The following is a 144,179-nucleotide window of genomic DNA, read 5'->3' as shown; positions in this document are numbered from 1 at the left end:
ATGTTCAAGTTTAGCCCAAAATGATGACATCAAAATACAGCCATCATTTACATGTAGTTGGCATTGTTTATGGTAGCTTTACATTTGACAGCAGTTAATCTTTTTAAAAAGATGATTTCTGTCATTGATGAGTCCCACTTCCACATCTCCTGAGGGAGCATTTAGCTCAGAGCAGCTGACTGAAATATTTTTTTCTGTTTTATATTCACAGGAAACCTGGATCACTGTATCATGCTTGTCTGCTTAGGTCTGTTATGTAGTGTTTAGTCATGCTGGCCTGTTTCAACACCTTTCAGTCTCTCAGAGGTTCACTCTCAAGTCAACTCTGAGACTGAGGCTGAGAAAACCCTCCTAATTTTTAAATTCCTAGCAGTACCAAGATAAAATACCAGACAGCAAGTGAAGGTGGAGAGGCACTGGGACATAATCATAAAACATATTCAGGATTAATTAGTGCACATATAATAGGAGCTGTCAAATTTTTTATATTTTTTTGAATTAACACCGTTCCACATGAGATAAAGTGAACCAACTGGAAAGCATATATTTAGCTATAAATTTACTTGTAAAATATGGCCAGAGGTCTTTATCGAAGCTATGGTGGTGAACAAACATAACGTAGTATATGGGAGGTGAATGTGGGATGAATATACATTTGACTATAAAGAACAAAAAAGTAAAGGGATCAGATGCATTAAACTATGCACTGGCCAAACAAAAAGACATTTTTAAAAAGTGAAACAACAGAAAGAAGAAAGTAGACTATTCATTAGAGCTGATACTATTGCCATTATCCATCCATCCATCCTTTAACACCTATCCGGATCAAAGGGGGGCTGGAGCTTATCTTAATAATGTTATTTTGACGAGAACAAAACGTGGATGCCACACCTTAATGATAATTTTCTGCATGCAGTCTTTATGTACCCATGAGAACTAAAATCAAAATTAAAGCTCCCCATTCATTTAGACAGGGTCTTCAAAATAACCTCTCAGATTTGTTCCTCATTCTTCTCGTGTCTATATGCATCTTCCCCAATTTGACAGTCTATTTAGGCTCTGACGAATCTGACAACTCCAAAGGTGTGTCAGAATAGGGTGTGTCAGAAACCAGCAAAGGAGAAAAGGAGGCAAAAGAGATGGCAAAAGAGGGAGAGAAAACCCTGACGACCCTAGCTCATGACAGAATATGTAATTAAAATATAGTCAAAGGAGCTTGCAAAGAAAAGCGTCTGGACTTCTTTAAGTTGCTTGAAGACGTTTCACCTCTCATCCGAGAAGCTTCTTCAGTTCTAAGGTCCAATCGTGGGGAGTCCCAGATTTAAATCTAGTGGGAGTGTCCCCCCACAGAGGGACAAAAGGACCCCCTGATGATCCTCTAATCGCCTGAGCCAAGGTGTGAGAATGGGTGTGGGTCCCAATCAGCCAGGGTTTTGGGTGAGCTCATTGTGAAACCTGGCCCCACCTTATCATGCGAATTCCTGAGGTCAGATGGCCCAGGATGTGAGTGGGCATTAAGGCGTCTGGGGAGGGAACTCAAAACTGGATTATAGATGGCAGATAGTTGGTGTCGTAAACCACCGCCTCTGTTCAAAGATGGTCGCTCACAGTGGACATAGATGGCTTCTTTCACTCCTCTTTCAAACCATCTGTCCTCTCTGTCCAAAATGTGAACATTGGCATCCTCGAAAGAGTGTCCTTTATCCTTAAGATGCAGATGGACTGCTGAGTCTTGTCCTGTCGAGGTGACTCTTCTATGTTGTGCCATGCACTTGTGAAGTGGCTGTCTGGTCTCTCCAATGTAAAGGTCTGGGCATTCCTCGCTGCACTGTACAGGATTATGCAGCATTATGCTGTACTCTTTCGAGGATGCCAATGTTCACATTTTGGACAGAGAGGACAGATGGCTTAAAGTATTCATTCCATCTCCTCAACACAGTCTCTTAACTCATTAGTACACTTACATCTCTATCTATCTATTGACCCTAACCTGCTCCATATCATTTCCAGCTCAATCTCTCTGCCTAGCCAGTCAGTATAAACCATTTTCTCCTTCTTTATTGTCAAGGCTTACATGCAGCTCACTATAAGCCTCTTTTATCTTTGCTACCTCTTTCTTTGCTATACTCCTGAGTGTACTCCTATTTACTTTTTTCTAACCTCTTTCTTTGAATACTTTCCTTTACTTCAGCCACTAAATCTCCTTTACCTCCGTCCTCTGTCTCTGGAGATACATCGAAGACCTTCATGGCATCCTCCCTGACCACCTCAGCTGTATGTTCCCAGTCACCATCCACCCAGACCCTCAAAACTCCTCAACTCCTGTTTACCTATAATTCTTCAACTTGCACCATTTAACTTTGAGTAAAAAAAAACATGGACATGACTTTTATTTTTATTGAACAAAAGGATGAGAGCATAATGGTAAAGTGGAGACTGCTTCGGGACAAAAACAGCATGCTAACGCTAAGCTAGCCAATAGCCCAGAGTGATATTAAAGCTGAGTAAATGCTGACCCCAAGACAGCACCGTGATAAAGTAAGCTGCTAATAATGTTTTCACTTTTTTCTGCATGCAGTGTGCACTAAACACAACACACTTTCATCTTCATTTTTGCGTTTTAAGAACTTCTCTATATCTTTTGCTAACTGCAAATGGTGGGCAGAGTATCTTCTTCTGCTTGCTTATTGAGGCTGATTGACAACTCCCACCAAGTGGTGGGAAGCTGTATTGTAGATTGTCATGGATAACAGTAGTCCCTGGTGTCTTCAATTAATAACTTATGATGTCCTACAGCCCTCGCGACCCACAGTTGTAAAACTAATTTTTTTTGCAGCCCTCAAGGTGTGGCCTGTGGCCCACTTGGCCCCATGGTTAAGAATCACTGGTATAACTTGTGTTCATGCTGCCACATCTATTCTCCAGCAGTCTCTTCTGTATTTGCATCTCATTTCCATCTGTTTCTATTTTAGTCTATTCTATTATTGAGCAGCGTTGGTCAAGTTACTTGGAAAAGGTAATTAGTAACTATTTACTGATTACTTCTCCAAAAAGTAATCCTGTTAGTTTACTGATTACACATTTAAAAAGTAATTAGTTACTTACTTACTTAGTTACTTTTTAAAAACATGATACACAACCTGAATGCGTAATAAAGCAATAGACCTTTCACCAAAATTCTATTTTTATTCATAATCCATCATATAAAATTGGATCAAATGGATAGCCTCTTTTTATAAATTGTTTTATGAGTTTTAATCTTTTAATTTTATTCACATTGCATTAATCAAAAATCGAATTTTATGCAACTATCTTTGACTTGAAAAAAATTGTTTAATATTTAAACCTATTTTCTGCATATTCCAGCATTCATAATAAAATAATGTTTTGTGTTTACGCTCACTCTTTCAAATAGATTAAAATAAAACACAGCAAAAAATAAATAAAATCAAAGATTCAGAGGCACTTAGTAGTGTTGCTCTTAAATCTATTGTCACCTGTTTAGCAGGAGTAGGGCAGGTGGAGGTTTGCCCGGTGCCGTAGCGGTCATCTCAGTGGAGAGATCAAGCCACCTAGCAAGCCGCCACAGGAATGTGAATATTTCCGTGGTGCCTTTAGAATACAGTTTCATTTTTCACTGTACTGTACAGCGGACGCTAATATTTTTGTCACTTTTTACAGACTAAAACTTAAAGTAAAGTCAGTACGTCCACACTTGAAATGCTGCATGGTTGCACTCTCCCGCACTCCATGTTATCCATTGTTGATCTACACACGTCTGTTGCTGCCACAGGCATCGCAAGTGGTTACGTCATTGTTATTAGAAACTCTCACAAACAAAATCTCAATAGTTTAGTAATGCAGTAGCACAGCCTGCTTACGGGAAAGTAATTACTTTTTTGCAATAGTAATCCCTTACATTACTTGTTACTTGAAAAAAGTAATTGGATTACAGTAACGCATTGCTTGTAAGGCATTACAGCCTATCAGGAGTGTCAGACAGAATCGAACCTCACAGAATTAAAACACCTGACCCTGATGTCAGAAGCTTTCCAGGGAACAACACATTGGTTTCAACCAGTGGTCAGATTCCCACTGAGTGCCCTCTCATCACCTGCTGATACTCCCAGGAAACCCAGCAGGTTCAGATGCCATTTTTTCTGGCGGGCATCTTTCAGCAGTTCTTCTGCTTGCCAGCAAGCATTTTTCAGGGAGATGGTTTAACGTTCAGGGAGATGGTTTAAACATCAAACAGTTGGGAATGAAGTTGACAACCCCCTTTTTATAGAAAAGCATTTTTGGGGACTTCAGTGGCTAAACGATTGAGAGATGCTGAGAGAAGACGGGTACTTTTAAATGTTATTTTGAAGTTACAAAAAAGCAGGAAAGAAACATGGTTTCTTTCCAGCAATAGTTGACATTTTAGAATGAATAGAATAAAAGCCTCGTGTCTAGATTTGTGGCAAAGAGTAAAAAGTCTTTCACTATAGTGGAGGAGTTGATTTTGCCTGCCGTTGTACATATGTGCTGTGAGATGATCGGAGAGGCTGCTGCAAAGAAGATACTGACCATCCCACTTTCAAACGACACAGTGAGCCAAAGTATCACGGACATGGCCTTAGACATACAGCATCAGCTTCTGGAAAGAATAAAAAGTAGTCCAGTTTTCTCTTTGCAGCTAGAGTCTAAATAATAGAGTCCACTGATGTCACGAATGATGCATTGCTGCTGGTTTTTGTTTGCTGGGACAAAAAACAAAAACACACTGGATCTGGGCTCCTTCTGGATTGGTGTCTTAAAGGAGTACCCATGTCTGGCACTAAGAACTGTGAAACTCCTTCTCCCATTCACAACTACATATCTGTGTGAATCAGGATTTTCCATTGTGGCCACAACCCCACAACCAAAGCCTGAAACAGACTCGGAGCAACATTGGAAGCTACTCTGAGAGTGAGCCTTTCCCCCATTCCACCCAGACTGGATCTGATCGTGTCTCAGAGGCAGGCTCAAGTTTCTCATTAAGAGGTGAACATAAAAGGGGAGTTACCTGTTGTGGCTGTTTGTTGTTGTTCATTTGTCTCAATTATGAAGAGTAACTTCTGGTTCTGGCAATAAAAAAAAAAGGTTTACTGCTGAAACAGCTTTCAGCTATATTTTCATTTGCATTTTATGTAATTTTTATAACAGTTTATTTATTCATTCATTCATTTAATTAGAAAGTTATTTTGAATTTATTTATTTTGATTATTCTGTGTGGAGTTTGCATGTTCTCCCCATGTTTGTGTGGGTTCTCTCCGGGTACTCCGGCTTCCTCCCACCGTCCAAAGATATGCAGCTTGTGGGGATAGGTTAATTGGATAATCCAAATTGCCACTAGGTGTGAATGTGCGAGTGAATGTGGGTGCGAATGGTTGTCTGTCCCTGTGTGTTAGCCCTGCGACAGACTGGCGACCTGTCCAGGGTGTACCCCGCATCTCGCCCTATGACAGCTGGGATAGGCTCCAGCGCCCCCCGCAACCCTGAAAAGGATAAGTGGAAGTGAATGGATGGATGGATGGATTATTTTATTAGCACATTATTTATCCAATTTTTCCATTTTTTTCTTGCCCTTTTGCTGTAGTAATATTGAATTATTAATTATTTTTGTGTTATTAAGCCTGACTTAAGCCTTTTAGTTTCTACTTGCAATTTGATTTGTTCCATGAATTGTTAACCTGTTTGGCATTTGTTTTATGTGCAGTTTCACATACACATAATAAATTAATATCTTTGTAATTGGATCATGTCATCATCATGTTTATTTGACAAGGTTTTAGTCATTTAGTTGGGTCACTTTATAGTGGAAGTGTTGTACCCTGAGGTAAAAAGCTTAAGAACCCATGAGTTATACTAAAGTAGAGCCGATTATTACAATTATTAAGGAAAACTAAAAATCGACAGGAAGTAAAAGGGACATCAGGGAACCTAAACATCACCAAAAAAACAAGAAGTGTAATAATAATGATAATAATCACTGGTCACTAAGACATAATAACCCTCCTAAAAATAAATTTACATGCCCCACATTAAAGTTTTAAAACTCTTTTATTCCCCTCTTGGATGTTGAACTTCAACCATAATCTTTGCTGTTTAGTTTTAGAATCATACAATAGATTTCATTACAATAGATTTATCTAGCAAAATAAACAAATCCCTCAGTTTATATCCACAGACACTGGAACATCTTAATTTCACAGTGAAGAGTTAACCGTTCTGTGGCTCATAACAACAGAGCTGAAAACCTCTCAAAACCTATGATTTGCAGAAGGCATAACCACTAGAGGAATGAATTTGGATTAATGTACTTAGCCCTGCAGGTTTACTTAGACTATATTGATGAAGACAGATCATGTGCAGTACTTTTTAAAACAGCAATGAATAGAACTTTCTGAGCTAAAAGACCTCTTACAGCTAAAACCTGTTGCAGCACTTTCTGTACACAGTGGCTAGACCCTCAGCCCCATCACTGGACTGTCTTTTTTTTTTTTTTTTTTGGTTGTTTTTTTGTAAAGCCTCCCTATGCTTATTGAGATGCTCTATACAAAATTTGAATTATTACTTTGTTAGTAGGCTGTTGCAAAAAGAAATCATTCATCCTGGGTTGTTTTTTTGTTTGTTTTTTGGTTAAGTCTCTGAAAATGACAAAGATAACACACTTTCACAGGCACAAAATAGTATTTTTGTCACTATTTACAGAGAAGGTGAGAAGAGATTTACAGTTGTGTCTACAGTTGTTCTGAGGCTGCATTTCAGCCAGTGGTATCATTATCAAAAGATAGCCATCATATTTGATCCACCATGCAATGCCATCTGTCAATCAGCTGTCAATAATCTCAACACACTACCATTGTGGTAAAAGCCCACCTGAATAAAACTACACACAGTGGAACACTTTGAGTCATGGTGTGGGATTGTCTTTACAATGAGAAGAACAAAAGGCAGCCAACATCCAAAGAAGAGCTTTGGAAGGTCTAGGTCAAGAAGCTTGGAGAATGATTCCTGAAAACTACAAATATAGCATAAAAAGGAATGACGGTTGGCTCAAGACTAACCCTGACAAAGCCACCTTATGTCAACAAAGTGTCCAGATTTTTATGAACAAACACAGTGTACTACTCCTGGTATTCCACTGTTCTTGATAAGCTAAAGTTGTTTATAGGTTTAAACTGGAAAATCCCAAAATGCATTACTTATTCTGAAATTACATAAAATAACAAATAAGACATGAATACAAGTGAGCAAAGGTCATAGGGGGTCAAAGCAGACAGAGGTTGATGCCAACAGTGACAGAAGCAGACAAATGCAATGATCGTGCCACTCTATATCTGATGTATGTGTAGCTGTTCATATTTGGAAAATGTTTGTCTGCTTCCCCAAATGTATTACAGCTTTAAATTCTTTGGAGTTATTCTCTCTTTTTGTTGAATCACTTGTAAAATAACACATGTAAAAGTGTACATTGTAGCTTTTTATATCCCACCAAGTGCTAAAGTTACCTTGCAGGTGAATGATCTCTCCTAGTGTGAGGTACACTTACCAGCATTTTGCACTGTGACCCAAGGTTAGAAATGTTCTCAACAACATGTACTGAAACAGACACAAAACCTACGGGGCTATACCCCTTCCTACCTTGGACAGCCACACAGATGCCCAGTTATGATGAAATCACTTGGAATCAGACCCTAGTGGATTTGTGAATGTAGAAAGCAAATTATCAGCTTAAGTGTGTGGATGATATTCCCAGAACAACCAATGTCCAAACCCGAGGTAAACCTTGGGCTACATCTACACTAGCCCGGATAAATTTGAAAACAGCGCTTTTGTATAAAAACACTCCATGTCCACACTGTTGTTTTCACTCGTTCTCACAGAGTTGTGCATCCACATAGAAACGGCTGAAATGCTTATGTTCCAGTACTGTGCATGCATAAAATGCAAGATGATTCGACCTACCTCATTTCTGTCTGCCATTCATTTTACTTTCCCGCTCTTTGAAACGTCGCAGCACTTCTTCAGAGCATGCGGGCGGCCATTAAGACTAGGGATGGGTATTGATAAGATTTTCACGATTCCGATTCCATTTTCGATTCTGTTTAACGATTCGATTCTTTATCGATTCTCTTATCGACTCTTTTTAAAAAAGGAGAACACTAAGGTCGATTAGCTTAGAACTTTGTTTTATATCTTCTCTTTGAATAAGATAGAAATTTAGGAGTAACGTGGCCTTACAAACCCAACAGTGAGATCTTAAGAGATCCATAGCCCACGGCTCTTCAATGGGGTGTCACAGGGTCCTCAGGAAAGAAAATTGTAAATGTAAAATAATAAAATAAATATTCTTCTGTAGCAATAATAAAGTATAACATCAATTATTCTGTAGCAAATACACAAGAATATCCAGTAATGTCCCTGCCTACAATTAAACATATTCACTTACCGAAAATCGGGGGCATCTGCTGTGGCAAATGGGTGCAAGCCTTTTATCACAAACTTAGTCACTTCTCGGTGACATTCGTCTATTCTGGCCTGAAAGGAGACGCTACCGGTAGACTGCAGCGAGAAGTGCCAGCATCTGAGCCAGCCAGACTTTGATCGCACTAACATAATATGCACTGTTAGTTGATTATTTACCTGCCACATTAACGGGAGAGGACGTGCAAACGTTACCGCTGCTGCTGGGTTGAGATTCACGAGTCCGGAGCGGAATTAAAAACATGACATTCATTTAAGGTCATCGCGTGTTTTGTGAGCAAATGCTTTTGCATATTTGTAGTGTTTCCTCCCTTAAATGAAATATCTACTTTGCAAGTATTGCAAGTTTCCCTGTAGTCATCCGTTCTCGTAAAGTATAACCAAACTTTTTAGCGTTTGAGCCGCCATGTTTCCTGCCAGGTAAATGGCGCTCCGCAACGCGGTGATGTCATTCGGGACGACTGGAATCGATGAGGGAATCGTTTGCAAAAATGGCAAACAATTCCAAGGAATTGAAACAGTGGGAACCGGTTCTCAACAAGAACCGGTTTTCGATACCCATCCTTAATTAAGACCATTAGAGCAGAAGAGGTAACCAAATTCCCCAAAGGCCCAGCTGTTAACTCTTAACACCTTTTGAAGCCTTTGGCACTTCTTGGGGATCACACTCAGCCAACCACTAGGTGAGAAGCTTATAAAAGTATGTCAGAAGGGAGTCCGGTGACGTAGGCGGTCAAGATGGCAGCTTGAATGGGGAAGCTCCGTCGCAGCGGCAGCTAATTTGCATTAGACTTGGAGCATTACGCTACACAACACTTACGAAATATAACCTCAGGACAGTGGGAAGCTTGGAGACTCTTTGTGAAAACTCAGAAATGCCGAGTCACCAACAAAAACTTACGCTTCGACGGCAAGAAGGCGCTAGCAAGGAAACCTCGGCGAAAGCTAATGACGTGCACCCGCCCTCACCTCCAATGTCGGATACTATTCAGACTGCTACAACTGAACAAATGGCCAAAGACATTGCAAGTATTTACGTGCTACGGAAACCTCCGAGACACAAGAGAGCAAGCTGAATGCTATCCAAACTGCTACGAGGGCAGTGGAGGCTAAGCTAGCGGATATGGTTGTTCGAATAAGCAACGCTGAGTCTCGTCTAGATTTCCTTGAGGATGCTAGCAGAGTGCTAAAGGAAAATCCTCCTGCTACTAGTGACGAGGTGAATGCTCTACGACAGAAATTAGACAACCTCGAAAACAGAGGACGGAGAAACAACCTGCGCTTCGCCGGCTTTCCAGAGGGCTGCGAGGGTTCGGACGCTCTAGCATTCGTGTGCAACACGATCCCACAACTCCTGAAGGTCGACTTCCTGGGCGGGCTGGAGATTGACCGCGCACACCGCAGCCTGGTGAGACGCAAACCTGACGGTCATCCCCCGAGGGTCATCATCGCCCGATTTCTGCGGTTCCAGGACAGGGAACGGATCATGGAAGCTGCGCGGTAGCTGGGACAGCTGAACTGGAACGGCCACCACATTATGATCTTCCCTGACTACTCCAAACTTGTCACGGACAAACAAGCGGCATTTAATCCCTGTAAACGGCTGCTGCACGAAAGGAAGATAAAGTTCTCCCTACTGTTCCCAGCGGTGCTGGTGCTGAAAATGACGGAGGGCAGACGTGAGTTTACCGACCCAAAAAAAGCCCAGGACTACATTCTGTCTTTACCTTGAGTTATTTACAGTCAGGGTTTGGATTTAAACACTACCCTTTTTTTCTTTTCGCCCTAGCGTTAATTAACACGCTATACACGATATACTTTGCACCTCTTAACTGTTTAGTTTCAATATTATAGGGCTTCGCAGTTTTATTTGATTTATTCAGTTGTGCTACTTTTGAAAATACAACACAATCTGCTTGGTAGAGAAGCTCACTAAGACTGTTAAATTCCTCTTTTAGTAGTTCAGTTGTCATGAAGCCCTTTTCAGTTTGTCAGGGGACAGTTCTAACCAACCTGCATAGAGGTCTGTTCAGTTAGCTAAGTCCCAGAATGACTGTTTTCCTCATATTACATCGACTTAATATGCTGCTGCTGCTGGCAACGGGTCCTGTTTATGACTGTTCGACTGGTTAGAGTCACGGACCATAAAGTTTATGTTTTACTTTGTGGGGCTCATAGCCCACCTGAGGGTGGCTAGTGTTCTCGGTTGCCCCAGACGTATCTGTTTAAATGTTTATCAGTTGTTATTTTTATTTACTTCCAAACCCCCCCATTTTTCTTATAGCCAGCCTTCCAAATATTGTCCACTCGGTACTGAACTCCTGGTTACCCCACTGCTATACGTCTGATACGTATTGCATGATGGCGAATAAGCAACAAAGGGCCCTTACTTTGATGACCTGGAATGTAAAGGGCCTTAACCATCCAATCAAAAAAAAGAAAATCATGACATTTATCAAATCAAAAAAAGCTGACATTGTCTTCCTTCAAGAGACTCACTTGTCTCCCCAAGAGTCAGATAAACTTTGCCGTGATTGGGTGGGTCAAGTATTTTTTTCGTGTGGCAGCAGTCAGAGTGGGGGTGTCGCAATTTTAATTCATAAGCAGTTACAGTTTAAATGCTCCCGGACGGTTAAAGATGAAGATGGGCAGACATTGCTACTCTTGGCTGAGATCCAAGGCCATAGGATGATTTTAAGCAATATCTATGCACCAAACATCGACGACCCCACCTTTTTTGGAAACTTGGAATGCAAAATTAGTGATATGGGCGACTACCCAATTCTGATAGCAGGGGACTTCAATTTGGTCATGGATGATATACTGGATCGAAGCACTCCCTCACAGCGACACTCTAGATCAGCTTCGGTCGCTATAAAAATGTGTAGGACCTTGGGTTTGGTGGACGTATGGAGAGTATTCAACCCATCCACAAGAGATTACACCTTTTATTCTGCCCCCCACAACACTCTGTGAAGAATAGATTATTTTCTTGTGTCAAATTCTATCATGCCCTCAACAATGTCTTGCTCTATTGGTAGTATACACGTTTCTGACCACGCCTTGGTGCTCCTGCATCTGAGCTCATTTGGTAGCCCCCTCAAGTCTCCCAGATGGAGGCTAAACTCAAGCCTTTTACATGATTCCAACTTTTTCCACTCCTTGAGAGAGCAGATCAATTCTTATATAGAAATTAACCTCTCTACAGCTCCCAGTGTGGGTGTAGCATGGGAAGCTTTGAAAGCTTTTATTAGAGGGTTCATCATCCAGCATGCCTCATATAGGAAAAGAACTGCTCTGAACAAGCAGATAGACCTGGAGAGGAAGATTGCCATAGCTGAAGCCGCTTTTAAGGCAGACATGAGCTCAGCAAATCTGACCCACCTAACTAGACTTAAATATGAGTTTAACTCAATTTTGAATCAGAAAATGGAGTTTTCTCTATTTCGGGCTAGGCAGAAATACTTCGAAGATGGAGATAAACCTGGCAAACTGCTTGCAAAATATATTAAACAAAAAGAAGCTCAGACTATCATAGCAGCGATTAGAGCACAGGATGGAACTATGGTGTCAAAACCCTCTGAAGTGAATGAAGCCTTTAGAGATTTCTATATGCGACTCTACTCCTCAGAAATACAAGCAAACTCTAAGGAAATTAACAGTTTTCTCTCCCCCCTCAACCTCCCAACTCTCTCTAAGACACAGGTGGACTCCCTGGACGCCCCAATTTCAAAGGAAGAGATCTTAAGGGTAATCAAAAATCTCCCAATTGACAAGGCCCCTGGGTTGGATGGGTTTACAGCAGAGTTTTACAGGAACTTTGCAGAGGAGCTCTCCCCTTTACTCCTGCAAATGTTTGAGGAGGCCCTGGATAAGGGCAGCCTGCCACCAACACTGTCAGAGGCACTTATTTCCCTTGTCTTAAAGAAAAACAAAGACCTGCTTGACTGTAAGAGTTACAGACCAATAAGCTTGATCAATTGCGATTGCAAAATTTTAGCCAAGGTACTAGCAACCAGATTAGATAAGGTCATGACTCACTTAATACACCCCGACCAAGTTGGTTTTATTCGGACTCGCAGCTCTGCCGATAATATTAGACGCCTAATTGATATTATGTGGGCAACCCAGAATAAGTCCCCTACGGGGGACTTTTCTCCAGCTATAGCCCTCTCCCTAGATGCAGAGAAAGCATTCGACAGGGTAGAGTGGCGTTTTCTATTTTGTGTAATGGAAGCATTTGGCTTTGGCCCAAAATTCATAAGGTGGGTCAAACTTCTCTACAACAATCCAAGAGCATCAATACTAACGAACCGTATTATATCACAGTCCTTCGACCTCCACAGAGGTACAAGACAGGGCTGCCCACTGAGTCCTCTGCTTTTTGCTTTAGCTTTAGAGCCTCTGGCAGCGACAATACGTAGAGACCCTGATTTTCCAGGTATCCAGTTCCACAATAATAATCACAAATTGATGCTCTATGCTGATGACGCCCTGGTCCTAATATCGCAGCCAGGACGCTCTCTACCTGCTCTCTTAAGAATTATTAACCGGTTCTCTAATATATCAGGATATAGAGTAAATTGGTCGAAGTCTGAAGCGCTCCCTCTGACAGCCTTCTGCTCCAAAACCCTGTTCCAGCCAGGGGATTTCAGCTGGCTACAGACTGGTATTAAATACTTGGGCATTACATTCCCACGTTTGTTATACAACATAGTTCAGGCTAATTTTGAACCTCTATTGGACAAGTTCAGAACCAACATAATTAGATGGTCCCCTTTGTTTCTCACCCTTTGGGGTAAGTTAACATCGTCAAAATGAATTGTGCTCCAAAATTTAATTACCTACTACAAACACTCCCGCTAAAAATCCCATCAAAATATTTTCATCAATTTGACAGATTATGCAACCAATTCATATAACATAACAGACGCCCTAGGATAAAGCTTAAAAAGCTACAGCAACCAGTGGAGTCGGGGGGCCTGGTGGTCCCAAATCTACTATTTTACCATTATGCTTTCAGTCTGAGACACATGGTTCACTGGGCTCTCCCTCCGGAACGAGCCCCCCCATGGCTTAGTTTGGAGAGTACTTTGTGCTCACCACTCCCTCCGATGCACATTTTAACCACCAAGCTCCCACCAGATATACAAACCCACCCCATTCTTTCTTTTCTGCAGACGGTCTGGAAGAAGGTGGCCTTGCTACTAAATTTTAACTCCCACCTTCATACTGAGGCCTCCATATGGCTCAATCCCAAACTCTGCATTAACAAGTCGCCGTTTTTCTGGAGACTGTGGGTCCAGAGAGGGATACTTGTTCTCGGAGACCTGTATCAGGGGAGAATTCTCAAGTCCTTCAACGACCTTAAAGCACAGTTTCAGTTGCCACAAAATCAGTTTTGGAGGTACTTGCAGCTCCGGCACTTATTGCTCAAAACCTTTGGTTCTTCCTCCACACCACCTCCAACTATTGAATATCTCAGCTACATCAAAAAAATCTTTGGGGGGGGGGGGGGGGGTCGTGAAGTCTCTAAATATTACTCAATGCTTGTTAAGGGCACGAGTAAAGGGCTACCCGCCCTCCGGTTAGCTTGGGAATCTGACCTTGGTGTGGCTTTTACAGATCAGGAATGGACTACAATTTTGCAGAATAGCAAAAAGGTGTCCAGGGAACTTAGAACACGACTAATCCAATTCAAATTACTACACCGAATTTACTGGTCGCCACACAGACTGTATAGGGCAAACCTCATACAGGCCCCTGAATGCTGGAGATGTCAGACTGGGGTAGGCACATTGACCCATATGATTTGGAGCTGTCCTAAAGCTCAAATCTTTTGGACTGAGATACATGACTTTATCAAATCAACCATACGATGGAATATTCCTTTTTCGCCAAGACTATTTGTTTTGGGGGACCCATCACTCCTTAAATATGCTCCGCCTAAGGCTGCTGAGTGGGTACAGACTGCATTGATGCTGGGGCGTAAACTCATTATCTCCCAGTGGAAGGCCCCTTCCACCCCACCTGTCTCTGTATGGCATATTCAACTAGGGAGACTCGCTGCACTAGAACAACTCTCATACAGGCTCCTGAATAAAGTGGAGAGTTTCCATCTGAAGTGGGATCCATATCTGTCCAGAATAAAACGAACAGACTAGAACTGGGATAGACATTGGAATTCTGACGAAGCACTCTCAGGGATGTCAGAGTGTGGCATGCAGTAAGACCCACATAGTCAAAGGCTGGCTGTTTTTGTTTCTTTTTTGTTTGTTTGTTTTGTTGTTGTTTTTTTCTTGTTTTTGTTTATCTCTTGCTTTGTTTGCCCCCCCCTCATTTTGGTTTGGTATTCTCTACTGTTCTGCTGCTATGCTGATGTTTCTTTATGTGATGTAATCTGTCTCTGCAGTGGACTGTAGTGTTCTAAAAGTACAATAAAATATTAATCACCAAAAAAAAGTATGTCAGAAGGTCCCTTATGACAGGGATGCCCCACCAGGTCAATTTGGAACAATGTCAGAGTTTCACCTCTGATACTGCTGGATAAACAAAAACTCACTCAGGAATGAAATCACTGGTTTATAAAAATTACGGGTAAAATTGAAGGTCAGGAAATGACGTTTATAAATGTGTATATTCCTCCAGGAAGTAACTGGACAATATATAAACAAATATTTGATTTAATGGTGAATTCACAAGGTCTGGTAATCTGTGGAGGTGATTTCAATATTAGATTGAACCCTAAACTAGATGTGTCTGGAGCATCTATTAGTTCAAATGCTCTTACAAAAAAATGTAATCAATTGATGGAGGAATTGGGGATAATTGATGTTTGGAGAGAGTTACATCCTAAAAACAGGGACTATACCCACTACTCCTGTCCCCATAGGACTTATTCTAGAATAGACTATTTCTTTATGTTCAGTAATGATTGTACCAGAGTAAAGGGATGTCAAATTAAAACGATAGATCTTTCAGATCATAGCCCCATTTCATTGTCTTTGAGTTTATAGAAGAAAGCAAGGAAGGTGCAGTGGAAACTGAATTCAACTATATTAAACGATCCCATACTAAAACAAAAGTTAAGAGAAGAAATAAAGGATTTTCTTGAATTAAATGATACCGGGGAAGTGTCGCAAATCATATTATGGGACACCCTAAAGGCAGTAATGAGAGGAAAAATAATTTCAATGACCTCCCATCTGAAAAAGATAAAGCTTCAAAAATTAGTCAACCTTCAGGCAAAGTTAAAACAACTACAACGGGAAGATGGATACAAAGGTAATTTTGAGACAAAAAATAAATAAATTTAAAAAAATACAGGTCGAAATCGATGACGATATACGCAAGGAACTCAAAAGAAAATTATTTTTTTAAAGTAGAAATATTATGAGATAGGAAGCAAATCCTCTAAAGTCTTAGCCTATAAACTGCGTAAACAGAGATTGGAAAACACAATTCTTAAAATAAAAAACCCTCAAACAAAGATAATGGAAAATCAATTAGAGAAAATTCAAGAGAGCTTAGAGTTGTTCTATAAAGAACTGCATACCCAACCACAAACAACAGATGAAATAAAAATTGATAATTTTTTGAACAAATTAAAACTACCAACTTTAACGAATCTCCAAAACGAAAGTTTACTCCAACCAATAACAACCAAAGAACTTCCCCTGGCAATATCTAAATTAAAAGTAGGCAAGACCTCGGGTTCGGATGGGTACACTGCAGAGTGGTACAAAAACCTTAAAGAGGACTTGCTTCCTATTCTATGGAATACATTCAACTGGATTATGCAAAAGGGTAAATTACCCCCTTCGTGGAAGGAAGCAGTTATCTCCATCATTCCCAAAGAGGGTAAAGATAGGACAGAATGTAGCAGTTATCAACCGATTAGTGTACTAAATTTGGATTATAAACTATTTACAGCAATTCTGGCACGGAGATTAGAACAATTTTTACCTGACATAATAGACCTGGATCAGTGTGGTTTCATCCAACAAAGGCAAACAGTGGACAACATAAGGCGTTCCCTACATGTTATGGAACAAATAAACAGAGATGGGGTCCAGGCAGTGTTGGTGGGACTGGACGCTGAGAAAGCCTTTGATTGAGTCAGATGGCTTTTTCTTTATAGGGTACTGAAGACTTTTGGTTTCCACAATAAATTCATCTTAATAATACAATCATAATACAATCACTTTACGATAAATCAAGGGCTCGCGTGAAAGTCAATGGAGATTTATCTGAATCATTTACTCTAGAAAGAGGGACCAGGCAGGGTTGTCCAGTCTAGTCTCACCACTTTTATTTGCACTTTATATTGAGCCTCTTGGTCAGTTTATAAGAAACGATACCAAAATTAAAGGTATTGTAGTTGCTGGGGAAGAACAAAAAGTTGCAATGTTTGCAGATGATGTCTTGGTCTTTTTGAGGGAACCTGAAGAATCATTTGAGGAGTTGATGTCCTCTCTATCTGTCTTTGGAGAACTGTCTAGTTATAAACTAAACCTAAACAAAACACAGGTAATGACACTAAACTATACAGCATCTAACACTTTACAAGATAATATAAATTGGGAAGCTGAAACACTTAAATACTTGTGAATAATTCTAACTAAGAATATTTCTAATCTATCACAAGTAAATTATGGTCCCTTGTCACAGGCCATAAAATTTGATTTAGATAGGTGGAATCTGGTGCCTTTCTTAAATTTAAATTCAAGGATATTAGCAGTGAAAATGAACGTACTCCCAAGAGTCCTCTATTTATTTAGAACTTTGCCTGTTGAAGTAAGTCAAACACAGTTTGGGGAATGAGACAAATGGATTTCGTGCTTTATTTGGCATGGGAAAAAACCAAGAATTAAATTTAGATCTTTACAGTTAAGCAAGGCAAAAGGGCGAGGCAATGCTCCCATGCTTACAATACTACTATTATGCATCTCAGGTCATCCCCCTGCTGCAATGGTGTAACCCGAATTTGAAAGCTAAGTGGAAATCCATAGAATTCAATACAACCCCTAAATTTCAACTACAAGCCTCAATTGCGGATAAAAAATTGGAAGACTGTTTCCAGATAAAGGAAGATAGAGGACCATGGATAAGCCACACTTTGAAAATATGGAATAAAGTGACTAAAATATGTGGTAGTGAACGAATACTAAAAGTATTTAGATGGTGTGCTTATGACACAGATTTTAAACCAAATGAAAGTGATAATAGATTTCAGTCCTGGATAGAGAGTGGACTAACAACATTCCATTCCTTCACACACAAAGGGACACTACAGAGTTTCCAGTCTTTACAAATAAGAAATGGCTTAAGACAAGTAGATTTCTTCAGGTTTCTTCAAATGAGGGATTATTTTAACAAACACTGCAATATTCCAAACCCAAATATGGTTGGAGTCAGAAATTTTTAAGATAGTTAAATTAGCATATGATAGTTCTCTGAGAAAGGCAATCTCCAAACTATATGATGTGCTCCTTCAAGCAAGGAAGGATACTACTCAAAATGTTAAGATTAAATAGGAATTGGAATCGGGGATGGGTATAACAAACGAGAACTGGGAGAGGATTTGTAATTTTCATTGGTACTCAACAAGTTCTTTATCTTGGAGAGACCACTGTTGGAAGAACATTATTAGATTTTTCAAAACCCCTCATCAAACTAAATATAAAAATGGGACATCAGAATGCTGGAGAAGATGTGGATCAGAAGAGGCACATCATTATCATATCTTTTGGGACTGCCCTAACTTAAAAAATTACTGGCTGGGAATTCATAAAACTTTGTGTGAGGTTTTTAAGATAAAATTTGACATCAATTTTGTAAATTTGTACTTGGGCTTGGTTGCTGGCTCGGTCCGGGGAGGGGACACAAAACTCTTACAAGCGCTATTAGCGGCCAGCAAAAAATCAATAACCAGAAAGTGGTTAAATCCAACCCCGCCAACACTTGAGGATTGGTTTAATGTGGTTTTCGAAATATTAATAATAAAAAATTGACATTCTTTTTAAAAATTTGAAAAGACAAATTTTACAAAATATGGAATAAATGGATTAGCTTTGTGTCCCCCATCCGCCCTGAATTTAGGTAAGACCAGCCCTGAATTGGTGTATCTCCCATGTATCGTACAATGTCAGGTTGACCCTCAACTTCATAATATGTACCTAATGTAGTCTTTGTTTTTGGTTTTTTTTGGGGTTTTTTTTGTTTTTTTTGCCTGTCCCATTTGGTTCTTTAGCCGTCAGAATTGTTGTCTGAAGACCAACAAGGATACCCAATGGATTTATTTTGCCAAATGGATCATCATGGCATTGCCGTATTGGTCCATTTGATCGACCTTTGTTTTTATTATTTATTTTATTTTATTTTCAGTTGTTACAGACGGGACAGACATGAGTGAGGGATAGGAAAGGGAGAAAGAAAGAGGAAGGAAAAGAAAAACAGAAGGGGAGAGGGACAGTGAGGAAGGGGGGGGAAAAAAATATCTCCGGGATCACCTGTTGAGAGAAAAAGAATAGAAAACAAGCAAAAAAAACCCAAAACAAAGCAACATACTAAACACAACACCATCGCATTAATCTAGCTAAGTGTAAACAGCAGTAAATACTAAATATTGAATGTTGTTGTGCAGCACGCAGGACAGACAGCGCACAATGTGCTTTGAAGTAGCAGCCAAGAAAGGTGTGATTTAAGTCTACAAACAGTGAACACCTGTGTGCACACCTGTGTGGATCAGCGCGCTTGTATTCAAATGGTTTCCCCATGTAATGGTCTGCAAGAGGATGTAGAGAGCCATAGCCCTGTCCCCCAGGGCATGAAGCAGGCATGGAGGAGATCCAGGCCCCAGACATCCAGAGGCCCCAGAGTGCAAGAGCCCAAGGAGGACCACCGGAGGGGCATCCGTGCCACCTTCATGGGAAGGGCTGAGGATCCCCAGACGAGGGGTCACCCAGCCACCGGGCAGAAACTAGAGGGGGCTGCACCGGCATGCCCGCCGGCTCCGCCGGCAGCCAGCTGTGCCAGAGTGAACCGAGCCGCAGGCACAGAGGCCGGAGGCCGGAGGCCGGAGGCCCGAGGGCCCTCCGCGCCCCGGAAGAGGCCTGACCGAGCAGGAGGCGCCAGGCCCCGCCAAGTAGCCACCGGGAGTGAGCCGGCACATGACCTGAGCGCCCAGCCCCGGACACCAAGAACCAACAATGCACCGACCCCTGAGGGCATCAGTCACCGGCAGGGAGTGTGGTGAGGGGAGATAGGCCTCCACACTTGGAGGGCCTGGGAGTTCCCAGAGAGGTGGAGTCTAAGACCCGACCTGACATATAGACACAGACAAACAGGCACACACAGACACAGACATGCATTCCCACCCTCATGCACACATATACAAACACTCAGCACTCACCCAACGTAGGGATAAACGTAAATGGACATGTACACACAATCACACTCCCCAAACATACTCTATACCCCGGGTCCAGGTATCCTCGCCCCCAGAGGGGGAAACGGCACCCAGACCCAAGAGATGTTACCCTTCCCTCCGGGGTGGAGGCTAGCAGACCGCCCCAGGCTCCGCAGCACCAGGTAGGCCAATCGGACAGCCAGCATCTCTTCCCAGCCCCCCCGCCCCGATGGCTAGCAGAGAACGGGGGTGTGTTAAGACCCCATACCCTCCTCCTCCCGCTCAAGTGTAGTGTTGCTGCGTGTTGCTCTAAAGTGTATTTAAAACAAGGGAGAGCATGGTGCTGCTGCCAGAGAGCAGCAGGTGTTAGCACGGCCCCTCCCGAGAACCCTCAATGTCTACATGGATTTAAAATTGAGAGGTGGGCACCGGCGCCAGAGGTAGGTTTGAATACACAGACCGTCTAATGTAGTCTTTGTAAATAAGTTAAACATGCTGCATTATGTAACACACTGTCAAGCCAACGAGTTAATTTTATTTTTTTTTGCTATCAGAATGTAAAACAAAAGGACTAAGAAAAAGTTTTTTTTTTCTTTTTTCTTTTTTTGACTAAATAATGTCAATGCACTTTATTGTAACAAGTCCCTTTTTTTTTCTTCAATAAAAATATAATTAAAAAAAAAAGGAATGAGATCACTAAGAGCTCAAGTTTTCTCTCACGAAAGGGAAGCAGTTGCCTCCAACCCACTTCAAGTTCCTTCCCTCTGCAAGCTGCTTTTATTGTTTACACTCACGAATATTCATAACATTTGTTGCTATGTTAGCTAAGGCAGATTACTATAAATGGTTAGAAAACATGGAGTGGGGTGGCTGTAGCTCAGCTAGTAAAGCGGATCACCTACTAACCGGAAGGTTGTTGTTTCGATCCCAGTCTGCTCTAGTCTGCATGCCAAATATCCTTGGGCAAGATACTAACGGCAGGTTGCTTTCCGATGCATCCATCAGAGTGTGAATGTGTATGAATGTTAGTTAGGTAAAACTGAAAGCCTAGAAAAGTGTTTGGGTGAATGAACAAAGCGCTTTTGAGTGCTTGGATAGAGTAGAAAAGCGTTATATAAGAACCAGTCCATTTAGCCCTCCCAGGGTGTTCGTTGTTATCTTGAAGGTCGTGCATGCACTCACATGCGTGGGTTACATAGGGAGCAAGCCAAAACATTTACAACATCAAAGCTAAGGTACCATCATGCTTTAAATCTGCCACTATCATCCCCTCTAAAGACTTAAGCAGTAACCTGCCTCACTGTCCACAGTGAAGTTAGGTTTACATCACTATAGACTGAGAAGGTGCCAACTAAGAAGGTTTTCTAAGCCCCCACTCCAAAATCAACACATTCACACACTCTAATGCCTGTTTCTCAATCTCACAGCCCATGTCACCGCTACTTGCAGCCGCATAATGACGTAAGGAAATATTTCTTAAAAATCATTTTTCAAAAAATGACCGACCTGAAACGGGAGATGGAAGCATGTAAATATAATAATAACCACTGCAGCCGAAAAGAGTGCCTGGCGAGCCCAGTTGTAAGTAAGCTATTAAGACTCGACTGTCCACTGTGTTCACATTTTCCTCCGAAACAATAAGTTCCATTGGAACAGCCTTTCAACACCTTTCTCTGTCTCTCACTACCAAAGTTGCTAGTAAGTCCCTTTACTATAGTTCGGAGCCACTGACCTGTTTTATATATGCGCGGAATAGTTTTCTAAACGAGATCACTGCAAAAAGTGCATCCTTACTCAATGTCCACCCTACTGTTACTCATTTTATATTAAGATTTAAAAATCTAGTTGGTATTGCTATGGCAAATAGCCTTCAGTAATAGAAATAAATCACACAGCAATAGTACATTCAGGTTGTTGTAAAAAGCATGACAATATATCAAGTAATCCAAAGTATTCAAAATACGTTACTCTCATTGAGTAACATAACGGAATGCGTTACAAAATATATTTTGCGGCATGTATTTTTTAATCTGTAGTGTAATACATTTCAAAAGTAACCTTCCCAACACTGTCCAGCTGTCACGCACGGATGCGGTAGCATCATGCTCTAGGCTGTTTTGCTACCAGGGGTGCTGGTACTTTGCACAAAATGTGGTGAATAATAAAACAGGACGACAATCTTCAGATTCTTCCATTTAATCTCAAAGCAACAGCTAGATTATTATACACAACTTATACACAATTGTTGTGTACAGTTCTACACAAGATCTAACAGGACCGTGATTCCTAATCACAACTTGTTCTGGAATAGATAAAGCAGGCTAACATTAAGCTTCTAGAATAGTCTTCCCCAACCCCTGTCTTCAACCCAATTGAAAATTTTAGGACTAAACTGACTCTACACCAGGAAACCAGTTTAAATAAACTCTAACAATTCTGCCAATTTAACAGGTCAACTATGCAGCGAGAATTATAATATAATCTTAATGATAGCTACCAAAAGCGACTCGCTGATGTGCAATTTGCTTAGGGACATTAAACTAAATGTTAGTGGGGGAGTATGTATATATGTATATGTTTGAGACTATATGTATATGTATGTTCAGAGAAATCATTAAAAGTGTCAAAAATTACCACAATATATATATTTTCAATATATACATTAAATGTATAAAAACTTCTGACAACAACAGTTGGCAAAAAAAAGTAACACATCATGAGACAATATAAAGAAATTCAAGAATAGATGAGAAAAAAAAAAGAATAGATGAGAAACAAAGTCACTGACATCTATCAGTCAAAGCCATTTCTAAGGCTTTTGGATTCCAACGAACCACACTGAGAGTCATGGCAGAAATAGGGTGCCTGGTGCTAAAATTAGGGGTAAAACTTTAGCACCAGCATGGCAAAAGTTACTGGGAAATATCTTACATGAGAGGTCCATAAAAAAATTATGATCAGGATGTTAACAGTCAGATATACAAGGAAACCATAACGGCCCTAATGAGTTGGAGGCTTTTCTTCCACATAGTGACGCTGCATGGATGATACGTCTAACCAGGAATACATTATGAATGTTTGACTGGCATATTCACCAGTGGCACCGACTGCCCTGTGAATCTGAACAATGAAATCAACAAATTCCACCTGGCAACCATGTATCAAGTTCTTGCTGCAGGAAGAAGATGCCCAAACACCGGAGGATGCAATCACACAGGCAGAGGGAGAGGTAGCTCTAGAATATGACAATATAATTCAAACATTTGTAGTCCATGCAAACAAAGGGGGCACTGGACTAGAGAGCACCCCAACAAGGACAACATAACTGGGTGATGGGTAAAACCTTGCAGGAGAGGTCCTTCTGACTGCTGAGGTTGAAGGTATCACACCTACAGTACACATAATAGTGCACAGCCTATGCTCACATAGTGATTTTCTATTTTGAAGATAAATTCATACACTGTGGGCACGTATCATGCTGATGCCATTTGGAAAATGGTTGAATGTGACCTGACAGTGCATGGCCAGAAAATCACCTTTCTTGTTGACAAAAGGGTGGGTTATTTCCAACTCCTTACTTTCAAAAAATAGATATAAAAAAGTTATTTTGAGAAAAAAATAAAACTGAGTGATTCTGAGTTTGAGTTTTATAAAATTTCTTGTCACAACTTGGCTGAGGCTTTGATGCAAATGCTTATTGAGTCTGACTGTTTTGGGCACTTTCAAAAGGTTCAAGTGAAGGATGCACACGCTGCTCCAGCTGACCACGCACTGCACGACTTCAAACCAGGAGACTGCCTGGTGGTTAGCAACCTGCCGAGGAAGCATTGGGAGATCCAAACAGTGGAGTGGCCTATTCCAGGTGCCTCTAATGGCACACACAGTGGTGACAGTGCAAAAAGGGAAACGTGGGTGCATGCAAGTTGTTGTCAATGTATTCCATTAGCAAGGGTGGATGAAGTAAAATCGCTTTGCTCCACTTAACACCAGGTTTGAGAGGAAAATCTCACATCAGCCTTGTTGTTTCAGCGGTGAATGGTAAATGGACTGGTTCTTATATAGCGCTTTACATAACTTGCCTCATTTTCCAATTAACATAACCACTTTCATCTATGCTCTAAGTGCTTTCTATCTAATATTCACACACCTAATACTCCAATAGGTACATCGGAGAGCAACTTCGGGCTATTATCTTGGCCAAATATTTTGCATGCAGACTGGGATTGAATCACTAACCTTCTGATTAGGAGGTGACCTGCTCTACCACCCAGCAAGAAGTGCTGACTGAGTGCTCATACTCCAAGTTCCAGCCACTAGACACCTCTAGGACAATACTGCAGTAAGGTGCGATGGACTAAAGGTGCCAGTATACCAGCCATAATGGTTGCTTTGCTCACCACTGCAACCTTGTCAGAGTCACTTGTATGTATATCCGTCATTAAGGTGCAGGAAGCCACTGCAGTGTTCTCCTGTATGATAGATATCACCACTCAGATAATACGGCCAAATAAGCCCTGATATAGGAGAAGTGTGAAGAATGCAAACCAAACTAGGCCTGAATTAAACCTTTTTGTTTTTTTGGTCTGATGATTGTGTGATAAATGTGATATACTGGTGTCAGATTGGATGGATGAACAAAAATAAGAAATGTAATGGAAATGTTTGAGCTTCTGGTACTTTTCTGAATCAAGCTGGCCCTAATGAATTAAAGACAGTCAGTTCGTGTGCACCCGGATTTCTAGATTTTCGCAACAGCAAAAGGACAGCAGCCGTAAACTAACATAGTCTCTGAACTCGGGCACAAGTTCATGTCTATGTCTTGAGGCAACATTAAAAATGTAAATTTTTATCCTGAGTCTCCAAACTCCACACTTGTGTCTACAATATCTTATTATTTAAACCCACCAGGTGCACACTTGCATATTTAAACGCACATACTCACGAGCAGACGTACTATTATAGACAGAATCTGTCAGCTGAGGATAAGTTCACTGGGAGCTGCATTTTCTCAGAAAACTCACTGACTCTCTCTCAGTGAGTGGTCAATATTTTCCACTCAATATTTCCCTGAATGTTTTAAAGAACTCAAGCATGAAAAGGTCTCAGGATTGTTGTGGGTCCATGCAAACCTTTAAGGGAAATACAATTTCAAAAGCAGAGACAAAAAAAGAAAAAGGAAGCATCTGTGACAGTAAATAAAGATGTTTATTCATTTTTGCAAAGAATCTCAGCTCATGCAAGGATACAGCTCTTGTAAACAAAATCACTTGAAAATATGTTATAAATGTGCACAGATTTCTTATTTTCTTGGTGTCAAAATCTGGAATGTAAAATATGCAAAAGTCATATTACAGATGTTCCGTAAAGAGCCATCACCTAAAACGTCCCCTCTCTTGTTTCCCATATTAGCCTATTGCCTGGCCACACTGCATTAAGAGCCACGCTTGTTCAAAGCCAGGCATCCATGTATTGTGTGAGTGCATGACCACTCATGTCAGATCACAAAGCATCAAAGTGGCCACTGTGGGGCTTAGATTCTTCTCCGACACAATCATGGACAGTTACAGTCGAGCATTTGCACACAGAATCAGGCCCGGCAAAGACTTCAAAGTACAAAGAGATGCTTTTTTTTTTTAAGACATTTGTGAGATATGTACAACAACATTAAGACAAAGATACAAACAACAGTAACAGGTTTTTGTCCCTGTGGTAGCACAATGTGGAACATCTAACCTGGAAACAAAACTTATGAGTGTCAGAATTTAAACAACCCTGTAACTTGCAGTGAAGCCAGAGGTGGATGCGCTTGGTACTGTGCTGCTCTCTGTTTCTCAGATAAGCTGTTGAACATTGTGAGAGTCAGGGCTACAGAATGGAGCTAGAGCGTAAGCAGTATGAAGACAGACATCAGCCAGACTGCTCAAAACACCTCAACTGCCTCCTTTCTACTTGGAGCAGTGTGCCCTCTGAAATGATTGAGCTCCTCATCCTAACTCTAACTTATTAATCTCCATTCATGAATACATTACAGAGGCACATTCATTCCCAAACTGGAGCTGGACATCCCCCACCTTTTCCAGCTGAGAACCATTGCATCCATCTTTGAAGGTGCCAATATTTATCCCAGCCAATTTGCAATCAGCTGCAAAATGTTCAAACAATATAATACATGAAATGTTAAAACTGAGAAATCTGTTTTTGGTTTTGTTTTTTAAATTACAAGCTCCTTTTAAATTTGACACCAGCAATGAATTTTAAATAAGCTGAGAAAGGGCCATGTTTGTTACTAGGTTGCATTACCTCTTCTTCTTTGATCAGTGCACAGTGTATGGGAGCTGGCATGGCTAGTAGCTATATATGTAAATTTTACTTCATAGAAATTCCAATTAATCCAAAACTCTTGTTAAAAAAAATTCATTGTTTGATTTAAAATCCACTGTGATAGTGTACAGAGGCAAAACTACAAGAAGTACTCATGGACATAAAGTACTTTTAAAAAAGGTTCTCAGTTTCAACATTTGATGCTGAACATTTTGCGCTCTTCTGCATTTTGTTTTTAATTTCCATTTCACACAGTGTGCAAAGGTTTCAGATAATTTGTGTACTCAAAAATACAGTGAATCATAGAAACTATGGATGGTGCACCTCCCAACTCCACAAAAATGTTTTGTTATAATGATCCCTGCGGGGACAAGTGGACCCAAATTATGGCAGAAATATACTCCTATGAACAAATATATTCAGCTTCCAGTTAGAACTGACTGAGTTTGGCCTTCTGCGTTAGTGATACCATGCTCTACATTTCTGTACCCCTAAACATCATGACAAGTGAGAAAAATCCAGTTACCTTTCTTAACTGTAGCAGTACTTCCAGCTATAGAAACTGCCTGAGTTTTAACGACAGTTGTTTGCTCAATGTCCAGTAAAAAGCAGTAACTTCTAATCTTTATTTAACTCCATCTTAAAACCCCTAATGTGTAATTTTTCAGATTGTAGACTCCTAGTGGTCAGCCCTGCTCACTTTATAAAGCTTAATTTAATCATCATTCAGTTAATTGACTGATTCATTTGATGCCTCATACAGCAATCAGCCACTGCATTGAAACCACTACTGGGAGAAGTGAACGACACTGACCATCATGTTATGAAGAAATGTTGGATTTCTGGCATCATTACTGTAATAGACCAAACACATGAGAGGTGCTCAAAGTACTTCTCCAATCTGAAACCCGTTGAACACCGCCAACTCCCAGATGCCACAGGTCTTCCCTGGAGCTCCTCCTGAGCTCTTCTGTGTCACTTTGGTGGCACAGGCAAAAGTGACACAATATTGGGAAAATGGTTTTAATGTTATGGCTGATTGGTGCATGATAAACATGGCTGTGGCAAGTTGTGCAGGCATTTGAAGTGGAAATGTGGAAACACAAAATTTAGCCTAGGGTATGGCAGCGCAGTGTGCTGTAACTATACACTGACAAACATGACAAACCAACTACTAGTTCAAATCATGGTAGTGCAAATCTGGTGGATGTATGTATGCATGTAACTTTAAGTCTGCTGAAACATTACGGATCAAGCTGCATGACACTTATACCCATCATCCATGCTAACATGGCTAAAAACACACTAGCTGACCCATATTGCACCAGTTTCCACCAGGATAATCTCATTCTTCAGCGGTGTTTTATCATCAGACGATTAAAAAGGGGGAAGAAAAAAAGAGGATGTGAGTGAATTTCACCGCTTCATCATGTTCTTCCAGTTAGTTTAACCCATGTGTCTGAAATGTGGAGTTGTAGATTAAACATAAGAGGGAGGGGGTAGTCGGCTGAGCAAAAAGACACCAGACGATTTAGCAGGAAACAAAGATGGATGAGAGTAAGGAAGGCGGAGGTAGAAATGACAGGGATGGGAGAGAGCTATGAATAGACAAGCGAGTAGCAGAGATGATCGTAATGAGGCTGCCTTTTCAGAAGACTGTAGTCCCTCCTTCCTCGCTCCTCTCTTGCATTTTATGACTCTGGCTAAGTTTCTGAGAACATTCCCAACAGCTGAAAACTTTCTCACAAAAATAGAAGAGCCAGCATAGAAGAGGCCCTCTATATAATATTTGACTAAGCATGTCAGTAGATTTAAAAATATAGATATACAATATCATGCTGCAAATATTCCAGATCCCAATACAAACATTTAATAGATTGTTTTTTTGTTTGTTTTTTTCTGAAACAGGCACAGTAGTGTTATTCTGGGTAGGAATGCTAGAAAACATCAAAAGACAACAAAAAAAGAAACGCAAGAGCTTGCTCTGACACGCTGCAGCCATGTGGTGGTGCTGTGCTGACAGGCGCCGTGCAATAAAGAAAAACGCATTTTAATCCTAAGATGAAAACTCAAATAATCAAATATGTTTAAAATAAATTTTTGCGCATTATAAAAAAAACAAAAAGAAATTAGGCAAGGAAAACGAGCACCCTCTGCTTTACACAAAGTCAGTAGTACTGAGAGCATCCCTGAGGAGTTCAAGGAATGCCAGAGTGATTGGGAAAGGTCCAGAGCAGCAGAGTTGTGAGTCCAGCGCAGTAGTTTGAAGTAAGGCCTCAGTTTTTGTTTTTTTGTATTGGCAAAATTAAAAAAAAAAAAGAAAGAAAGAAAAGAGAGAGAGGAACATATACATCTGTAACTTACACCTAGCTTGAAAAAAATCTTATGTGCAAAATGTAAATCTTACAAATATGGAGAGTGAGTTTGTTTGTTTTTGTAGATCACTGAACAAGGATTGTGCTTGAGGTGGGTGGATTTCTCCACCCTCTCTCCCTCCATTTGACCATCCATACGTCGCTGCCCTCCTGCTGATCGACGGGCAGGCCAGCAGCTGACCCCGAGGACTGCCGTTTATTAGATCAAGGAGTTTCACGTCGAGTGGATGGTTCGCTTTAGCTTCTCGATCTCCATCTGTGAAGAAAAAATAAACTTCTTACAGTTGGTGTGTAGGGTGGGGATGCATGGAGCTACACTGTGTCCAATGAAGTAGCTGTTTCGCTATGCAGAGAGAGGAACTATGGAACAACACTGTGCACAGCTCTCCAACGAGGCCAAAAACATGTTACCAAGGCTACAAATGTAGCACAATGTTTGTACTGTTGGAGAAAGAGGCAGTAAAAAAAATCCTCAAAAGAAAGTGTCAATTATAAAACACAAAGATTTATATGCAGGGTCATCTGATTTCAAATTGGTTCAATTCCACAGCCGTTTACCGGGAACACTCCTTACTGTTAGAGCAGATTTGTAACTTTCACAATGATTTCTCCCATTTTATGGCTCATGCTCTGCAGGACTTTACATGACATGCCGCGAATGAGCTGATGCCAGAGACCTCCAGAGGTCACGCAGAGTGCAGGTTTTCAAAATAACTTCAAATTAAGTGATTGGTCATAATATTTTGCCCTGTATCACACTGAAAAGGCGCTGCAGCCATATTCGATTTGCGAGAGTAGATTGAGCTTGTGAGTCAGTCATTGTCATTATCCCTGCTGTGAGGTACAGTGGCATCCTGCTGTGGAGCTTTTCCACTGGTGGGGATTAGGAGAATTGAATGACAATGAAAGCACGAGCCGGAGGACAACCTGAGCCACACGGCCAATGTCTTTGACGAGGATGAGGAAGCTGAGGTGGAAGCTGAAGTTAACTGCAGGGGAGCTTAAACTAATCTCCAGTTATGTTTCTCTGTATGCGAGTCTGACCCTGCGTGGGGCTCTCTGCGGGGGACCCCTCCTCCTGTGATGCAATTTATATTGGTGCCCTGTTGAAGACAGAAAGGTCGGCTGGGCAGAGTGGACCAACCTTCAATCTCTCAGTTTAATATGAGCAGAACATGGACACTGAATGTGTTCACAACAGCCAGGGAGTGTAGTTAGCCTAGAGGCGTATCCTCGGTCATCAGTTTTCTTTCTTTGATTTTAAGTGAATGATTTAAATATTCATTCTTGTCGTTCTGCACAGAACTTGATTTTTAAGAAAAAAAAAAAGGCTCCATCAGGTAGCTGCTCACCTGGTGAAACATCAGCCTGAAATTTATAACAAAACCAGCTAACAGAAAAACCCTCTCTACTAATGTCTCTCTCACAGACATCATGCTCAGAGAGCCTGTCTGTTTAAGGCAGAATTCCTGACAGGATCGGGGAAAAACCCAGAATTCCTGTGGTGTTTAATTCCACAATACGTGGGATTAAACACCACAGATGTTATACTACAGTTCTCTTTTCACCTCCAAAACCCTGGATCCCACAGTTCCTACGATGCAACTAAAACATGTTTGCTGAATAACGACCTGTTTTAACGATAAACATTGTCCATTGTAGGTGCTTTTTGTCATTAGCACAGAAAAAAAGGCCCAAATAATGCTGATCCATCCCAAACTCCTTTACTTTCATTATCTGAAGCTCAAACTGGAGCCGAGAAGAATCATAAACACAACTCTGAATAATCTGAGCTTAGAGTTAGCAAACACATTACACAACACTCATGCTTTTATGAGCTGATGGGACAACTCAGGACAGACAGTAACCGTTATGTGTATAGCTGGTGCAGTGTGTCCCTTAAGGGCTTAATGTGTTATTAAACAGTTACATTTCTTTACATGTGTAAAGGGAAAAAACAGAAGGCTTCATGTGTGCATGATGGTGCAGGGATGAAATCTTCAAAACTCATAAATGCAGCCAGTTTTTTATTTTTATTATTATTTTAATTTTCATTAATGTGTGAGTGTTGACCAGGAAGAAAGAGGACATAATCTGCTGCTGGTAATAAACTAAGGACACTCAAAACATGCCAACGCATAGACTGCGAAATGAAACACTGCCTCAGGGTTGAAAGTGCAAAAACAGCATTATGTGCTTTTAGCAAAAATATTCAATTGGTACTGATGTCAGCAGATGAGGAGAGTTTAATGAAGACGGCACGGACTGGAGTGCTTTGGTGTTTTGCCGTCAGCAGGACTTGACATTAATGAACAATGACTAATTATTGCATGCATTCATGTGTTCACTCATTATTTAGTGGATGTAATAAGTTACATTTAGACGGTCCCAGCTGTGATCACATAGAACTTCTATTACTGAGTCATTAGAAAGTCACTAGTGTACAGAGCTGGATGCTGTTCATGTGTGCACAAAAAGCATCAATATTTGTCTAAACTAATGGGTCTAATGAATGTGGACAGCTCAGCCTGTGTTTCAGTTGCGAGCCATACTACCTGCAGGGACACACGCTTTTGCCTTTCGTCATCCAGCTCTCCTCGAAGCTCAGTGATCTCTTTCCTGGAAATAAACAAACAGAGATGTGCAACCTTAGCATGTGGCTACCTTAGCAGCTAATATTATAAATATCTAAACACTTTCTTCCTTTAAACACACCTCAGAACCAGTTTCAGTGCCTCAAATGAACTTTGAGTTAATGTCGTCAGAATCCAAAAGACACATATTATAATACTTATTATAAAAAGCCAGGATGGTTTTAAAGAGAATGATGGTTGGAAAATGCTTTAGTCGATAAATCAGCTCGACAGAAACGGTAGCTATTGCTAATTCAGAGAGACAGGAGTACGCATTACCATTTCAGTGGTATTGGGTTTGGCAGTGGCGTAATAATTTGATGTAAATCATATATTTATGTATATTTTTTTTATAATAATACTGTTTTATTATTTTATAAGGTAAGAACCTTGAAGAACAATTTTAGCTTTCCATTCCTGTCCTGCCCTCAAACCTTATCAGGCTCATGTGTCCTTACATTTGCTGCGACTTGAGCAGTTCCACCATGAGCTGCAGCTCCTTCATCTGGCTCCTCAGCTCCTCCAGCTGTGAGCTCGACTCCTCATGCTCCACCTTCGCCTTACTGCCCAGAGAAGCTCCGAAGTCTCCGAAGTCAGGCTTGTGGAATGACGGTGACGATAAGGTGTTTGTGGAAGGCTATTAAGACATGAGAGGAGAAAAATGTAAGACAAGAATTTTCTGCAATAATTCTTTTTTGTGTGTCTGTTTTGACCTTCAATCTAAAACTAAATTTAATTGGATGTTTTTATCTTGTCATTATAATACCTGCACGCTCAGGGAAAAGTATCTGTGATGCAAGTTTAATGGTGAGACTCTCAAATGAAATCCACTGTGACTGCAGAGCAGATGAGGAATTTAAATCAGATGCTACAGTGTAGGAAGAAAAACACAGGGCTGATTTACACAATGTGATTATGAGCCTGTTTTCCAGTGAAGGGGGATATTCAGTCTTTATCACCCCATCGCACAACCGTGTCTTCATGTAGGTAAACGACACCGACTTAAAGCAAAATAACATAAAGTGCTGCTTTTTGTAGCTCCTTGTATTCAGTGAGAGTATGTTTTTGGGGAGACGGTGGCATCATTTCCACAGAAAGTTGAGCGTTTTCAGAAAAAGTGATGTAATGCTAAAAGGATTGTGTGACATGCCAAACTTTCCCTAAAAAGCCAACTTGGGGATAACTTTAGCTATTAATTAGACAAATCTGAAAGCAGAGGACTTGAAAAGAACCAAACAGATGGAAGTCTCAAGATGAACAAACAGACTGTAGGTAATGTGTCAGGAAATAATCGGAGTATGTGAACCGTAAATGTGTGATGGTGAGAAATAGGAGTAGCAGGGGGTGAGCAACAGCTTGTTTGACACGGGTGTGACAACTTCCCCTATGGTGGTTTATTCTGACCATACAATCAAGACATTGTTTTTACTGTTACACTTAAAAGAATCTGTATGTAGCTGTGTACTCCAGATGTGCTGATGTGAGGCTTGCATTGGGTATTGGTCAGATACTGAGCCACAAAAGCTGGACTGGGTATTGGTGACGACAAGCCGATCCATGGTCCAATCACAAACAGCTTCTACTTGTTTTTTTTTTCCCCAAAGTTTTTTTTATCTAACTGCAAACTGTGGTTAAAGTGAGCCAACATGACTGAAAAGGGCCGACAACAATGATGTTCCACTTCCTTTCGATTGTGCACTTGATTGCTTTCACTCTTGTGCTCGGTCAGAGACCTTATCTGAGAAGCTAGAAGCAATAATAACACATAGTAATACACTGTAACTGAATATCATTCACTTCAGCTCTTTACTGCCAGCTGCACATCTGTGTGCAAACAGGAAAAGTGAAAAACGTTAAATTTATTTTACTGTATTTATTCTGGGCCTGTTTTCATTTATCACTTCACTAACAAAGTACACAAAGCTGTGAGGATTCCTGGCACATTCAATTCTCTTACTCACAGTGAGAGGTGCAGATTATTAATTCAACACTGGCATCAGTAATGGAGCAAGACCAGAGTGGAGTTCCAAGTTATCACCTAATGTTTGCAACCTTGATTGTGAAGCAGCATCTATGAACTGAGTAACCAAATACCACAAACATGACTGAGAGGTCCAGTTGGTATGAAGGTTTATAGGATGCATCGAAAAACACCTTTTTGTACCAGGCTGAAAGAGCCGTGTTATGGTTTTGCAGACGTGTCAGCATTAACCATGTGATGTTGGCTTATCTGCTAGTTTGGATGTGTGACATTCATGGTGACAACATAATGAATAAAAGGCTAGTCACCAAAGCCTACAGAGTGGTCACCACCAGTTCCTAGGAAAAAATATATAGAAAGTTCCTTATGATTGCTTTAGACCCTAGAATCTTGTTGCAGCTGTGGTTTGATTAGACGTCTTTGATTTGTCCATAAACATTATCCACCTGCTCTCTGAGCTATAAGGAAACTGAAAAGTGTGACACAAACCAAGAACGGAGACAGCCTGCCTTAAAAAATGAAACAGCTAAGGAAAGAAAAAGACAAACCCTTTTCATTTCATTTTTGGTGCAGCATCTTCTCTGTAACTGATTTACTCAGCAACCTCAAACTACTGCCAATGAGATGGCGACGAATTGCTTCCCTAACAACCAGCAGTTGCATCGCATCCAATATGGCAGACAACTTTTGACCAATGTCCACAATGTCACATTAGAAGCCTCAATGTGGACTGGAGTACCATGCTGACTTGATTTCAACATAAGCAGGCAGTGTGCTATACTGTACCTACCAGATTCACACAACACAAACCATCACTGCTGTGCTACCATCAGCAACGCCGCTGGCAACAGCTGCCATCACTTTCACACGTTTATACCCAAAGATCTGCTAAGACCATTCATTCTTTGCTTCATTTCATGAGGCAGTTATGTCACTAAGTGGGCACCTGTTACTAAACTAAAGGTTTCCTCTAAACAGACATGAAATTAAATTACCTTTCTGGTTTCCGTTAGCTTTGGTTTGGCATCTTCTTCATCAGTCTTAAAGGTTTTCTCCACACTCACTTCCTTGTTGGGCTGTAATGCAAACTGTGGAATTATGTTGGGATAAAATGTGCTGCTCGTGACAGGGAAAACAGGAAAAGCTGCAGAGTCCTGAAACGATTGCATCTGTCAATGATAGTTAACAGCTACACTATTAGCTCTAGTGTCATGGTAGGATTTGTAAGGAGTCTGCAGGTATAGGGAAGTTAGATTTTTAAAAGAAAAGACGCCAAACCTATGATACAAATGTACACCCGACATGAAAATAAACTGATATAAAGACCTTGATGGCAATTTAATGATAACAGTATTTGGTTGCATTCAAGAATGTGGTCCAAATGTGGGAAAAGCCAAACACCTGCTTACAGTTTGCTTTGTAAGGCACCAGCTTTGAGCAAAAACAAGGACTGCTGTTCTAAAGCCATTTGTCTTTGTTTTCATGAAATCTCTTTAACTATCAGGTGAAGGCTTGTATACTAAAGTTGTCAGGGAAAAGAAGAGATTTCTTCTGTAACATAAATAATACATAGGAACAAATATAGAGACCAACTTGCGGAAACTATATTACCAGACGTCAGCCTAATTTTTAACATGAGATGGTAAGAATGATGAGAGTAAGAGAGACAGCTCCTCATAATAACCATCCAAAGAAAAAAGGTCAGTGTCAACTTAAAGGGAGCGGGGGATTGTTAGCGCTTGAGCACATCCTCACCAATTGTCCTCCACCAAACTGCGTGGGCAGCCTCCTTCCAGTCATCTTTGGTCGGTTGGTCGTGAGGTGAGAGAGCTTCTCCGAGGTAGACGACAAGTCATCAAAACTCATCAGATCTGTTGAAACCAGATGAGAGAGAAAGAGGTGAGGGGAGAGAAATAATAGAATTATTTTTCAGCACAACATTTCAGCTATGACTAAACCCAACATCCACAAGCGAACTGACACTTTCAATAATTTCCTTTGATTCACTTTGAATGCACTGTAACTGCTCACAAACAGTTTGGCTTTTGGTTTATTTTCTGCCTCATTAACAACATTAATACACACACAGAAGCAGGAAATCAGCCAAACACAGGCACAAGGCTAAACAAACAACTAAAATATAAAAGAATATATAAAAACTAGTGCTGTCAATAGATTAAAAAAATTAATTAAAATTAATCTCACAATTTTCTGTAATTAATCGCGATAGCCTGTTGATCAATAGCCTGGACTTTATATTTAAGCTTGTAACTGACATTTATGAAATATAATGAAGTAAATTCAGAATAAACACAAAGAATGTATGCTTATATTCAGATAATTTGAATAGTTTTCTTCAATCTTTTAAAGGTTTTCTGATGTGACGTACAACTTTTTAAAAAACCTATATACTAATAGCTAAGTATACACTTTTACATAATATATATAAGAGCTGTCAAACAATTAAAATGTTTAATCAGATTCATCACAGGGTTACTGTGGATTAATTTTGATTAATCACGATTAAATATAATTTATTTTTATTCTATATTAACCACAATTCATTTTGCTTTAGCAAACAGACTCGAGAAAAAAGGGAAAATATACGCAATTAACATGTTTACTGAACATCTTGAACATTCATGTTAACAAAAAACTCTGTAAACGTTTATCCATCCTCTCTCTGTTACTCTTGGGGAGGCACTTCAAGTCCTTGAAACGAGGAACCAAAGCTATGTAAAGCGCGTTCTCAACGATATTAATAGGTCTGCAGTTTGTTGCAGTCCACTTGGCAATTACGTCAGTCAATAATTCTGAGGTAGACTCACTGAGTCCCTGATGCTCCGTGAGTGGTTTGTCGCAAGCTCGGTGACACGTTAGCCAAAGTCCTAGCAGCATCTCCGACTAACGCATGCTTTGCGTCAATGTGACATTTTAAGCTGGAAGTGCTTCGGTGAAAAGAAAATTCCTTCTTGCACAATGTGCATAATACTTTATGTCGGTCGACTGTTCTGTCTTGTTATTTTTGGAATACTCAAATTTCCCATCAGAGGGCCAATGTGTGTTTATCATCTTCCAAACTGAGTTGATTGGTTCAGCTACCCATCACTACCAGATCAACTGTCCATTTGCGCATGTGAGAAGGTAACTCTACTTGGACAAACAGCCCGAAATGCATGACAGAAGCATTTCAGGGATTTAGAGTCAGTCTACATTCCAGATGTGTTAATTGCGTTAAAAATTGTAATTGCGTTGACCGTGATAGCAGATTAATGTGCGTTAACGCGTTAATTTTGATGGCACTAATAAAAACAGTAAAAAATGTCTTCTTTAAACACTTAAATCTACTGACACAAGGGGCAGCTTTCATATTTTTGGATGTCTGTCTGGCCCCTGGAGAAACACGTGGGGTGCTTGACACAATATTGACCCTAAAACAGAGGAACCACAAGGGAGGCTGAAAGGTCTCAGAGAAAGGACTCCTGAAATAGATTTAATAGAGCAGACCTGAATGGCTTTCACTCAGGGGTACTGTTTGCTACAGCTGTATGGCGTTATTTTTGTGCCACTATTCTGAGTGCACATAAAAAAAATTTGCAGGTGCAAGTGTTGCATTTTGAGGAGAAATTTATTTTGAGCGAAGAAAAACTGAATTTGAGTGAACAGAATTCATTGCTGCGTGCAGAAAATTCAGTGTTTGCTATTATTCACACACACGCACAATAGTAGCCCCTCTTGCTCAGTTTTTGCATTTGCGCTTGGTCGCAATGTGTTGCTTGCGCTCTCAACATTTCTGCCCGTGCACGCTCAACTCTTTCTCTACACCGTTATATTTGTGCCACACAACCAGCCAATCACAGACTTGGATGCAAAAAAAATCTGATTGGCTGTTTTGATCTCCAATCAGCTCGAAATGACGAAATGCAATATCCCAGAATCCATTTCGTCCAAAACTCAAACGAGGCAGTTGCGGAGAAACACGGTGTGGCGGAGTTTGAAATATTACTCTGTTGGGGTCACAAAATAGATATCACAAAAAGATATTTTCATGTCAGAATGGTGCTGTGTAAACTTCAAATATCTGCTCGATTTATCAAGACATCACATGTATAAGTGCTCTAATGTTTTCGGAGATGCTTGTTACCCACCAGCTGGACTGGCCATTGGGCATACCAGACATTTGCCCGGTGGGCCGATGGTGATTTTTCATGTTTTTGTTTGTTTGTTTTAGTAACGGTATAAACAATGAAAGGTGGTGGATTAGCCAATTGGTCATGATCAACTCTGGGCTGGAACAATTACAATACATCCGTATTGAGGGGAAAAGGAACGCGATTCGTCCCAAACTTCAGCAACAATGGAAAAAAAAGACACAAAGCTGAAGTTATTCTGTCTTTGCTGCACAGCTGCCTCTTCTCCCCTCATTCTCCCTCCCTCACTCTCCTGTTACTACTTCAATCATGAAACTGATCAATGATCAGCTGATCGTCTCTCGTTTGTTTATCGCCCACTTTACGCCAGAAAGAGGAAACCAGCGGATGCGCTAAACAACAGCAGCTTGATCAGCTGTTTTTTAATATTACTTTCTAGTATCAGCTGATGTTTGCTAGAGCCACAGCTGTAAATGCTGCTCATGATATCGGTTTTGATATGTGGTGAGAGGAAAACATTAAGGTGATACAAATCATACATATATACCAACAAGACAGTGTACATCACTGTCACAACAGTGTTTGTTTTAGTTCAAAGGCTTATGGTTTTCCTATAATACCTGGTGGTGTAGTCTGTGATTTTTTTGTCAGTTCAGCCTTATATATTATGTTTAACCCGAGTGCCCACCCGGTCAGCTGGTGGGTAACAGGCATCTCCGAAAACATTAGAGCACTTATGCAAATATGTGATGTCTTGATAAATCGAGCAGATATTTGAAGTTTACACAGCACCATTCTGGCATGAAAATATCTTAAAAGTTTATTTTGTGACCCAGAAAGAGTAATATTTCAAACTCCGCCACACCGTGTTTCTCCGCAACTTCCTCGTTTGAGTTTTGGACGAAAGATTCTGGGATATTGCATTTCGTCATTTTGAGCTGATTGGAGACCAAAACAGCCAATCAGATTTTTTTTTGCATCCAAGTCTGTGATTGGCTGGTTTTGTGGCACAAATATAATGGTGTAGAGAAAGAGTTGAGCGCGCACGGGCAGAAATGTTGAGAGCGCAAGCAACACATTGCGAGCAAGCGCAAATGCAAAAACTGAGCGAGAGGGGCTGCTATTGTGTGTGTGTGAATAATAGCAAACACTGAAATCCATTTTCTGCACGCAGCAATGAATTCTGTTCACTCAAATTCAGTTTTTCTTCGCTCAAAATAAATTTCTCCTCAAAATGCAACACTTGCACCTGCAAATTTTTTTTATGTGCACTCAGAATAGTGGCACAAAAATAACGCCATACAGCTGAGGTGCTAAAAGTTGACAAGTCTCCAGAAGCCAGTCTGTCACGCACACCCATGAAACATGAAAGTTCAATCTCAGCTGCAATTCAAGCCAGCAGTTTACCGCTGAGTAGGTGCAAAGTGCTGTTACACAGTACTCACTGTTTTTCACCGTTCATGCAATGCAGCAATAACTCCATTCTTCCTGGCCTGTAGTTCATTGTGTTGTATGTAAACAACCTCATGTCAAGTTAACATACACGTGCAGTTAAAAATGGATATCAGGCTTTTACTGATGAAACTGCTTGTAAGATCATTGTTTGTGTTGTGTTCTTCTTTTTTTTTCCAGATCTGCTTAGCTGCAGTCACTAAACGACCTGAAGAATTGTTTTTAGATTAAAAGCCTCTGATTAGATCAAAGCTACTTTCAGCTGCTGCTTTGCTACAAGGGGGTCACCACAGCGGGTAGCTGTGCATGTTTGATCTAGCAGTTTTACGCCGGATGTCCTTCCTGCTACTACTCCACAGAACGTTTGCGCCTCTGGCTGAAAGTGAATCAGCAACCTTTTCCTTGCCAAGTGAATGTCTAACCCATGTGACACAAGAAATATACAGGTATTTATGAGTTCTTACTAAAACGCTAGGACAACCCAGTCTAAAAATAAGCTTATTTTGTTCTCACAGAAAGTCGTGGATTACTTGTTTAAGCTCTCCCCAACTTTGCTAAGATCAGCTGATTGTTGCAAGGCGTCCTCTGGCGGATTCACTATGGAATATCAACACAGAGAATGTGACTGAAGGGTGTTTCTTCAGTCTCATCTTTTTTCTTTTTTTACATTTTTATGTGTTGGCCCATATATTGGCAAATAGCTCAAAAAGGTAATATATATCCTGGAAAAAGCAAGCAAAACAGATAACATTTATGACTGGCCTCCTAGCATTCAAGTCTTATACAGACTAACAAGCTTAGGCTAATTAGGTACACATGTCATACATGAGAAAATTATCATCTATAGTTACAATTTTGCACTATACTAACAAATCAGAAATGAACTGAAATTAAATTATTATTTTTCTTTGGTTTAATAAATGGTGTTGGTATTTTGGTGACACTTTTTTGGTGCCCTTCATGAATTAGTCGTGATTTTCTGACCAAAAATTAAAATCTGTGTTCAGAAATGTTATTTACCACGGTCACAAAAAAGACTTACTGTCAAATGGTAAATGGTAAATGGCCTGTATTTGTATAGCACTTTTCTAGTCCCTAAGGACCCCAAAGCGCTTTACACAACCAGTCATCCACCCATTCACACACACATTCACACACTGAATGTGTTTCACCAGAAGCAAAAATCTTCTGGTGAAGTCATTTATTGACTTCTTATAAGCAACCGACAATAATTAAAGTAGGAAACAAAACTATAGATACACTTTATTTATTTATTTTTAATATGGCTACAGTGGAAATAATTTGATACCAGGGGTTATGACTGTAGCAATCTGACATGCATGTAGTAGTATGGACATACCTGTACCCGACTTCTCCACAGAGTCTGCAGACACCGGTTTGGTGAGAGGTAATGGCTCGGAGTCAGACTTTGGTCGTGTGGATGGCACCTCTCCATTGTGCCTGTGGTTAAAAGAGAAAAACCTGACTTTAGCAATATCAGCTACAATTTAGCTGATATTTTACATTTTATTTTAAACGAATAACAAAATTAATTGTTCTCATCATCCCATCGGATTTCTAAAAGTTTTTAAAGTCTGTACTGAAGAACATCACAGTGTGTTCTGGGGATCACTTGGTGGGAAGCACTCACTGTAAGGCTGGCCTGTGGAGCTAAATACCTTCCAGTGCATTCACAAATACTCATGGGTAATGTAACAGCTGCCTCTGTGGTTGGCTGGTAATGTCACCTCTTATACAGATCGAAAATGTGACATCAAAACCGCAAAGGATTGTAGGTACGAGTGGCAAGTGGTACTAGCGCACGCAGGCTTTCACAAGAAAACAGTCACACAGCGATAAAAAGAAACACAAATAATGGCAAGAAGCTGTTGTATGCAATAGCCGGTCGCATGACAGCCACGGGAGGCTGACGGGTAAACAGATCGGTTTTTATTGGATTCCGTCGTGGAAGAGAAACTGTTCAAGCCATGTTTCTGAAGTAACAAAGAGCCGACGGATGGCCTGGATTGCAGCTATTCGAAGACCAAATATTTCAGCACACTCCAGCTCACATGTTAGTCTGCTCCAAGCATGTCCACAAAGGTAAGTCTTTTGCTGTAGTTATTAAGTAATTTATCATAACATAATAGTTGATGTAGGTTACAAATAAGTCTTATATTGATTTGAATTGAGAGGGCAGCACGGTGGCACGGTGGTTAGCACTGTTGCCGCACAGCAAGAAGGTCCTGAGTTCAATTCCAATATCAGGCCGGGGTCTTTCTGTGTGGAATTTGCATGTGTTTGCGTGGGTTCCCTCCGGGTACTCCGGCTTCCTCCCACGGTCCAAAGACATGCAGCTTGTGGGGATAGGTTAATTGGATAATCCAAATTGTCACTAGGTGTGAATGTGCGAATGAATGTGAGTGCGAATGGTTGTCTGTCCCTGTGTGTTAGCCCTGCGACAGACTGGCGACCTGTCCAGGGTGTACCCCGCCTCTCGCCCTATGACAGCTGGGATAGGCTCCAGCGCCTCCCGCGACCCTGAAAAGGAGAAGCGGAAGCGAATGGATGGATGGATGATTTGAATTGAATTCGTTGCGCTATGCTGCTTTGTTTACTGTGCCTTTGCGGGCTAATGTTTGTTGTGTTTTGTAGGAAGACTGGGCCCCCTCTATCAACCTGGGTCATACCGAGTTTAAAGCTGCTACCACAGCGAGATTTGATTGATGTGCCCAAGTGTCGTATTGAAGCAATCAAGTGATGAATAACTGTTTTCCAGTATGTTGTTTTGATATGGTTATTTTTTTTCCCCCATTGTTAATTTGTTTTTCACCAAAGCACAATGGAATACAATTTTGCCTCTTTCTTGTAAGATTCTATAATAGAATGAAACAATAATGCCAGTTATAAATAAAGACAATAAATTGAATGAATTACGAAACTCTTATTTTATTTCTATTGGATCTGAAAATGTTGTGTAATACTACAAACTGAAACGACAAATAGATTATCTCCTGTACAGGCCAACGCAAAGAAAAAAAAAAAATTAACAACAGCTGTGAAATGGAATAGTCCAAATCACCAAAGTAAACTGGACCTGGGCTTGTTGCAGGGATCTGAAGTTACTAAACATTTTGTGAGTGTATGCACTCACACTTAGGACCATATAATTAGAAATATGTGCGTGATGAAGTTGGTCAGCACGCCAACGTCTTTAGTCCACAAAGTCTGTCTTTGTATGGACGTGCCGTGTTCTCCTTCGTTTTGTACATGACTGTTTTGGGGCAAATAAAATGCAAGTATGGATTAAAACCACAGAATTAATGGTTACCGGTGCTGGAAATGCTAGCGCTCGATGCAGTGTTTTGATTTTGCTGCCACTTGTACCTACAATGCAAATCTCATTTCTCTAATTATCTGTTCCATTTTTTAAGCCTAACATTAGGAGCTGTTTGCCCTGAATAGCTTTTGTTTTACCAACTCACATTTTATAAATTTTATTTTTAAGCATTTGCTTTTTCTGGATGTGCAAGCGTTTGACTAATCACAGTACACCTAGATTTCCCAAAGTCTCTCACTTGCTGAGGAAAAAAAAACCTACTACAGAGGTGTGTATATCCTGGCCATTTGTGGCCACTTCACTTTTTTTTTCAACCATTTTTGTTCTGTTAATGCAAATGGAATGAAACTTCCCAAAGGTGTGTATTTTTTTCAGATTCTTTAATTTTCAACATCAGCTCCTTAATAATGTAAATAATACAGTGACTTGCAAAAGTATTCAGCCCCCTTGAACTTTTCCACATTTTGTCACATTACAGCCACAAACATGAATCAATTTTATTGGAATTCCACGTGAAAGACCAATATAAAGTGGTGTACACGTGAGAAGTGGAACAAAAATCATACATGATTCCAAACATTTTTTTACAAATAAATGACTGCAAAGTGGGGTGTGCATAATTATTCAGCCCCCCTGAGTCAATACTTTGTAGAACCACCTTTTGCTGCAATTACAGCTGCCAGTCTTTTAGGGTATGTCTCTACCAGCTTTGCACATCTAGAGACTGAAATCCTTGCCCATTCTTCTTTGCAAAACAGCTCCAGCTCACTCAGATTAGATGGACACCGTTTGTGAACAGCAGTTTTCAGATCTTGCCACAGATTCTCGATTGGATTTAGATCTGGACTTTGACTGGGCCATTCTAACACATGGATATGTTTTGTTTTAAACCATTCCATTGTTGCCCTGGCTTTATGTTTAGGGTCATTGTCCTGCTGGAAGGTGAACCTCCGCCCCAGTCTCAAGTCTTTTGCAGACTCCAAGAGGTTTTCTTCCAAGATTGCCCTGTATTTGGCTCCATCCATCTTCCCATCAACTCTGACCAGCTTCCCTGTCCCTGCTGAAGAGAAGCACCCCCAGAGCATGACAGTGGGGATGGTGTGTTCAGAGTGATGTGCAGTGTTAGTTTTCCGCCACACATAGCGTTTTTCATTTTGGCCAAAAAGTTCTATTTTGGTCTAATCTGACCAAAGCACCTTCTTCCACATGTTTGCTGTGTCCCCCACATGGCTTGTGGCAAACTGCAAACGGGACTTCTTATGGTTTTCTGTTAACAATGGCTTTCTTCTTGCCACTCTTCCATAAAGGCCAACTTTGTGCAGTGCACGACTAATAGTTGTCCTATGGACAGATTCCCCCACCTGAGCTGTAGATCTCTGCAGCTCGTCCAGAGTCACCATGGGCCTCTTGGCTGCATTTCTGATCAGCGCTTTCCTTGTTCGGCCTGTGAGTTTAGGTGGACGGCCTTGTCTTGGTAGGTTTACAGTTGTGCCATACAGAAATACTTCCATTTCTGAATGATCACTTGAACAGTGCTCCGTGGGATGTTCAAGGCTTGGGAAGTCTTTTTGTAGCCTAAGCCTGCTTTAAATTTCTCGATAATTTTATCTCTGACCTGTCTGGTGTGTTCTTTGGACTTCATGGTGTTGTTACGGATTGGTAACGGACTGATTCTTATATAGCGCTTTTCTACTCCCCCGGAGTACTCAAAGCGCTCTATACAACATGCCTCATTCACCCATTCACACCCACTCATACAAGCACTTCTAAACGCAAGTGCAAACTTAATCTACATTCACACACATTCACACTCCGATGAACGCATCGGAGGGCAATTTGGGGTTAGTATCTTGCCCAAGGACACTTGACATGCAGACTGGCGAAGCCTAAGATCGAACCACTAACCTTCCGATCAGTAGCTGATCTGCTCTACCACCTGAGCAAAAGCCACCCAATATTCTCTTAGACAACCTCTGAGGCCGTCACAGAACAGCTGTATTTGTACTGACATTAGATTACACACAGGTGCACTCTATTTAGTCATTAGCACTCATCAGGCAATGTCTATGGGCAACTGACTGCACTCAGACCAAAGGGGGCTGAATAATTACGCACACCCCACTTTGCAGTTATTTATTTGTAAAAAATGTTTGGAATCATGTATGATTTTCATTCCACTTCTCAATTGTACACCACTTTGTATTGGTCTTTCACGTGGAATTCCAATAAAATTGATTCATGTTTGTGGTGGTAATGTGACAAAATGTAGGGGCCGAATACTTTTGCAAGCCACTGTATACACTATACACCAAATTGTTCCTCTTGGCTCTATCGTGGCCATTTTTGGCCAATTGAAACCCATTATAACCACCTTTTTTGATTCCTTGTTATTGACAGTACTATACCATGCGATTTAGGTAAAACTGCTTTCATTCAAAACTCAACACATGAAAATTGTAGTTTTTCATGTTCTTTACCAAATTTACCCATTTTTGGCCAAACAAGCAATTTCATGTAATATTCCTGGTTTCTAGTAGCGGCCTTTGATGGCTTACCACACTCCAATGGACCAAAATAATGAAACAATTTTGATATAGGGGCGATCGTGGCTCAAGAGTTGGCAGTTCGTCTTGTAATCAGAAGGTTGCCGGTTCGAGCCCTGGCTCGGACAGTCTTGGTTGTTGTGTCCTTGGGCAAGACACTTCACCTACCGCCTACTGGTGATGGCCAGAGGGGCCGATATGGCAGCCTCGCTTCTGTCAGTCTGCCCCAGGGCAGCTGTGGCTACAGCTGTAGCTTGCCTCCACCAGTGTGTGAATGTGAGAGTGAATGAATAGTGGAATTGTAAAGCGCTTTCAGGGTCTCGAAAAGCACTATATAAATGCAATCCATTACTACTATTATTATTATTACATAGGTTTAATCTTAAGGATCTAATAGTTTGTGTTTGTGCATGACATTGCAGCACAAACATGTATTTGCAAGATAGACTGAAATAAATAATGACGCATCAAAATTTGGGGTTTTATGATTTTTTCCATTTATGAGTTCCTAGGATTATGTGATTGAACTGGTATTTAAATGATTAAAATTCTGAATTTGAATGAAATTTTGATTTTCATGAACAGCACTGATGCTAATCTAAAAAATCAAGTCAATGAAAGTGGAAATTTTTAGAATTTTCCATAAACAAAAAAAGGAAGTTTTTATGTTTTGGCTCTCCCTGCACAAAAATAACAATGCATTATAATCAATGTTGATGTGAATCAATTACATGTCCCAGACTCTACTATTAATAATACAAGAAATTCCAGTAGCACTGTAATTATATAAAATTGTGAGGATTTGAGGATGTTTTACAGCTAGTGCAGTGGACAAACAAACTGGTGTTTAAAGGGTTAAAAATGTAAAAAGTAATAACTATTTATGAAAAGAACTGAAGTTAGTTAAAAGATTTATGCAGAAAAAATGGTAAAAAAAACAAAAAACAAACAAACAAACAAACAAACAAAATTACAGACCTAATCTGTTGGTGGCCACTTTTGGCCACAAAACAAGCTGAAAGGGTATTGATTTTGAACAAATACAGTGCAGTGCAGTGGAGTTTATCAGTGGTGGTCAAATGATGAACAGATACTATGCTGGCATTAGGTATTTTCTGTTCTGCAGCAGTTTGTCCTCTAGTGGTTGTTTTTGTGTATTTTTTACTCTGCAAGATTTAGCCAGAGGCAGTTTCACCTCTGTTAATCTGTTGCCATCCATGCCTTCACAAGTTGATAAAAGGCATCATCTGTAAGTAATATTGTTTGTTATCACTGAGACGACTTGTGTGCATTGTTATTTGTTGTGAAGGCGTGATATTGTTTGTAGTTTGAATTTAATTTGAATGCATGTATAACCTAAGCTAGTAAGGTTAAGCTAGCTCATATGCCATGTGGTTTCATTAACATTTTGATCATGAGTGTGATTTCAAATGATGTTTTATTCGGGCACTCACTAAGCAGATAAATATTGTGCTCACATTTTTGAATATGTGTTTGTTATACTGTATATTGATGCAACATTTTTATTGGTTTATTTCTGGTTTTGTCAACAGTTTCACACTTTTTCCTTATTAAATCATCCAACTCAACACATCGGCCTGTTCCTTGGATTTTGATTAGGAGAGTGTTTAGCTGTCTGTATAGCTGAGTCTACGTTCACAAGGACAACACTTGGTGAGGACAGAACAGATACTTACTTGAAGCTGGGTGAGGAAGCAAGAGGCTTCTCAGGCCTCTTTGGTGGGATCATTCCTGGTCGGCCTTTCCCTGGAGGAGGGACCGGCTTCTTGGGCGGGACTAAGGGCGCAGCTGGTTTAGGTTTAAGATCTGGTATGGGTTTGTCAACTGGTGAGAAAGAAGGGGTCAGGTAGATGTTAGAAACAGGAAATATGAACCAAAAAGAAAGGAAATGGGCAGAGAAAAAAACAAGAGGGGAAAAAAGATCATTTACTGGCTGAATGAACTATTTTACCATCATGTTATGCTGCCTATTCTACAATTACACACTGTAACTGAGAGTAACTGATTGAAATTCAAGCCTTGTTCTTCTGGGAAGCAGGACAAAATGGTGTACATTCATCAGCTGATTCTGTTTGCCCTCAGCTGAACTTTAACATGCTGATGACAGAAACTTTAAACTGCCCAACACCCTAACATGGGAAGCACAAGATAGACCAGACTATATTACATACACAGATAGATAACAGATAGAAAGATGGGCAAATAATGTAATACACATAGCACAACATGTGTCCTGATCTGTCGCTATCGCTTTCCACAGATCTGTTGTCATACTGATTAGAAAACAGTGATGTGATTGTGTGTCATGTTACCTACCTATTAACCAGGAAAAGCATTTATTGCGTGAGCAATCACCTGTGACAATGCAACATAATTGAAAGTATCAGCTGTAATGTCAAGCGGCAATGTTTTCTGGAAGACCAATTAGCTTTACTTCCACAACAGCTACTGTGATTCATTCTTTTCCTGTTTGTCTGCTGGTTCCTTTACTATGAACATAAATAACCCTGTGTGATTCTTAGATTTTTCCTTTACCTCCCATGAAGGACCTCCTAGGACACAAATGGAGAGAAGAAAACCAAAAGAAACAAATACGAAGAAGCACTAGGATAATGTACAATAATGTCGAGGGAAAAAGAGATTAGTGTTACAACTTGTGTGTGTGTGTGTGTCGGGGGGTGGGGGTGGGGGTGGGGGTTAGGGTTAGGGTTATATCACTGTTGCTGTTATTCAGTCACACACTGTTAAAACCCGTATAAATACTTCTAGCACACATGAAGCTGAAACTTCAGTCGGCATAATTTTACCGCTTGTACTGCAGATAAAGCCCTTCAAGTCTATATAAACAGAATTGCATAACAATTCATTAATTATTAACTTTTGGTATCACTTGTCCTTGACGTCTACCTCCTGAGACGCATGCTACAAAGCCAAAGAAGCCTTACCATGTTGAACTGATGATGTATTATGGACCTTAGAGGCTATTTTTCCCTTTATTATGTAAAGGATCCAGTGATCATCTACCACTATTGTCCTCTACTCTTCCACTCTTTATTTACAGAATGTACTAACATACCTGAGGCCAAATGAGCTAATATGTGTATCCAGACATTTTGGGTTTTTATTACAGATTTTGGAATCTCTACACAATCACAATGAAGATTATCTTCTATCCATAAAGCTTTAATCCTGAACACCCAATTAATTACATCTAAAATGATTACATAAGACAGACACCAACTCAGCAGTACGGGCAGCTTCTAGCAGGGACGCACACACACACACACACGTTCATTTCTTGCATTCAGCTCAGCAAGAGAAACTGCGTTGACAGCACTAGAGCTTGCTTCAACATGCGCTGTGATTATACCATAAAAATAAACTGACCTCAGGTGTACAGGTGTACAGCAGGCACCACACAAGTAAACTCATTAAATGCATCCACTTCCCCCACAAGTTGTGAAGCTAGCTAATTTTTTACTACAAACGTATTTAAGTTTGAAAATCTTATAAACCTTACCTGAATATTATTTAAAAGAGAGACATTAAACCGAGAAAGTGTTGTTTTGTTGTTGTTTTTTTTTAGCCCATGGGACAGTTTTCCACCTACATACATCCTAATGAATCTGGACCCAGGACCTGGATCTTGGGTCATATCGTTTTCTTTGTGTATGGCAGTTTTTATTTATATTAAATGCAAATCACTGCTTCCTGTTTATCTTCAAATAGTGCAAGTGTTTTAGTCTTTTCTAGAAGCAGTACTTTTTGGAAGGGAAAAAAAAAACAAAAACAAAAAGAACCAGTGTATTTTGAAACCTAATTTTCATCGATGAAGGAAAAACATTCAAATGAACAAAAAAGCAAGCGAAAAGTAGAAGGGAGACACAATATATAAGACCCCACTAAGTCAGAGATCAAAGGCTTTGAAGAAAGTGAAGACTCGAGCCAAAAACAGCAACAACAAAACAGACAAAGGAACCACAAGAGGTGCTTCTGGTAGACACAAACTCAGACTTTTGTCTTTTAGAATTTTCCATAAAAGCCATCAGAATATGAATCCATGTCTTCTAAACTTTTGAACACTAAAGTTAAACCTGTGGTTAAAGCTTTTATTGACTGTGTTCCAGTCTACCCAACATTTTCAGCAAAGTGAAGTGAGCTAGAAGGAGCTGGCGACAGTGAGGTGCTGTCTCAGGCATACCTAGTAACATTAGCTTCTTACTTCATAAATCCTCTGTTAACTTGTGTTTTCTTCAATTTAAACCAAGCAGAGAGGAAGGCTGCTTATCCAACAGTATGCTGAGTAAAATGCCATGTGGCAGAAGTAGGATGGAGTTATGCAGTGAAAAGGCCATAACAGGAAAGTAATATCGGATGGAAATCTGTGGTCAGTGCCAAATTTGGAGGGAAATGTCAAAAAAAATGTATTTTGATATGTGGAGCAAAGCTGTGAGCAATGTGGGGAAATGGGAACATAAAGAAGGATGCAAGCAAAGACGGAGTGCAACCGTACCTCTGTCCTCTGGCCTGACCAGATGAGGCTTCTTGTCAGCACTCGGGATCTCCGGCTTAAGAGCTGAAAAACGAAACATGGTCCGCACAAGAGTCACCTCGTCTGTCTGACACGACTGACTTGAGACTCACACAACAGAAAGGAAGACACTTTCTCAAGTAAACACAACAAAGCACTGACACAAATACACTATCCTCTACCAGACACTTCCAGGCGGGTATGAAATTAGCACAGAGTTGCCAGATGACTATTACACTGTATATATTGGTGGGTGCACACCAGTGTGGTTTGGTTAGGTTTGACATCTACACATTAAGAAAAAAAAAAACTCTACACAGACAGGAACTCATGCGCGCGCGCACACACACACGCACAAAAGTGCAGTCCTAGCAGGATATGAATACAAACCCTGTGGTAAAAAAATGATGCAAATGTGCATTTTGCAAACTGTAGATGTTGCTGCTGATACCAGGGACTGCTGTCTCTATACCCAAACTCAGTCACCACGCGGCCTTCTACTTGAAGTAGAAGTAGATCACACACTTTGGGCTTTCATGAATGTTTCCTCAATCAGTTAGACGTAAACAAAGAGTACATGGCAGAGGATCCAATCCTTTTTGGATTTTAATCTACTTTCTACCATGTGTATATATACTTCTTTTTTTTTTATGAGTTGCTACAGTTACAGGATCCCAGCATGTACACAGGTGCACTCAATGGGACATGATGATGGAAATATCCTGAGTACACAGCTGTTTCTTTTGCTTCCTTGATGATATTTCAGCAATGAAACAGCACAGACGCTGGGTATAAAGAAGGATTGAAACCAAAAAATTAACAGATTATTCTAACAATAATCTATATATTTTTTCCAAACCGTAATATTAATGCACTTCATATTTTTGAGGCAGTGTAGAATAAATGTAAACACCTACTAATTCTACTTAAGAAATGAGCTGCTCAATAGCAAGACATTTAAAGTAAGAAGCCTGTTTTCACACTTCCCACTGACTTGAGAGCAGATAATAAGACAAAGAGGTTAAACTGCTCCTTACCCGTGCTTTTAGATGGTGGAGGCGGTTTCTTCGGTTTCTGACAGGAAGACAAAAGTAGAGAGTTAATAAATGTTAGTGTGAGGATGACACAACAAAGTGATTATCTTTATTTAAAAAAAAAAAAAAAAAGCAAAAAAAAAAAAGCAAAAAAAAAAAAGCAGGAGTTAAGGAGAAAGGTACAAATTCAGTTTGGTCTAAACAAAGATTGAATTTGTTGCACTAGATTCAGTCCTGCAGTGAAATGTTGTGATTGCCTTCTTATATTAGGAGAGCAACACAGGCAGTTTAAATATTTTGTCATTTTACAGCACAGCCCTCTTCAATTACAACTCAATATATTAATTCAATGAAGATTAACCACGAGTCTGACTGTCTAACATGATTAACGCCAACACAAGTCAATATATAAGACCTACATTTTAAAGGCCTTACAATGCTGGTTTCAACCATTATTAACAGACGTACTACACAAAGTATTGCACTAAAAAAAAAAAAGGAAAAAAAAAAGAAAAAGATTAGGTTCCATCTGCTGTGAAACGGGGTGAAATAGGGTGGGAGGAGAGGCAAAGTACAGCGAGTGTCACCCGAAACCAACCCGGGCACTGCAGTATCACACTGGATGCATTTAGCACTTAGCAGGTTTACTTGCTCAGACATGTAGGTGTTGGCTGCTACTTTCAAAATGCTAAAGGTTATTGGTGTTTACAGACACAGACTTAAAAAGGTTTCTCTTTATATTAATACTGTGTCTCTCTAACACTATCTAACTGTTCCCAACAATAAACTTTGGCATAATTATGACAATAATGCCTGGGAACCAAAAAGATTATGTCTGAGTACGGGCAATATTTCAGTACAAGATTCGCCAGCTGACTTGTGTTGCATTAGTTAGACTGCCGCTTTGTGATATTTAATAGCATAGGCACTGGTATCCTAATACCCATTAATAAAATCTATTTCCATAAAAATATTATGGCACTGGAGGCAAAGCAGTCAGCAGTGATGGGCTTACAGCATTCATTGAGTGAGTTATTTACTGTCCAGTCATGTTTGAATTTAAAATGTGCTCCACAAAGCAGGAGCCAGAAGGTGGGGCCACAAAATGTAAGGACATAATGTAAATCAAAAAAACACCAATGAGCACCAAAATACAAGAATAAAACGGTAAAGAATAATAAAAGCCACAAGTTGAAACCAGTAAATAACAATGAGTTAAAATTAAATTAAAGCTGCAAGCAGCGTTATGAGGGCCCTCGCACCCCCGGCGCGTCGAGCCACGCCCAACACCTAAAACCAGCACGTCCGATCTGATGTCACATTGATGGAATTCATGCATTTAACCACCAGCTAACATTTCATCTCATTCAATTATAATTATAGTCATCCCACTAGGTGGCGCCATAACCATTATTGACAAAGGGCATAACAAACATTTCCGAGGTCGAGTCTCATCACGCCTGCAACCTTTGGGAGAGATTGGATATTGTGTTTTTGAGTGACAGCAGATTACTGCTTTTTGGCGAGTGATTTACATTCACGTGCCGCCATGACCACCCCGTTTCCCTGAACGTAAAAAGCTTCGCAATTTAACATCACAAAGGTCTTTAGATTCCACGCACTGGAGATCGGGTCAATCTGACGAAATCCCTTGGAGGAGTTTGTCAAAGTACGGTGCCTGAAAAGAGGGGAAAATGTCGCCAAAATTACACATTAATTTTAAAATGGCTGACTTCCTGTTGGATTTGGGATATTGCTCCAAGAGACTTTTTAGTACATCTTGATATCTTCCATAAGGTTACCAGGTTTCAGACTCATAGATAAAACACAGAGCAGGGGCTGATGTTTTGAAATTTTGTAGGGGGCGCTGTGGAGCCACTTTGCGCTATTCAATGAAAATGATCACATAACCAGATAGCCCTCATCACATTGGAGGAGTGGGCCAAATTTCAAGACTTTTTAAACTTTCCAAGCCCCTTAAAAGCCACTTCATTTTACATGGTGAACCGCGTTGCCACCAGGGTGCGCCGTTCAGTTTAAAGTCACAATTTTCTCACTGAAGCATCATGACGGACTGACGGTGATATTCACCGCTTTTGAGGTGTCCACGATGAACCTGTGAAAATCAGTACAACAAAGTGTAAGACATGACATTTCCTGTTCCCACTAGGTGGCGCACTGCGTATTCCTGACAATGGGCACATCAATCTGTTCAGGGCGGGTCTGACATCATGCCTGTAAAGTCTGGTACTGACCAGATTGGATTTCATTGAGTTACACTAATTTGTTTCTTCATGGCGAGATATCAATGTTCGCCATGCTGCTGGGGTCACACCCTTTCGCGAAAACTCACAGTTTTCACTATAATCCAAGACCAACTCCTTAAGGCTTTCCTGGAGAAATTTGAGGCTGCAGATGTCACCCATCACAATACTGTACCCCAAAGTGTAAAACATGACATTTCCTGTTCCCACTAGGTGGCGCTGTCCTTGATGTCAAATATGGCAGTTGAAATAGGTTTAGGGGTGGAGTCTTATCATATGTGTGCTCTTTGGTCCAGATCGGACAATGTATGACAGAATGAGAGGCAATAAGATTTTCATGGCGAGTCATCGAAATTCGCCGTGGCGCCACGGCCTCACTGTATTGTGAAAACTCAAAAGCTCTGCAATTTAACATGGCCCAGGTGTGTAGTTGACACTGACCAAAGATGAAGCTTATACGACCAAATCCCAAGGAGGAGTTCGAAAAAGTTCGAGGCATGGAAATGGCAAAATTAGAGCCAAAATGTCACCTTCACCTCCAAATGGCGGACTTCCTGTTGGGTTTGCGTCAATGGGCCCAAAGACTTTTTTGTTCGTCTTGGCATGGTACACATGTGTGCCAAATTTCATACATGTAGCTCAAACTATGTGGTCGTAGGGCTGAATTTAACAAGGCATAGGTGGCGCTCTAGAGCCATTTCCCAGTGCTCATATGTAAAACCATTAAAATACAAAATTTTTCACCAGACCTGGCATGTGTGCAAAATTTCATGAGTTTTTCACCATGTTTAGGCCCTCAAAAAGGCCCTTGTTTTGCCTGAATAATAATAATAATAAGAAGAAGAAGAAACGGAGCAGATACAATAGGGCCTTCGCACTGTCAGTGCTCGGGCCCTAATAATAATAAACAGAGCAGATACAATAGGGCCTTCGCACTGTCAGTGCTCGGGCCCTAATTAAAGCTGCAAGCAGCGTTATGAGGGCCCTCGCACCCCGGCGTGTCGAGCCACACCCAACACCTAAAACCAGCACGTCCGATCTCATGTCACATTGATGGAATTCATGCATTTAACCACCAGCTAACATTTCATCTCATTCAGTCATCGTTATAGTCGTCCCACTAGGTGGCGCTCTAGCATTTCTGACAAATGGCATAACAAACATTTCCAAGCTCGAGTCTAATCACATCTGCGACCTTTGGGACAGATTGCACTTTGTGTTTTTGAGTGACAGCAGATTACTGCTTTTTGACGAGTGATTGAAACTCCACGTGCCGCCATGACCACCCCGTTTCCATGAACGTAAAAAGCTTCGCAATTTAACATCACAAAGGTCTTTAGATGCCACACACTGGAGATCAGGTCAATCTGATGAAATCCCTTGGAGGAGTTCGTCAAAGTATGAGGCCTGAAAGGAGGGGAAAATGTCGCCAAAATTACACATTAATTGTAAAATGGCTGACTTCCTGTTGGATTTGGGATATTGCTCCAAGAGACTTTTTTGTACATCTTGATATCTTCCATAAGGTTACCAGGTTTCAGACTCATAGATGAAACACAGAGAAGGGGCTGTTGTTTTGAAATTTTGTAGGGGGCACTGTGGAGCCATTTCGCCCTATTCAATGAAAATGATCACATAACAACAAAGCCTTGAGCACATTGGAGGTGTGCGCCAAATTTCAAGACTTTTTAAACTTTCCAAGCCCCTCAAAAGCCCCTTCATCTTTCATGGTGAACCATGTTGCCACCAGGGTGCGCCGTTCAGTTTAAAGTCACAATTGTCGCAGTGAAGCATCATGAGGGACTGATGGTGATATTCACCGCTTTTGAGGTGTCCACGATGAACCTGTGAAAATCAGTACAACAAAATTAAAGCCATGACATTTCCTGTTGCCACTAGGTGGCGCCCCACGAATTGCTGACAATGGGCACATCAATCTGTTCAGGGCGGGTCTGACATCATGCCTGTAAAGTCTGGTACTGATCAGACTGAATTTCATTGATTTATACTAATTTGTTTCTTCATGGCGAGACATCAAAGTTCGCCATGCTTTCGGGGTCACACCCTTTTGCGAAAACTCACAGTTTTCACTGTAACCCAAGATTACCTCCTTAAGGCTTTCCTGGAGAAATTTGAGGCTGCAGATGTCACCCATCACTATACTGTCCCTCAAAGTGTAAAACATGACATTTCCTGTTCCCACTAGGTGGCGCTGTCCTTGATGTCAAATATGGCAGTTGAAAAATGTTCAGGGGTGGAGCCTTATCATATGTGTGCTCTTTGGTCCAGATCGGACAATGTATGACCGAATGAGAGGCAATAAGATTTTCATGGCGAGTCATGGAAATTCGCCGTGGCGCCACCGCCTCACCGTATCACGAAAACTCAAAAGCTCCGCAATTTAACATGGCCCAGGTGTGTAGTTAACACTGACCAAAGATGAAACTTATACAACCAAATCCCAAGGAGGAGTTCGCAAAAGTTCGAGGCATGGAAATGGCAAAATTAGAGCTAAAATGTCACCTTCACCTCCAAATGGCGGACTTCCTGTTGGGTTTGCGTCAATGGGCCCACAGACTTTTTTTTTCGTCTTGGCATGGTACACATGTGTGCCAAATTTCATACATGTAGCTCAAACGATGTGGTCGTAGGGCTGCATTTAACAAGGCATAGGTGGCGCTCTAGAGCCATTTCCCAGTGCTCATATGTAAAACCATTAAAATACAAAATTTTTCACCAGACCTGGCATGTGTGCAAAATTTCATGAGTTTTTGAGCATGTTTAGGCCCTCAAAAAGGCCCTTGTTTTGCCTGAATAATAATAATAATAATTAAAGCTGCAAGCAGCGTTATGAGGGCCCTCGCACCCCGGCGTGTCGAGCCACACCCAACACCTAAAACCAGCACGTCCGATCTCATGTCACATTGATGGAATTCATGCATTTAACCACCAGCTAACATTTCATCTCATTCAGTCATCGTTATAGTCGTCCCACTAGGTGGCGCTCTAGCATTTCTGACAAATGGCATAACAAACATTTCCGAGCTCGAGTCTAATCACATCTGCGACCTTTGGGACAGATTGCACTTTGTGTTTTTGAGTGACAGCAGATTACTGCTTTTTGACGAGTGATTGAAACTCCACGTGCCGCCATGACCACCCCGTTTCCATGAACGTAAAAAGCTTCGCAATTTAACATCACAAAGGTCTTTAGATGCCACACACTGGAGATCGGGTCAATCTGATGAAATCCCTTGGAGGAGTTCGTCAAAGTATGAGGCCTGAAAGGAGGGGAAAATGTCGCCAAAATTACACATTAATTGTAAAATGGCTGACTTCCTGTTGGATTTGGGATATTGCTCCAAGAGACTTTTTTGTACATCTTGATATCTTCCATAAGGTTACCAGGTTTCAGACTCATAGATCAAACACAGAGAAGGGGCTGTTGTTTTGAAATTTTGTAGGGGGCGCTGTGGAGACATTTCACCCTATTCAATGAAAATGATCACATAACAACAAAGCCTTGAGCACATTGGAGGTGTGTGCCAAATTTCAAGACTTTTTAAACTTTCCAAGCCCCTCAAAAGCCACTTCATCTTTCCTGGTGAACCGCGTTGCCACCAGGGTGCGCCGTTCAGTTTAAAGTCACAATTGTCGCAGTGAAGCATCATGAGGGACTGATGGTGATATTCACCGCTTTTGAGGTGTCCACGATGAACCTGTGAAAATCAGTACAACAAAATTAAAGCCATGACATTTCCTGTTGCCACTAGGTGGCGCTCCACGAATTGCTGACAATGGGCACATCAATCTGTTCAGGGCGGGTCTGACATCATGCCTGTAAAGTCTGGTACTGATCAGACTGAATTTCATTGATTCATACTAATTTGTTTCTTCATGGCGAGACATCAAAGTTCGCCATGCTTTCGGGGTCACACCCTTTTGCGAAAACTCACAGTTTTCACTGTAACCCAAGATTACCTCCTTAAGGCTTTCCTGGAGAAACTTGAGGCTGCAGATGTCACCCATCACTATACTGTACCCCAAAGTGTAAAACATGACATTTCCTGTTCCCACTAGGTGGCGCTGTCCTTGATGTCAAATATGGCAGTTGAAAAATGTTCAGGGGTGGAGCCTTATCATATGTGTGCTCTTTGGTCCAGATCGGACAATGTATGACCGAATGAGAGGCAATAAGATTTTCATGGCGAGTCATGGAAATTCGCCGTGGCGCCACCGCCTCACCGTATCACGAAAACTCAAAAGCTCCGCAATTTAACATGGCCCAGGTGTGTAGTTGACACTGACCAAAGATGAAACTTATACAACCAAATCCCAAGGAGGAGTTCGCAAAAGTTCGAGGCATGGAAATGGCAAAATTAGAGCTAAAATGTCACCTTCACCTCCAAATGGCGGACTTCCTGTTGGGTTTGCGTCAATGGGCCCACAGACTTTTTTTTTCGTCTTGGCATGGTACACATGTGTGCCAAATTTCATACATGTAGCTCAAACGATGTGGTCGTAGGGCTGCATTTAACAAGGCATAGGTGGCGCTCTAGAGCCATTTCCCAGTGCTCATATGTAAAACCATTAAAATACAAAATTTTTCACCAGACCTGGCATGTGCGCAAAATTTCATGAGTTTTTGAGCATGTTTAGGCCCTCAAAAAGGCCCTTGTTTTACCTGAATAATAATAATAATAATTAAAGCTGCAAGCAGCGTTATGAGGGCCCTCGCACCCCGGCGTGTCGAGCCACACCCAACACCTACAACCAGCACGTCCGATCTGATGTCAAATTGATGGATTTAACCACCAGCTAACATTTCATCTCATTCAATCATGATTATAGTCGTCCCACTAGGTGGCGTTCTAACCATTACTGACAAATGGCATAACAAACATTTCCGAGCACGAGTCTCATCACACCTGCGACGTTTGGGAGAGATTGGACATTGTGTTTTTGAGTGACAGCAGATTACTGCTTTTTGGCAAGTGATTCAATTCTAAGTTCCGCTATGACCACCCCGTTTCCCTAAATGTAAAAAGCTTCGCAATTTAACATCACAAAGGTCTTTAGATTCCACACACTGGAGATCGTGTCAATCTGATGAAAATCCTTGGAGGAGTTCGTCAAAGTACAGTGCCTGAAAAGAGGGGAAAATGTTGCCAAAATTACACATTAATTTTAAAATGGCTGACTTCCTGTTGGATTTGGGATATTGCTCCAAGAGACTTTTTTGTACATCTTGTTATCTCCTATAAGCTTACCAGGTTTCAGACTCATACATAAAACACAGAGCAGGGGCTGATGTTTTGAAATTTTGTAGGGGGCGCTGTTGAGCCATTCTGCGCTATTCAAGGAAAATGATCAGATAACAACAAAGCCTTCATTACATTGGAGCTGTGGGCCAATTTTCAAGCCTCTATAAACTTTCCAAGCCCCTCAAAAGCCACTTCATTTTTCATGGTGAACCGCATTGCCACCAGGGTGCGCCGTTAAGTTTAAAGTCACAATTTTCTCACTGAAGAATCATGAAGGACTGATGGTGATATTCACCGCTTTTGAGGTGGCCACATTAAACCTGTGAAAATTAGTACAACAAAGTGTAAGCGATGACATTTCCTGTTCCCACTAGGTGGCGCTCTGCGTATTCCTGACAATGGGCATATCAATTTGTTCAGGGCAGGTGTGACATCATGCCTGTAAAGTCTGGTACTGATCAGACGGAATTTCATGGAGTTATACTAATTTGTTTCTTCATGGCGAGACATCAAAGTTCGCCATGCTTCTGAGGTTACACCCTTTTGTGAAAAGTCACAGTTTTCACTGTAACCCAAGACCAACTCCTTAAGGCTTTCCTGGAGAAATTTGAGGCTGCAGATGTCACCCATCACTATACTGTACCCCAAAGTGTAAAACATGACATTTCCTGTTCCCACTAGGTGGCGCTGTCCTTGATGTTAAATATGGCAGTTGAAATATGTTCAGGGGTGGAGCCTTATCATATGTGCGCTCTTTGGTCCAGATCGGACAATGTATGACAGAATGAGAGGCAATAAGATTTTCATGGCGAGTCATCGAAATTCGCCATGGCGCCACGGCCTCACCGTATGATGAAAACTCAAAAGCTCCGCAATTTAACATGGCCCAGGTGTGTAGTTGGCACTGTCCAAAGATGAAGTTTATACGACCAAATCCCGAGGAGGAGTTCGCGAAAGTACAAGGCATGGAAATGGTAAAATCAGAGCCAAAATGTGACATTCAATCCAAAATGGCGGACTTCCTGTTAGGTTTAGGACATTGCCATAATAGACTTTTTTGTTCGACTTTGAACGTTAGATATGTGTACCGACTTTCAAACATGTAGGTCACACCCATAATGGGGGCTCGCGTTTTTCATTTTTCTAGGTGGCGCTACTGAGGCAATTTTCCCTGGCCATGTCTGAGGACATTAAAATACGTAAATTTTCACCAGACCTGACGCGTGTGCAAAATTTCATGAGTTTTTGAGCATGTTTAGGCCCTCAAAAGGCCGATTCATTTGCCGAAATAATAATAATAATAATAATAATAATAATAATAATAATAAACAGAGCAGATACAATAGGGCCTTCGCACTCTCAGTGCTCGGGCCCTAATAATAATAATAATAAGAAACGGAGCAGATACAATAGGGCCTTCGCACTGTCAGTGCTCGGGCCCTAATAATTAAAGCTGCAAGCAGCGTTATGAGGGCCCTCGCACCCGGGCGTGTCGAGCCACGCCCAACACCTAAAACCAGCACATCCGATCTGATGTCACATTGATGGAATTCATTCATTTAACCACCAACTAACATCTCATCTCATTCAATTATGATTATAGTCGTCCCACTAGGTGGCGCCATAACCATTATTGACAAAGGGCATAAAAAAAATTTCCGAGGTCGAGTCTCATCACGCCTGCGACCTTTGGGAGAGATTGGACTTTGTGTTTTTGAGTGACAGCAGATTACTGCTTTTTGGCGAGTGATTGAAACTCCACGTGCCGCCATGACCACCCCGTTTTCCTGAACGTAAAAAGCTTCGCAATTTAACATCACAAAGGTCTTTAGATGCCACACACTGGAGATCGGGTCAATCTGATGAAATCCCTTGGAGGAGTTCGTCAAAGTACGGTGCCTGAAAGGAGGGGGAATTGTCGCCAAAATTACACATTGATTTTAAAATGGCTGACTTCCTGTTGGATTTTGGATATTGCTCCAAGAGAATTCTTTGTACATCTTGATATCTTCCATAAGCTTACCAGGTTTCAGACTCATAGATGAAACACAGAGCAGGGGCTGTTGTTTCGAAATATTGTAGGGGGCGCTGTGGAGCCATTTCGCCCTATTCAATAAAAATGATCACATAAGAACAAAGCCTTCATCACATTGGAGGTGTTTGCCAAATTTCAAGACTTTTTAAACTTTCCAAGCCCCTGAAAAGCAACTTCATTTTTCATGGTGAACCACGTTGCCACTAGGATGCGCCGTTCAGTTTAAAGTCACAATTTTCTCACTGAAGCATCATGACTGACTGACGGTGATATTCACCGCTTTTGAGGTGTCTACGATGAACTTGTGAAAATCAGTACAACAAAGTGTAAGATATGACATTTCCTGTTCCCACTAGGTGGCGCTCTGCGTATTTCTGACAATGGGCACATCAATGTGTTCAGGTCAGTTCTGACATCACGCCTGTAAAGTCTGGTACTGATCAGACTGGATTTCATTGAGTTATACTATTTTGTTTCTTCATGGCGAGACATCAATATTCGCCATGCTGCTGGGGTCACACCCTTTCGCAAAAAGTCACAGTTTTCATTGTAACCCAAGACCAACTCCTTAAGGCTTTCCTGGAGAAATTTGAGGCTGCAGATGTCACCCATCACAATACTGTATCCCAAAGTGTAAAACATGACATTTCCTGTTCCCACTAGGTGGCGCTGTCCTTGATGTCAAATATGGCAGTTGAAATATGTTCAGGGGTGGAGTCTTATCATATGTGTGCTTTTTGGTCCAGATCGGACAATGTATGATAGAATGAGAGGCAATAAGATTTTCATGGCGAATCATTGAAATTCGCCGTGGCGCCACGGCCTCACTGTGTTGTGAAAACTCAAAAGCTCCGCAATTTAACATGGCCCAGGTGTGTAGTATGCACTGTCCAAATATGAAGCTTATATGACCAAATCCCAAGGAGGAGTTCGCGAAAGTACAAGGCATGGAAATTGTAAAATCAGAGCCGAAATGTGACCTTCAATCCAAAATGGCGGACTTCCTGTTGGGTTTAGGACATGGCCATAACAGACTTTTTTGTTCGACTCTGAACGTTAGATAGGTGTACCGACTTTCAAACATGTAGGTCATACCCATACTGGGGGCTCGCATTTTTCATTTTTCTAGGTGGCGCTACTGAGGCAATTTTCCCTGGCCATGTCTGAGAACATTAAAATACGTAAATTTTCACCAGACCTGACGCGTGTGCAAAATTTCATGAGTTTTTGAGCATGTTTAGGCCCTCAAAAGGCCGATTCATTTGCCGAAATAATAATAATAATAATAATTAAAGCTGCAAGCAGCGTTATGAGGGCCCTCGCACACCCGGCGCGTCGAGCCACGCCCAACACCTACAACCAGCACGTCCGATCTGATGTCAAATTGATGGAATTCATGCATTTAATCACCAGCTAACATCTCATCTCATTCAATTATGATTATAGTCGTCCCACTAGGTGGCGCCATAACCATTATTGACAAAGGGCATAACAAACATTTCCGAGGTCGAGTCTCATCACGCCTGCGACCTTTGGGAGAGGTTGGACTTTGTGTTTTTGAGTGACAGCAGATTACTGCTTTTTGGCGAGTGATTGAAACTCCACGTGCCGCCATGACCACCCCGTTTCCCTGAACGTAAAAAGCTTCGCAATTTAACATCACAAAGGTCTTTAGATTCCACACACTGGAGATTGGGTCAATCTGATGAAATCCCTTGGAGGAGTTCGTCAAAGTATGAGGCCTGAAAGGAGGGGAAAATGTCGCCAAAATTACACATTAATTTAAAAATGGCTGACTTCCTGTTGGATTTGGGATATTGCTCCAAGAGACTTCTTTGTACATCTTGACATCTTCTATAAGCTTACCAGGTTTCAGACTCGTAGATAAAACACAGAGCAGGGGCTGATGATTTGAAATTTTGTAGGGGGCACTGTGGAGCCATTTTGCGCTATTCAAGGAAAGTGGTCACATGACAACAAAGCCTTCATCACATTGGAGGTGTGGGCCAAATTTAAAGCCTCTATAAACTTTCCAAGCCCCTCAAAAACCACTTCATCTTTCATGGTAAACTGCGCTGCCACCAGGGTGCGCCGTTCAGTTTAAAGTTACAATTTTCTCACTGAAGCATCATGACGGACTGACGGTGATATTCACCGCTTTTGAGGTGTCCATGATGAACTTGTGAAAATCAGTACAACAAAGTGAAAGATATGACATTCCCTGTTGCCACTAGGTGGCGCTCTGCGTATTCCTGACAATGGGCACATCAATCTGTTCAGGGCGGGTGTGACATCATACCTGTAAAGTCTGGTTCTGATCAGACTGGATTTCATTGAGTTATACTAATTTGTTTCTCCATGGCGAGACATCAAAGTTCACCATTCTGCTGGGATCACACCCTTTAGCGAAAAGTCACAGTTTTCACTGTAACCCAAGACCAACTCCTTAAGGCTTTCCTGGAGAAATTTGAGGTTTCAGATGTCACCCATCACTATACTGTACCCCAAAGTGTAAAACATGACATTTCCTGTTCCCACTAGGTGGCGCTCTCCGTGATGTCAAATATGGCAGTTGAAATATGTTCAGCTGGGTTGGAGTCTTATCACATGTGTGCTCTTTGGTCCAGATCGGACAATGTATGACAGAATGACAGGCAATAAGATTTTCATGGCGAGTCATTGAAATTCGCCGCGACGCGACAGCCTCACCGTACTGTGAAAACTCAAAAGCTCCGCAATTTAACATGGCCCAGATGTGTAGTTGGCACTGTCCAAAGATGAAGTTTATACAACCAAATCCCGAGGAGGAGTTCGCAAAAGTACAGGGCATGGAAATGGTAAAATCAGAGCCAAAATGTGACATTCAATCCAAAATTGCGGACTTCCTGTAAGGTTTAGGACATTGCCATAATAGACTTTTTTGTTCGACTCTGAACGTTAGATATGTGTACCGACTTTCAAACATGTAGGTCATACCCATACTGGGGGCTCGCATTTTTCATTTTTCTAGGTGGCGCTACTGAGGCAATTTTCCCTGGCTATGTCTGAGAACATTAAAATACGTAAATTTTCACCAGAATTGATGCGTGTGCAAAATTTCATGAGTTTTTGAGCATGTTTAGGCCCTCAAAAGGCCGATTCATTTGCCGAAATAATAATAATAATAATAATAATAATAATAATAATAATAAACGGAGCAGATACAATAGGGCCTTCGCACTGTCAGTGCTCGGGCCCTAATAATAAGAAACGGAGCAGATACAATAGGGCCTTCGCACTGTCAGTGCTCGGGCCCTAATTAAAGCTGAGAGCAGCGTTATGAGGGCCCTCGCACCCCATCGCGTCGAGCCACCCCCAACACCTAAAACCAGCACGTCCGATCTGATGTCACATTGATGGAATTCATGCATTTAACCACCAGCTAACATTTCATCTCATTCAATCATGATTATAATTGTCCCACTAGGTGGCGCTGTAACCATTACTGACAAATGGCATAACTAACATTTCCGAGCTTGAGTCTCATCATGCCTGAGACCTTTGGGAGAGATTGGACATTGTGTTTTTGAGTGACAGCAGATTACTGCTTTTTGGCGAGTGATTGAAATTGCACGTGCCGCCATTACCACCCCGTTTCCCTGAACGTAAAAAGCTTCGCAATTTAACATCACAAAGGTCTTTAGATTACACAAACTGGAGATCAGGTCAATGCGATGAAATCCCTTGGAGGAGTTCGTCAAAGTACGGTGCCTGAAAAGAGGGGAAAATGTCGCCAAAATTACACCTTAATTTTAAAATGGCTGACTTCCTGTTGGATTTGGGATATTGCTCCAAGAGACTTTTTTTTACATCTTCATATCTTCCATAAGCTTACCAGGTTTCAGACTCATACATAAAAGACAGAGCAGGAGCTGTTGTTTTGAAATTTTTTAGGGGGCGCTGTGGAGCCCTTTTACAATTTTCCATAAACATGATCACATAACAACAAAGCGTTCATCACATTGGAGGAGTGTGCCATTTTTCAAGACTTTTTAAACTTTCCAAGCCCCTCAAAAGCCAATTCATCTTTCATCGTGAACCACGTTGCCACCAGGGTGCGCCGTTCAGTTTAAAGTCACAATTTTCACACTGAAGCACCAGGAGGGACTGATGGTGATATTCACTGCTTTTGAGGTGTCCACGATGAACCTGTGAAAATCAGTACAACAAAATTAAAGACATTACATTTCCTGTTGCCACTAGGTGGCGCTCTGCGTATTCCTGACAATGGGCACATCAATCTGTTCAGGGCGGGTCTGACATCATGCCTGTAAAGTCTGGTACTGACCAGATTGGATTTCATTGAGTTACACTAATTTGTTTCTTCATGGCGAGTTATCAATGTTCGCCATGCTTTCGGGGTTACACCCTTTCGCGAAAACTCACAGTTTTCACTGTAACCCAAGACCAACTCCTTAAGACTTTCCTGGAGAAATTTGAGGCTGCAGATGTCACCCATCACTATACTGTACACCAAAGTGTAAAACATGACATTTCCTGTTCCCACTAGGTGGCGCTGTCCTTGATGTCAAATATGGCCAATGAAATTTTTTCAGGGCTGGAGCCTTATCATATGTGTGCTCTTTGGTCCAGATCGGACAATGTATGACAGAATGAGAGGCAATAAGATTTTCATGGCTAGTCATCAAAATTCGCCATGGCGCCACGGCCTCACTGTATTGTGAAAACTCAAAAGCTCCGCAATTTAACATTGCCCAGGTGTGTAGTTGACACTGACCAAAGATGAAGCTTATACACTCAAACCCCAAGGAGGAGTTCGAAAAAGTTCGAGGCATGGAAATGGCAAAATTAGAGCCAAAATGTCACCTTCACTTCTAAATTGCGGACTTCCTGTTGGGTTTGCGTCAATGGGCCCACAGACTTTTTTGTTCGACCCGGTATAATACACATGTGTGCCAGATTTCATACATGTAGCTCAAAAAATGTGGTCGTAGGGCTGCATTTAACAACACATAGGTGGCGCTCTAGAGCCATTTCCCAGTGCTCATATGTAAAACCATTAAAATACTAGATTTTTCACCACACCTGGCATGTGTGCAAAATTTCATGAGTTTTTGAGCATGTTAAAGCCCTCAAAAAGGCAATTCATTTCGGTGAAAAATAATAATAATAATAATAATTAAAGCTGCAAGCAGCGTTATGAGGGCCCTCGCACCCCGGCGTGTCGAGCCACGCCCAACACCTAAAACCAGCACATCCGATCTCATGTCACATTGATGGAATTCATGCATTTAACCACCACCTAACATTTCATCTCATTCAACCATGATTATAGTCGTCCCACTAGGTGGCGCTCTAACCATTACTGACAAATGGCATAACAAACATTTCCGAGCTTGAGTCTCCTCACACCTGCGACCTTTGGGAGAGATTGGACTTTGTGTTTTTGAGTGACAGCAGATTACTGCTTTTTGGCGAGTGATTCAAACTCCACGTGCCGCCATGACCACCCGGTTTCCCTCAATGTAAAAAGCTTCGCAATTTAACATCACAAAGGTCTTTAGATTACACGCACTGCAGATCGTGGCAATGTCACGAAATCCCTTGGAGGAGTTCGTCAAAGAACGGTGCCTTAAAAGAGGGGAAAATGTCGCCAAAATTACACATTAATTTTAAAATGGCTGACTTCCTGTTGGATTTAGGATATTGCTCCAAGAGACTTTTTTGTACATCGTGATATCTCCTATAAGCTTACTAGGTTTCAGACTGATAAATAAAACACAGAGCAGGGGCTGATGTTTTGAAATTTTGTAGGGGGCGCTGTTGAGCCAATTTGCGCTATTCAAGGAAAATGATCACATAACAACAAAGCCTGCATCACATTGGAGGTGTGCGCCAATTTTCAAGCCTCTATAAACTTTCCAAGCCCCTCAAAAGCCACTTAATTTTTCATGGTGAACCGCGTTGCCACTAGGGTGCGCCGTTCAGTTTAAAGTCACAATTTTCTCACTGAAGCATCATGAGGGACTGATGGTGATATTCACCGCTTTTGAGGTGTCCACGATGAAGCTGTGAAAATCAGTACAACAAAATTAAAGCCATGACATTTCCTGTTGCCACTAGGTGGCGCTCCACGAATTGCTGACAATGGGGACATCAATCTGTTCAGGTCCGGTCTGACATCATGCCTGTAAAGTCTGGTACTGATCAGACTGAATTTCATTGAGTTATACTAATTTGTTTCTTCATGGCGAGACATCAAAGTTCGCCATGCTTTCGGGGTCACACCCTTTCGCGAAAACTCACAGTTTTTGCTGTAATCCAAGATTAACTCCTTAAGTCTTTCCTGGAGAAATTTAAGGCTGCAGATGTCACCCATCACAATACTGTACCTCAAAGTGTAAAACATGACATTTCCTGTTCCCACTAGGTGGCGCTGTCCTTGATGTCAAATATGGCAGTTTAAAAATGTTCAGGGGTGGAGCCTTATCATATGTGTGCTCTTTGGTCCAGATCGGACAATGTATAACAGAATGAGAGGCAATAAGATTTTCATGGCGAATCATGGAAATTCGCCGTCGCGCCACCGGCTCACCGTATCACGAAAACTCAAAAGCTCCGCAATTTAACATGGCCCAGGTGTGTAGTTGAAACTGACCAAAGATGAAGCTTATATAATCAAATCCCAAGGAGGAGTTCGACAAAGTTCGAGGCATGGAAATGGCAAAATTAGAGCCAAAATGTCACTTTCACCTCCAAATGGCGGACTTCCTGTTGGGTTTGCATCAATGGGCCCACAGACTTATTTGTTCGTCTTGGCATGGTACACATGTGTGCCAAATTTCATACATGTAGCTCAAACGATGTGGTCGTAGGGCTGCATTTAACAAGGCATAGGTGGCGCTCTAGAGCCATTTCCCACTGCTCATATGTAAAACCATTAAAATACAAAATTTTTCACCAGACCTGGCATGTGTGCAAAATTTCATGAGTTTTTGAGCATGTTAAAGCCCTCAAAAAGGCAATTCATTTCGGTGAAAAATAATAATAATAATAATAATAATATTAAAGCTGCAAGCAGCGATATGAGGGCCCTCGCACCCTGGCACGTCGAGCCACGCCCAACACCTACAACCAGCACGTCCGATCTGATATCACATTGATGCAATTCATGCATTTAACCACCAGCTAACATTTCATCTCATTCAACCATGATTATAGTCGTCCCACTAGGTGGCGCTCTAACCATTAATGACAAATGGCATAACAAACATTTCCGAGCTTGAGTCTCATCATACCTGCGACCTTTGGAAGAGATTGGACATTGTGTTTTTGAGTGACAGCAGATTACTGCTTTTTGGTGAGTGATTCAAACTCCACGTGCCGCCATGACCACCCGGTTTCCCTCAATGTAAAAAGCTTCGCAATTTAACATCACAAAGGTATTTAGATTACATGCACTGGAGATCGTGGCAATGTGACGAAATCCCTTGGAGGAGTTCGTCAAAGAACGGTGCCTTAAAAGAGGGGAAAATGTCGCCAAAATTACACATTAATTTTAAAATGGCTGACTTCCTGTTGGATTTGGGATATTGCTCCAAGAGACTTTTTTGTACATCGTCATATCTCTTATAAGCTTACTAGGTTTCAGACTGATAAATAAAACACAGAGCAGGGGCTGATGTTTTGAAATTTTGTAGGGGGCGCTGTTGAGCCAATTTGCGCTCTTCAATGAAAATGATCACATAAAGGGATAGCCCTCATAACATTGAAGGTGTGCGCCAAATTTCAAGACTTTTTAAACTTTCCAAGCCCCTGAAAAGCCATTCCATCTTTCATGGTGAACTGCGTTGCCAGCAGGGTGCGCCGTTCAGTTTAAAGTCACAATTTTCTCACTGAAGCATCATGAGGGACTGATGGTGATATTCATCGCTTTTGAGGTGTCCACGATGAACCTGTGAAAATCAGTACAACAAAGTGAAAGCCATGACATTCCCTGTTGCCACTAGGTGGCGCTCTGCATATTCCTGACAATGGGCACATCAATCTGTTCAGGGCGGGTTTTACATCATACCTGTAAAGTCTGGTTCTGATCAGACTGGATTTCATTGAGTTATACTAATTTGTTTCTCCATGGCGAGACATCAAAGTTCGCCATTCTGCTGGGGTCACACCCTTTTGCGAAAAGTCACAGTTTTCACTGTAACCCAAGACCAACTCCTTAAGGCTTTCCTGGAGAAATTTGAGGTTTCAGATGTCACCCATCACTATACTGTACCCCAAAGTGTAAAACATGACATTTCCTGTTCCCACTAGGTGGCGCTCTCGGTGATGTCAAATATGACAGTTGAAATATGTTCAGGGTTGGAGCCTTATCATATGTGTGCTGTTTGGTCCAGATCGGACAATGTATGACAGAATGAGAGGCAATAAGATTTTCATGGCGAGTCATCGAAATTCGCCGCGTCGCCACGGCCTCACCGTATTGTGAAAACTCAAAAGCTCCGCAATTTAACATGGCCAAGGTGTGTAGTTGGCACTGGGCAAAGATGAAGTTTATACGACCAAATCCCGAGGAGGAGTTCGCGAAAGTACAAGGCATGGAAATGGCAAAATCAGAGCCAAAATGTGACCTTCAATCCAAAATGGTGGACTTCCTGTTAGGTTTAGGACATTGCCATAATAGACTTTTTTGTTCGACTCTGAACGTTAGATATGTGTACTGACTTTCAAACATGTAGGTCATACTCATATTGGGGGCTCGCGTTTTTCATTTTTCTAGGTGGCGCTACTGAGGCAATTTTCCCTGGCCATGTCTGAGAACATTAAAATACAAAATTTTTCACCAGACCTGGCATGTGTGCAAAATTTCATGAGTTTTTGAGCATGTTTAGGCCCTCAAAAGGCCGATTCATTTGCCGAAATAATAATAATAATAATAATAATAATTAAAGCTGCAAGCAGCGTTATGAGGGCCCTCGCACCCCGGCCCGTCGAGCCACGCCCAACACCTAAAACCAGTACGTCCGATCTGATGTCACATTGATGGAATTCATGCATTTAACCACCAGCTAACATTTCATCTCATTCAATCATGATTATATTCGTCCCACTAGGTGGCGCTCTAACCATTACTGACAAATGGCATAACAAACATTTCCAAGCTCGAGTCTCATCATGCCTGCAATGTTTGGGAGAGATTGGACATTGTGTTTTTGAGTGACAGCAGATTACTGCTTTTTGGCGAGTGATTGAAACTCCACGTGCCGCCATAACCACCCCGTTGCCCTGAACGTAAAAAGCTTCGCAATTTAACATCACAAAGGTGTTTGGATGCCACGCACTGGAGAATGGTTCAATATGATGAAATCCCTTGGAGGAGTTCGTCAAAGTACGGTGCCTGTAAAGAGGGTAAAATATCACCAAATTTACACATTCATTCTAAAATGGCTGACTTCCTGTTGGATTTGGGATATTGCTCCAAAAGACTTTTTTGTACATCTTGATATCTCTTATAAGCTTCCCAGGTTTCAGACTCATATATGAAACACAGAGCAGGGGCTGTTGTTTTGAAAAATTGTAGGGGGCGCTGTGGAGCCATTTCGCGCTATTCAATAAAAATGATCACATAACAACAAAGCATTCAGCACATTGGAGGTGTGCGCCAAATTTCAAGACTTTTTAAACTTTCCAAGCCCCTCAAAAGCAACTTCATTTTTCATGGTGAACCGTGTTGCCACCAGGGTGCGCCGTTCAGTTTAAAGTCACAATTTTCTCACTGAAGCATCATGAAGGACTGATGGTGATATTCACCGCTTTTGAGGTGGCCATGATGAAGCTGTGAAAATCAGTACAACAAAGTGTAAGACATGACATTTCCTGTTCCCATTAGGTGGCGCTCTGCGTATTCCTGACAATGGGCACATCAATCTGTTCAGGGTGGGTCTGGCATCATGCCTGAAAAGTCTGGTACTGATCAGACTGGATTTCATTGAGTTATACTAATTTGTTTCTTCATGGCGAGACATCAAAGTTCGCCATGCTGATGGGGTCACACCCTTTCGCGAAAACTCACAGTTTTCACTGTAACCCAAGACCAACTCCTTAAGGCTTTCCTGGAGAAATTTCAGGTTTCAGATGTCACCCATCACAATACTGTACCCCAAAGTGTAAAACATGACATTTCCTGTTCCCACTAAGTGGCGCTCTCCCTGATGTCAAATATGACAGTTGAAATATGTTCAGGGGTGGAGTCTTATCATATGTGTGCTCTTTGGTCCAGATCGGACAATGTATGACAGAATGAGAGGCAATAAGATTTTCATGGCGAGTCATCGAAATTCGCCATGGCGCCACGGCCTCACTGTATTGTGAAAACTCAAAAGCTCCGCAATTTAACATGGCCCAGGTGTGTAGTTGACACTGACCAAAGATGAAGCTTATACATTCAAACCCCAAGGAGGAGTTCGCAAAAGTTCGAGGCATGGAAATGGCAAAATTAGAGCCAAAATGTCACCTTCACTTCTAAATTGCGGACTTCCTGTTGGGTTTGCATCAATGCGCCAATTGACTTTTTTGTTCGACTCGGCATGGTACACATGTGTGCCAGATTTCATACATGTAGTTTAAAAAATGTGGTCGTAGGGCTGCATTTAACAACACATAGGTGGCGCTCTAGAGCCATTTCCCAGTGCTCATATGTAAAACCATTAAAATACAAAATTTTTCACCAGACCTGGCATGTGTGCAAAATTTCATGAGTTTTTGAGCATGTTAAAGCCCTCAAAAAGGCAATTCATTTCGGTGAAAAATAATAATAATAATAATAATAATAATAATAATAAACGGAGCAGATACAATAGGGCCTTCGCACTTTTAGTGCTCGGGCCCTAATAATAAACGGAGCAGATACAATAGGGCCTTCGCACTTTTAGTGCTCGGGCCCTAATAAACGAAGCAGATACAATAGGGCCTTCGCACTCTCAGTGCTCGGGCCCTAATAATAATAAGAAACGGAGCAGATACAATAGGGCATTCGCACTCTCAGTGCTCGGGCCCTAATAATAAAGGTGAGCAGCAGACCTGTGAGCGAGAAAACACCAAAACTGAAAGCAAAAATTAAATCAAATGACTCAAAACAAATCAAATTTGCACTGATTGATCACTTATAGTAATCACTGAATGTGGCCATGGATGATAAACATAGTGTAATTTAAATAGCACCAATTCACAACAACAGAAAATTTGATGTGAATTCCTCAAGAAATCTCAGAATGTTGACCCCTGCAGTATTAGACAGAAACACAGATCTAAAAATCTCTCATCAGCTAGCACTGTCAACAGTGGGGAGGAAGACCACCCTTTCAACAAGAAGAGACCAGTAGTAGTCACCTGCTGCGACTGTTTGGGATGGTGAGAGGAAAGTTGAGAGAAAAGGAGGAACATAATCCTGTTTTCCATCACAGGAACTATGATAGCTGCACCCATCCTTTACATACAGGCAGCTAAGGATGAAAAGAAGTGCTTGTGAATAGTTTGGGGTACTCTGGATGCTTACCTCTTCTGCCTCTGGCTTTGGTGATGATTTGATGGACCCTCTTGATGTGGGAGCCTGAACAAGAACAGAAATCTGCTAGAAAGTCACTCCAACAGCTTTCTCTGATGAGATCAATCAGTCAGACTTTCACACTATTTTACACAACCTGACGGACTGTTTAAAAACTGTCCACTGATCTCAAAAGGCTCCTTGTGTCAATGGAAAATTGTACTTAGTAGTCAGTATAATCTTTTAATGATATAAGTTTGTATATGGTAGAATACTACATGTAACCATTTGTGTTTATCTCATCCTAGGAAGTCTGTAACATTCCAGGGTGTTCTGGCTTTCACCCCCACATCCTAGGAGCATGGGAAAGTTCGTACCTTGTTTTATTGTTTTACGGTAGGATTAACGCAGTTATATCTGTTTCCAGTCTAAGTGGTTTTGGTTTGATGAACTGCTGGACTTTCCAGACCAGCAGTTTTAGGGAAGTCTTTATGGGGTCACACTCTGACCCCTCCTCACACACACACACACCACACACACACCACACAAGCACCCACTGAAGTGTATAAATAAAGGACCAGGGCAAGTCCTCAGGGCGGGTCTCTGAGTCTCACTCTAGGCTGCCCTTGCTAGCAAGAAAATCTGTGTGTTTCTCCTCTCTGATTCTCTGCTGAAGAAGTGTTTTAGAATATATCTCTTAACACCTTTGTACTGTAAAAAGCATTTGGACGATCACCAAAAGTTACTTGCTGCATTTGGGACGTGGGAAATTTAATCAGACTTCGAGCTCCATAAAACTAATTGGTAGATGTAAGATACAGTACGCCATATGTCAAAACTGGGATTGAGTGAGCAGTGTGAAGCAGGGAGTCCTTATCTAAACCTCTGTGTTTAATTTCATGGGCAGGAAAGACCAAAAGATTTTCACACTGAAAACCAATAAAATGTAAGAAAGCTGCAGAGTTTACTACACAGCTGGGGATCAAACTGTGTAGAAAGAGCAAATCCTGAACTGCACATTCAGGAGATTTTTTGACATGCAGAGGCAGATGTGGGAAACACAATGTGGAACGCCAGAGTGGTGATGTTACGCATAGGCAGAGTGGTGATTGCCTGAAAGGTAGGTTTGTACAGGAATCGAAGCATAAATAGTGCAAAGTTTTTGTTTTACCCCAGGCTACATCAAGCTGAACTGAGCAGATGAGGGCAAGAATTAAAACACAGCAACAGGAACTAGAAGCCAGGAAATTTTCCAAAAAAAAAAAAAAAGGAAAAAAAAAGAATGTGTGTGGATTAAACAATTCACTTTGGAAAGTCTCCTGGAGTCCACTGAAAGCATCCAAAGGATGAAACCAAACTGCAATGTTTTCCTTAAGAGGAGTTTAGATGACTTAATCTATATATCTAACCATCATAGTGACTTTGCAAAGGAACAGAACAAGACTTCAGGACACAACATCTAAAAACAGTTTTAGAGTTGCACATGGAGATGACCTCAAATGATACGGAGCACCACAGTGCTACATCCCTGTGGGGCTCATTCTCATGCGCAGCATTAACGTGCTGTCAATCACCAGAATGTGATTTTCCTAAGTGTCCTGATAAGCTGATGAAGAGATGAGAGTTTGAATTACATCATATTTACTCCTCCTGATTGGTCCGTGTGAACAGAAAACAAACCAGGACTAAAACATAGTACTGCATAATTTCTTTTTCATTGGTCCAAATCAAATTGAGTTCAGGTTAAAAAAAACGGAATAAATTTATTGACGTTTGGTTTTAATTTATACGCACAGTACATCCACTGTGACTGGTTAATGGATGAGGGGAATGGAAAGATGCTTTTACAGTAGTATATAAACACATGGGGAAGTTCAGCAAAAGGACTGAGTGCATCATGGGAAGTCCCCCAGCAGTCTAAGCCAATAGCAGCATTACTAAGGGATAGCTAAGTGTTAACTGCTCCAGCATGAAGAGAATGAAGTAAGCCTCTAAGGATCACTCTGGATGTTTCTAAATTTTGCACCACTGCAAATATAAAGAACATATCCTTGTATCTTGTTTACTCTCATATTTTGCACCATGAACACCACCCACCACACCCTCCTGAGTCTCACGAGTCCCTTGGTTAACTTAAAGAACCTATAACAGATGATCTAGTAACGAATGACTGGGAATGTTGACTGTAGACCATAATGAGTTCATTCTGTTCTTTTTCCAATCCCACCTCTTTCTCTGCTTCAGAAATCATGACGACGAAGTTGTCAGGGAAGACGCCTTCTTTGCTTCCGACTTCGCCTCGCCACCAGCCAGGCTCTCCTGTGTCCTGTGACAGAGGCAACAGAAAACAATGAGTGAAGGGTAGCATGACATCACACGTATGTCCAATAAGGCTGTTGTTTTTTTGTTTTTTTTTATTTAAAACTAATGTAATTTTCTTTTTGAAAAAAAAAAAAAAGTTTTTTATCACTTTGAAAACTACATAGCCTGAACCCTGACCCTACGCTATCAGGAGTCTTGGCAATCAAGGAGTCAAAGAAAATATGTAAAACAGGACAGGGAAAAACAAAAAGACCAGCTTTAACAAAAAAAAAAAAAAAAAAAATTAAGTCCCTCTACAAATATGTCAAAACTTGTTTTCATTTGGATGCACTTTTCTCGTTTCACCACTAGATGGCGGCAGCTTCCCAAGAATTACAACAAACCATGTGTTGCTTCCACTTTTCTCTCTTGCAATGCAGCTATAGGGCTGTTATGAACTCCCCACACAAAAATAATTACATCCAGTTCTGAGAGCTAGGTTATAAGAGTGTAATTGGTTTGGTACAAGTCCATGCTACAGTATTGTTTGTGCGGTTGGTTGCAAAATGAAAGCAGTACAATGTTCATGTTGTAGATGCGTAAATGGTAAAAATGGGTGATTTCAGGCAGCATGATGATTTTATAACATTGCTGTGAAACAAATAACTTTTATGAGGTGCTGAAAACAAAAGCAAAGAACAGTTTGTTTTTTGCCAGGCTACATAACAGTATCATCATACAACAAGCAGAAATGAAATGTTATTATTGCTAAAGTACAGTGATATAATGCTTTTATACAGTGTTATATGTGGCTAAGTGCTAAGCACAAGCTATTTTAGCCTGTTGCTACATTGCTGCTAGGCAACATTATGACATTATGATATCAGATGACACACATTTAGCTGCTCAACTCCTGATCATGTGAGAGGAGTTGGTGCACACAGACATGTAACAGGATTGCACATTTCCTTTTTGCTAAAGTTCCCTTGTTCTTCACCTGTTCTTCTGCTTCACATGTTGGGTTGTGACACTGACGAAAAGGTATTTCATTACACAAGTTTACAGCATGAGTCACCTGGAAGCTTACCTTGCTCAGCACGTGGACAATATCGCCTTCGTTCAGGGTGAGCTCGTCCTCGTTCGTGGCTTTGTAAGCGTACGCCACCTTACAGTACTCTTTAGCTGTGGAAACCAAAACATTGGCTTCTATTATAGATTGAAGACACAAAGAAAAATCACCAATACACTACTTTATTCACCTTGTCACCACATTTGTCTCTTTACTAAAAGACGAAAAATATTAAACAGTATCTATATTTCAAGAGCAACCTCGGGAATGTTTTCATGTTTCTCAGCCAGATAGTGTGATGTGAGAAGCACGGGAAGCCTGCCCAGTGTTCTACATCAATTTCTCACTCAATTTCTAACTCCAAGTGAGTTACATATAAAACAAAAAAATATAAACTATATAAACTATATATATATATATATATATATATATATATATATATATATATATATATATATATATATATATATATATATATATATATATATATATATAACTATATATATATATATATATATATATATATAAACTATATATATATATATATATATATATATATATATATATATATATATATATATATATATATATATATATATATATATATATATATATAACTATATATATATATATATAAACTATATATATATATATATATATATATATATATATATAAACTATATATATATAAACTATATATATATATATATATATATATATAAACTATATATATATAAACTATATATATATATATATATATACTATATATATATAAACTATATATATATATATATATATATATATATATATATATATATATATATATATATATATATATATATATATATATATATATATATATATATATATATATATATTTGTTTATAGTGTTTATATATATATATATATAAACACTATAAACAAAAGCAACATGCATTAGCTCAGTGGTTCCCAAACTTTTTTTGCTGGGCCCCCCTTGTTTTACAAGAAAAATGTTCGCGCCCCCCCTCGCTCGCGCGCGCATGCACGCAAGAACACATCCTCCAACCACACACACCCATATTTTGCTCCATTGCGGTTTATTTCACACCTCAAACATTTAGTAAACAATTAAGCAAATACAAGTAATATGTAGGTAGCAAGAAAATAAACTAATAAAGTCTTTTACGCTACGTCCGCACCTACACGGGTATTTTTAAAAACGCAGCTGTTTCGTCCACACATAAACGGCGTTTCGAATCACCGAGAATGGAGATTTTTTAAAACTCCTTTTTTGCGTTTACGTGTGGACGAGGAATATAGAGTTCGTCATGCAACGTCAAAGGTATGTGCCTTTTTTCACGTCACGCTGTGCGCCACGTTATTGTTTACATGAGATGAATTGCAGAATGGCAGATAGAGACGAAATACTGTTAATCTGACTATCTGCAGGTTTTACACGCTTACATATACATGCAGTTACTGTCCCTCCATTTAGAAAGGCAGAGGCGTCACGGTGTAATTATTTTACATGTAGTTGTTTTTTTTCCCTGTGTAATAATATTCAACATTGCTATCAATACATTTTTCAAAAAATCCCTCTGCAAAATGGGTTCAAAAACATAAACAACTGTTGGATGCTGTTTGTCCGTGATTTGAACCGGGGGAACAAATCGTGGCAGGATCAGCCTGATATTATTTGTATCCCGCTGTAACTTTACTGTATAAAGAGCTAGCATCTCCAAAATGTCAGGAGTAGTTAGTCATTACAACAAGTGTTTGTGAACTACAAATCAAGAATGTGGGATCCTGTTTGTCCGTGATTTAAACAGCCCAGCGCTGCTCCCGACAAAGGGAAAACCAATCCTGCAGGGAGACCTACCTCGGCACTTGTGCAGGTGAAATCAAAGGGAAGATGTGCTTCACCATATTTTCTAGTCTTTGGCTTAGAATGAAGTTGGTTTGGAAACATATTCAGCTATGCTTCATCTCCTGCTTTGCGTTTGTGTGGGCGCCCCGTGCTAGCAGTGTCCAAGCGTTGTTTTTTTTTTTGTTTTTTTTTTCCCTTTTCATGCCGCGCCCCCCCTGCAATGGCTCTGCGCCCCCCCTAGGGGGCGGGCCCCACACTTTGGGAACGTCTGCATTAGCTAGTAGCAAACAATTGCTATCAATTTTTATTCATATTTTATTCAAAGTGAGGTGCTAAGCAAACATCATGTTGAATACGTAAAGGCAAAAAAGGAGCACATAAAAACTTTCAATAATCTCATTTACACTTATCCAGACCAACAAATATGCTAACCCTTCACCCAAAAGGCAATCGACTTTTAATCATTCATCAATCAATCATCAATCGATCTATGACAATATCTGGGGCAGGTCTGCAGGGGCAGCAGGATGAGCAGTGACCTTCCTTTCTCCACCTGCTTCCTCCAACTTTCAGACATTAACAGGCCATCTGAGAGTTACAACCTCTGTAGTTTGTTCTAGGACCTCCTCCCTGCAGGATAACACCTCGGCCTGGAGGCATCCATCCCATCCCATCCCATCCCATCCTATCCTAGCTCACTCTTTTTTGACGTGGAGGAGTAGCAGCTCCACTCCAAGCCCCTCCTGAAAGACCAAGATCGCCGCCCATCAGGAAAGCAGAGCCTAGCCACAATTCAGAAAAAGCTAATTTCTTCTTCTTTTATCCATGACCTCAAGCCAGCACCTGTCTAACTGCTGTATATGAATGACCTGGCCAGGACAAACAGCTGAATTTGAGATTCATCACCTTTTTCCTCTCAGGTTTTGTGCAAGTCTCTTTTTACCTTTATTTCTTCAACAATGGGATTCTAATCATTCCTGCATTTATTGGACACACTCGTTAAACATTCCCAGTGCCGACAGTAAAAGAATGCTCGGCTTTAATGAGCTGTCAAACATTTTCTGTAGCACAAACAAATTCCCAGCAGCTACAGATCAGGCAAGCAGAAACCTCGAAAAGGAAGTTTAGCCCATTCTTGTGAGAACTGTTTCAGCTCAGTCACATTCTCGGGATATCAAGTGTAAACAGCTACTGAGGTCAATCCAGAGGATCTCTACAGGGTTTGGGCTCCAACTGAATCGCCTCGATTGGTGAAGGTTGTCAGTGATGTCATTCAGTGCTCTTACTTAGATATTTAGGGTCACTGTCCTGCTCACCTTTTAAGCCTATTAACCTCCTAGGACCCGAACTCTTCCACAGCATGCATTTTTAATTTCTCTTTGATATTTTGGCATATTGGGGCCCGATGAATGTAAAAACAAAGAATTACCAGATTTTTTTTTTTTTACCTTATTTTTGTTTTTAAAAAATAAGGGCCACATATGAGGATATTTGTTTAAAGTTTTGATAGAACAGTAGCAGTATAATGTCCTCGTAAGTGAACATCAGGCCCTTGTAGAGCAAAATTGAGTATTTTGGTCTAAATAACCCAAAATGTGATGTCCACATATGTGGACGCCAGGGCCTAGGAGGTTAAGGATCATTCAAAATAGGAAAAAAAACAGCAGAGAGCACAGAACCTCAATGAAACTCAGTAACTTGTACTTGAATGACAGGGGGAATACCTGGTAGGATTGCTAAGTGACTAGAATGCTGAATGACCAAGCAGCTACTAGCAATACTGTTACTGTTACTTTCAAAGCAGTGTATGACAAGGCCGAGTACTATTCAATTCAATTCAATTTTATTTATATAGCGCCAAATCACAACAAAAGTCGCCTCAAGGCGCTTCATAGATACAGAGAAAAACCCAACAATCATATGACCCCTATGAGCAAGCACTTTGGTGACAGTGGGAAGGAAAAACTCCCTTTTAACAGGAAGAAACCTCCGGCAGAACCAGGCTCAGGGAGGGGCGGCCATCTGCTGCGACCGGTTGGGGTGTGAGAAGGAAGACAGGATAAAAGACATGCTGTGGAAGACAGACAGAGATTAATAACAGATACAATTCAATGCAGAGAGGTCTATTAACACATAGTGAGTGAGAAAGGTGACGGGAAAGGAAAAACTCAATGCATCATGGGAATCCCCGGCAGCCTACGTCTATTGCAGCATAACTAAGGGAGGATTCAGGGTCACCTGGTCCAGCCCTAACTATATGCTTTAGCAAAAAGGAAAGTTTTAAGCCTAATCTTAAAAGTAGAGATAGTGTCTGTCTCCCAAATCCAAACTGGAAGCTGGTTCCACAGAAGAGGGGCCTGAAAACTGAAGGCTCTCCCTCCCATTCTACTTTTAAATACTCTAGGAACAACAAGTAGGCCTGCAGAGCGAGAGCGAAGTGCTCTAATAGGGTGATATGGTACTACAAGGTCATTAAGATGGTAAATGGTAAATGGACTGATTCTTATATAGCGCTTTTCTACTCTCTCGGAGCACTCAAAGCGCTCTATACAACATGCCACATTCACCCAATCACACACATTCTTACAAGCACTTTATCTATACTTAGTGCTATCTAATTACATTCACACTCCGATGGACGCATCGGAGAGCAACTTGGGGTTAGTATCTTGCCCAAGGATACTTGACATGCAGACTGGAGGAGCCAAGGATCGAACCACCAACCTTCTGATCAGTAGGTGACCTGCTCTACCTCCTGAGCTACAGCCACCCTATTAAGATAAGATGGGGCCTGATTATTTAAGACCTTGTATGTGAGGAGCAGGATTTTGAATTCAATTCTGGATTTAACAGGAAGCCAATGAAGGGAAGCCAAAACAGGAGAAATATGCTCTCTCTTTCTAGTCCCTGTCAGTACTCTTCTGCAGCATTTTGGATTAGCTGAAGGCTTTTCAGCAAGTTTTTTGGACATCCTGATAATAATGAATTGCAGTAGTCCAGCCTGGAAGTAATAAATGCATGAACTAGTTTTTCAGCGTCACTCTGAGACAGGATATTTCTAATTTTAGAGATGTTGTGCAAATGGAAGAACGCAGTCTTACATATTTGTTTAATATGTGCGTTGAAGGACATATCCTGGTCAGAAATGACTCCAAGGTTCCTCACAGCATTACTGGAGGCCAAGGTAATGCCATCCAGAGTAAGAATCTGGTTAGATACCATATTTCTAAGATTTTCAAGGCCGAGTACAATAACCTCAGTTTTATCTAAATTAAGAAGCAGAAAGTTAGCGGCCATCCAGGTCTTTATGTCTTTAAGACATTCCTGCAGTTTTGTTTTTTGGTTTTTTTTAAACATTATGTTTATTGAATTTTATATTACAGAACAAGCAAAGAATAATAGTACAATTAACATGAGATTTATATTAAAGAACATAGTCCCCAAAATAAACAAATATAAATTAAAAGAAACAACAACAATAATAATTAAAAAATAAATAAATAAAACAAAACAAAACCTATGCACAGCATGGGTAAAACAAACAAAGCAAGATGCGAACGAAAAATAAAACAAAAACAAAGAAACAGATAACAAAGAAAACAAAAACAAAACAACAAAAAAAAAAAACACAAAACAAACAAAAAAAAAAAAAAAAAAAAAAAAAAAACCACACACACACACACACAAAGAAACCCAAAACTCAGCACCAAGTATCACTTTCTAAATTAATTCCCTTCATAATGTCTCAGAAACTCAGTTAAAGGTAACCATATTTCTTCAAAATCTACTCCCTTTCCTCTGACAATATAAGTAAGTCGTTCCAATACAATACATGATGCCATCTCCTTCACCCACATATGACTTGAGGGTACATCCACGTTCTTCCAATACAAAGATATTAAGCGCCTAGCTTGCAGGAGGCCAAAGTCAATTAATTTTAGCTGTCTGGTGCTAAAGTCACAGTTCTTTGGATATATACCCAACACACACATTTTTGCTTCAACAGGTATATTTACTCCAACAATCTTAGATAAAGTTTGCGTGATTAATTTCCAGTACCGCTGTAATTTTGGACAGCTCCATACACAGTGGAGCAGAGTGCCCTTCTCGTCTAAACATTTACTGCAGCTATCTGGGATGACAGGCGACCAGCGATTCAGTTTGACTGGGGTTATGTACGTTCTCATCAACCACTTATATTGGAGGAGTTTCATCCTTGTATTAATTGATTGTCTTTGGGCTTTTAAACATGCAGTTTCCCAGTCCACCTCTTGTATCTCCTCTTGGATGTCAGCCCTCCATGCGTCCAACTTGTCAGTAGCAGATTCCCTATCATGCGTTAACAGAGCTGTATAAACTGAAGAGATATGACCTCTGCCCACTGGCTTTTGAAGTATGACCTTCTCCAAGTGTGATAATGGTGGCTCAGATACAATCTGTTTATATTTTGACATAATGAAATGTTTAACTTGTAGATATTTTAAAAAATGTCTTTTGGAGATGCTGTATATTTGGCATAGCTGATCAAATGTAAGAAGGTTGCCATCCTTATAAAGATCTGCCACCTTCTGTACACCTTTATCTGCCCAGATTTTGAAACCCCCATCAGCTCTTCCTGCTTTAAAACATGTGTTGCCCCAAATAGGTGAAAAACGAGAGATAGAAGACTTATCACCCATATACTGATGGGCCCTATACCAAACATCTATTGTGTTTTTTAAAAAAGGGTTATTTGTCATTTTTTTTAAATTGCTCAGGCTTGCAGAATATAAATACAGATTTAACTGAAGATTTGTTACTGATGTTTGTTCAATTTGTAACCAGGCCGGGGGTGTCTCAGTGGAAAAGTAGAACATGGCTGAGCGCAGTTGTGCAGACCAGTAATACAGTCTAAGATTAGGGAGTTGTAACCCCCCTCTTTCATATGGTAGGTACAACAAGCGAAGTCTTAGTCTAGGTTTTTTATTATTCCAAATAAATCTATTAAAGATACCATTTAGTTTATCAAAGAATTCTTTTGGAAGAGGCAGAGGAAGTGACTGGAAGAGATATAAAAATATGGGCAATATATTCATTTTAATCATGTTTATACGGCCAATCACTGATATGGGCATTGTCATCCATTTATTTAGAGATTCCTCCACTTCACTAATCAGAGGATCATAATTTGTTGCTACAATGGTATCAATGTCTGGGGTGATTTTAACTCCAAGATACACAAATCCTTCTTTTGCATTAATAAACGGGGTTTGTATAATAGGATTTAGCCTTTCATCCTTGTTCAGAAATAGGATTGAGGATTTTGAATCATTTATATTATAGCCAGAGAATTGTCCGAATAACTCCATTTGTTGCATTAATTTTGGTATACTAATGGACAGCCTAGTCAGAAACACTATCAGGTCATCAGCATACAGAGCCAATCTATGCTCCTGATCTCCTAACTGGACACCAAATATGTCAGTTCTCATTCTAATTGTCATCGCCAGGGGTTCTATAGCTAAGATAAATAGCATTGGAGATAATGGACACCCCTGGCGAGTGGAACGCTCCAATGTGATAGGGTTAGAAACTATGTTATTTGTTAAAACACTAGCTTTGGGATTTGTATACAAAAGTTTAACCCATTTGAGAAAATTGTTTCCAAATCCATATCTTGAGAGAACAGTAAATAAATATGACCACTCTATCCTGTCAAAAGCTTGACGAGCGTCAAGTGATAATAATGCTGTATCTTTAGCATCAGATTTCTCGTGAATTATATTTAGAACTGTTCTTATATTGTGAAACCCTTGACGTTTTGGCACAAAGCCATTTTGATCATTATGAACTAAATGTGATATATAGGGGTCTAATCTCCTTGCTAAAACTTTACAAAGTATTTTAGTGTCAACCCCCATCAGACTTATTGGTCTAAATGATGAACGGTCTGCAGGGGGTTTGCCAGGTTTCAGTATCAAAGTAATCATTGCCTGTCTCAGAGTGGGTGGGAGAGCTTCATTTTGATACGCTTCTTCATACATGTTAAAAAGTGGAATTAATAATTTGTCTTGGAAAGTTCTATAAAATTCAATCGGAAAGCCATCTGGCCCAGGTGCTTTACCACTGTTAATGCTTTTGGTAGCCTGTGATATCTCTTCAGTAGTTAGACGTCTGTCTAATTCCTGCTTTGTGTTTTCTGTTAACGTCTGAAACTGAAGTTGATCTAAGAATATGTCCTGTTCTTCTGAGGTTTGAGCACATTCTGATTTATACAATTTTTCATAAAATTCTCTAAAGCTGTCATTAATTTCCAATGGATCTACTGTTACATTCCCTGAAGAGGTCTTTATACTATTAATTGCTCTTTCACTCTGCATTTTCTTAATTCTCCATGCCAAAAGTCTACCTGCTTTCTCTCCTTGGTCATAATAAGATTGCTTCAGCCACATTAGACTTTTTGCTGCTGCATCAGATGATAATTTATTGTATTCAGTTCTCAGACGTAGCAACTCACTTTGTTTTGTTGAGTCGTCGCTAACGTTTAAGTCTAATTCCAAAGATTTAATCTGTTTATCCAGGGTTTCCATTCGCTTTCTTTGCTGTTTATTCTTTGTACTCGTAAAGCTAAGAATTTCACCTCTAATATACGCTTTGAGTTAAATACAGATCAAACTTGTGCCTCAGTGAGATGGGAAGGATTCAAAGTAATTTTCTATTTTCTCCTCTATAAATTTAACAAATTCAGGATTCTGCAGCCATTTTGTTTGAAACCGCCAGTGAGGGGGGTTATGGATAAACTTTCCTAGATGGATACCCAGTGAGATAGCTGCATGATCACTGATCACTATGCTATCATACTGACACTGTTTGATCCTTGATAAAAGTTCTCTTGAGACAAGGAAGTAATCTATACGTGAGCGGGATTTATGTATACTTGAATGACAGGAGAATTCTATTTTATCAGGATTTTGTTCTCTCCACACTTCTACCAAGTTGATATCTGATATAAATTGATTTATTAGTTGTCTAGTTTGTGCTTTATATGTATCTGAACCTGTTGAGCGGTCCATACTCGGATTGAGAGTACAGTTAAAGTCTCCTCCAATTATATACAGTCCTTGCAAAGCAGACACAGTAAGAAACAGATCTTCAAAAAATTTGGGCTTATTTTCATTTGGGCCATAGAGACTCACCAAGTTTAAAGTAATAGAAAGGATGGTACCCTGAGTGATTACGTACCTACCAGCAGGGTCTTTTATTATTTTCGTCATTTGGAATGGTATGCTTCTATGAATCAAAATAATTACACCTCTTGCATAGTTATTGTATGATGCGTGGATCACCTGGCCAGGCCATCTGTTCCTCACAGACTTTAGTTCACAGTCTGTCAGATGTGTTTCTTGAAGAAAAACTATTTTTGATTTCAATTGCTTGATCCTGCTTATAACCTGTTTCAGTTTGATTAGTTTCCTGAGACCCCGGACATTCCAACTAGTGACTTTTATGTCAGAGATATTGCGGGTGTTTAGTTGGTCCATACTTGGAGTTTTCATTCTGTAATATTAAGATAACAACACGTGATGCTGATGTCGAGTAAACAAAAGTGACAAGTAAACTTAGAATAAAATAAAATAGAGAAATAAATAGAGAAAAAAAACCCTGGCATTGACCCATAACACTTAAAGCCCCCCTCCCCCCCTTCCCTTACTCAGAGTAGTAAACTAGGGGCTGTGCTATTCCACTACAAAGGGGAATAGCTGAACTATAAGAACCCAACCCAACTAAAGCAACAGTGGTGTCCGTCAACCATGCATACACCATATTCAAACATAACATAAACATAACAAACCCATACTAGCCACTAAATTTGAATAATTCCATGGCAATGTCCTTTTTGTAACTTACAGAATCCCACTTGAAAGGATAAAAGTTTAACCAAAGTAGGTAACATTGTTGTGTTCAAGAGGGAGAAAGAGAGAAAAAGGAAAAACAAACAAACAAAAAATTACGTTTGTAGTGGCGTTATTAAAACGTAATGGAAAATTTTCAAGCTCTAAAAAAGAAAAAAAAACTTCCTGTGTCCAATAACATGGCAGGTCAATGAGTAGCAAAAAGCCAAATATTATAACTGAGCGAAAATACAGATTTTTACAGCTCGTCTATTAGTTATGAGCAGCTGATTCTGCAGTTCAGGGAGTGAAACGCTCACCGCTACAGTTAGTCCTGTCCAGTGTGTCTACGGTGGAAATCCTTGGCCTCCTTTGGAGATGAAAACAGGCGTATCTTCCCATCGTGGAGGATCCTCATCTTGCATGGATTATATTGAAAACCGCGGAACACTCCTTCGTCGGCAAACACTTTTCTGATCGCGTTGAACTCGGTTCGCTGCCGGATGGTCTCAGCTGAGAAATCTTGGGCAAAAAAGAGTTTGTTTCCGTCGTGGTCGATGTTACTGTGTTTTGTGGAGCGGAAAACAAACTCCCGATCTTGGAAGTTCAGGAATCGGATAAGGACAGCTCTGTGTTGGTTTGGCTTTGGAGGTGCTAGGGTGCGGTGAGCCCTCTCAATAACGAACGATCTGTCGGTCTCAAGCCAGCGCGGTAACATCTCCCTTATAAACTCCAGCAGTGGCCGCTGACCCTCGGCACCCTCCCGGAGGCCAAATAGCCGCAGGTTCTTCCTTCGGCCCCGGTTCTCCAGGTCGTCGGTTTTTGCCTCCAGGTAGGATATCCGCTTCATGGCATTGCTGAGATCGGCCACGCTCTTTCCCAGGAGCTCCTCTGCCGACATTATTCTATTTTCAGCTTCCTCCAGTCGTGTAGCATTTGCAGCAACATTTTGCTTTACCTCCGTCATGTTTGTCTCCAATGCAGCAACTGACTTCGTCATTTCGCCCATACGGTTATCTATGCTGTCCAGTTTAGTTCCGAATACACTAAACTCGGAGCGCAACGACCGAAATTCAGCTAACACCGTGCTAAGGTCACCCATGCTACTAGCGCTAGCAGCTCCCTCGCTGTTTTCAGGCGTTGCCAAAATATCGGTTTTAACTGGTTTTTGGGAACCGCGTTTTCGGGTGAAAATATCACAGTCCTTGAGATTAGTCGTTTTTGACATTTTCCAATAGCAATTAAGTTTCCAGTTTTGGGTTATTCTGGGTTTTTAATGCAGGTTACACGGAGCAACCACGTTATGCTGCCATCTTGGTCCGTGGCTCCATAGCGCCCCCGACATTCCTGCAGTTTAACTAATTGGTGTGTGTTATCTGGCTTCATAGATAGATAGAGCTGGGTGTCATTTGCATAACAGTGAAAATTTATGCTATGTCTTCTAATGATGCTGCCTAGGGGAAGCATGTATAGTGTAAACAGAATTGGTCCTAGCACTGAACCCTGTCGAACTCCATAATTAACCTCAGTGTGTGAAGAGGACTCTCCATTTACATGCACAAATTGGAGTCTATTAGATAGATATGATACAAACCACTGCAGCACAGTACCTGTAATACCTACAGCATGTTCTAATCGCTCTAATAGGATATTATGGTCAACACTATCGAATGCTGCACTAAGGTCTAGCAGGACAAGCACAGAGATGAGTCCACTGTCAGAGGCCATAAGAAGATCATTTGTAACCTTCACTAAAGCTGTTTCTGTGCTGTGATGAGCTCTGAAACCTGGCTGAAACTCTTCAAATAAGCCATTCCTCTGCAGATGATCTGTTAGCTGTTTGACAACTACTCTTTCAAGGATTTTTGATGTGAAAGGAAGGTTGGAGATTGGCCTATAATTAGCTAAGTCTGCTGGGTCTAGAGATGGCTTTTTGAGTAAAGCTTTAACTACAGCCACCTTGAAGGCCTGTGGTACATAGCCGATTATTAGAGATAGGTTAATCATATTTAAGATCGAAGAATTAATTAATGGCAGGACTTCTTTGAGCAGTTTTGTAGGAATGGGGTCTAAAAGACACGTTGATGGTTTGGAGGAAGTAATTATTGAAGTTAACTCAGAAAGATCAATTGGAGAAAAAGAGTCTAACTTAACATCAATGGTACTAAGAGTAGCTGTAGATAATAATACATCTGTGGGATGATTATTGGTAATTTTTTCTCTAATGATAAAAATTTTATTTGTGAAGAAGTTCATGAAGTCATCACTAGTTAACGTTAAAGGGATGGTTGGCTCAAAAGAGCTCTGACTTTTTGTCAGCCTGGCTACAGTGCTGAAGAGAAACCTGGGGTTGTTCTTATTTTCTTCAATCAGTGACGAATAGTAAGATGTTCTGGCTTTGCAGAGGGCTTTCTTATAAAGCAGCAAACTATTTCTCCAGGCTAAATGATGATCCTCTAAATTTGTGACACGCCATTTCCTCTTCAGCTTACGAGTCATCTGCTTTAGGCTACGTGTTTGAGAATTATACCACGGAGTCAGGTACTTCTGATTTGAGACCTTAGTTTTCACCGGAACTACAGTATCCAGAGTCGTACGTAGTGAGGAGGTAAAATTATTAACAAGATAATCGACCTCTGTTGGAGTAGTATTCAGATAGCTGCTCTGCTCTATGTTGGTACAGGGCATTGAAGATGATAACAGTGGGTGGATTATATTCTTAAACTACCAAGTGTAAATGTGTGAACGTTGGACAGAAAGCACTGACATGTAGAAAAAGTGCTTATGAATGTTATAGAATGTGCTTTGAGCTCTATAAAACAACATGACTATTTGCCATTTAACACGTTTATTAGACACACAAATATTTTAGAAAAATGCCAAAAACGTGTTTAAAACTATAAACACTATTTTGACATTCTTGCGCAATTAACATGGTCCTTATTCACACAGTGTGACCATAGAAATATTTTCATACAACCTCCTCTGGCCTTGATAACATCTGGTATTCTGGCATTGTTTTTATGCACTTTGACAGTTTCTTTTATTAGTTCCCATAGGCTAGCTGTCTGATTATCTTTGAATCCACTAAATTCGAAATCTGTTTAATAGGACTCAAGTCCAGACTTTGACCTGGTTGGCCCATCAGTTCCAGCACTCCAGATTCCTTCTTCTGGGTCTCTGCACAGCTTTGAAGCCTGCTTGGGTCATTGTCTTATTGTTATATGAACCGACAACTGATCTGATCCTTCTGTGTCTAGTACTTAAAGCTTCAGTACATTTAATCAAACAGAATATTCAAACAAAAAGGCTTACTTTCTGTTGAAGAATGCAAGCAAATAACTAATTTGACATTTGAATCAAAAAATAATCATGTGCTTCATTATTTACTCTGTAAATTCATGGATAATAATAATACTTATTATTATATTTTAGCATTAAAAAAATTCAGATGAAAGCACCTGTGCATACTGGCAGATTGACCATGACAGTAGCATAAAAAGGATTTCTTACCAATACTGTTAATGTGGGACAGCTGTGGCCTAAATCCTATACTGGGGGGCAGACTAATACATCTATCAGGTACTGCGCGTGGCCAGGTTTACTCTGGGCTTAATGATGTACACTTAAATTCATTTCACACAGTCCTTTTCGTAGAAAGTTAAGAACCCACTGCCACCGAGAAACAAACTCACCTCTACCAGATTTGTTGCAGGTTTGCTGCTTGTTAATTTTCTGAAATAATCTACAGAGGGTTACTGCATGTGGGAAATAGTTCCAACTACATCTTGTCAACAAATGCAAAGCTGCATCAGATCCACCAACATACCAGTAGCTCACAGATATGCTGAACGCTTTAACAACATCACCAGTAATGCACTAATGCTTCATTTAGGTTCATTAATATAAACGCGTACAGGTGACTCTTTTTTTTGCATGGTGGCAGCTAATTGGTCAGTGCTGCTCCATACTCCTCCATAATCAATACCCCTTAGCAGAAAAGGGATGCATGTAGATCACACATTTTAAGGCTTGCAATTCCACTCTGTAGACACTTTTGAACCAAGGTTTTCAGTATTTAAAATCAATAAATCTCACAACAAGATAAACAAAAAGACAAACATCACTCTCATACAGATCTATAGACTGGTGACAGAAATTACACTAATGCACCTGAAGTATGTTTGTAGTGTGTTACCTTTGGCTTTGCTGTCTCCATCCGCTTTCTGTGAATCTGTCGTGTTGGGAGGGGCGGGCTTTGCAGCAAGGGGTATTGATGGGATTGGCTAAAATGAAGCAAACCATACAGATGGGAATGATTTATCAGACATGAGTGGACAGTGTTTGGAGGCGTGTTGTCTGTTGAACAGTGTGTCTGAACTGAAATGAGTGGAATAATCCAAACAGCTGTCTTTTTTCTTTTTTTCCTTTCTTTTTTTTTTTTAAATGACATCGGATGGACTGTGTTGCTAATTATGACGTTAGTAGTTACGGATCATAGGACGCAGCAGAAAAGAAGAATGGCAAGTGCTTCAGTCACAGGCAAGAAAAACAGAGCATGAAGATAAAGAATCCTGAGAAATGTTTGAAAGCCAGCAACAATGAGGTGCTAAAAGGAATAGGTATGAATCGGTTTTTAAGGTTTTGGGGGATTATTTGAGTGGGGTCGGGGGGGGGGGGGGGGGGGTCCCTAAAAGGTGCAATAAGTCAAAGTCAGACAGTAGTGTATGAGGGATGATGAAGGTCACATGAAGATACCTGAAGCTGTGAAGAAGACTGTGGGAGAACATGTGAAATGTGGTGGTATGTAAGGAGTGGAGGAGAGTGGGGGAAGCTGAGCTAGTGATAAAGACAGAGTGTGAAAGCTGTTGTGAAGAAGAGAGAGAGAGGCAAAGTTTCAGAAAAACAATAAACGCTATACTAATTATTCACTGAGCTTATGCATCGAGTTGTTTATCAGGAGCCGGCTGAGATTTACTCTTTCCACATTTGAGAAAATTAGACTTAACACAAGCTGTGGCTTAAAATAGTGTCAGGTGAAGGTGAAAGTTCTGGCTTGGATTTACTGTGATGATAGCAACAAGTGTGTTCATTAAAATAAACATTAATGTAGGTATGGTCCTTCAGTGTCCACAGTAACATATTAGCCTCATGAGTGTCAGACTGAACAGAAGAGCTGGCAAGCTAACAAAAAAATAATCATTACAGATATGACTTGAATCACACATGGGGTGTCAACCAACAGAAACATACAGCACACTAAGATCATGTAATAATACTGTCCTAATATAATCCTATCATGGCCTGATGTTGTCATGATATGACACAATATTTTCGCAATGTGATACTTTTAGGATAGAATATTGTGACAACATGATACTATCACAATAGGACATGATACTATTACAGTACAATACTGTCACAATATCAAGATGTGATATTATCACAGTAATATAAGGATTTGATGTTGTTACGATATGGTTACCAGAACGAAGTCAAATAACATAAGGATAACAAAACTAAACCACTTGGATACAATGCTGTCATGTCACAATAATATTATGACACACTGCCCTCAGTAATGCATGGTATTAATCAAACACTGATTCTGTGATGCTTGATACAAGGAAATCCACAATATCACGATTTCTATAACTGCAGGAAAAACGGGAAAAAAAACATGTGGCAGTTCGATTTATGGCGAGCAGCTTTTGCCTGATGTCTGCCATTACTGTGGTGTAAATCGCACTTACATTTTCATTCTTCTCCTCTTTGTCAGGGGTTTGCACTGAGTGCCGTTTTTTGTACGAAGCATCTTTGAAAATATCTCCGAAGCCGACTCCTTTAATCTTCTTGGGCTGGGCAATGCCTCCGTTCCCCGGAGTGGGCAATGGTGAGGTGGGTGTGCCAATGCTTTCCGCTCCATTTCCATCTGATTGAGACAGAGTTTGAGTTAACAGGGGTTTATTTTACTATTACTGTAGTACTTTATAAGACACCAGAAGAGTCTGTTTTCAGCCGCCAGTCAGTGCTGCAACTGTGATTTACTTCTTAAACAGGGTATTCCATCTCAAATCATAGTGGGGCTTCTGCTTGACCATCACAATAATAATACTTTTAAAGTGAAATTCTTAGTTACAAAGTCAAGGAAATGCTGTTTTCATTCAACTTTCATAGTGAATTAAGCACCTATGACAAGCAGTACCATAAAAACAAAAATATCTGTCAATGGTTTAATCCAAAGCCAGGGAAGATTAAAATCAGTCTTAGCTGAGCATGATTCATTTAGGAAGTGTTCAGATTAAAACTGGTCCTGACCTCTTCTCTGTTCTCTGGTCACAAATCTAACAATTGCATGCAGTGTAGATCAGTCATAGCTAGCTGGATAGTCATTTGTTCGGTTTCATTGCTAACGTTATCACTAGCAAAGTCATATCCCGGTAGAAATGCTAGTTTATCAGCTTGCCAAATTACTTCAGCAACTAACATGATCCATGTTACTAAATTCTGTACAATATGAAATGGTGTTGATAGTTGAGCTAAGCAGGTCTGTCAGTAATGCAAAGATTTACCTTTCACAGTGACAATCACCATAAAAGGTAGTCACCCAGCTAGCTGTGGTTTAGCTACACAACATATCTGGCTTTTATCGTTTCATAAAAAACGTGTTGACTCTGCTGTCATTGTCCTACAGTACACACACACACACACAAACTGACTGATAGAACTTTCCTCCAATACGCTCACTGACTGCCATCAATCTGTGGATCCTAAATTTACTTTTTTTAAAGAGCTGCTGTATCTCTCAGTCATAGAAGAACCCGGCAGAAGGCTTAAAAACATGCAGCTGTAGACTAAACAACTTAGCCTACTGGCTTGTTGAGGCTTGTTTCAGACGGACTGCATTCTAAACTGAACGGCTTCATTAACTGCACTTAATTCTACTAACAATGAAGTAATGACCTTTAAATACAGAAACAACACAGCTCAACTAACAAGCTCTAGATTTAGAAAATAACCAGCAGTGTTCACTGTGTCTGATGAATGTTTGCTGATGCCCAGCTGTTTGGTTGGTTTCTTTACGTCCCCTTCATTCACTGCTGGGATCATTACACTTCGGTGTGTTTTGCTGTGTAGCAGTGTACAAAACAGTGAAAACCGAGTGATCTCCTGTTGCTTCCAACTTTCTCTGATCATTTTATTGTGGTTAAAATCATATCACACTCCTACCACCACAGCTCTGAGGTATTTGTACCATAAACACTATTGTATAAGTGGTATTTATGGTTTATTAAATGATTAGCACACTGACTAAAGACAAATTACACAAAGTTAGTAAATTCAAGACAAAACACCCTCAAACTAACTCAACATAGCTTTGCTCAAATCTGCAAAAACCCACCTTTCCAGCTTTCTTTCATGTCCTATTGCCTAACTTGCCTAAGCAAACATAAAATACCAGCACGCCAAATGTTTTTAAATTCAGCTGCACCCTTTTTTAAAATTTTTACCAGTGTGATCTGCTCTGCTGGTGTCATTGGACTCTCCGACGTCTCCCATGGGCTCCAGCTCTTTGACAAAGTTGGAGGGGAAAAGGCCTGATTTACCGTTCAAGGTGCCGCTCCACCAGCCCTCTTCTACCTGTGCACATGTCAAATAAAGCAACCAGTCCTGATTGTGTAGAGAGATTGAGAGGTTCAGTCAGAACATTCTGATGCCATGAGGGCAACAAGAAAGGTCCAAAGCAAAAGGAAAAGTGAAAAACTTTTCCCACAGCACAGCCACTGACATCTCTCACTTGCCAAAATGTGTCTGCACTGCAAAACCATAACATTCATGTAACACTACACCTATACACAAGGAAGCAGTTAGACTAAAAAGTGTCTTCAATGGGGCCTGGTTTTTCACAGTACCTCTTCAGTGATCTCTACGATGTCTCCAACTTTCAGCTCCAGCTCGTCTTCGTTCTGCGGTTGATACTCAAATAGCACCTTGCACTGTCTCTTCTTAGGCTCTGAGAAGAAGAAGAAAAAAGCAGACCTGCGTTTGCTGTTTGTAAACCTGCGTGTCTGCAAAGTAAAAGTAAGCGATGCAGGAAAGCAACAAAGGCGTGGACCCAGCCAGTGGGATGGCCTTTAATGAAAAGCTTGCCCATGAGGAACTCTTCTACAAAGTGATCATACAGCATGAAGTAGCCCCGCCCTATTGATCAAGCAAAGCTGTGCAGAATATTCAAAGAATATGGATATTCACATAGGTCATTTAGTGAAATGTTTTTAATCAACCTTAGAATTCTTTTTTTTTTTCCTAGAAAATATCACTTCTAATAGAAAGGTGCTGCTAGTAGCATTAGCCTTTATTTAATAAACGAATGGTTTAACCAACTTACTGACAGTATGCAACATTTTAGAGTTTAAATTACCGTTTATGATTACACATTTAACTGTCTTTTAAGATGCCAAGTAATCATTGATTCAAATAGTCCAATACATTGGCCAATATTTTATATGAGACTTTCCTCATAACGGTTGTATTTGTTTGTTCTGCTTTTATTTACTTGTTTACACTCTTGCCCAACTGTCTTCTGTGTTTGTGACAACATTTATATGTTATAAATGCAGCTCAGCAAACAGCCAATATTGGCTAATAACAACCAACCATGGATAAAGAAATCAGTCAAGCTCCAAAAGAGACGTTTATATATGAATTTGTGTTCTTGGCATCACAAAAAGTATCAAAACTATAAAGCCTAAAGACTGTATATCAAAGACAATATAGCAACTGTGACCTCACACACTGGGTTTCAATTTTTATTTTTTAAAGCTGGAGCCTTCTCCATCTTCTCCAGGCGTGACAAGGGGAGGATCATACTGAGGACTGAGAACCCAAAGGATATGGCACACTCAGCTAGTCAACTCAATCAGAAGGTGGGTCTATCCTATTCTCTACCATATTACTTTCTGACCTCGTGCTCTCCCTGCCTGCTCTGTGTAGCTCAATGTGGTTGGACACTGAATAATATCATAAATTCAGTTAGGCCATGCATGCCATCTCCCTCTGGGTCATATGTCGTTACACTGAGTTCACTGTGGTTGCAGAGCAGGACAAGGACTACAAGCAGCACAATATAAACTCCAACAACATAAACAACCCTCTGTCACAAAAAGAATCCAAAGAATCCAGATTTATTTTCTATTACAGTTTTTCAATTTATAATAAATCAAAATCGTAATAAGAAAAAAAAAAAATCAAAGAAGGAAAGTAGAAATAGATTAGCTCTACGCTACACCACTCAGTAAATGAAACCTTGATGGGTCAGCTGGCACAAGCCTTTCAGCTTTACTTAAACTACTTCAAGGTTTTCAATATCAGTGTCTCAGGGCCTTTTTGAAAGAATGACCTAAACAGGTGGATGCATCGACGCAGTCTCTTCTTAATGCTCTGAAGCTGCCTTTACCTGCATGTAACATGGACACTTTGAGCTCTCCACTCAGAAGAATAGATAGATACATGCAGAAGACAAAGATCTGTATTCAGTTTAAGACCTCTGAGTGAAACGAGACACGGTGAAGATGTGGAAGCTGAAATAATAAAACGAAGCATCAACTTCTCTTAACCTGCCAGATGCTACATGAACAAGTTTTACCAGAAGTCCACGTTGCACTCATCCTGGACACCAAGCACTTTAAAGTCTCATTCCCTCCAAACATGCAAACACCAAACTCGGGCTCCTTACTCTTTGAAGCTGCAGGCACTGGTGGCTGGAAGGCACCGGTCGGGATGCCAAGAGTGCTTATTCTCTGGACCAGGCCGGCCACGTTCCCCACCTTCTCTCTCTTCTGAGGCTGCTCTTCCTTTGGCTCATCTGCTGTTTGACTGCCCTCTTTAGGGTCCTTTTTCAGTTCCTATGAATACATATACAAACACATACATACATATATACATAAATGAGTAACAATCACACACCAGGCAGCTGGTAGTAAGTGGGAAGCATTTCTTCACACCACGTTTAAGCAATAATCTAGTACTTCACTACTTACAGATCAACAAACTGAAGCCATTTTGTAGATGTCTGTTTATGAATTTTACAACAATCCACTGTTTATTAAACCGAACTTCTTGAGCTTTTCTTCATTTCCTGTTACATAAATGTTGTTACGTTGTTGTTGTAGATGGCCAAAGTTTCAAATAATGAGGTCCGCATATGAACAAGTAAATCCTGTGAGACAAGACCTCAGGCCAAACACATAGTTTCACACAGTTTTTTTTTCCTGCTATTGGAAGTGTAGTGTGAGCAGGCATTGCTAATATGATCTCCTCACAGATGTGCCACCCATGTTCTATTCAAATCAGTTTACAACTTTACAAGGAGCAGCCATCAGAAAAAAAAATATGAAGGAAGTAGGGCTGATCAATTAATCAAATTTTAATCTAAATTACGATCTGGGCTTTCAACGATCATTAAAAATGACTGAGCCGATTATTAGCACCTCCCTCGTGCTTTACTCTCGCGCTGCTCCGTGTGGCAAATCGAGCGCGCCTCTCTGCGTTTCGAACACGCATCACAACAATAAAGAGGACTCGAGGGAAGCTCGGAAAGCTAAGTAGAAGTTATTTAGAGAGAATAGGATAATGGCTGCTAAAGAAAGAATGCCGTTGGTTGAAAAGAGAGATAAAACGACTTCAGTGGTGTGGAAACATTATGGGTTTGCGGAGTCAGACGTGGATCAAGTAGACATAGTGTGTAAACTTTGCTACGGTGTCGTGGCTGCACCATGGAGCAACACTACAAATTGACATACAGTGGGGCAAAAAAGTATTTAGTCAGCCACCGATTGTGCAAGTTCCCCCACTTAAAATGATGACACAGGTCAGTAATTTGCACCAGAGGTACACTTCAACTGTGAGAGACAGAATGTGAAAAAAAAATCCATGAATTCACATGGTAGGATTTGTAAAGAATTTATTCGTAAATCAGGGTGGAAAATAAGTATTTGGTCAATAACAAAAATACAACTCAATACTTTGTAACATAACCTTTGTTGGCAATAACAGAGGTCAAACGTTTACTATAGGTCTTTACCAGGTTTGCACACACAGTAGCTGGTATTTTGGCCCATTCCTCCATGCAGATCTTCTCAAGAGCAGTGATGTTTTGGGGCTGTCGCCGAGCAACACGGACTTTCAACTCCCGCCACTGATTTTCTATGGGGTTGAGGTCTGGAGACTGGCTAGGCCACTCCAGGACTTTCAAATGCTTCTTACGGAGCCACTCCTTTGTTGCCCGGGCGGTGTGTTTTGGATCATTGTCATGTTGGAAGACCCAGCCTCGTTTCATCTTCAAAGTTCTCACTGATGGAAGGAGGTTTTGGCTCAAAATCTCACGATACTTGGCCCCATTCATTCTGTCCTTAACACGGATCAGTCGTCCTGTCCCCTTGGCAGAAAAACAGCCCCATAGCATGATGTTTCCACCCCCATGCTTCACAGTAGGTATGGTGTTCTTGGGATGCAACTCAGTATTCTTCTTCCTCCAAACACGACGAGTTGAGTTTATACCAAAAAGTTCTACTTTGGTTTCATCTGACCACATGACATTCTCCCAATCCTCTGCTGTATCATCCATGTGCTCTCTGGCAAACTTCAGACGGGCCTGGACATGCACTGGCTTCAGCAGCGGAACACGTCTGGCACTGCGGGATTTGATTCCCTGCCGTTGTAGTGTGTTACTGATGGTGACCTTTGTTACTTTGGTCCCAGCTCTCTGCAGGTCATTCACCAGGTCCCCCCGTGTGGTTCTGGGATCTTTGCTCACCGTTCTCATGATCATTTTGACCCCACGGGATGAGATCTTGCGTGGAGCCCCAGATCGAGGGAGATTATCAGTGGTCTTGTATGTCTTCCATTTTCTGATGATTGCTCCCACAGTTGATTTTTTCACACCAAGCTGCTTGCCTATTGTAGATTCACTCTTCCCAGTCTGGTGCAGGTCTACAGTTCTTTTCCTGGTGTCCTTCGAAAGCTCTTTGGTCTTGGCCATGGCGGAGTTTGGAGTCTGACTGGTTGAGGCTGTGGACAGGTGTCTTTTATACAGATGATGAGGTCAAACAGGTGCCATTCATACAGGTAACGAGTGGGGGACAGAAAAGCTTCTTACAGAAGACGTTACAGGTCTGTGAGAGCCAGGGATTTTCCTTGTTTGAGGTGACCAAATACTTATTTTCCACCCTGATTTACGAATAAATTCTTTACAAATCCTACCATGTGAATTCATGGATTTTTTTTTCACATTCTGTCTCTCACAGTTGAAGTGTACCTCTGGTGCAAATTACTGACCTGTGTCATCATTTTAAGTGGGGGAACTTGCACAATCGATGGCTGACTAAATACTTTTTTGCCCCACTGTACCTCAATGGCAGTTTGATGCAATTGTGCATTGTGTGGCTACAAAGTTTGCCTTGATGTTTGGTTATTTGTATGCATAAATATTATGGAGTATTTTGAAGTTATATATGCTGCCATCTTCTGTTTCAGTCCGTTATTACACTCTTAAATACTACTACTTATTCCTGCGTCTTTTGTGATTTTACAAAGCTTCAAACGACGCGTCGACGACTGATTTAACAGTCGACGCGTCGATTTCGATGTTCGTGACTAGTCGACTAATCGTGGCAGCGCTAATACATATATATATATACACACACACATATACACACAGATAGATAGATACACAGAGAGAGAGAGAGAGAGAGAGAGAGAGAGAGAGAGAGAGAGAGAGAGAGAATCAAATGGAAATGTACTCTTGCCTCTTGCTCTCATGCCCAAGATTTTATTTTTTTTCCCCCACATAGCAGCATTTACTTAAATAGAAGTTTAAAATCTGAACTCAAGGGAAGTCTCTTAATTTCTTTTCTTCCCCTTCTTACTGCAGCAAAAAAAAAAAAAAAGCAAAAACAAAAACAAAAAACAAAACACAGTTTGGCCATTTAAACAACTTCTGAATGTGTTCTGAAAAACTCTCAACATACAGAACCCATGGATGTGAGCCACGCAGGATGTGAGCCACGCAGGATGTGAGCCACGCAGGATGTGAGCGGCTGAGACCGTTCCAGTGTCACCGAAAGGGACAATAAGACATTAGGTTCCATTAGGTGGAAATAAAAGAAAAAAAACAAACAAAATACAGTTTGTTTCACACAGTCAGTTTCACACAACATAAGGGGAACTGAAACGTTGTAATCTAAAAATGTTCAATGTGAAACCATAAGCATGGAAACCAGCATCAGCCTGCAAAGTAAGACTGTACTACTTACAGCTGAATGTAGCAATTGCTAATGATCCCAACCACGCCACACAGTCGGGCTGTAAAACAGCTGCCACATTCTGCCTGCCTGGGAAATTCCCTGACAATAGCACGAAGTCCCGGTCACACCTTCACTAAATACTGTCACGAGTGCACAGATGACGGGACACTAGCCAGTATGCTGAGTAACATTGCTTAGAGGTTTCAATGTATTGTACCATTTATCACAAGAAGTACTGAGGTGTAAACTGCTAACGAGTCAGAACGTTTTAACAACAACTGCAGATCATCACCAAACAACTGCTACTACACCAACAACAAATGCACCAACAAAGACCTTTGTTTTACTAAAGCATACTGAATCTCTGATCCACCTCTTAGTGTGTGTACAGGTGGCATTATTTCAAATGACAGCATCTGGGTCTTAAAACTGAAGCCAGCATAGAAACGCAGAGAGGAAGTAGCGGATCCAAAAGCAGCTCAATTCCCAAACACTTAGTAAAGTTAAAACTTTACAGCATTAAAAAGCAGGGCACCAGTCACAGCTTCTCTATATAATCGAGTCTGTGCATGAAGTATGTCAGGCCAGTTGTGCAGCAAATACAAACAGAGGACTAAATTATTGCAAAATTTGAATCTGCGCTGCAGTTGATGAAAACAATTCTGTTTTTCCTCTTCTCTCTTGGTGCTTAAATTTGAACCAATGAGTCTTTCACAGAAAAACCCCTCAACAGAAGCTTAAGTGTGATCACACTTTTAAAGTTCCTCAAAGCTTCAATGCACCAACTTCCCACATTTAACATAAATGAAAGCAACTTAACTGTTCGGAGGAGTTTGGACTGTCCTTGGTGGGACTGATCTGGAGACCGCCACCCCAAGGACTTTAAAGCTGTGCTGATTAAAGAGTGAACAGTTCACCGCATGCTTCCTGGTGCACAGACACTCACTTTACTATTCTGCAGAAGAGGAAGCCCAGCTGTGTGTCTGCCTCAAAATATATGTATATTTTTTAAAAAGTTTCAGCTTCAGCAAGCTGAGATATGACAAATGGAAGAAATGAACACGATGTACGCTGCTTCAACAACACCTCTCCTCTGACCTCTGACCTCTAAAACATGTGACCTGACACAGCCAGAGTATTAATTTGAGGGGGTTTTTTTTACATTCACTGTATGAACAAACATCTCCCTCCAGCAAAATCAGCCATCCAAGCAGCCGTCTCTGTGCACTTTCGTCTACTCCACAACTCTTACAGATGCTGCACTGAGTGCACAAGTTTGAATTTATTTAGGATTTTTTCTAATCCACAAAGGGTCACAATTATTGGGTGGCTGTGGCTCAGGAGGTAGACAATCAAATCAGAAGGTCGATGGTTTGATCTCCGGCTCCCATAGTCTTGCATGGCCAAGTATACATCAAAATACTAAACCCTAGGTTGTCCCAATCAATCATTGTGTGAGTGCATGTGTCAATTCAAGGACACATCCGGGCTTAAAAGGAAGTGCTGGTATAAATGTGTGAATGGGTGAATGAAGCATGTAGCAGAAATCGAGTAGAGAGTGGAAAAGTGCTATAAAAGTACAGTCCATTCAACATTATACATAGATTTGGTAATATGCATACATCCACGCAAATATTTAGTTTGACCAAAGGCTTTTGCTAAGCATCAAGTTTCTGACACAATTCTGGCTGGATATCTGAGCACTCTCCTTGGCTGCACTCAATTAAATTGGAGGCCTGGACCCCAATTTGTAAGTATAGGACGCAAATGTTGAAAAAGGTTGAGGTCGGGGCCTTGGGAAGATGATTCCAGAAACCAGTTTTGATATGCGTTTGAAATTATTGATGTGTTGGAATGTCCCAGTTATGTACAAGTTTCAACCACCCCTCTGTTAATTTCAAGCAAAGCTGAAGAATTGGAAAGTAGTCCTTCATTATTCCATCCACTCTGTGCAAAGCAAAACAGTCCGAGAGCATAATCTTACCACCTCCATGCTTGACAGTAAGTACAGTGTTCTTAGGTCTGAAACCCTCCTATCATTGTTTCCAAATAGCTCAATCTTTGTCCTGTCTGAATATAAAACATTTCTCGAGAAGGCATTTGTCTGTCTATGTGGGAAATTGCAAATTGTTGATTTTGGAGTAGAGTCTTCCTTCCTGGACGACAACCCTCAGCCCATGGCTATGAAAAGCTTCCTCAATATGCAAACCAATTTCCTCTCATCTGAGGATGACAGTTTTCCAAAGTCTACAAGAAGACCCAAACAAACTTTTACTTATGTCCAGTTGTTTGAACGGATAATCTTGCAGTTGTTAGAAAATGCCTTTGAAATGGCTGTCCAAAAGCCCCAACCTTGAATATTTCTATGCCACCAAGCCAACCAATTTAAATGAACTGCGTTAATTTTTCCCAAAACGAGTAGTCAAATATCCAACCAGTATTATGTCAAAAGCTTATCGATGGCATCTGATCAAGTTGCAACTTGCAAAGGGACATTAAACCAAATATTACTGGGATGTAAGTATATATTTGACCGTCTGCAATAAATAAATTCTTAGCTGTGAACGCACTTCTTGGTTTTTAAAATCATTAAACATGTATACTGTACAATTAATCCACCCTGACGGGGGGAAAAAAGTCAAAGAAATCATTGAAAGCCCAAAATTTCCATGGCATGGTAAATGGACTGGTTCTTATATAGCGCTTTTCTACTCTTTCTGCTGTACACAACTTTTACATTCACCCATTCACACCCATTCACACAAGCACATTTTTCTAAGTGCTTTCTAAGGTAACATTCACACACACATTCATACTCCGATGGATGCATCGGAGAGCAATTTGGGGTTAGTATCTTGCCCAAGGATATTTGGCATGCAGACTGGGGAAGCCAGGGATCGAACCACCAACCTTCTGATCAGTAGATGACCTGCTCTACCACCTGAGCTACAGCCACCCACATTCATGCCTGTGATGAGTGTTCATAGAATTTTGAACTTTAATTCTCAGCTGTAGACTGTCAACAAATATTTTACATTTCCTTATACAATTGACTTAAAAACAAAAAGAATGCAAAGATTGATTTTAACTAGAAAAGGATTTCCTGATTGTGAAATTCATAGATTATGTTAACATTTTAAAAAGAAAAAAAAAGGAATCAATGAGTCTATTTGTTGTAAGTAATCGTTTTTGTGTCAGGAAAACAGTGTTTTTAATCTATGAGCTGATATTAAATGACTTTCAGCTCATTATCAGACAGTCTTAACGCATTTATCCAAAATGAAACCATTGCTATCAGTAAATGTTACAGACACTTGTGACCATAATTGACTGTCAATAAGTCCTTCCCAATGAAGACAATGAGTTTCAAAAAAGTTAATATTGCGAGAAGGTGCCTACAGACAGGTATCAGTTAGCTAGTATAATGTAATCTAAAAGTCTGAGACCATACAGTTGTATTCCATTTACAAAAACACAAACACTTTCAGAGCCTGAAACATTTAAACCACCAAAACCAGGAGAAAGTGAATAACTGGAAGAGAGAAGCTTCCAAACCCTCCACTACCCATACACAAAAAATGATCAATTACAAAATTCCTTAAAGCATTCCCATTATTGTCAAAGTCTTTCATTCAGCCAACTTCCTTACCATGCCTCAGTTTCACATCCCTCCGATCACACAAGTATGACTCCAATTAAAGGGAGGAGGAAGAAGAAATGCAATAAGTCATACCACTGTTATGTCATAAGGAGCAAAGTTCAACTGCCAGCAGGCTTCTTAGAGGATTAAATACCTGAGCACAGTGACTAGACCAGGCTGATTAGCAGATTACCTATCACTACATAGGATTGTGTGATGGTGGGGAGAGGAGAGAAGAGGGCAGCAGTTCAGGGACTCATTTTCAGTGCATTAGCTGTGCAGAAGGAGCAGCAGTCAGATGCAGACAGCACGAATAAGTAATACAAAGTGAGTGAGCTACATTAAAACCACAGAGCTGACTGACGGCTAATCCACAGCTGTGAATTAGCTGTGCGTGAATGCGTAAATGGGTGAATGACTGAATGTAGTGTAAAGCGCTTTGGGGTCCATAGGGACTAAGTAAAGTGCTATACAAATACAGGCCATTTACTACTAGTAGCAGCATCACCCAAATCCAACAGCAAAAGGTTGACCACTAGCATTAATAAACCAATTTCAGCCCTCACTATATCAGAGGCCACTTTCATCATTCACAGTCCAAGCTCATTCATAATGACAACCCACAATAGGAAATTCTCTATTGGAAACCAACTGTATCCGGGCTGATCACCCTAATTTGATTCAGCAATGTAAAGTGTGCCAAAAATTGGCTCAAAAAGCAAGTTATCCCAATACATAGTAGGTGGGCAGAAAACAATACTCGTGGCTCTCCAACCATTCTTTAAACGCCTCTGAGTTTATCTTTGCCAAAATGCCAGAAAGTTGCTGTGCTATCAAACGCACTAAGCAGCACTTGTTTATTGGTGGCTGTAAATTCATTGGCTCATTCAAACTGTGGGAATGATTTACCCGACCACTGGAGAAATACTCAGTGAGCTTTACTATTATCATGCAACATTAATGTAATAAATTAACACTAGTGGAACTTTCCAGACACTACACTGTGAAAACCCAAGTCAAGAAAATGTAAGATCATTATGTGGCAATTTGTTTAAGTTATCTATGTAGCACTTTTGCTTTATTTCTATATTAAAATGTCTAGTTTTACTGCATTAAGAAGCATCTTTATAGCAAAGTTTTAGCCTCCATGGGGAGTCCCTGGCCCCATTAGCAGTTGTATGATGGGTACATTTTGTAATTTATTATTTACCTTAAGATTAATTTTGATCCTGTCAAAAGGCTTAAAGGCAAGGGCAGAGCCGTTTAGAGTTACAGGATTGCTAGTGCAGGCCCAGATAACAGTTAGCTGTTCACTAGACAGCTTAACTGTGTTCAACTCATTGGTACCTTTTGGAAAACTATTAATGGCAATATCTTAGAAATATTATGGCTACATACTATTTTATATTGCAGTATTAGAACTATCTGATAAACACCACTAATTAACAGACACAAGTATTGTTGTGTTACAGAAACTGTTTGGAAAATGGTTGAGGCTGAAAAAACTGGTTACATTGTATCTTTTATATTCAGGTTATACTGTGTTATCAGTGTGTGCTTTAGATCTGAAGTAGTGTTTACGCTTTAAGAATGACTTTGCAATTGGGAGTTCCAACATTTCACTGTTAAAGCAGCACAAAATTATCTTTCAAAGAAAGGTCATCATAGACCGGACACAGCTCTGCAGACGACAGTTTAATAATAGGGGTGCAACGATACACAAAATTCACGGTTCGGTTCGGTTCAATACTTTGGTGTCACGGTTCGATATTTTTTCAATACAAAAAAAAATGTTCATGCCTTTTTAATTTGTCATTTATTAAAATTATAAATATATATTTTAACTCAAAAGTACAGTTTTTAAATTTAATGTTGCTGAAACAAAAAAGTAATAAAAATAAAAAAATATCTCAGGGCTCACAAAATTTCAAAATCCCTACGTAGCCCGAATAAAAAAGAGAGCACTTTTTTGATTGATGTTTTGCTTCCTGTTTTGTTTGCGTTACAATATTATACATTAAAGTATAATATTGTAAAGGAAAAAAAACATTAATCAAAAAATTGTTGAAAAACAAATTACAACATTGTATAAAAATTACAATCATCAACTCAAATACTTGGTTCCAATTGAACAGAAATTTCTATGAACTTGTAAGAACTGTGTAGAACATAAATCAGCCTGTGTCAGATCCTGAATTTGAAATTTCCACTGAAGTCACGGGTAAGAGGCAAGTGGAACCAAGATCTAGGCCATTTGCTTTTTGAAGTTTGCAAAGACTGCTAAATTTTGCCAGTGGTAGTTCACTCTTTGCAACATAGTATTGCTGTTTTAGACAGATTTTCAGGTTTATTTTTAGTATGTTATTTGCAATTGGTGTTTGTTCTGGGAAAGATATTGCAGACTGAGCAATAATGCATTTCTTGCATTTCTCATGGGTTCTAATGGGGGCCTTTCTTAAAATGACTGGTCCCAGTAACAAAGGCGCTTGTCGACTCAGAAATCGAGGTAAACCAACAACACACCCGGCAGAACATTATGTTATTTACACGGGTGCACATAAGTGGTCCGCATGTGCGTATTCGCTGTCAAAATGAAAGACGCGCACCAGATAAGAAGTTGCAACGCGCGTTTGCGTCCATATAAAAAGGCACTGTTTTTGTCCGCTAGAGTGGGATTTTCTCGGCACATTCCGCACCACATCTCTGTGCGTTCATCATTTGTTTGAAGCCAGCTCACCTCCTGCAACCACTTTTCCGAGAATACGCGCTTCTTTTGTGGTTCGGACTCCTTCTGACATTTCTTTGGAGGTGGAGGAACACCAAAGTAATTGCTTAAAGGAGCTTCTTCGACATCTTTAAGAGTTCTAAACAAATGTCTGTCCTCCTCCAGAAAATCTTATGTACGCAAACACGCGTTGCAACTTCTTATCTTGTGCGCGTTTTTTATTTTGACAGCGAATGCGCACCTGCGGACCACTTATGTGCAGCCCTGGTTATTTAGCTCGTCATATTGCAGCCACAGAAATTCTTTTGTCCATGAAACCATAAAGCTGCACTTTCTTTTTGCCTTATAGTCTGATTTGTCATAACTTTTCCGTTTTGTGGTAAGCTTTTCTTTGGCTGTCACTTCTTCACACTGACCCGTCTTATTTGGCTCAAAAGAACCAAAATATATATCCTGCTGCTTTTACACACACACTCACGTTGTCAGCGATTCTCTGCGCAATCAACCTCTCACATGTTTAAGCTTGCTGTGGGAGATTTCACTTGTCATGTTTGCATAGTAAGCTTGATAAGACGATGTCAGAGGAATTGGTGCGCAAATTATCATCACTCACCAATCAGTGCTGTCGCTCTCTATACACAGTTTGCGCGATTGCAAAGTGAAAGCAAAAAACAAGCGCAAATTCAAACGCGATTTCAATATGTCACATATTGACAGTGGCTCACCGATGCCAATGACATAATTACCCAGCTACATTTCCGAAAGAATGCAAAAACATTGACATATACTTTTCCTTCCTACGATAGCCCGACGGGCAGGGCAGAGATAGATTTTGGTAGCCCGACTGGAAAAATCACTAGCGATTTTGCGAGCCCTGTATCTGATTGAGGAATCACTCATCTTTGGAAAAGAGAGTTTATTACAGAGAAATGGCTCTTTCCAAAATAAAAGCTATACTATACGCTTCTTCTGGGCTATATTCTCAGCAGCATATTAAACATATCAGGTCTCCATAAGGAGAATCATGTGCTAACGGCTGTCTAAATGACTCGGGTAAAGTTTGTAGCATGCGTGCTTGTTGTTTTTGTCTGCTTCCACTTGTCTTTGCACTAGGATGATGTCGGTGTAAATTTTCAGTCATATTCGTTGTGTTCCCCACTAGTGCTGTCAGCGTTAATCTAGTTGAAATGACGTTAACGCCACAACACGGCAAATCTCAGTTAACGAGCTACTGCGGATCGCCCCGTGCGTGGGGCTGGACGGCCAACACGTTAACGACCTAACTGCGCTAACACACTAGTTCCCACCCATGTAATTGAGCATTGCGTGGCACATCCAACATACTGTTTTACTTTAGTCCATGACTCGCTTACCTTCAGGGTCATACGTCACATGAAAACCAAAATAGTTCCAAAGGCCAGATCTGAATGAGGGTGGGGGAGGTTCAATTTGCCATGTTGCAACGAGAGCTTAGCTTCTGTCTTGCTAGCTTGCCCTGCGCTCAGTGAATCTGCGTTCGACTACTCCGCCTAGGCTGCACTGTCGAGCGCAGATCCACTGAGCGCTCAACACAGACAGCATCGTCAGAAGGAAAGTTGATAAAATAAATTAAAAATTTTGTATTGTTCGATACGCATACATATGCGTATCGAACCAAAAGCACTGTATCGAACGATTCAATATCAATACGAGTATCGTTGCACCCCTATTTAATAACCAGTTTCACTCCAGAAAAAGAAGAAAAAAAAGTCAACACCCTAATCCCGATACTGCTCCTCTGCATTTGTTTCTATATCAGACATTGGTGACAGACTGAAGTACTTCTCAGTCTTATTTTTATCTTTTCATCTAAAAAGGAACCTTTGTAAGGGTTACAAATCATTAAATTAGTATTGCAGTGTCGATAACAATGCTTTCAGCTCAGTGGTATCTGTTCCTTAGAGGCTAAGGCCAGACACATAAGGTACAACAACAACAAACTTTATTTATAGAGCACATTTAAAAACCAGCGGTATACCAAAGTGCTTAACATAAGAGACAGAGAGGTAACACGAGAGGACAGAGGTACTTTTAAATACAAGATACCTCACGTCCAATGTTCCTTCTAAGCTGTGCACGTGCGCAATTGTGCACTGCTGGCATGGTCTCTGCGCACAGAAAATCTGCGTTGCGCACGAAAAAAAAAAAAAAATTAACCTGAATTGAAATTTAAACAATTCTGTTTTGCGGTGTTAGTCAGTAAGTGACTGGCTGCTCCCATATGGGATAACAACGATGTCAACTTATCCCATAGACCAGCCAATAATGCGATTCACATTGGTATATATGCAGCTAATCAACGTCGTTGACAGGCTATGACAGCGTCCTTATGTGCCGATACCAGTGTTTTAGCTAGCAAAGCAGCGTGGCTGATGTGGAGTGAAGCCACGTTAATGACAACGTGTACAACCATTAGATATGTGAGCAGGACAGACGGAACAATTGACGGAAAAAGTGTGGACTTTATACCAGTTTTTAAATTGTGCTGATAGGCCACGTAAAACCAGAGTTATGTTAAAAATATATGCAATGTTTGGTTTGCTTCCTGAATACTATCGTTGTTTATATTTACTAAGGGAAGAAACAGTAAAAACAGTGTTTTATAAGGAATGCGCTTGAAAACACTCTCTGCCTGTGAACAAAAACAAAACCAAATTAAATCTGCAAGCAGCGTTATGAGGGCCCTCGCACCCCGGAGCGTCAAGCCACGCCCAACACCTAAAACCAGCACGTCTGATCTGATGTCACATTGATGGAATTCATGCATTTAACCACCAGCTAACATTTCATCTCATTCAATCATGATTATAGTCGTCCCACTAGGTGGCGCTCTAACCATTACTGACAAATGGCATAACAAACATTTCCGAGCATGACTCTCGACTCATGCCTACAATGTTTGGGCGAGATTGGACATTGTGCTTTTGAGTGACAGTAGATTACTGCTTTTTGGTGAGTGATTCAAACTCCACGTGCCGCCATGACCACCCCGTTTCCCTGAACGTAAAAAGCTTCGCAATTTAACATCACAAAGGTCTTTAGATTCAACGCAGTGGAGATCGTGTCAATCTGATGAAATCCCTTGGAGGAGTTTGTCAAAGTACGGTGCCTGAAAAGAGGGGAAAATGTCGGCAAAATTACACATTAATTTTAAAATGGCTGACTTCCTGTTGGATTTGGGATATTGCTCCAAGAGACTTTTTTGTACATCTTGATATCTTCCATAAGCTTAACAAGTTTCAGACTAATAGATAAAACACAGAGCAGGGGCTAATGTTTTGAAATTAGGGGGCGCTGTGGAGCCATTTTGCGCTATTCAAGGAAACTGATCACTGATCATTTTGATCATTGATATGTGATCATCATTGAATAGAGCGAAATGGCTCCACAGCGCCCCCTACAAAATTTCAAAACATAAGCCCTTGCTCTGTGTTTTATCTATGAGTCTGAAACCTGTTAAGCTTATGGAAGATATTAAGATGTACAAAAACGTCTCTTGGAGCAATATCCCAAATCCAACAGGAAGTCAGCCATTTTAAAATTAATGTGTAATTTTGCCGACATTTTCCCCTCTTTTCAGGCACTGTACTTTGACGAACTCCTCCAAGGGATTTCATCAGATTGGACTGATCTGCAGTGCGTGGAATCTAAAGACCTTTGTGATGTTAAATTGCGAAGCTTTTTACGTTCAGGGAAACGGGGTGGTCATGGCGGCACGTGGTTTCAATCACTCGCCAAAAAGCAGTAATCTGCTGTCACTCGAAAACACAATCTCTCCCAAAGGTCGCGCGCATGATGAGACTCGAGCTGGAAATGTTTGTTATGCCATTTGTCAGTAATGGTTAGAGCGCCACCTAGTGGAACGACTATAATCATGATTGAATGAGATGAATTGTTAGCTGGTGGTTAAATGCATGAATTCCATCAATGTGACATCAGATCGGACGTGCTGGTTGTAGGTGTTGGGCGTGGCTCGACGTGCCGGGGTGCGAGGGCCCTCATAATGGTGCTTGCAGCTTTAATTTTTTTTATAATTGCGTGGAATGAGTCTTGAGTTGAATGTTTTTAACAGGCAAAAAATACTTCAATAAGTAAATAAGTAAATGTTAAATTTTTGTCCTTTTTCTTTTTTTGCTGATCCAAAAATTGATCCAATCCGTGACTTAAAACCGTGATCCGATCTGAACCGTGAGATTTTTGATCCGTTGCACTAGGGCTGCTCGATTATGGCAAAAATGATAATCACGATTATTTTCAGTGAAATTGAGATCTCGATTATTTGACGATATTTATTTAACAATAACAATGTATTGAATAATAACTTTAAAGATTGTCAAAAAATAATATAAAATAGTGTGCAAATACTGATAACAGTGCAAATGTTTGCAATATAAAAAATAAATGAAAAATGTAAACATCTATGTTTAGTGAACTTTGCAGTGTTGCTCTGTGGTGCAGCTACGACACTGTAGCAAAGTTTACACACTAGGTCTACTTGATCCACGTCTGACTCCGCGAACCAATAATGTTTCCACACCACTTAAGTTTTTTTTTACCTCTCTTTTCAACCAACGGCAGTCACTCTCCTCTCCAAATAACTTCTGCTTAGCTTTCCGAGCTTCCCTCGGGTCCTCTTAAATTAATTAGAGTCTTAATTGTTGTGACACGTGTTCGAAATGCAGAGAGGTGCGCTCGATTTGCCACACGGAGCAGCGCAAGAGTAAAGCACGAGGGACGGGCTAATAATCGGCTCAGTCATTTTTAATGATCGTTGAAAGCCCAGATCGTAATCGTGATTAAAATTCGATTAATTGAGCAGCCCTACATTGCACCACTAGTTAACATACTACACAGGTCATGAACAAGATTTTTTTTAAATTTTCATTGTAAGTGGGCTAAAGCAGTTAATTAAAAGTAGTCTATCATAAATGCTGTAATTTGATTATTTTAATAAACCACGCAACTTGGATGGATTCGATGCTGGCGTGACCACAGTGCACACGTCTGCTGCTGCTCACAGTGGTCCAAGGGACCGCTCAGGGAGTTTGTCTGTTCGCTCAGACACATGAAAAATTAAAGGGAACATTGCTCATGTCTCTAAAATAATCCATCGAAATGATACCAGGTCAAGTTACCCCTTTAAACCTTTATTCCAATAAAAAGGTTCTGCTTTTCCAAAACACAAATCTAACTTCGCAAAAGGAATTCTGTAAACACTTTCTGATCTTTAGTTCTATCCTTTCTATTCTAAAATGTTTACATCATTCATCAAAGTAATATTAAATATAAAGCACAGAAATTCTTCTGTGTAGCAGACTGCTATACTCTGATAATGCTCCCAGTTTCAATAGGATTATCACTAACAGTATGATAGACAACACGGTTAGCTCTACTCCAACAAACAAGCTGCAATTTGATATAAGCCAGTTGACAGATGAACACTAATCTATCTCTCACCTTGACAAAGTTGTCGGGAAAGAGGCCCCTTTTCCCATTGAGGTCCCCCTCCATCCAACCATCCTCCTCTATGTAGCGCACGTTTTTGATGATGTCGCCAGGTCGAAGGGTCAGCTCGTCATCATGGAGTGCGTCATAATCATACTCCACCACAACCTCTACTCCAGACAAGGATGATGAAATGATAAAGAGGGGGGAAAGGCGGGGGGGGGGGGAGAATGGATGAGCCAAGATGAAGTCCAAATTTAATGAAAAATTGAAAATTCGATACTTTTGTAAAATTGCTTATTACACGTAAATCTCTTAAACACCCTTGAGTGAAATATTTAACTGATACATTTAAAGAATTTTAAAGGAAAATATCACTACTACCCCATAACACACACACACACACACACACACACACACTAAAACGTTTAATCTCAAAAGTTAAAATTCTTATTTTGAGAAATGTAGCGAAAATAACAATGGCTAACAGTCGAGTGTCGTTGTTTTTTAAATGTTTAAATAAAATGGTAAAAGTCACAATTATTAGCTAAATGTTCTCATTTGAAAAGGGGAAAAAAAAGAGTCCAAAGTTCATGATTTTACATCTTTTTTTTTTTTTTTGGGGGGGGGGGGGGCAAACAAACAAACAAAAAAAGAAAAAACAAAATAAACACCCACACTGGCACAAAAGGGCTTCCATAATAATTCAGAGAGAATGTGATTCTATGAATGTCTGGTCCTACCAACAATCCGTTTAATTGGCAAACTAAATGATTTATGCAACTTCAATGTTTCTATCTACATCTGTAATTGCAGGATAAGCAAGAAAAATACAACACACTAAAAAGTTTAGTCTGAGACCAAACTGAAATATATGAAATATGCTCCACACACCACAAAAAAGACGAAGAAAAAAAACGATAGCCACAGACTGTACAGACTTCTACCGTATAGTGCACTCATGCTGATACATGAATACATGTTTGACTATACTGACTGAGTGAAAAGAGTGCTTTTTCATAGTCAAAACCAAGACCTTTAACAACTTGCCTTACAAAGCAATTACTTTGTATAATATGGAATAAAAATATGGAAAATATGGTGCTGACAACTGAGCTTCCAACATCTGCGCACAGCTAAGCTAACAGAGTTTTTCACAGATGTATATTCTAGTTGTGGCAGATGATTAAATAGACAATCATTGTCAAACTTTGGTTAGTGAGGTCTTGTTGTGAAGCCTTGAGCAGAGCAGATGCAACACTCAAGGGGTGGATCTGAGATACTTTACACTCATAGTTTAGTAACTTGTATGTCCACTATAGCATACAATGCTTCATCCCCCTTATTGACTATCACAGGATTGTGTTTTACTAAATAAACACCACAATGTTTCCACTAAGAACAGAAACTAGCAACTGAGCCCATGAACTCATCAGAAACATTTACCCCGGATTGAAAGAAGAAGAAAGAATCCCCGTGGGGAAATTCCTCTCTGTTTTTAACCCATTCACTCAGTGAAGCAGTGGGCAGCCATTGGGCGCCCGGGGAGCAGTGTGCAGGGACAGTACCTTGCTCAGGGGTACCTCAGGGTAGCTGTTCAGGGGAACCGAACCCCCGACCTTCCGATCATGGGGCCACCACTCTACCTACTGAGCTATCCCTGCCATTTATAAGTCAGCCAAAGGCTATCACTCATATGTAACTAGGCTTCTTTATATAACCAGGGGGATCTCCTCTTTTCTTGCCACACAGAAAGAATGCAGATTTGCCCATCTTTTATATACAGTCTAGTCAGTTCAAAACGTCATACATAACCGTTAGAGTTAATGTTTCTCCTCTGCAAATATTTTATTGGCTATATAACATTTAATATCTGAGTAAAAATAATTGGCTCAGTTTCTTTGATTAACTCCAACTTCACAATCATCTGCTAAAGATGATGATGAAAGTAGTTAGATGGAGACATTAGTCCTCTGGATATCTGCTACAAGCTGAAGGGCCACTCCAAGTCCATCAGAACACAGGAGGACATCGTCAGTGACGCAGGTCCACAAAAACCACAGCCAGTGACCCAACCAGGGGGCAAAAACAGGTCCAGGGATAGCAACTGAATTTTAATGAAGTTCTATTAAAATATGAGTGTACAGTAAGGTTTAAAGGTAGACGTGAGGCCACTCTGACGCTGATGTTAGTTTCAGCCTCTGAAGTAGACCTCTTAATGGCAGACACTATGGCTTGCTGTGCAGCACAGACTGTACAAGAGGTTACACTGCCCTTAATAGCAGATATGTGGGTCTGTGTATAGCACTTCTACAGTTTGTATGCAATATTTTTGTATTAGTTTTGGACATAGCTTGTCACTAATTTAACTTTAGTCAAGATACAGTCACCTCTGGCCCCAAAATACCAATATGGCAGCAACCAAAACACTAATACTAACATACCAAGTTTCATTGCAGAAACCAATGATGGATATCACAGTGGTTACAGACATTTTTTTTATCTTATAAGTACATGCTTTGACTAGTCCCTCCAATTGCAGTATTTAGCAACAAACTGACACGAAAATGCACAATAAGTAAAAGGAGGTCAGAAAAACAGATACTGAGAGGCTGCCTGACTGAATCCAGCACAGCAGGTTGAACTGCTTCCGACAATAAACAGTCTTAGGAGGAGTGACAGGTTGTGAGGTATTCCAGCCACACAGGGTGGCCTTTTAACTCATGACTCATAGCGGAAAGGCTCCGCTGACACGGCTGGGTTCGCACCAAGCAGAAACAAAAACATGCAGAATAAGTAGAGTTTCCTGACCAATGACCTCCCAACAGCTTTTCCACTCAGCATCAAACACCAAGCAGAAACCTAACCAGGAATTTTTAAGGCTGATCACCAACAGATATGATTCGGTTGTCCATTTACTGTCATGGAAAATGGTCAGACAAATGCCAGATTGACATCAGCCTCCTACTGATTTGACTAAAAACAGCAGGGACCATGCTGATAGATTTATGTTCACTATCCCCAGTTAGAAGAAGTTTATTTCCTGTTAGGCCTGCTCTGCTGACACTGCTAGAATGACACTAGAAAGGCTGACGAGACTTGTTTCATGAGACTGCAGTATCTCTCCATGCTACATCTTATTTAGTCACCAGAACAGCTGTAGGCCACACCACCCAAACTAATTTCTGCTGCAGTTACCTCACATTTTCTGCTTTGTTAAAAGCCAAATAGTTTACTACCATGCATCCCATGTGGGTGTGTTTTGCTTTTTCCACATCACTTCATGCTGCATTCCTATTGGCTGGCTAACAAAAGTGTGTCTACCAGCATTAACCATGTGTGATTGTTATCATAAGTTTCTGACATTACAATTCTTCTACTGTACATTTAGAGTGCCCCAATTGCCTGCTGACCTCTCACTGTATTACATGGCAGCACAGTTTTTGAGCTACATCCCGAAATGTCACAGTGATTAACATCAACCCTGACACCAGAGTCACATCAGCATTTTCCACACATAGAACTTACTTGAGCAGGAAACACTGATGTGCATCTTTAACTTTAGCATCTTTTAATCTACTCAGGACGACAACGTCATCCACGACTTACTAGGGGACCATCCCTGTCCTTTTAATTTGATATTTCAGATGTTCCACCCCTCTGTGGGTTCTTTCCTCTAGCCAGCTCATTGGCCAAATTGCTTTCGAGTCACTCAGCTGTTACACATAGGATCTCTCACTGTGGTTGCCATACTCCAGCTCCACTGTCTCTGCCTGCACTGGTTTACTCTAACCAGAATCTACACCAGAAGAATTACTGCTTCATATCCTGCTATCAAAGAAAATACAATCTAAAGCCTTAGATTGCCTGTAAAAGCAACAATATGGCACCGATCATTCTTTTTGAAAATATTCATCCATCTCACTAGAGCTAAAAATAAATACCACCTTTACTGAATAATCTGTTTACTTGTAAATACAATAATGACTCAGTGTAATTGCAGTTACACTGAATAGAGTTTCTGTCAGTGTGTTGCAAGCTAGGTTAATGGTAACTAGGGCAGGGCAATATGGCCAAAAATATTTATCATGACATATATTTGAAAATGTGCGATAACAATATAACTGACGATATAATTGACGCGAGACAAAATACTTATGTGCATTAAAGCTATATAAAAATTTAACTGTGCAAAACTGTGCAGAAGTGGATGTAGCTGTGTGTAATGAGAAAAGATGAAAAGAACGATTGATAACTTTTATGTTAAGGCCCGATCTTATCTTTCTTGTAGAACTGTGTTCCAAATAAAGAACTTAGTGTTGTTAATCATTTACAAATCAATATTGTCTGTATGGTCAGCAATTACTCCCCAAAAAACAACAAAAAAAGTGAACATGTAAAACTGTGGTGTTAAGCGATGCGGTTGAAAAATTTGGGTGCACCTAACTTTTGTGCTGGTGTGCCTAAGAAAAAAAACGTTAGGTGCACCAGTGCAACCATGGCAAAAAGTTAGTCTAGAGCCCTGGCACAACTGTGACTTTATGCAGTTTACCGTTGGCTATTCAACTGATATCCTTCCACACATGTTAACTAATTACATTCCTTCCTCTTCATGGAACTAGACAATAAACCACACAGTGTTGGCTTTTATCAACATTTGTAATTTAACAAAAGCCTATAAGAAATCTAGTCTGCATTTACACTGTAAACGACAGTCTAAACACATTAAATGCATAAAAGAAGCACAAGCCGAGCAACAGAAAAATAAACAGCTTAGCCGAGGCCCCAGACCATAATTTAGGAATATCTGTCTGTGTAACCACAGGAAGAGATACGAACTCCGGTAGTAAACAAACAATGGAGAGCTCCGATAGGCAGAAATCTACCTTCAGTTAATTCAATACACAGGGCACAAGACTGGATGTGGAGCAAAGGGACTTTAAAACAGCCCCTCAGAGATCACACAAATAGACCCTGGCTGAGAGTAGCACAGCTCCTCAATCAGTCTGACTCAAATCTCTTCTGAACACCACTTATATGCCAACGGAAGTCAGCTTAAGATAATTATTGCTTTCATAGTCTTCAGTGGAGAGAAGGCAACCAAGAAACTGTTTTATTTTGCATCTTCTTTTAAAGTGTGTGTTACTGTAGGGTGAGATCAACAAAACACAGGGCTATCGGGTTGTGAGTTAAGCCCAGAATACAAGTTTTTCTGTCAGATGACCAAACACGTACAACATAAATTTAGCCTGTGATGACCAATGACCACTCACAAGCTGTTCCTGTGCACTGCTAAAACACTGAGAATCCTCTCAGCATGGAAATATCAGCAGGAGTCCCAATTTAAAGGGTTTTTCCTGCACAGAAGACAGACTCCTTTTTTCGTCAGACAACTGTAACACAACAAAACAGTCACACACAAACAGCATTTGAAGTCAGTATATACAGGAATATACTTAAAGTTACTGGATCCGTGTTTGCTTTGGAGCAGACAGTTGTTTGGAGGGCTACACTGGTTCTACACACTGCTGGGTTTACAGGCATACAAGCATATCTGAAAATCATTTTAGCACTTCTTTTATCCTGTTTTTTTACTCCAACCGTCTAAGAATGTCCATGTGTGACTGTTTTACTAGTCAACAGTTTGCTTGCTTTTATTTCTAAGGTTTAATCCATTCCATTTAATCCATTAATAATGTCCAACTAGCTGCAGCCCTGCCCACCTTGCATTTCAATACAGATAAAATAAATACAATAAATTTCAATACAAAGCCCAATTCTCGCAGGCAACTATCATTCAACTGCTCGTACAGCGAAGACGCCATCATACAATCAGACTGCCTCCATCTTCACCACCTCTGACTACAGGTGATACTAGCTCTTGTTCTGATCACCCCCTGCAGCAGGTGTCGATCATACTACACAGCAGAATGATGACTGTCATCAAAAACTAGAGCTAAAGTCTGTGAATTCAGAGCTAATGCGCATGGTGTGATGGAGAAGTAGGGCAGTATTCAACATATAAATGGCAATGATATCAGCTTTACAAATACTATAGTATAGGATAGTGGAGGACTATCGCTGCCGTCAAGATTACAGCCATTTCTAAAATATACCGTCTAGGGTTGGGCCATATTATACCGTTCACAGTAATACAGTGTTAGGCAATGATAAGAAAATGAAATATCGCAATAGAATATGGGTAAAACGCTCATGCGCAGTTAGGGATGCACCGATACCGATACTGGTATCGGGTAACGGGGCCGATACTGTAAAATGTGTGTGTACTCATACTCGTAAAAGTTAACCGATACCATGAACCGATACCAACTTATTTCATTAATCAGAGGGTGGCTTGTCATTTCTGTTGTAGTTTTTTAGATTGGCCACTAGGGGGCCAATTATTATTTTATTTATTATTTATTTTATAATTTTTTATATTTTATTATTTATTTAATAATAATTATTTTGTTTGTTTGTTTACAATATGGACACTGCAATAATTTAAAAGTTTATTTTATTCGCAAACCTAATTTGTATTTAGTTTTTTCCGAACAGAAGTGTTTATTTATTATTCTGAAAGCTCGAGACAGTGCCAATAGTTCAGTGATATTTTGTAAAATTACAATGTGGAGACAATAATTTAACAGAAGTGCTTATATTTCACTGGAAATTTTTTTGTGGTCATTTTTATTAAGATATTATTTTTTATCGGCAGGGAATATAATAAAACCTGTCTTCCAATTAATTGTATTTGTGTGTGTGTGTGTGTGTGTGTGTGTGTGTGTGTGTGTGTGTGTGTGTGTGTGTGTGTGGTAGAAGTATCGTTTTTTGTACTCTGTATCGGCAAGTACTCAGATCCAAGTATCGGTATCGTATCGGTTTGAAAAAATTGGTATCGTTGCATCCCTATGCGCAGTGCCTTTGTTTTTATTAGGCACATGGCGGAAAAAGAGAAGGACAAAAGCGGATCGTCGAATGAAACAGATGAACCAGAATTGGTTTGTAAAAATGGTGCAACTTCAGTGATGTCGAACTGTATGGTTTTTGTCCATCAGATAGCCACGATTGTCGGAGCATTACGGCTACCGTAGTCAAGAGCCTCGAGCAGTAATACGTACTGTGCTTCAACATAATATTACCGTGGAAGAGCTTTGATGGAGTAGGACACGAGTCTGGGAGCTCCCGCCGATTTCAATTAAATTGTTATTCATTCGTGCTTTTCAGCTATATTTCCAGTCCTGTTTTGGTTTGTGGATTGTTTTGTTGAGAAGTTTTACTCAGGCCTGCATAAAATGGCAGCAAAAAATGTTAAAACTACTACTATTCAAACACAACTGAGGCCTAGTTTGCAAACCACGACCACACCCTTGAATGAGCCGTTGTCTCCTGCAAAGCCCCCCTCGTGCCAAGCTAATCCTGATATTGAGGCTCTCAAGGTCGAGTTGCTGGCTTCGCTGAGGAAAGATATCGCTGACATCTTTAAAAAGGAACTTCAGGACACTCTGGGTGATGCTTTGTCTACCATTAAGTTCGACCTGCAGGCGGTGAAGACGCGATCGATAAAGCTGCCAATGACTCTACCATGTCCAAGCTAAAAGGTACGGTCAAGGAGATGGAGCACGCACTTACTGTCTGCTCTGATGATATAGCTGAGATGCAAAACACTATCAAGGGCCTCACAGCTCATGTAGCCAAGCTGGAAAATAAGTGTGAAGACTTGGAGTCCAGGTCGCGGCGCAACAATGTTAGGATAGTGGGAGTACCGGAGGGCTCTGACACGTGCACCACTGCTGCCGTAGCCTCCTTGCTAAAAGAAGCATTTGAACTGGGGAAGGAGCCGCTTTTGGATCGTTCGCAAAGGACCCTCCAACCCGCACCTAAGCCTGGCGACCGTCCACGAGCCATTATATGCAGGTTTCATTACCACACTGACTGTGTTGACATTTTACAACGTGCTAGAGAACGCCGACAGATTAAAGTTGGAGACCGGACCATCTCAGTCTGCCCTGACTACACCGCCAGGATGGCACGGGCTCGTGCTGCATTCAACACAGTCAGGCAGCAACTCCGTGGCATTGAAGGTGTTCGGTATGGCCTGCTTCATCCAGCGTGACTCCGCATCACATATAAGGGTGTCGAGAAGGACTTTGTTTCAGCAGAGGAGGCCAGTGATTATGTCAAAACTTTCATCTCTGGGTGAGCCTCGATAGCCCCTCAGTTTTATGCTGTAATGCTAATAAGGGTTCACGCTCTCGTTAGGTTTAACGCCATCTGTGCATTGTTTTCTTAGGCCGTTGTGCTAGTTATTGTACTGTTGGTGTGCTGGTTCCTTTTATTTTCATTGTTATATAATGAAACTGAATCATATAATATACTCTTGAACTTCGGACCAGTCCAGCACAATCTTCTCCAAGCTTGCTGCATTGATTTGTACAGGACTGGGTTGTTTTTTGTTTCTGTTATGTTTTTTTGGTTGTTTTTGTTTTAATTTTTAAATTTTATTTTATTTTTTTAATTTTATGCACTTTCGGTGTTTTGTTGTAAAGTTCTCCATATGAGGAAATTATATTTTGTACTGTGAGATTTTTTTTGTTTGTTTGGGGTTTTTTATTTATTTATTTATTTTTTTTGGGGGGGGGGGGGGGGGGTCTTTTTCTTTTTTCCCTTTTTTTTAAAAAAAATAAACCAAAAAAACATGTTTATTGTTACGCGCACACTGTGATACTGTAGAGAAGTTTTTTTCCCTCTCTCGCTTTTATTTTTATTCGGACTCCAATTAGTCCAGTCACTTTGGTGAATCATTTTTGCTACTTTGGGGTACATTGCTGTCTCCTTTGTTCTATTCTGTGGAGACTTGGGGTGTATTTGTGTTTAGGTTTGGGGGGGCTGTCCCATTTCAGCTCTTCATGGCATTTTGGTTTGGTTCTTTTCTTCTTCCTTTTTATGAATGGTTAATGGCAATATAGACCCCAGCATTGCTGGGTCAGGCATGCCTCTTAGATTCATTAGTTGGAATATCAGAGGTATGTGTAACCCTGTTAAGAGATCTAAGGTTTTTACTCACTTGAAACGTCTAAATTCTGACATAGCATTTTTACAGGAGACTCAGCTTCGCATTAAGGATCATTATAGATTATATTGCCCTTGGGTAGGTCAGGTCTTTCACTCAAATTTTAATTCGAAAGTTCTCTAGCTTTCGAGTGGCCATTCTCATTAATAAGAAAGTTCAATTTTCTTCGACCAATGTTATTGCTGATAGGAATGGTAGATACATCATTGTTGCTGGTACCCTAATGCAGAAAAAGGTTTTGTTGGTAAATGTATATGCCCCAAATTTTGATGGTGCTGAATTCGCTAATAGATTGCTGAGTAACATCCGCTTTCTGAATACTCATTTGCTTATCCTTGGTGGTGATCTGAATTGTGTTTTTGATCCAATCTTGGATCGATCTAGTCCTCATAATTTGACTCCATCTATGTCTAAAACATTCTCAGATTTTATGAAACGGAATGATCTTGTTGATCCATGGAGATTTCGCAACCCTTCAATCAAAAAAATTTTGTTCTTCTCCCAGGTCCACCAGTCTTATTCCAGGATTGATTATTTTTTCATCGACAGAACTCTTAATTTGTGTGTTAATTCTTCCGACTATTCTGGTATTATAATATCTGATCATTCACCTCTGCTATTGGATGTTCAACTTTCTACCTATAAACGTAGTCCTCCACTTTGGAGATTTAACTCTCTCCTTCTGGCGGATAAAGAATGTTGTGAATTTATTTCAAGCTCTAGTGAGGAGTTCTTGTCCTTCAATCAAAATGATTCTGTTTCATATTCTCTGCTATGGGAGACTCTTAAATGCTACCAGAGAGGTCAAATTATTTCTTACTCCGTTCGTGCTAATAAAAAGATTAATGCCAGGCTTAAAGAACTTATAGCTGCAATTAGTAACCTTGATCAAAGTTTTACACTGAACCCTTCTCCAGAATTACTGAAGTAGCGCCTTGATTTGCAAGCAGAATTTGATCTTATGTCAACCAAAGAGGCTGAGCACTTATTACTACGCAGTCGTGGCTCATATTATGAATACGGTGACAAGGCTAGTCACTTGTTGGCACATCAGTTACGACGTCAGGCCTCCTTGCGTGTGATACCCAGTATTAAAAACTCTTATGACAATATCACTACAGATCCCTTGGAAATTAATTCTACCTTTAAAACATTTTACTCTTTGTTGTGCAAGTCCGAATTTCCCACGGATAAAGCTAAAATTAATGAATTTCTTCATAATCTTTCAAACCCTGTTATTGGTGCTAATATTGCCGGGCAATTGGACTCCCCATTATCTATTGAAGAAGTATTAAAAGCTATTACATCTATGCAGCCTAATAAAGCCCCAGGCCCGGATGGGTTTCCAATTGAATTTTATAAAACATTTATTGGTAAATTTGCACCATTGCTTTTGTTTGTGTTTAATGAATCCTTGGAAACGGGTTCATTACCACCTACTTTCACACAAGCCACCATAGCGCTCCTTCTCAAAAATGACAAGGACCCAACCTCCTGTGGTTCCTACAGGCCATTATCTCTGATGCCGATGCAAAGGTATTGGCTAAAGTAATTGCATCTCACCTAGAGGATGTGCTTCCTCGAATTATATCTGAAGAGCAGAATGGCTTTATAAAGAGACGGCAATTGTTTTTTAATACCCGTGCACTCTTTAATGCTATTTACTCAAAGCATCTATCTGAATTTCCTGAACTTGTGATTTCTTTAGATGCTGAAAAGGCTTTCGATAGGGTGGAGTGGGAGTACTTGTTTGCAGTTTTAGAGAAATTTGGTTTTGGCGATAAATTTATTTCCTGGATTCGGCTTCTTTATTCGTCCCCTAAAGCCAATGTTCAAACTAATGATGTTTACTCTGATTATTTTGCGCTGGGTCGTGGTTGTCGTCAAGGTTGCCCTCTGTCAGCTTTACTCTTTGCCATTGCCATCGAGCCTCTGTCTATTACATTGAGATCTTCTGTATTCAGGGGAACCAGTCGTAATGGAATTGCACATAAAGTATCATTGTATGCGGATGACTTGTTATTATATATGACTGACCCTGCACGCTCCATCCTTGCTGTTTTAAGTATTCTGGAGAACTTCAGTTCGTTTTCAGGTTATAAATTAAATTTAGGGAAAAGTGAGTGTTTTCCTGTTAATACGGCAGCACGTCAACTTCAACAGTTGACAGTTATCTCCCCTTTCGTCTCAGTCCATCTGGGTTTAAGTACTTAGGGATTAACGTGACTCGCTCTTAGGGCTGCACGATTAATCGTTAGAAAATCGCGATCTCAATTCATACTTATGTGCGATCTCATTTCCAAATGACAACGAAAAAAAAAAAAAAAGACGGCGATTGTACCGCATTTTGATCCGGGACGTAATCTGCATGAAAACAAGCGCTCACTCTTCCTGCTCAACAAATGACAAGGGCGGAGCCTTATACCACGTGATACAGAAGCTGGCTGCTAAAATTGGCAGGGAAAAAACAACGGAGAGCTCGTCAAGGATGGCGAGAAAGTGACTGGAGAAAATCCGTCCCGGTCAACCACCCAAACATCAATAACGGGAACCTTATACAGCGCTTCCCTATACACGTCAAATTCCCACAGGCACAAAGAAATTACGGAGGCTATCACTTATCACCTGACCAAAGATATGGCTCCCATCAACACTGTGCAAAACGAGGGATTTAGGAAAATGATCAACACCCTAACAAACGCTACATAGTGCCGTCCCGCAACTATTTTTCTATTGTTGCACTACCTGCTCTATACGCGCAGTGTCAAGCAACGGTGGAGACGGAACGATAAAATGTGAGACATTTGTTGTTTTTATGTTTATTTATTGTTTTTATGTTCAGTCTCAACTGTTACGAAGTTGATGTGCAGTTAATAAGCGCAATAAATATTTATACTGGAAAAGAAAATCGTGAGAGAATTGTGATCTCAATTCTAAGCAAAAAAATCGTGATTCTCATTTTATGCAAAATCGTGCAGCCCTACTCGCTCTCTATCTGGCCTTAAATCAGCAAATTTGTCTCCTCTTATATCAAGGATTACATCTGATATTCAAAGATGGGGTAATCTCCCCCTTTCTTTAATCGGTAAGATTAATGTTGTTAAAATGAACATCTTACCAAAATTTTTATTTTTATTTCAGTCAATTCCCTTATTTTTGCCGAAACATTTTTTTGTTTCACTGGACAAGATTATTGGTTCTTTCATTTGGGGAGGGAAGCCACCTAGGGTTTCTAAAACTTTGCTGCAGCGATGCAGATTTAGTGGAGGACTTGCATTACCTAATTTTCTAGCCTACTACTGGGCCGCTCACATCAATAAACTTTGCTACTGGCTAAAATCTTCTGGTTCCTCGTGGTGCAAATTGGAGCTATCGTCATGTAAGGGCTCTTCTTTACCAGCTTTGCTCTATTCCTCTTTACCCGTAAAACTCTCTCTGTATACTGATAATCAGGTGGTTCTTAACACACTCAAAATCTGGTTTCAGTTTAGACGTGTGGTGTGACAAGTAGGGCTGCTCGATTATGGCAAAAATGATAATCACGATTATTTTCACTGAAATTGAGATCTCAATTATTTGACGATATTTATTTAACCCTTTAAGACCTACCATAGAACCAAGTCCGCCAGAGCTTATATAATTTTTTTTACATGCTGTAGTGCCATTTGTGGGAGCATTTCAAGTTGCTATACATCAATACAACTGTTATAGCCCATATTTTAATAATATGTATGCATTAAGTCCATAGTAACTACATTAATTGCAAAAAAGTGCAATAAACTACAAAAAAATTGAAAATCGTTTTTGTTTTGTTTTTTACATATATTTCTACTTGGAGAAATTTAAGAGGTTTATCCCTCAAAACTTTAAATACAAAGAAAGTTGCAAAAAATAGTTTACAACAACAGGAAATTTATTTTGAGTGTCTTCATAGTTTTATTTTGGAGATACAGCAATTTTTATATACTGCAGGGAAAACAAAAAAACAATCCTATGATGCAAATTTGCAAAAAAAACCAGCATGTGCATCAAAATAAACTATTTCCAGCAGTGCAATTCGAGTTCTAAGCATCCCAGAAACTATTCAGAAAAGTCGAACATGACTTATAAAAACACCAGTATAGGCTTTTAAGGCCTACAAGTAAAAAAAAATTTCCGCGAAAATGACGTCACTTCCGGTTTCGGGCAGGAAATGGCGGACATGCGATAGTTCGCGCTGACGTCTGTTTCAATGTGGGAAGTGTTACGAACAGCTGATCGGATCGGCAAAGAGTGTTTCTGGAGTATTATGTTTTTGTTCCTGCAAGTGCTTGTTATGCAATTTTTGCAAAGCTTTATGTGGAAGGAAACCGTGACCTAGGACAAGCTGATGGCATAAGATGTAAGTACAACTCCTCTGGTTTCATATTCAAAAAAATATTGCGCGAGCTTACATGGTTCAGGTTCTACAGGGATTTAAAAATAGTTACACAAAACGGAGCGTGCTGCTCTGTCTGGCTTTAAAGGGTTAACAATAACAATGTATTGAATAATGACTTTAAAGAATAATATAAAATGGTGTGCAAATACTGATAACAGTGCAAATGTTTGCAATATAAGAAATAAATGAAAAATGTAAACATCTATCTTTAATGAACTTTGCAGTGTTGCTCTGTGGTGCAGCTACTACACCGTAGCAAAGTTTACACACTGTGTCTACTTGATCCACGTCTGACTCCGCGAACTTATGTTTCCACACCACTGAAGTTTTGGGGTTTTTTTACCTCTCTTTTCAATCAACGGCAGTCACTCTCCTCTCCAAATAACTTCTGCTTAGCTTTCCGAGCTTCCCTCGGGTCTTCTTAATTGTTGTGACGCGTGTTCGAAAGGCAGAGAGGTGCACTCGATTTGACACATGAAGCAGCGCGAAAGTAAAGCATGAGAGAGGTGCTAAAAATCGGCTCAGTCATTTTTAATGATAGTTGAAAGCCCAGATTGTAATCGTGATTAAAATTCGATTAATTGAGCAGCCCTAGTGACAAGGGTATAAAACAGTTCAAACATTTATATGTGGATGGTGTTTTCGATAAGTTTTCCCAATTTGTCTTCTCGTTATAATCTCCCTATCACCCATTTGTTTCGCTATTTTCAAATTCGACATTTTGTTGCCAAGTGTTTCCCAAATTTCCCCTCTTTACCTTCAGAACAGCAGTGAGAAACTACGTTATCATTTATTCCTCATCACAGAGGAACCATTTGGAAACTCTATGATGCTATCCTGTCTTTTAGTAAGCACTCTAATGTTAAGCTTAAGTGTACATGGGAAGGAGAACTAGGAATTCGAATACATGAGGAGTCTTGGGAACAGGCTATAGCGAGGGTACAATCTTCCACCTCCTGTGCTCGTCTTGGTCTCATTCAATTTAAGGTCATACACACGGTGCATTTCTCTAAGTCTAGACTTTCTGAATTGTATCCAGAAGTGAAAAATAAATGTGATAAATGCCATGGCTCTCCTTGTCACCTTAGCCACATGTTTTTTCTGTGTCCTGAGCTAGAAGGACAGTGTATTTTGCTATTATGTCAACTGTTCTTGGGGTAACTCTTCATCCTTGTCCTCTGATTGCTGTATTCGGGATTCCTGATCACTCACTTACACTTGATTCCACACAAAAGGATATTATAGCCTTCACATCCCTATTAGCGAGACGTCTAATATTGTTGCATTGGAAGTCTGTTAAGTATCCTACTATTTCCCGGTGGCTTAGAGATGTCATGTTTTTTTAAAACTTGAAAAAATTAAATATACGTTGAGAGGTTGTACGGCCAAATTTTTTCACAAGTGGCAACCCTTTATCTCTTATTTTACTAGTCTAGAGGTATTGCCTGTTTAAATGTACTTCTGTTACTGTTATATTCCTACGGCTGTTCGATACAACGATATATATCGGATGACGATATAAAAACGTCTATCGTTTCATTTTACGCTATTTGTTTTTTGTTTGTTTGTCTTTGTTTTAGAATGCGTTTTTGTTTAGTTTTTGGTGTAGCAGTGGACAAAGTCCTCTTGGTTTGTTCCTTGGAGGAAATGCCTTTCCACATATGTTAAGCATGGGCGCATTAAAAGACGGCGTACAGGTGCTGTGTGTGCGTGGCATGAGCAAACTGCAAACGTCCTGCCTAGTCACTGGAGTAAGGCCACGGGGCAGCAAGACTGAGGCTGAAACAGCTGCAACCTATGAAGTAACGTTGAGGGTGAAAGTTAGAGTTTCCTGAAAACTGAAAGTGAAGAAAAGTCTCCTAATAGCCTAAGCTGGACAAGCTCAGATCAAGCAGCGACTTTCAGACAAGTAGGGCTGCCACAAACGATTATTTTGATAGTCGACTAGTCACCAATTATTTTTGCGATTAGTCGACTAATCGGATCATGCATCCATTGGACGTAAAGTGCACCAGCGTGTGCTTGCTCTTATATAACTATCATTAGCTTACAGCTTGAAGTGTTTAAGGTAGGGATGCACCGATACCGGTATCGGGTATCGGCCTCGATACCGCATTTTCTAAAGTACTCGTAAAAAGTTCCCCAAAACCGAGGACCGATACCACAGTCTGAGCCCTGTCTATGTTTGAGCGGCATGTAAGGGGTTAATTACAGGCGCCGAGTGCCCGCCACCAGGCCCTGGCTGCATCTCAGAGCTGGGAGAAGGCGAGGCGAGACAAGTCAGCCGTGTGGAACTATTTCAAAGTGAACGAAGACGCGAAAACAAAGGCGGACTGCAAATTGTGCTCAGCGAAATTGTCCAGAGGAGGCTCAAAAGGTAGCGCATTTAACACAAGTAATTTAATCAAGCACCTAAAATCCCAACACGACAACGAGTACAAAGAGTTTACCCACGCTTATTTACCCATGCTTATTAGCACAGAGGAGCATAGCCGATGCTATAGCAGTGGGACGGAAAATAGTTGGGCATTTTAAACATTCCGCCTTAGCCTACTCCCACCTCGAGGACATTCAGGGACAGCTCAACCAGCCAATAAAGAGACTGCAGCAGGACGTACAGACGCGCTGGAACAGCACGTATTACATGCTCCAGTCCCTCATTGAGCAAAAGCGAGTGCTGGGCGTGTATGTGTCCGAGCACGAACTCCCTGACTATCTCACCGCTCACCAATGGGCTCTTTTGGAGACGACTGTTGCCATCTTCGCCCCCTTTGAGGAACTAACTAAAAAAGTGAGCAGCTACGACGCACTAGCCTCTGATGTCATCCCAGCTGTGACTGTGCTAGTGAGACTTCTAAACAGAGAAACAGACGAGGACCACGGCGTCAAGACAATGAAAGCAACCTTACTGGCAGCTGTCAAGAATCGCTTCAGTGACGTCGAGACCAACCCACTGTACTTCATCTCCACCGTACTCGACCCAAGGTAAAGTCTGTGTGCTATAGGTATTCAATGAGTATAGTTACAGTACTAAATGTAAGATTATTTTACATCTGAAATATTATATATTTGTAACTAAAATACACAAATACAAATGTATGCAATATATATAATATGAAATACATTTCCCTTATTATTACCAGAAATCAAATGGCTGGCATTTGTCACAGTGGTTTAGGGGAAACTAAAATCAATCCTATTTTTCCACATATTAATACGTTTATGAATTTTGTGCAGGTATAAAGATTGCTTCTTCTCCAACAACACTGCTCCAGAGGCAGAAGCTGCAGAACCTCCTGCTAAACTGTTCCTCAAGGCCCAGGCCAGCACTAGCAGCAGTCTGGACACTGTATTTGATGAAATCGCTAAGGAGCAGCCCCAGGCAGCACAGCCGCACTGAGCTCGACACATACCTCAGAGAGGCCCCAAGCCCTCGTGAAGACAGTCCTCTGATGTACTGGGGTGTCAACAAAATCAGGTTCCCCACTTTGGCTAAAATAGCCCGTAAATACCTCTCAGCCCCATGTAACAGTGTGGAAAGTGAAAGGCTTTTTAGCTCAGTGTCACACATTATAGATGAAAACAGAAACAGTCTGACTGCTGATAATGCAGAAAAGCTACTTTTCTTAAAGAAAAAAAAACCCTGCCACTCACTTTTTCTCTCCATTAAGTGAGTCATCTTAGACTTGATGTTAATACCTACCTCAGTTGCACTGACTGCCACAGTTCTATGTCGGTGGATGTTGTTAGTTTATTCAAATATTGTGCACTAAATGGCAAAGATGTTTATTAATGCCCCTTGTGTTGTCCAAAGCGGCAGAGTTTACAATAAACTGAAAAAAATACTTGAGTTGCACTGTCACTGTTTAATTTTTTTTTTCATAATTATTTATTCTGTAATATGTTACATACAACATGCTTTTCATTTTAAATAAATGTTCTTAACTCCAAACCAGTCCCTTGTTTTTGTTTTTTTTTTTTGTTAAATTATAGGACTAAAGCTGTTACCTGTAAATTTAAATCATGTTTTTATTAAGTACTCGGTATCGGCAAGTACTGAAATGCAAGTACTCGTACTCGTTTCCAAAAAAGTGGTATCGGTGCATCCCTAGTTTAAGGTATGTGCTAACTAAAAATAAAGACAAGATGATAGTTTATTAAACTTTTAATGAAATTTGCAGATTGTAAATGCAAATGTAAAATATAACAACAGGACACTGCAGTAAATTCTCTACCATTTCACACTTCTGTTTAATCAGTTCTCTGTTTGACATTTATTCAGCTGTGTAAAAACTGTAACTTTTAATCTCAGTCAAATCAATTTACTGAGGAACAAATAAAACACTGAAAAAAGCCAAACAATAACATTTTTAAATTATCTGAGTGACTTATATATCATGTTTAACCTGAGTAGCGAAAGACCGCGGGGGGTTTGAAAATGTGCCCCGGGAGTTCGCTGTTCTCGCCAGCTCTAGTGGGCCTTGAACCCTCTAGCTATCGAGCTGGTGGGTCTCCGAAAACGTTGGAGCACTTTTGCAAATATGTGATGTCTTGATAAACCAAGCAGATATTTGAAGTTTACACAGCTACATTCTCGCCTGAAAATATGTTACAAGTTTATTTTGTGACCCAGAAAGAGTAATAAGAGTAATATTAAAACTAAGTAGCTGCCGCCATTGTTGAAAACTGGAATTGGCTGGGCCACGCTATGAACTCTGAGACAGGTTGGGCCACGACAGATATACCCGACCCATCCTTCAAATCTGGGGAAATGAAGGAATCATTTTTCGGCCGCATTTGGGGGAGTCTTCGAATATGGACAGGCTTCGCCGTGTCACTGTAACGTAATTGGCCTACAAATGCAGCTTCTGAAGGATGTGGCTGCTAAATCTGGACACAGCTATGAAACCAAACACTGCTTCTTCTTCTTCGGGGTTTAACGGCAGCTGGCATCCCTGGACATGCAGTGCTGCCATCTTCTGTTTCAGTCCGTTATTATACTTTTAAATCCTACTACTTATTCCTGCGTCTTTCGGGATCTTACAAAGCTTCAAACGGCGCGTCGACTATTAAATTGGTGGTCGACGATTTTAATAGTTGACGTAATCGTGACTAGTCGACTAATCGTGGCAGCCCTACAGACAAGGCATATCCTCAAGTTCTCTAGTCCTGGCCTCTGCCCCAGAAACAGCTACACTGCTTTACAGTTTATATTCATAACACCTCATAACTGGGCTCTGCCATACAGCACATCTGAACATACACTCACTGTTTGCTAGGCGTTGACAAACAACTTTCAGCCCGAAGCAGGAAGCTGACGAGCCTACAGGTGCCTCGCCATCTTTGTATTGCTGTGTAGATGTAGGTCAGCAGGTCTGCTAGTCCTTCATAGCCAGGTGACACCAGACTACAACAGATTAGCTCCGTTACTGGTGCACAGCTATCCTACTGCGTCAATGATGTGAAATTAACTGGACCTTAGTTTGAATCATTTACCAATCTAATGTGAACACAGTATCGATGGTGGTGGGGGTGGGGGTAAAAGCACCTCAAGTTTTTAGAAAACATCAATAATGTGGCCAGCGGCAGCCACATCCCTGCTGCAGGAGTGCTTCTACTGTCTTGCTCTAAATGCACAACTGGAACGGAGAGACAAGAACTCCCAGAAGCACAGCAATTAAATGGTAGGAATAGTCAAAACAGAGGAGCTCCAGCTGATGACAGAGAGCACCTCCTGTTTGGTGCCACAGCTCATAACAGTGTTCATCTCCTCTTAACCACCATTTTCATAACCCTAACCTGTTTCCATTAATTGGGTGTCCATCCCAAACGCCCTGCAAAGTGACCACAATACCCACAATAACAGTGTCGTATTTGGATTTTGCACATCAAAATCCATAAGAAACAAATCCATTTCATCTCCAAAACAGATAACCGACGAGCATAGTCTATGTGTGGGAAACTGTATGTGTGTACTGATATGTGCAACTGCACACTGTCACACCTCTCAGCATTCTGTATGTTATCTGGGTGGGTGAAAACAAAGTGTGTAAATGCAGCAGGATGTGTCTGGATGAGCCAGACTGCACTTGGTAAGCCAGGTGTAAATCCAAGACAAAACAGCAGGTCCAGCTGCTGCTGACTCACCGTGCTTACGGACATGTGTGATAAACCCCTTTCCCTCAGGCCTTTTCTTGTCTCTAATAGATATGGATCATGATACGGAATGGCTGGAAACATTAACATTTACAAACCACTTAACGCTGCTTGGCTGTACAACAGACCCACGGAGCCTCACTCTCACAGCCAACAGACGGCATTTCTATGGAGATACAACCACATCTCTGAGTGGATACAAAGCACACATCCATGCTGCTGCCCTACTGACTACTGAGCACGGCCACACAGGGAAAGCAAAGTCAGCCGTCTCTGAGGTGGGTGTGAAAAAACTAGCAAAAATAATGTTAGGAAAGAAAAAAAAAAAAAAACGGTAACAGTGACGGTAACAGTGCGATGACACCTAGGCGTGGTGGAGCGGTGCTTAAGGATTCTTGACATATTTGCTGCTGCTGTGACATTAGTGAGAAAGGGAGACGGCTTATGTTTGAGGACTTGATCCACTTTGGAAACACACACACGGCAGAGTTTGGGACTGCGATATAAAAGAAACGCTGACTCAGCAGGTCCCCTTTATAATTCACTGCATTCAGCTCTGATCTGGGTCTTTAAATATTCACTAATACGTGAAACGACTCCACTTCATTCAAATGTAGCTCCGCTGTATTTGGGTCATTTGCTACAGCAACTGATCCAGCTGAACACTAAAACTAGACTTGCATTAACAAACATGTATTTTTTTTACAAAATCTGAATATTAACTCAAACAGCTGCTTCTTGTTTGTGTGTCATGTGTATTCAGAGGTTATACTGGAATGCAAAAATTGTACATCTGCACAGCAAAGTGTTGAAGTGGGTCAGGGTTTACAGAGCCAATAGCCACTAGATACCAAGCTCAGTTCCAGTCCCATGTAGAGGATCAAATTTAGGACAACCATAATGGCATTAATGAATATTGACACCTTAAAACTAAATCCAATGATGATCTAAAGGCCTTGAATTTTACCGCATTTAACAAGAGATTTTTAAAATGTCTAAGTTTCTATCTTCTATTTAAATCTTCTCATATCAAGAGACAAGAGCAACACTTCCTGATGGACTAACTGAATGGCTGCTTTGTTACTGGCCTGATCATTTAAAGTATTTAGTCCCAGCAAGTCAGCTCTGAGTAACTAGTAGTCCTGTAAGCTAGTCCAGTGTTGCTCTTTAAACGTCCAGATACCCCAGTGAAGTGTTCTGAAGTTATCAAGGAGTGTTCACACAGGAAGAGACCAATGCAGATTTAGCAACCAGGAGCCGTGCAATATCAATGAAGTAAAGTGGTAGAACCAGACACTGATACATCCAACTGTCATTTAGGCCTATATTTAACCATCTTCCCTATGTTTGAAGACTTGTGATTGGCTGTATTACCATCACCAATATTTTATTAGGTAAACAAAGTGGTGTTCATTGGAAGAACAGATCAGCAAATGTCCGAAAATATCATAATCAAGTTTACCAAGTAAAAGTACTGACTTGCAGACTAAAAAAAAAAATTTGAAGTCGAACTAAATTAATTAACTGAAATTAAACCACACGACTTCATTATACTTTTTCAAGCATTCATTACAAGGTTTTAAAACATACATAAGGAAAATCATCCCTTAACCCTCCAAACTTAACATAGGTGATAACTGTTACCTGTATATTTTAGAGAAGCCAAAACAGACTGAATAGTTTTCACATGTGCATGTGTCAGAATGATTATTGTCTTTGTTCTTTGTGCCAAGAGAACAATTTTTTTTTTTTAAAAAAGAGGAAAGAACCCAGACCAGGTGAAGTGTCCGTCCACCTCTGCTGCAACTCTGGTTAGTCATTGCGCATTCTGATTCATCTCAGCTGGGGAAAAAAATTATTCAATCTAAATATACATATCCCAACTACACTCATAGCTATCAAATTCGTAAATGCAAAGAGCAGCAAATTCCCACCATATGTCCTGTCTGTGTGCTCACAATCAATAGACGAGCTATGCTGGTTTGACTCTCCTTGCACGGCGCAGGTGAAGACTTTGGGATCTTATATAAGCTGATGACAGAGAGGAAGATGTTACAGTGGAGAGAGAAAAGGGGGGAAAGGAAGGAAGGAGCGAGGGGTGTTGGGGGGTATACAAGGCCACGCAAGCGAGCCAACTGCCGGGCAGGCTGCATGCTTCTCTCAGTCACTCACACACGATCAGTAAGGAGGAAACTCATAACTGCATTCCTTCCCCCCTGATCTGAGAGGTGGCTGATACAAAGAGCAGTGTGCTGCCAGGAGAAAAGACACTCACTGCCTGGATTCTCTCCCCATTTAACAGCTTAACAGGTTGTTTTACTGACGCCCTAACACACATTAAACACAAATGGAATTTAAGTTTCAGTCAACTAGTCAAACTCGCCTTCAGTGGGACCCCTATTTTAAGCTAATATTTAAACAGGTCCTGCTGTACTAGGGACTTAACCAGTAGCTTTATAAGCAAACAGCAGGTATGCGTGTCAAACAGGTCCCGGCAGTCTGAGATGGCTTACATCAATGCTAACTATTGATGTTAAAGTGACACATACTGAAAAAGGACTATTTAAACACAATCTAGGAGAGCTTGTTCTATCAGAAACCCCCAACACTGGATTAGAAGCTGGTTGTTAAGTCTAAAAGACAACCAATAAGATTACCTCAGGTCTTTCCAACTCTTCCACGTTAAGATGCTCCTCTTCCACAGCAAGCCCCACTATTCAACACTGGTTGGGTTTTTTGGCTCCCAACAAATCAAGCTCAGTAAAATGTGGGGCTTGGCTGAATAACCAAAACTTTTCCCAGGGGTGGGAGCAGTCACAACAACAACTTAAATCTTATAACTACAACAAAGTCCCAATAAATATGAGCAGAAGACAATGGATGTGCTATGTGTCTTCAGCTATATTTATGTACAATGTTTGCACTCAAAGAGAAGAGCTCTTTTGTTTTTCACTCTCTCTGTGGCTGTTGCTCTGCATGGACAGCAAGACATTGTCTTGAGGATGGAGGATGTACCACACAGAGTTTTTTGATAAACCTTAAAAAACAAACAATGCAGTTAGAATTTTGCAGTAAGTTAGCTAGCTAACTGATAAACCGTACTATGCCTGATTTGTTTCCTAAAGGGAAAAAAAGACAGAGCACTGCTGGGTATTAAACATCTGCAACATCTGGAGGATCAGTGAAGTTGGACTTCACAATGATGTGTTACATTGCTAGCTAAACAGATAACATTAGAATAGATGTTAAAACTAGCTTTAAAAGCTAAACTAAAGACGCCTCACGCATGAACAGTGCTAACACAGCTGTAAAGACTAAGGACGACATTGGTACAGGGACGCATGTGTCCATTTGGAAATCAGGAGACCCAAAGCACGGCAGCACAGTAAAAAGACAAGAGTTTCATCCAACGTTCAGAGCCAAAAACAAGTGAATACCAGTGAAAGAGCACTGATAGTCAACGCTCTCCATATGGCCATGAATCATCCAGTCTACCTTAATCCCTTACTTGTGACAGATATCAGCTGACAGGTGACAGCATTTACATCTGTCTTTAGATGTTTTCAAAGGCTGACAACAACAGCAACATATTTAGACACGGCTCTAGAGAAATGATCGTTCCCAACGCCACCAATGCCAGGGTGGGAGGTCAACACTGACGACAGACTGTTAAATACTGGCTGAGGCCAGCAGAGATTGGGTTTAATATTAAATCAAACAGTTTGGCCCGTGTCCAGACTGATTTAGGCTCTGCTGTGGAATTCACATCCTGCTGCTCCAGTTATGTGTGTAATGAAAAGCTCTATGCTGATATCTGTGGACCGCTTTTTCTTTGTCATCTCAGGCAACCCATCTTCCTTTCTTTCTTGTCATAAAAAAAGCTAAAAGTTAAAGACCAGGAGATCTGTCACCTTGAGGCTGACTGCTTGTAGCCTAAACTAAGAGTAGGGAAAGCAAACAGTGTGAGTGAGGGGGCTCACTCACATAGCTGGGACATGTTCAAACGCAGCTATGAATGAGCTACCTGATCAAAGGCATAGCAAAGCCAGACACAGTGACTCTAAGCTAGTTAAAAGCCCTGTGGCTGTGGGTCTTTTTAAGCATCTCTGTCACTTGAAAATCCCAAAAAGTCCCAGACACCCAAAGCTGCAAAAGCCTGAGCTTAAAACCAGTTTTACAGCATACAGTAAATAAGTAAAATTTCACGCAGAGATAACAAGTGCACACCGCTACACTAACCACAGCCTACAGAGAGCTGCAGTCTGATGATACAACAGGGGAGGTCTGCACTGTACACATACACACACATCAGAGGTTTGCTTTGCATGCTGACAGCAAAAGCAGCATGACGGTCACAACAGCAGCACCACCACACTCTGCGTGACAGAGATGTGTGCAACATCAAAAGCTGCAGTTACACAGTTGTTTAAGTCTGGAAGAATCCACTTCATTTTTTCTATCATATTGAGTCCACCTTAAAAAAAAGACCCTGGTTGCGATCACGCAAGACGAAGCAGAGGAAACTGGAGGATTAGGGTGTGGGAAGTCAAGGAGAGTATGCCACGGAAAACTTCCAAATCACATCAGGCTTAGAGCAAACGTCAGAAGAGGAAGTTATTAATAACCTTTCAGAGCCAAAGATGCCAGGTTCACGTCACAAGTTTCCAGCCTGTGCACTTCTATCCTCAGTTTGGATAATTGCCTCTGCCGGGTGGGAATAAAATGGGAATTCCGAGCTGCTAGGCTATTTTCAGCACAGTGAGTGTTTTCGCGGAGGCCGTGTGGACTTGAGCTCACTCGAAGCCCCTGGTAACATTGGCTACAACCACAGCCAAATCCGTTGGTGGGATGGAGGTGGCGTTATCCAGCCAGGCAGTCAGCTAGCTGGCTAGGCTAGCTTCCAAGGCTGGCTAACTTTAACTCCCTGCTGGTATAAAAAAAAAGGGGGGGGAGGGGGGGACCGCTGACAGCGTAATTTAAGACCCTTAATTTGAAGCTCAATCTGGGTTACGATAGCGGGCTGGGTGGGGAAATAAAAAGCCGTTAACGTATGAACACAAACAGAGACACACAAGCGCCACATCATGGAAACTCACCCATTCCTGTCCTTCTCGGCGCCTCGCGATCAAATGCTGGGATTCTGTCGTCCAGCAGCCTCGCTGCTAGCTAACTACTACCCAGGTAGATGAGCACGGCCAACCGCCAAGAGTTTTCTAGTCGAGTTAATGATGAAAAAGAAGCCAGATGAGGGGTATATCCATTCGTCTTCGCTCCAGCAGCGGCAGCAGCCTCCCTGGTTGTGTCTCTCGGTAGTGCTTCTAGAGTTGAGTGCAGGAAGTTATCCAGGAGTCTCCACCTTTCTTGGACTTGCCTCCACGGCTCGCTGCTACTTCGATTGCCTGATTCTTGCTGCTACCAAAACACTACATAGCAGGAAACTTCGCGATGTTTCATTCCCGCGAGAGGAATGGTTAATGGAATGTTGACACCCCAACCACCACCTCCTCCTGTTAAACGTCCCATTCAGCAAGTACAGTAACTGCATTAGTGCGAGCCTGGCAGAGACACCACTGCAGCTCCTTCCACTCTGCTGTTGGGGCTGTCTTTATTACACACTATCAATCTTTAGGCTTTCAGGGACTTAATGGAAGATAGATAGATAGATAGATAGATCATTATTTAAGAGATGAGGGGAAATGACTTAAAATAACTATAACAATAACTATAATAAGAATAACTACCCACTACTTCACATTTAGCCTTGGCTGATGTAATTGATTTAAGTTGAGGCTGCCTCAGATCATCAAGAACCACAGAAACAGGCCAGATATCAGATGTCTTGTGACATTTGGGACCACATCTAACCTACACAACATACGCTGTTATGAATGTCAGGCCCATGATTTTTGGGCCGTTTGAACGATAGCACACCTTCCAGTGCCATAACTTAGACCCAAACGCGTCTGATCTGAGTATAATTCTGGGAGACTTAGTAGATTATGTGAACAGAATGAAGTACCAAAGTGAAATATTGTGATAGTGTCTCCCTATAGTATGTGTGCATTGGTTTGCAAGGTGCCACAAAGACATGTAGCATTTCCTGTTTAATTTAGCTTAAACTCGGTGTTGACAGTATGTTAAACAACCCAGTACAGTTTTCAGCTGTCTCAATAGTGCTGGCAATAAAGGGGTGTTTTTTGTTGTTGTTGTTTTTTAAATAAAGATGACTGCACAATGCACAAATTTAATTGCACTCATCTCTGATACCATACACAAGAGAAAGTGTTTGACAGAAATTAAGAATAGTAATAATATTCACAGAGTCACGGTCTCTGACACTCTTCGAGGACTCAAGCTGTAACAGAATAAAAGACCTCAATCACTCACTCTGCTGTGGCTCATCGTCAATATTGTGTCAGATGCTTTAACTAGGGCAACGAAACCACAAAGTCAACTTCACAAGCAGCAGCTGGAGACCACTTTCAACCAGTCTTGCATACATTTGCTGGTGATCAGCATCTTTTAGTAATGCAGATTCCTGACACTGCCTGTACCGGGTATTCTCCTTTTCAGCTCCAAACCTCTTCCCTCTTCAGAAAAGATCATCTCCCTCACTAACAGTATGTAAGTCCCAAAATTTTCAGGTTCTGACAGTGTCATTTTTCCCCGATAGGTCTCTTTTATTACTTTATTTCAACAGGTTGTATCTTTTCTTGTTATATTATTTTTTTATTCTCTAATTATCTGCTCTGTTTAGCACTGTTTGCTGGTAGATTTACTTGTAGTGTAGCACTTTGGTTAATGTCTGTTGTATTTAAATTTGCTGTGACTTGTCACAATGTAACAGCACTGTTGTTAGAGGGCAGGTCAAACAAACAGACTGCCACTGTAATGTATAAAGAGCAAAAAGCTAGCACAGGAAGTAAGTAATGAGGGCAGCAATTAACACCAGCAATTAAAGACATATGCAAAGCCGTAATGTAATGTAAGCACTGGGATAAAATGGAAAAATTAGAATGACATTAAAAACAGTATAATATACTATGTGTATGTGTGAACACTACTTCACAAGACTGTTAAATGAAAAAACAGGTTATTATATTTACTATACTTGTAGGTAATATATTCTAAACAGTTTAATTCAGTTTTATTTATATAACTGCCTCAGGATGCTTTATATGGTAAGGTAAAAGACCCTACAATAATACAGAGAAAAATACTGAACAGTCAGAACAAAAAGGATAACTTCTTACATTTGCTTAAATTTCCTTACATAAATGTAAGGTTTAGACTGTCTGTTAAATCAGATAGTCCAAGATAAAAGTTATTTTACAACAAATACAGTGAAAATTATTTGTATAGCAGTTATACCTAACCACATGAATACAGGAACCGATTGTGGGGACTGTTGTGGATAATGCTGAATGTTTGTCTAGGTAATGTGTCAACAGATTTACTGTCCTGTGGGCTTAACACCTGCAGGAGCATTGCAGGGGTTATGTGCATTGGGTGTCGAGCAGCAGTCAGGTAGATGAAAGATGGATGGATGATGGATTGACAAATGGATGAATGGATGATGGATAGATGACAGATGGATGGAAAGAAGAATGATTGATAGATGAATGGATGATAGATGGTGTTGTGTAATGAAGTCTGAGACATAGGTCAGTATGAGCATCTGTGGTGGTCTGTGGGTCAGAGTGAAACTCAGAGTTGTTATTTTAGTAACCAGCACTAACCAGCTTGTATTTGCTGAAACCTGGACATAACTGCTCCACACCTACTACAGTTGGGAAGGACTATTTACTTCCTTCCACTATTTCAACACATTGTTTCTTTACACATGCACGACAACGACTCATCAGTGCTTCTGACGTTGATCCCATGTGTTGCAGGAGTTTTGTAAATATCACGGTTTGGCATTTGAGGATGCAATGTGAAAGATTCACACCACAACCCAAACAATGCAGTGAAGGAAATGAAGGAAACATTCTTGGCACAAAGTATCAGTGCGGAATCATTTTACCTTCAGTATGTGCGGGAAGGACAGGAATGTTTACCGCAGGGACTGGGAAATGGGAAACACTTTAGTTTCATACCTGCAGTTTCTGATCATATGATTTTGTTTTTACCTTTCTTTTTTAAACTCTGAAGACAAAACTGTTTGCCCTACTCTGCAGTCATTGCCTTTGCCATTCTGAGCCGAGCTGTTGCTCCGCAGCTGTGGCTGCACTGGGACAGTGGCTTTTGCGGCTTACTGTGATCCCAGAGAATGAACCATTAGGAGAGGAAGTATTTGAGGGTAAATTCATCCTGACTGGAGCCATTTAAGCAAAATGTCAACAAGTTTTCAAAAGGCAGCACAAAACACAAATGCTATGCAAATGTGTCTGACCACAGAAGCACAACACACACAGCATATCTCACTGTTGGCTGCAGTTGAATGGGATTATGAGAGCCACAGCCGTCCTCTTTTGTGATCACTGATGTAAATAATTTATCATTTTGGTTTTATTTTCCACATTAATGGAAAACACTTTTATCAAGCTTAAGATATAAATGTATGCATGCTTTCCAACACATTTTAACGAGTACTTACTCACTGTGATTTTTACTTTCTACAATAACACAATAAAAGCACACTTTTCAGTTTTTCTGTGCAACTTGAGACTGTTGTTTTTTGCAGAGCTGGAATGGAAATGTGCCTCTCTTTAAAGCACTTTGGATCCTCCTCTGTTTTTTAAATGGACTGTAGGAAAATATAGACATAACAGTCCACACACTAAGCTTCAGACACTCCTCATAGTGCATATTTGAAGGTATATTTTTCCATTTCCAAAACAACTAATTAACACAAATCATTGGGCTAAATACTGCACTTGGAAAAACAAACAGTAACAATGTATCTAGCATCTAGTATTACTCTGAACTACTTATACTAGTGCTGGTATTGACACTTTAAAGATGGAGGGCAGAAATGTCAGGTGGCCTCCACCTGTAAAACCATTTCTTTTTTGGGGGTTGTCTCATTGTTGCCCCTCTACTGCACCTGTTCAGTTCAGTTTATTTGAAGTGAGGTTATTAATACAAAAACACAAAAGCGTAAACTACTGCTCCAGGAAGAAAGGGAGTCCAAACATCCAGTTATTCACAACTAACACTCTCTTTCCAGCAACACACCAGGGAAGGGAATCCAGGAATCTGAACAGAAGAAGCACATGGTGAGTATCCAGGGAGCACAGAAACAGTGTGGCTACATAGCAACAATGCAACCAGGGTTTCACTGACAGTAGCTCAACCTTCTAGAAAAGACTGGCTGCCAGCCATTGCCTGAAGAAGTGGCCTTGATGAGATCATCGGAGACAGGTGTGTGATTACTGCAGGTCTATCGGGCCAGAGGTGGGAATCCAGGATGAATCTCGCCCACAAGCACAGACAATAACAACTGACATAGGAGAGAGAAAGAAAACCAAAGCAGAGAGACGGATGGAGGCGAAAACTGTTATTCATGTCAGTAACACTAAAGCAGTAGAAACTGACTAACAACGCCCTCTGATACTTAACTGACCACATCAATATACTTTTCACGTTTGAACAACATAAAATCACGTTATTACAATATACATAATTATCACATTCGTACAATATAATATTTAATATTTATTTACTTACTATGTAAGAACGTGAAAGGTTTTTTGTTATAACGTGGTAATTATGTATATTGTAACGTGATTTTATGTTGTTCCAATGTGAAAAGTATATTGTACCAACATGATTGTATATTGTTCAAACATAAAAGTATATTGTTAGAACAATAAACTTTTCGTGTTATAACATAATATATCTCTATTTTTCTTTTGCCTGGATGGCAGCTCTACGCTGCTGTAGTTTCTCCTGTAACAATGAGGTTAAAAACCTGTTGCATGACATAGTTTGGCTACACTACTGGGAGATCAGAGCCACCGTGTGGTTAGAATGTATAATTCCACTATTCTTAGACCATAATGCTTTCCGTAGGGGGGATGCCTCTGTACACCACTGCAGCACATTTGAAATCAGCCTACCAAGCTGAGACTGAAGTGCAGACTTACAATTTTAAGAAAAGTACCACATTAACTATTCAGGAATTACAGACACATTTATACATATATATTTATCTCTGAGTGGCTGAACAGTTAATGCAGTACTTTTCTGTGGTAAAAAAAATGAACAGCTTGGTGGCTCACAGTTTGTGTTCAGGAGACAGACACCCTCTCTACTTTCAAGATTAGAGTTCAACTTTCCCTTTTGATAAAGCATATAGTTAGGGCTGGATCAGGTGACCCTGAACCAAGACCCATTGAATGGAAGAGTTGCGTCATTTCTAGCCGCCTTTTAAGTTTGGCGTTAGTTCCCAAAACTCAAACAAATCCCTGAGAATTAAAAACCATCTACATTCTTTCATAAATAAAAACAAAATGATCAGTGTGGCTGCTCTACCAGATGTAATAATAAAGTTTAACATTCAGGCATCTATGAAAAACAGGATTTATGAAGTTAGCTCTTTAGTTCTCTAGTTAGCTCTCTGAAGATGATACACCATGTTCTGACTGAGGGACTTCTGAAGACTTAAAATGTACAGCTCTGGTATCAGTTCTGACATAAAGAAAGACAGACAAAATAAACAGCAGCAACATTTAGGGTTACTGAAGTTGAGCTAGCTGGTATATGATAGCGTACTGTGTGATGGCTAGCTAAAGAGCTATGATTAGGAAAATATAAACACAGAAGATTCACTGAAAGGGACAATCTTTTATTTATTTATTTATTTTTACAGCAATGGCAGATACAGAGTCTGAATTCAGAAATAGAGAATAAAAGTTTTAGCTGTGTTTATGCAGAAAGTTGAAGTTAAAGCTCGATAATTCATTTTACTGAATGGCTCTGGGTAACAGTAACTGTTCAGACAAATCCTCACATAAGGGCTCTGCCTGAACCGTCCCTCAGTTAGGCTGCCAAAGGCTCAGCCTGGTTCCACCTGACGTTTCTTCCTGTTAAAAGTGAGTTTTTTCTTCCCATCATCAGCAAGTCTTGCTCATAGTGGATCTTCTGATTCTTGGTTAAAGTTACCATCATAATCTGCTCTCATTGGACTTATTGCTCTTTGCACTTCTGATCAGATACAAACTTTGTATTTTGTTACCCTGTATTTGGGAGCCTATCTCCCCCGACCACATTCCCTGATGGTGGCCTGGCACCTGTGGCTCGGTCTTTCTTTCTTTCTTTCTTTCTTTCTTTCTTTCTTTCTTTCTTTCTTTCTCCTTTTCCTATCCCCCAGTCATGTCAGTAGTAAGTAGTAGTAAGTAGTAGTTAGGCATCTTTCTTGGCCTTCAGACCGATTGCTAGAGAACCAAATGGGACAGATAATAATAATAATAATAATAATAATAATAATAATAATAATAATAATAATACTAATAATAATAATAATAATAATAATAATAATAATAAATTGTAAAAATAAAAATAAAGGGGCACTCTGTGTGGGAAACCAAAGAAGCACTTTTGAAAATGATAGGTGGGAATTGCAATGACAATTTCTGTCCAGTAGATGTCAGGCAAATGTTGCTACTGGAATTTTGCCATTGCAGGAGATCCCGAGCAGGAGAGCAGAGCAGGAGATGAAAGAAAGCTGCTGCTGACAGTTAACAGGAAAACGGGAACACAGAATCTCAAGTGACAAGTTTGGTCTTGCAGTCACTCTGACACATTGTTTTGTGCTAAATGCTAAACTCCTCATTTAGTCTGCAGTGTGGACGTTTTCCCTGGAGGGCCTAACCTGGATGTGGCCATGACCTGGTTAGGGGCTCTGGTGGCTCTTAGATGGTGTTTTCCTTGTGGCTGCGTACAGCAGAGATGGGGGAGGGTCTGTGCTGGCGGACGTTGGTTACTGGCCTGGTAGCCTGACTGCCCCTGGGTGGGTCCGGGACGGGCGTGGAGGCTTGGGGGTCTGGGGGTGCTCCGCCCCCGGTCTGGGGTGCTGGCTGGGCCTTGGGGGCTTGGGTCCTGGTTGTTGTGTCGCCGGAGCTGTGGGCGGGTGGGTGCAGGGGGGCTCAGCCCCAGTGCAGGGGACCTGTGGTGCATCGGCCCAACTAGGGGGCTCTCTAACTGGTGGGGAGGCTGTTATATCTTTGCAGGTGGTCTCCTCTCTACAGGAGCTCACTCTGCAGGTGGGGGAGAGATATAGGAGAGGTAGAGAATTATTAACAAGTAACAAGAATTATTATTTAAGACCTTGTATGTGAGGAGCAGGATTTTGAATTCAATTCTGCATTTAACAGGAAGCCAATGAAGGGAAGCCAAAACAGGAGAAATATGCTCTCTCTTTCTAGTCCCTGTCAGTACTCTTGCTGCAGCATTTTGGATTAGCTGAAGGCTTTTCAGTGAGTTTTTTGGACATCCTGATAATAATGAATTACAGTCGTCCAGCCTGGAAGTAATAAATGCATGAACTAGTTCCACTTGCCTCTTACCCATGACTTCAGTGGAAATTTCAAATTCAGGATCTGACACAGACTGATTCATGTTCTACACAGTTCTTACAAGTTCATAGAAATTTCTGTTCAATTAGAACCAAATATTTGAGTTGATGATTGTAATTTTTATACAATGTTGTAATTTGTGTTTCAACAATTTTTTGATTAATGTTTTGTTTTCTTTACAATATTATATTTTAATGTATAATATTGTAAAGGAAACAAAACAGGAAACAAAACATCAAAACATCAAAAAATTGCTCTTTTTTATTCGGGCTACTTAAATTTATTTTGGGCTACCAAAAACTGAAGAGTCCCTGCCCGAAGGGCTACCAGGGATTTTGAAATTTTGCGAGCCCTGTGGCCTATAATTAGCTAAGACTGCTGGGTCTAGAGATGGCTTTTTGAGTTAAGGTTTAACTACAGCCAGCTTGAAGGCCTGTGGTACATAGCCGATTATTAGAGATAGGTTAATCATATTTAAGATCGAAGAATTAATTAATGGCAGGACTTCTTTGAGCAGTTTTGTAGGAATGGGGTCTAAAAGACATGTTGATGGTTTGGAGGAAGTAATTATTGAACTTAACTCAGAAAGATCAATTGGAGAAAAAGAATCTAACTTAACATCAATGGTACTAAGAGTAGCTGTATAATATTATTATTATTTGGGATTATAATATTATTAATATTAATAATATATAATATTACATCAGTGGGATGATTATTGGTAATTTTTTCTCTCTAAAATTTTATTTGTGAAGAAGTTCATGAAGTCATTACTAGTTAACGTTAAAGGGATGGCTGGCTCAAAAGAGCTCTGACTTTTTGTCAGCCTGGCTACAGTGCTGAAGAGAAACCTGGGGTTGTTCTTATTTTCTTCAATCAGTGACGAATAGTAAGATGTTCTGGCTTTGCGGAGGGCTTTCTTATAAAGCAGCAAACTATTTCTCCAGGCTAAATGATGATCCTCTAAATTTGTGACACGCCATTTCCTCTCCAGCTTACTAGCCATCTGCTTTAGGCTACGTGTTTGAGAATTATACCACGGGGTCAGGTACTTCTGATTTGAGGCCTTAGTTTTCACAGGAGCTACAGTATCCAGAGTCGTACTGTACAAATAACAGTTGTTTGGTGGTGGCTAACGCGGAGCTACAACAGAAGGCAGCTAGCCACCGGTGTATGACAGAAAGGGCATGCGGGGAAAGAGACATACGAGGCGGCGAGGCGGCCGCCGATCGACCGGTGGTGGCTAACGCGGAAGCTCAATCGTGGATCAGGGAAACTGAAGGCAGGAGAAGCAGGTGGCTGCCGGTCGGAGCGTGAGGTGAACTGAATTTCAGGTAAGAAGTTATGAACTGCACTCTATTTGGGTCAGATATAAACCGAGTTTAGGTGTAGTTTATTTTCGTTGAGGTGATTTTTTACAATCAATTACAATAACTCGTACTGCGTGCTAGCTAGCACGACAGAGTTTCTATACAGATGTGTGCGCTAAGTTACTGATGTTGAACTTTATGACAGCCTCCCCTGTCATTCTCTCGCCTGTTGCAACTTCAATCATGAAATTGATCAATGATTGGCTTTTCTCTCTTGTTTGTTTATTGCGCTAAACAACAGCAGCACGTTTAAGCTTGATCAGCTGTTGTTAGAATTCATTTGATTTTCATTTCTAGTATCAGCTGATGTTTGCTGGAGCCACAGCTGTAAAAACGGCTGGTCCAAACCACGAGATGTCCTTACTGAATCATCAGAGCTGAACTGGTGATGGAGAAACAAGTTTACCTTTTAGGTGACATGAATGAGTTGAAGTGAAGTTATGAACTGTTTCTGAGAGACAAATAACACCAAGCTCCTTTTTTTGTGTAGCTGACAGCTGGTAACTGTGCAGGGGCGGCAAAGCTTTTGCCAGGGGGCCAGGTAGGGCATTAACAGGGAAAGGGGGGCACAAAGATATACTTTTCTTTCTTACTCTCATATAAAATATTTAGCTTTTATTAAATAGTTATCTGAATCTTACAACCAAAGTTTGTATAATAATACACAAGATTGGCTGTAGACCATTGTTAATCATTCAGAACACTGTGTAAAAATAACAAAAAACAAAAAGTGAATGCAAAAGTGCACAAATATTTATTTTACGTGTTTGACGTGTGTGGCGGGGCGTGGTCTGCAGTGCCGCTGCAGGGGAGGTGGACCCACCTCAGCGGCATCTGCAATCACTTCTGAAATTTTCGCTTTCTAGTATTCAACATTGCTATCAATACATTTTTCAAAAAAAAAAAAAATGCCTCTGTGCAAAATGGGTTTAAAAAAATAAACAGCTGTGGGATACTGTTTGTCCGTGATATGACAGGGGGAAGA

General features: G+C 40.5%; 2 protein-coding genes across 4 annotated transcripts; one reads left to right on the top strand and one right to left on the bottom strand.

Annotated features, from left to right (window-relative positions):
- Positions 1-25,113: 25,113 nt before the first annotated feature.
- Positions 25,114-134,729, bottom strand: cd2ap (CD2-associated protein). Of its 3 annotated transcripts, none has more exons than XM_006796203.2 (19): positions 134,400-134,729; positions 109,667-109,824; positions 94,238-94,406; positions 92,415-92,515; positions 92,013-92,142; positions 90,255-90,433; positions 88,700-88,787; positions 74,800-74,894; positions 73,639-73,737; positions 71,424-71,477; positions 50,307-50,343; positions 49,252-49,314; positions 46,415-46,562; positions 40,195-40,295; positions 34,987-35,102; positions 34,227-34,319; positions 31,709-31,887; positions 31,173-31,236; positions 25,114-28,873 (listed from the first exon to the last, which is right to left on the bottom strand). In XM_006796203.2, the coding sequence occupies exons 1-19, from the start codon at positions 134,401-134,403 to the stop codon at positions 28,832-28,834; spliced, it is 1,920 nt and encodes a 639-aa protein (XP_006796266.1). In that variant the 5' UTR covers positions 134,404-134,729; the 3' UTR covers positions 25,114-28,831. The 3 variants fall into 3 exon arrangements, with proteins under 3 accessions (XP_006796266.1, XP_006796267.1, XP_006796268.1); XM_006796204.2 differs by having other exon boundaries at positions 34,227-34,307; XM_006796205.2 differs by lacking the exon at positions 71,424-71,477.
- LOC148098543 (zinc finger BED domain-containing protein 4-like) lies at positions 125,716-126,547 on the top strand. Its single transcript, XM_087852436.1, has 2 exons — positions 125,716-126,132; positions 126,385-126,547. The coding sequence occupies exons 1-2, from the start codon at positions 125,792-125,794 to the stop codon at positions 126,545-126,547; spliced, it is 504 nt and encodes a 167-aa protein (XP_087708562.1). The 5' UTR covers positions 125,716-125,791.
- Positions 134,730-144,179: the final 9,450 nt, after the last annotated feature.

Source organism: Neolamprologus brichardi, chromosome 15 (assembly GCF_056152115.1).
Source record: "Neolamprologus brichardi isolate AB-2024 chromosome 15, ASM5615211v1, whole genome shotgun sequence".
In the NCBI taxonomy this organism is placed as follows: domain Eukaryota; kingdom Metazoa; phylum Chordata; class Actinopteri; order Cichliformes; family Cichlidae; genus Neolamprologus; species Neolamprologus brichardi.
The sequence above is the reverse complement of the archived record's forward strand: the minus strand, read 5'-3'. Positions and strand labels throughout refer to the sequence as shown.

Coding starts and splice junctions, on each gene's coding strand:
- LOC148098543 (XM_087852436.1), top strand. CDS start 125,792: ATGCTCCAGTCCCTCATTGAGCAAAAGCGAGTGCTGGGCGTGTATGTG. Junction 126,133..126,384: donor TCCACCGTACTCGACCCAAG/GTAAAGTCTGTG, acceptor AATTTTGTGCAG/GTATAAAGATTGCTTCTTCT.
- cd2ap (XM_006796203.2), bottom strand. Junction 49,315..50,306: donor TCCACCATCTAAAAGCACGG/GTAAGGAGCAGT, acceptor TTCGTTTTTCAG/CTCTTAAGCCGGAGATCCCG. Junction 31,888..34,226: donor AGCTAACGGAAACCAGAAAG/GTAATTTAATTT, acceptor ATGTCTTAATAG/CCTTCCACAAACACCTTATC.